Source organism: Hoplias malabaricus, chromosome 1 (genome assembly GCF_029633855.1).
Source record: "Hoplias malabaricus isolate fHopMal1 chromosome 1, fHopMal1.hap1, whole genome shotgun sequence".
Lineage (NCBI taxonomy): Eukaryota > Metazoa > Chordata > Actinopteri > Characiformes > Erythrinidae > Hoplias > Hoplias malabaricus.
In genome coordinates this window covers 14145831-14290009 of record NC_089800.1, presented here as the reverse complement: position 1 = coordinate 14290009, position 144179 = coordinate 14145831, and the positions used below count along the sequence as shown (strand labels likewise).

The 144179-nt window shown below is 42.1% G+C and overlaps 1 protein-coding gene across 1 annotated transcript; it reads right to left on the bottom strand.

The window, feature by feature from the left end:
* Positions 1 to 50224: 50224 nt before the first annotated feature.
* On the bottom strand, positions 50225 to 137074 carry hs6st1b (heparan sulfate 6-O-sulfotransferase 1b). Its single transcript, XM_066646834.1, has 2 exons — positions 136225 to 137074; positions 50225 to 54342 (listed from the first exon to the last, which is right to left on the bottom strand). The coding sequence occupies exons 1-2, from the start codon at positions 136722 to 136724 to the stop codon at positions 53640 to 53642; spliced, it is 1203 nt and encodes a 400-aa protein (XP_066502931.1). The 5' UTR covers positions 136725 to 137074; the 3' UTR covers positions 50225 to 53639.
* Positions 137075 to 144179: the final 7105 nt, after the last annotated feature.

Sequence of the window (144179 nt, the reverse complement as noted above, 5' to 3'; positions counted from 1 at the left end):
GTTAGTTCTGTAGAACTGGGTGTACAGTATCTGGAGGCTAAGTAAATGTGTTACTCAGAAGCAGTGTATACTCTGTATTCATTTGGAGCAGATGAGACTAAATAGAAGAACAGCAGTTATCCAACAAACCTTTTTGGTTTCTCCAGAGTGAAAGGTGGGGATGAAAATGAAATACGGGGTTTAACATCAGTGTCTGCTGCTGCTTCTAATGTGTAAACACAGGCAAAAAAAAATGAATAGTCTAAGCAGGCTGAGCCTCTTTCTTTATTCTGCAGGGTGTGGTGAGAGAGAGAGAGAGAGAGAGAGAGAGAGAGAGAGAGATAAAATGATATAGTGATAGTGATATAGAGACATAGTTGGTGAGTTAGAAAGAAAGGAGAAGAGTAATAGAGAGATTATGAGTGAGTGAGTGAGTGAAAGCATGAGCAAAAGAAAAATTGAGAGGCTGAGAGTGACAAAGAGAGAGTAAAAGGTTGAGAGAAAACATAGAGAGAGAAAATGAGAGTGAAAGAGAGACAAAGGAAATGAGAGACAGAAAGAGTGAGTGAGAGAAACAACAGGAGAGAAAATGAAAAAAAAAACAGAGGGAGCAAGTGACAGAGAGAGAGAGAGAGAGAGAGAGAGAGAGAGATTCTCTTTACAAAACAGACTGCCTCACACTTCAAAAATCCAACTCTGAGATTAATGCTTAACGATCACAAATGAAAATGTTCTGCTTCCAACATTTGCTTGAAAACACAATTTGTTTGTGAGTGAGCAGCTCATTCAGATAAAAAATAAAAAATACCCCTCTTCTCTGTATAAAATATCTCTGCTGATAAGACATTGTTATGCAGCGAAGCACTTGGGAGATGCCGGCAGCTCCACTATAATTAAGACTGAGCTGGGTTTTGTTAAGTTGCACTAAATGTGTGAGACAGGGCCTGGGATTTTTTGTAGTTATTTGTGAAAGACAGATTCATATGCAGCACATTTACAGTGGAAACTAATTAGTAGATATTTTACTGTCACTTAGCAAATTCCTATCCACTCGTGAGTTGCTGTAACCCACACAAACTCTCTGCTATTGTCACATCTTGACACTTTCTGGTTTGTTTTCCCCTTTCTATTGGGCTCTCTCTTTGTTGTTTTCCTATCCCTGCACATGGCTTTGTTTATGTTCATTCCTAGCTCCGCCTTCGTTCCGCCTCTTTGTCATTGTCTCTCGTTATCCGTGTCAGGTGTGTCTAGTTAGTTCATGTATTTAAGCCCTCTTCCCTCACTTCCTGGTATCGGTCATTTTGAGTTTGAGTTTGTTTGTTTCATTGTGAATTCTGTTGTTCTCTTGCTCGTTTTGTTTTCCTAAATGTTTTCGTAGTCTTCGTATTTATAATCTAGTTCGTTTGTTTCATTCCCCAGTCAAGTAAATGTTATCTTGTGTTTCTCGTCTAGTTCGTTTGTTTTGTTATTTCTTTATTAAAATTCCGTGTTGTAGCGAGTGTGTCCGCCTCCCTGAATCTACTCTTCACACCCCCTGACAGAATGACCGATCCAAAAATGGACACAGCTAGCACGGACTACCCGTTTAAGAGAGGAGTAATTCGCCGTACTCCGTTCCGCAACGATCCCGTGGAGGAGGTGTTAAGGGCGGCTTCGGAGTGGAGTCAACGGCTTCAGCGCATGTCCGGTGTGGTTCCTTTCCCCCGAACAGAGGAATCGATTCATGAATCGAGTGATTCCTCCAGCGGGAATCGACGGAGCCGGAGGAGAAAGCAGGCTAAAAACCCAGCTCCAGAGAATTACCCCCTCAGGTCCGGAGAGATTTTTGGGGGGGCGTTATGGACAAGGGCTGTTAGCCTCAGAGCACAGGACATGGGGAATGAGGCTAACAGAGGCGCATCTCCGGGGGAACTACGGTTAGAGAAGTCCCTCGAGAGTGCGCCCAAACCCGCTAAATCCACAACTCGTGCTCGCCGAGCAGCACGAGCACCTGCCTCGCTGGGCGTTTCAACTCCTGCTCCCGTAAAAGCGGCACCTCCGGCCGCACCTGGCTCCATGAGCGCGACGCCTCCGGCCGCGCCTGTCCCCCTGAGCGCAGCACCTCCGGCCGCGCCTGTCCCCCTGAGCGCGGTGCCTACGGCCGCGCCTGTCTCCATGGACGACGTCGCTGCAGGGCCTCCTGTTTCCATGGACGTCGTCGCTAGGCACCCAGTTCCCAAGCACCGCTCTGCGCTCACTCCTGACATCCAGGAGAAGCTTACAGGCCTCATGGCATGCCTGGAGCTCTCCTTGAAGGCGGCGCGCGCCTCTCCTGTCTTCATGAGAGCGACGCCCGCCTCTCATGTCTCCGTGGACGACGTCGCAGATTCCTCTGCCTCCGTGGACGTCGTCGCACGTTCTCCAGTCTCCGTGGACGACAGCGCAGATTCCTCTGCCTCCGTGGACGTCGTCGCACGTTCTCCAGACTCCGTGGACGACGGCGCAGACTCCTCTGCCTCCGTGGACGTCGTCGCACGTTCTCCAGTCTCCGTGGACGACGGCGCAGATTCTTCTGCCTCCGTGGACGTCGTCGCACATTCTCCAGTCTCCGTGGACGACGGCGCAGATTCTTCTGCCTCTGTGGACGTCGTCGCACGTTCTTCTGTTTCCATGGACGACGTCGCAGATTCCTCTGCCTCCGTGGACGTCGTCGCACGTTCTCCAGTCTCCGTGGACGACGTCGCAGATTCCTCTGCCTTCGTGGACGTCGTCGCACATCCTTCTCCCTCCGTGGATGACGTCGTCGCAGTTCCGTCTGCCTCCGTGGATGACGTCGTCGCAGTTCCGCCTGCCTCCGTGGATGACGTCGTCGCAGTTCCGCCTGCCTCCGTGGATGACATCGTCGCAGTTCCGTGATGTACTACGAGGCTGCCCTGTTTTTCAGTTAGAGCCTGTTTTATTTCCTGTGTTGTACCTGTGATGTGTTTAAATAAAGCTGACCAATCAAGATTCCAGAAAAGTTCCTTTTGTAGCACAACACAAAAGCTTATAGAGCAAGCAACACACTGACTATAGAAACATGGAGGTTAAAGAAAATATGATATTTCAAGTTATTTGACATGATATACACACAAAAACAGAGCCTCAAACTCCCCACTGACCTATGGAAATATATTCCAAACAGTTCCTTATGAGAGATTTTTGGGGGGGCGTTATGGACAAGGGCTGTTAGCCTCAGAGCACAGGACATGGGGAATGAGGCTAACAGAGGCGCATCTCCGGGGGAACTACGGTTAGAGAAGTCCCTCGAGAGTGCGCCCAAACCCGCTAAATCCACAACTCGTGCTCGCCGAGCAGCACGAGCACCTGCCTCGCTGGGCGTTTCAACTCCTGCTCCCGTAAAAGCGGCACCTCCGGCCGCACCTGGCTCCATGAGCGCGACGCCTCCGGCCGCGCCTGTCCCCCTGAGCGCAGCACCTCCGGCCGCGCCTGTCCCCCTGAGCGCGGTGCCTACGGCCGCGCCTGTCTCCATGGACGACGTCGCTGCAGGGCCTCCTGTTTCCATGGACGTCGTCGCTAGGCACCCAGTTCCCAAGCACCGCTCTGCGCTCACTCCTGACATCCAGGAGAAGCTTACAGGCCTCATGGCACGCCTGGAGCTCTCCTTGAAGGCGGCGCGCGCCTCTCCTGTCTTCATGAGAGCGACGCCCGCCTCTCATGTCTCCGTGGACGACGTCGCAGATTCCTCTGCCTCCGTGGACGTCGTCGCACGTTCTCCAGTCTCCGTGGACGACAGCGCAGATTCCTCTGCCTCCGTGGACGTCGTCGCACGTTCTCCAGACTCCGTGGACGACGGCGCAGACTCCTCTGCCTCCGTGGACGTCGTCGCACGTTCTCCAGTCTCCGTGGACGACGGCGCAGATTCTTCTGCCTCCGTGGACGTCGTCGCACATTCTCCAGTCTCCGTGGACGACGGCGCAGATTCTTCTGCCTCTGTGGACGTCGTCGCACGTTCTTCTGTTTCCATGGACGACGTCGCAGATTCCTCTGCCTCCGTGGACGTCGTCGCACGTTCTCCAGTCTCCGTGGACGACGTCGCAGATTCCTCTGCCTTCGTGGACGTCGTCGCACATCCTTCTCCCTCCGTGGATGACGTCGTCGCAGTTCCGTCTGCCTCCGTGGATGACGTCGTCGCAGTTCCGCCTGCCTCCGTGGATGACGTCGTCGCAGTTCCGCCTGCCTCCGTGGATGACGTCGTCGCAGTTCCGTGATGTACTACGAGGCTGCCCTGTTTTTCAGTTAGAGCCTGTTTTATTTCCTGTGTTGTACCTGTGATGTGTTTAAATAAAGCTGACCAATCAAGATTCCAGAAAAGTTCCTTTTGTAGCACAACACAAAAGCTTATAGAGCAAGCAACACACTGACTATAGAAACATGGAGGTTAAAGAAAATATGATATTTCAAGTTATTTGACATGATATACACACAAAAACAGAGCCTCAAACTCCCCACTGACCTATGGAAATATATTCCAAACAGTTCCTTATGCAGTGTTAGATCCTGAATGAGGTGCTGGAGCTCCCAATGTTGTTGTCTTTTCTGTAGAACATGGTTAATCCAGAGCAGCGTTTAGTTGCAGTACTTAAATGTAAAACTATAAATTCATAATTGCGGCTGCTACTGCTGCCTGAGGAATCCATTGCTTCTTCTTGTTCTTCTACTTCCAGCGTCTTCCTGTGAATTCACAGCTGTTGTGATGGTTTCGTTATATTAAAAGTTACATTTTTATAAATAAATAAACAAACACACTTGGTTTGAATAGGCCCTTAGTTGGGATTAGGTTTAGGGTAAGGTTAGGGTTCTAATTCGGTTTAAATTTAGGGTTAGGGTTAGAGTGATGATCACAGCTAGGGTTTGGGTTAATGGCAGGGTTAAGGCTGATATTTCATGATGGTTAGGCATCAGAAAATCGCATGAAGATCTAAAAAGCCTACATAAGCCTAAAAAGGCCAATGTAGTGTTAGGAGTCTTGCCCCAGTTCCGGGTCCTGAGATCCTGCCTGATCAGAGAGTCGAATGCATGGAGGACCCCAACCAAGAAGGAATGAATGCTATGGCTTGGGAGCAGAGAATCCCAGCTGAAGCTCAGCTCAGAGGGGAGAAACAGCTTCTGAAAATGAGTTATATGAAACTTGTTGTTAACTAACTGTAGAAGAACTGTACATTAATAAATGCAACTCTTTACATTTGCAGGCTTAGCTATTTCTTGAAAGCTCACTTTAATGAATGGAATGTTTTGATGTGACCTTCATTTCGTCAAGCTCTCTTTTCTAATCCAAACACTCAACAACCTTGTGTTTCAGAGCCATCTCACACTGCAGGATCACAGGAGTACAATTCATCTTCAAGGACACATAGGCTGGTCTTTCTCTTAGCCAGAAGGTTTTTTTTTTTTTTCATTATCGTGTTGCACGATGGTGTCACTGTGCTTACCTCCAGTGAGAACAAGCTCTGTACTACGTCTTTTTAACTAATTGTTGTTTCTCAAGCTTCTGGTGCAGTTCCGCAGTTAGTGAAGCATTCCCACACTTAAGGGCAAGGCCTTTTTGCACATTTCAGTTCTTTGTAATCCAGTGGGCTGGATCTACGGTACCTCTGTGACACACACTAATAGAAACTCCACAGTCACTCTTAAAAATAAACAATCCCAAACTGTTCTAAATTCAAAAGTTATGAATAAATGCTTTTCATACTTTCACATGTAGTTTACAGGAGAGCCCACTGAAAGTTTCTGTGGGTAACCAAAAGTGGTTCTTCCATGGCATTGCACAAAAGAACCCTCTTTGAGAATGACAACACGCAAGAAGAAATATATGATGAAATATATTGTAAGGACATTCTTTTATATGTATCAATCTAGGCCATCTATTAAATAGTAATAGGTTACTACATAGTTATTATATGGTAATATATGTACACATTCACTAACATGGAACTGTTGTGGCATAAATCTTCCCTTGGTGTAAACTGAAGACAGTCGGCATGAAATATTAATGTCTGACACACCCTTTGTCTTCTTCTATGTTGTTGCGATATGTATGTCATGGGGGGGGGGGGGCACTCATGCTGAATACATTTTAAATATAAATTAAGTGGAATCTGCTTCCAGAATCCTGTCTTATTAATAATTAATTAACCACCATTGAAGTGGGAGCTTATAATAATAAGACTGGAATATAAGAAACGTTGGTAGCGACCAGGGTTAATTAGCTTTTAGGGTTTTATGAAAACGGCATGGATTTATTACTTGCTTTTATGAACAATTCTTTGCCAAACTACATTCATCTGATATTCTATTAGTAAGGTTGAGTTGTTACAGAATAAAAAATGGCAGTACAAATTCAGAATACAAATCTGAAGCATCTGTATGCTTCAGTCCTTCTTGAACATCCTCCTTATTAAGGCTACAGGTTTCAGCTTGTTAGTCACATTTCATCCTGTTTTTCAGGAGCACTGTTGTGTCTAATCCACTCACGCTAACGTCAGTGTCACTGCAGCACTTAGAATTCATTCATTTGTTTGTTCATGTGTTGGTTTGTTCTTTATATATGGTCTTTAATTTGAATGTTTGTTGAAGTGTATTTCAACCTTTTGAAATACATCCAATCATACGTGCTGGTTCTGTAGGGGTCCAGACAATTGAAGGACCGAATGGAGGTGGGTTAACACAGTACTCAGAGCAACAGATGGACTAAAGTATGTAATTGTAGAACTATGAAGTGCTCCTGTATGGTCAGTGGAGCTGAGAAAATGGACAGTGAGATTAGAAACAAGGAGGAGGTTATAATATTATGATCTTATTGGAATATTGTTGTCTGAAGGCTAGTTTTCCTAGCATGAATAGTCCTTTGGGCCTGAGTACAAAGCCTATATTAAGTTCCAGATCTGCTACGAAATGTTTCAGTCAATAATAGCAGAAATAATATTATTTGTGAAAGGCCCACATGATTTAGGTTTTAACCTTTGATTCCACCGCCAGCTGGAATTTTCCCCTGAGCTGATAGTGACCGTGTGGCAACCTGCAACATCTTAATCCAATCAGCATGTCCTTTTGGATCAATACCTTCAGAGTAAATTCAATCCAAAGTGCTTATATATTAGCATTTAGCCATAGATCCTACTGTTAAGCGGTCTGTGCTGATGTGGTAGTGCATTCTGTGGAGGACAAGAATATGCAAACCCACTCAAAACGATTTTTTGGCAGTTCCTACCAAATCTCTCAGTTGGGCAATAGTTGTGATAACTGCATAAGTGACTTGTTCACTGGACCAATTAATAGCTAGTTATCTAGACAACTGGCACATTGCACTGTACAAATTAATTAGTAATTTAACTTGAGTGTCACCTAACGTTAAAGAGTTTTATTTCTGTGGTCACCTCATGTAGAAAAACAGGTAACTACTAGATTAATAAAGCTTTCTCTTTATCTACATACTGTGGAGAGCTTCATCCAGGAGTTCATTATAAAGGTCTTCTTTAATAAAGTTAATTTGCCTCTACAGCAAATCACACATAAATTGCCATTGAGCATTTTTTTTTTTTTAGATAGACCAGCTTTATCACTACTCATATAAAATTCTATACATTTTACAATCTTCTGCCTTTTGATATTTTATTTTGGGTGCAGGAGTTCTAGAATAAAGAGTAAAGTTTACAGAAGTCGTACTGACCAGATCATTACCTGCTCTCTCTACATGGCCCTGGCTGCTCCCGGTATCCATAGAGGGTTGTGCCCAAAATGAATCCGTGCCCAATTCACTACATACTTCACAACATAGTGAGCAATGTATGAAATAGAGTAGGGATTTGGAACATGCCTCTCCTTGTATATAACAAAAGTATGTTGGGGCTCTGCAGCTCGAAAAAAAGAGCCTTAACATGAGAGTTTAGGAGAGGAGTCTGTGGCAATTTTCCACTTTCTTGAAATTGCCCAAAAAATAGGCGGGACTGTACGGAACAACAGCATTTGCTTTCCTGAGGAGACATGTCTGTGGTTGTGGCATTCAGCCACTAGAATATAATTAAGATCAGATATTGATGTTCATAAAACCTCTCTGACTTACACACTCTAAAAAATTGTTTTTTTGAACAATGCCATAGAAGAACCACTTAGCTTCCATAAAGAACTGAGAGGTTAAGTTTCTTGAAACCTTTACAAAGTTCTTCACACTCACATATCTCTTCAACAAATGCGCTTCTTAGTGCAAACAAAAAAGGTCTTTCTATGGCATTGCTCAAAGAACATTTTGTAGCACCTTTATTTTTAACAGTATAGATGGCCTCTCTTTCCCTTAATATTAGCATAATGCTACTCAATGTATGCTTCTATAAGTTGAGAAGTCAAGTTTCTCCTGCAAGCGTGTTGATCTGTTGATCTGTTGTGCTACTAGGTGATCAAAAACACATTCTATAACATATCAAAAGTTTGGATACACCAGTATAAAGGCATCTTGATCCAAACTGGTGATGAAATACAGTCACTAATGTTATAGCCTGGCTCTATCTATCCAGATACCTCAAGGAGGTCCGAGTTGGATGCTATTTCAATGCGTGAAGATTTTATCCAGTACAGCCAAAACCCAAAAGTCGTATAAGACTGACTATTGTACTTGTAGAGTATGAATCCAACAAACATGATAATGAGTTCCCAGAAATGAACAAGCCTTCTCTGAATGCCTACTATACCCCAAGGCTTCCACACTGCTGTAGATACAGTTTTATTTTGAAAGAGAAAAAATAAAAGTATACGGTCAATTTTCCAGTAGAGTACACTTTAAAGTGCACTTAACAGAGCGACAATAGAAGTTGTGGCCCATGGCCAAGGTCTAAGCACTGTGAGTGTCACCACTATCTAACATTCCTGTCCCTCAGGGTGGACTATTACAGAGAGCCATTCTCACAACAAGTGGATGTCCTGCCTGTCAAACCGTACAGCAGGAGGAAAACTGGACGAGCCGCGGCGCTGGGGTCGGGGGGCCAGACGACGGAAAGCAGCAGAGAGGGGGATTAGTGCGAATCGTGCTGACAGCAGCGTTCATCGCTGCCACTCACTGAGCTCACTTTCTAATGGATTACGAGCAGAAATCAGGCCTCCTGGGACGACTGGACAATATGAAAGAGTGAGATGGACAACCAGAGAGGTGGAAAACAAAGAAGAGCTGGAGGATGAAAGTGAGAAAGGTAGAGATGACATGGAAGGCAAAGGATTTTTCAGCATTTTGGAGCCTTGGTAATTGAGGGAATGTTACTGAACGCAGCTGAAGTCACTATGGCGTTAAAAAACTTCCACGTTTTGGATATGGACCACCAATGTGTGGGCGGTATAAGGTCAAATTCATCTGTAGAGACTTTCTTGTCCAAGTCAAGGATTAAAGGGAACATCTTTATTGAGGGAATAGCAGTTCTCTCTGGTTTGTTTATGTTAAGAAGCTCTATGTCATTGAAGGTGGAACGGTATGTTTGAAGACAAAAAAAAGATGTTTGTAAGTGGCTGTAGTTTAACTTGTCTGTACGTATTAGTTCACTGTTTGAACTACCACAGAAACACCTTTATAACTTGAGGTTTTGTTTTTGTTTGTTTATTTTATAGCACTTTTTTGTTTGCTTTCATTGGTGCAGTTAGCCTTCTCCCAAATTTGGAGATATTTCACCTTAAATTTCCGAAACAGCAAACATAAGTCAACATTACCAACCTATGGAGCAGGAACAGAGCAATATCCTCATCTCAGTTTGTGCTTTTCAGTGTTTTGTGTGGAGTGGAGCATCTGTGTTCCCTAATCTAGCTGAATACACTCATTACTAAAAGGTGTCCACATCTTTTTGGACATGTAGTGTACATTCTGTAGGACACCGTGTTGTATGCTGTCTAGAAAGACAACAGCAAGTGAATCTGAGTGGTGTATAAAAAAACAAAAAACAAGCCCCAGGTTCTGTTCTCTGACATTGTGAGGTGAAAGGGTTCTTGCTGCCCAGCTGTGAAGTGTCACCACAATTAAGAAGGCCCTCTAGTAGAGGGGAACACAGTGGGTGGTGTAGACCACCACAGATAATCAGAGCTAAGGAATACACCAGGATTTTGTTGAGTGGGTTTGGTACACACAGGAATAATTAGTGCTTTATTAGAGAGCACAGTTCCTAAATCGTCTCATATGCTTTCTACTGACAGCACATCCACATCCCAACTGCTCCTAACCCTGGACTCCCCTGATCACTTCTACTATAAAGCCAGCCACTTCTTTTTAAACACAATGCAACTGGAAAGCTCAGCACGCTTGGAGGAGAATAATAATGGCTTAGGTCTGCAAAATGTAAAATACAATAGAAAATATTAAACACTCATCAAAAGCATCCAAGTGAAAAAGCTCATTCCACAATTGACCAATAACACTGTATTTGATGCTCTGAGCTCTTTTTGGAGTTTCTGAACATCACAGTTTGTGTTAATGAACCAACTCTTTGATGGTTCCAGTGCGGAACAATTATTATTATTATTTTTGTTGAATGTGCCGAATTATTCCAAATTGTATTAATGTATTGAAACCTTTCTGATTCCATGTTGTAGGAAGAGTGCTACCTGTTCCACCTGCTTGGTTTCAGGTCCCCACAAGTACTCCCTTGTTTAAGGGCAAGTACAAGGGAAAGGTTGGAGTTCCTGTCACCAGTGTTGTCTTTAGTTTCAGAGTTCCTCTGAGTCCAGGCCAGGGGGTTGCATCTGTGGTACCACCCACCCCCCGGGACAGAGTGTCTTTGGCTGAACCCAGCAAACAGGTGGAACTGGCAGTGAAAAACCTGGGGAGAAAAGTTCTCAAGGGTTACATTTTGTGGCATGTACAAGAGTAATACTAAGCAAGGCTTGCTCCTGTTAATCTGCGCACATTCACTCATTCATTTATTGTCCTCCCTGGCTAATGGTTTTGAGTGTTTGGCTCTGGAGCAATAGGAAACACGTGCCTCTTTTGCTTTCCTATGCAGCTCATTCAGGGCCACATCAGTGGGGTGTTCCTTTAGCTAAGGCTGCTGTGTTATGATTACTGAGACCACTTAAAAGTCTTGGCATCTCTCATTATCATAAAGGGACTGTAGAGTGCACAACTGGGGAGCTGAGCTTTGCCATGCTGAGCCATAACCCCGGTGATTGTCTAGCATTTTAACAGCATTCCGGCATTTATTTTTCTTAGTTATAAGAATCTATGTGTAAATTAGCTCCCTTGTGATTGGCTACTATGCACTGTAGTAATAATACCCTATTATCAATGTCTAGTTAAAATATGTATCTCCATTTTTGCCCATTTTTAGTTCTACATCATTTACTACTGCAGCAGCTGTCCTTGATGAAAAGACCAGAAGAAAAAAAAAACTTTAAAATGACAATTACTTGGAATAAAATTGTTTTTACATTGACTTCCACTGATAGATAAGAATTTTGTAAGGGACCGCTTGCGCCGTGGTCATCCCACCTCCAGAGGGAGACCACACTCCAGGCCACCTAATAATCAGCCCAAATGAGAACAGCTGGTGGTCACACTTTATAAGCCCTTCGTGCTGCTTTCTCAGTGTGGAGGCTTGAGATTCTGAACAAGACCATGCTGGTAATTTGGTATTTCTCTCCAAAAGGAGTCTTTTGATCTTCTTTTGTATTTTCAACCCTTGGAGTTAATTCAACTCACAAGCCCTATTCTTTCTATCCTCCAGGAGTCTGGAGAGCATTTTCCTTATGGGACTCTTAGTCTCGCAGATTTGCTTTCTCCTGTACTTTTACTAAAAAATAATAATAATAATAATAAAAATAAATAAAAAACCCATTGTTGGAGGTCTCTCTCTCAGCCTCTCCTGTTTTTTCCACCTTTACTGGGCTCTTCTTTCTTTATCCCTTCTGTTGTGACCTCAGCTGTAGGTCCCCGGTGGTGCAACAGGTTTGTCAGCTGCTTGTCACATAATTACTACTGTTTGTGGGTTATCAAATCCCACTCTAAGCCCTTTTTTCTGGTTTGAGTTTTTGTTCTTTCTTAATGTCTTTTCATCCTGTGTTTTCCTATTTTGTCAGTTTCTGTTTCCTTTAATTTAGTTCCAAGAATTTATCATTCTATTTTTTGGGAGTCTGTCTCTTCCCCTGGGATTAGAACTTTTACTGTCACATGCACCTCTATCTCCTGCATAGTACAGTGGTACTCACACTGCTCTCTCATCCAAAGATCCTTTGTTTGATTCCTACTGGCTGCAAAGCATTCATATCTGCACTTGAGTCTTTTTCTTGGTAAATTCTACCAGGACTGCTATCATAGAGTTTACTCTTTCTAGTTTCCCCTGTAGATAGCCTTCCAATTACAAATGTGTTTCTTTCTTTAGAGAGTGATATGTTGTCTGGACTTCCCTTAATGTTTTTCAGCGTCTCTTATAATTAGCCACATTAGCTATTGTATGGCACACAGAAGTCATCACATCCACTATCAAGCCTGGGCTAGAGCAGGGGGCTCTAGAATGAGATGAGATTTTACCTTTCAAACACTCAATAGACAAATATAATCCTGCAGTGGCCCTTAGCCATTCATTTTTCTCCCACTAAAAATAGTAGAGTGGTTACTGCCTTCATTTGGAAGAAATGTTCAGACTAGTTTTTGGAGTGGAAAATTATAAACCAGTCCTGTCAATCTAGTATTTGATTGGGTGCAATCGATAATGACTGACATGTACCCCGCCCACTGGTGTTCCAGCCTACAGCATATATAATTATGCACTCTGAATTCCAGAGCTAAGATGGTTCGTTTAAACAGTGTTTCCGCGAGGGATCCACAATGTTTTCTCAATGAAGATGTTAAAAACAAAGGCATTTACTTAACACTAAACATTTTTAGGAACATTCTGTTTGTTTTGTTTTTCTTTTATCTCCAGTATTTGAATTCAAATACAAGCTAGAAAGACTATTGACAGAAGGTATGCAGTGGGGGGTGGGGACTCAGGTTTAAAGGAGATGCACTGAAGGGGGTGCCTTTTCAAAAAGGTTGAAATCCCTTGGGCCAGAGATCTAAAAGCCCCCCCAGCTCTGGGAAGTGGAGAAGTGGTACTAGTCTGATAGCATCCAGATAACCTCTATCAGGCCTGCTGCTAGCTCTCCATTAGCTCCTGCTATAGTGCCATTTGCTTGAGTGAAACCCCACTGTTCCAGTAAGATGAGAACACACAGGAGAGCAGAGATAATCACCAAGACCTCCACTCCCAATCCATTCATCCATCTTCCCCCTGAACCTCTCCACCTCCACTTCTTAGCATCCTGCTGCTAAATGCTACCACATGAGTAATCCCTCCTTCAGGCGGTGATCCCTCTTCTGCTGCACCTGCAGGTGGAAGAGCTTACCACAGTGGTGAGGGCAGTTATTCTTGCCACGAAAGCCAAGGAACTTGACAGCATAAGTCAGATAAGAGAATTGGATCTGAGTAGGTGCCAAACCACCCCTCGTTTCTACCATGGAGTGCTCACGTGAGCCTGGATGTCAAGCGTGCCCCCTCACATAGAACTCTTCATACCAACAGTCTTTACTTTGAATACTTCACAAAGGACTGTATTTAATTAGTGGAGGAAAGCCCTTGGTTGAGCTTGTGCAAAGATTATTTACAATTGGTAATGACTTCTGATCTTCACACTTAAGCCATCCACCTGTGGTCTGAACCCGGAGGTCTGTTACGAGTGCCTTTGAGGATGAGCAGGTTTCAAGGTTTTCAAATTGTATTGCCTGAGTCTTCTTACAAAGGCAATGGAAGGGCCTTTGAATACAAATTTGCTCATCTTCATTTACACATTGGAAACTTTACTACTTTTTACTACTTATTGGAAAATTTACACATTGTTTATTTAACCTGAGATCCAGCCTGGTCTCAATGGAAATATGTACATATTTGACTAAAGTTTGTTCACCCTTCACAGATGTAGTTCACGAATGTAAAAACATGAATTTCAGACTTAACCTTCCTCAGTGTTAGATTTGTTACCATCCCTTATGTTAATGTGCCGGTTTTGACCCGTGTCTTAAATCAGCCATAAGATCCCCTAAAAACAATTTATTATCAACCAATTTGTTTCTTACCTCTTTTTGATCTTGTTAGACTTCTTTATCCATGAAAGGATTGGTTTTAATTTATCATTGTTGCAGACTGTAAACCGGAGATGTACACTCTACAAAACACAAACTCTAATGCCTGTCTTCCCTTGTTTTGTGAAAGAGGCCCCTAAGATAGAAGCCCCTGACTGAAGCTCAGGTGGTTGTAGGAGGAGCCAGCTGTAGGCTGTTGGTGTATAGTGTGTTTATGATTCCAGATTTGCCACTTGTTTTTGTTTTCTGATTTAAAATTATACCTGGGTCGAAATTGACCCTATCAACAGAAAAGCCATAATTTTAACAAGAGCTTTTTTTAATTTAGTAAAATATTTTTATTTGTTTTGTTTCAATAGAAGTTCCTGACAAAGTCAAAAAGTCTTGATGCAATAAACAAATTTATGGAGTACTTGTATACATTTAAAACCTAAAAACGGGTCAGTCATCACCCTAACACGAGAGGAAGTTTAAAACTAGCAAATTTGCAGTGTACTAATGAGCAATGAACCAGCTATGCACAGTAACTACCATCAACATAAATGTGTGTAAAGGCCCCAGACACTGGGCTGTGGACACTGGGCTTTTTTATTTAAAGTGATGGGACCAGAACAAATCACCCAACAACAATACCAGATCTCTTTCAGATACTGGGCCTTTATATTCAATCAAGAATAGGAAAGTGATCAGTTTCAGCGTTGCAAAGTTGTAAGCATCTCTCACAGAGAAGTTGTCAAATTATGACACAATCATTTGCACTTGTCTTACTGCAATGTCACAGATCTAAATCTTTGCTTGATGTTGAGGTTGTCTTCTTCTTGTTGATGAAACAAACCAGTGGAAAATGTTTGCATTTTCTGTTGAATCTTTTTACATAGGATGAAAATTTTAGCCAGCTCTAAGATTCAAATTTCTTTCTTTAATTATATTAAAATAATTAATTCATTTGATTTCAGTTGCTGTTTGAGTGCAATGTAATTCGTTTTTATTATATTAGCTTTAACCCATGGACTGCTCAGTTTTGTAATGTGTCATATATATAGGTAAGGAAGGTTAGCCTTTTTTTTAAAACTTCATGAAATGCAAAATTTGTGTACAGAAATTGCTATTTTATGACCTATATGTTTCCCTAAGCTCCGGTTTCCTCCCACAGTCCAAAAAAAACACACGTTGCAGGTGGATTGGCGACTCGAAAGTGTCCGTAGGTGTGAGTGTGTGAGTGAATGTGTGTGTGTCTGTGTTGCCCTGTGAAGGACTGGCGTCCCCTCCAGGGTGTATTCCCGCCTTGCGCCCAATGATTCCAGGTAGGCTCTGGACCCCCCGCGACCCTAAAAAAAAAATATTGGATAAGCGGTTACAGATAATGGATGGATGGATGGATGTTTCCCTAAAGAGGGTGTAGAGAGACATTTGTCATTTCAGCCCTTGCTTAGCTGCAGTGTGGAAATATCTCTTACTGATCATCTCACATTTTCAGAGAAGGAGAAGTACATTATTAAACTTTATGCCAAATCAGAGAAAGAATTTAAGGAGAAAGGGCCTTTTAAAATCTATTACACTTTCATAGCACAGGGATAGCAGGATCAGATTTTTTACCCTATAGATGGGGGGATGATAATAAAGTATATGTGGCTTGTCACTGTACTTACATGCTAAAACAGCATATGAGTGAAATAACAATAATACTCATGTATGATTTGTGCATAAATAACCCACACCAATATTGTCACTATAGCAAAGAAATGCATAATTTTCCATTAGAGCCAATGACAAAAATGCTAATAAGGCTAATAGATTATAATAATAATAGTTGTCTTTTCCTGCTCATTATGCAACGGTCTGAGCTTTTACTCCTCATATGCAAAGAGGTGGTGGGATTCTTTGCTTCTATGTCTGTCTTTCCCATCTGTCTACGTTAGTTCTGTGCTCTTACAACCAAAAAATCAGTCTCCAATAATGGGCCCACACCAAAAATTACTATGACTACAAACCATGGATTGGCAGAGTTTTTTTTTAATGGCTGCTGAACAGGAAAACTTAAAATTCAAAAGAGCAGCTCATTAATTCAAAGTACAAGAAATTGTAGTTTTGTTCTAAAATTTGTATTGTAATAATGTTGCCTGCAAACTTGCATTATAGAGAAACAAGATGACCTGAAACTTATAAGACCTGAAGCCTAAAAGACAATTTGTACAGTGATGTTTGTATAGCGTTCATGTGTATCATAAATTATTAAAATTATCATTTGTGATAAATATTTTTTTTTTTGCTAATTAACTAGATTAATCCCCATTGTTTTATTTGTTCATATTTTACCAAAGGCAAAAGAAGTAAATGAGTTATGGACATAATTGTGGACACAATGAGCTTCATCAGAATGCATTTATTACTGAAAGTACAGGTGCTGGTCATAAAATTAGAATATCATGAAAAAGTTGATTTATTTCTGTGTGGAGGTATTTCAGTGCAATGTCAAGTCATCAGTCTCCCCCATGATTGTGTAGCCTACAAAACTAGACTGAGAGACCATTTAAAGGCCTTTGCAGGTGTTTTGAGTTAATTAAGTGATTAGAGTGTGGCACCATGTGTCTTCAAAACCCAACCTTTTCACAATATTCTAATTTTCTGAGATACTGAATTTGAGGTTTTCATTAGTTATAAGTAGTTATTATCATAATCATCAAATTAATCAAATTAAAAGTGAATGAGTATAATATGCAAGTTTCACTTTTTTAATGGAATTACTGAAATAAATCTGCTTTTTCATGATATTCTAATTTTATGACCAGCACCTGTTTAGCAGAAACATATTAGTTCAGTTGCAACACAGCAGGGATTCCCTGGAAAAATGTGAAAGTACATACATATTGTTGCTACAATGGATGGTTCACAAGGACAAAAAGACAAATGTTATTTTAACAAGTGTTAAAATATTAGTGCTGTTAAAAAAACATTTAGTTAATCTATGCAAAATTCATTAATTAATTTTTTTTTTTTTAATATGAATAGTGAACAGAGCGATCACTGGTTTTGTGATTCTTGCTAGAAGTGAAGGAGAACTTTGGTCAGACCAGATAAAAAAGCGAGAGAATTTCAACACACTAGGTGCTCCTTTACTTCCTTTCGAAGAGAATGCCCTCACATGGTCTGCCTTGCTGTGAAGAAAGACAAACACATAATACATAATCTTTGACACATTCCGGCCACTAGTTGTCAGTACTGTGGCTAATACATAATGTGAATATTTATATTTATAAATATTTATATTTCTGATTTTGTTTTACATTTATTAATATTCAATTTAATTTCTACAAATATGACTGTTTTCATCAGAGTATACATGCAGATTATTATATGTAAAAGTGCTTTAATTAGTCTCATTAGCACTATTATTATATGGATTTATAATTCTACACACTGGTTTCTCATTGCACTCAGGTATCTTTACTTATAATACACTTGGTTTATTTGATGCAGTTTGACCTTGAACTTGTAAAAAGTTAAATGAACCTTTTATTAGTCAAATGTATCTGAGCTTACTCTATTCAGTCTCTGCAGAACTATATTCATCCAGGGACTGCCCACCTCAACGCAGTACTTGGTGTGATTCATCGTGAGTCTGAGAGGCAGAAAATGAAAAACATTAGACTTTTATTCAAATGTTTAATAATAATCCCTTTTGACCAAATTTGTAATGGGCTGGACCATGTAAGATCACCATCTTCAGACAAACACAGAGGACAGACTGAGTAAAACCAAGAAAAAATTAGATTCTTCAAAAAATGTTCAACTTACACGTAAGCCTCGTTACATCCTGGGCTGGGCTCGACGTACGCACAATGTAAAATTCTGCCAGGAACAGGACCAGGGCTGGTGGCTGGACAGCAAGTACTCAATTTGAGGTCAAGAGATTCTAATGCTAAAAATTAAAAGAAATGTAAAAAATGTTAGAAGCATGTTTTTAAAATCATAGGTGAAGATGATCCACCAATGCAAAATAAAGATATGGTCTTTGGCTTATTCAATTATTACAAAAGAAAACTACATTATTATACAATGACATCATCAGAAACAATTTGTCCCTAAAAGAGCTACTTTACAAGAGAAGGGAAAACAAACCACTAAACCCTAACCTTAACCCTAGTAAATGTCATACTTTAGATTCCCCCTACTGCTTGAAGTTTGCTGTGTCATTCTGTGTATTACGTCAACCATGTTCATTCTAGTAGTAATGAGTTTTTTGAACAAATACACAGCAAATTCACTAGTGTTAAATCAACACTTTTAGTTTTAAATTAACACTGAGAGTGTTGAAAAGTTTACATATTTACACTAATGGTGTTGACTGAACATTGGTGAATTTACACACATATATTTCCTGGCCATAATGTCAGAAAACCAAATATGACCATACATGACTTTAGAGAATTGTAAAAAACTGACTTACCTCCAACTGCATATACGGTGTTGTACAGAGCAAACACTGCAAAAAAAACAAGGCAGAGCTTTTTTCCAGAGACCAGGTTGCAATGCATTGTGGCTGATGAGGTCTGGAGGACTGAAAACTGCAGGAGAGTTTCTACTCTTCGTAGTTGCCTTTAAATTCTGTCAGGAATAGGGAACAGCCATGAAACATAATTATGCAATTGTCCAAAACTGCTGGATCCCTTTACCACTGACCTAATGTATTGCTTAATGTTGAGATTTTCCATTTCTCGCTATTCAGCAGTCTTGTTATTTATCTTTCTAAAGACAAAAACAAATTTCATACAAAAATATGGCTCAGATAAAATTAAATAGATTCTTTCTCTCAGCAATCTGAAAATTATATTTATTTTAAACATATATATATATATATATATATATATATATATATATATATATATATATATATATATATATATATATATATATATATATTATATTAGTTTTAATTCTGAAGTGTTCCGAAGCAGTTTCTGCTTGTGAAACCAGAAAAACATGAACTATTGTGTGGTCAGTTTTAACCCTAAACGTGCTAATGGTGCAATAGTTTTACTTCTTGTTTTTAAAACACCTTTCAAAACTGGAAGTTCTACATGAAACCAACCTAAGTTCTAATATTTTATAGGAAACAGCAATGCAGTAATACACTAAAGAAAGATGATAACTTTTGCCCATGCATTGAAGACAAACTATAATGAGGCCACTGTGAAATGCCAAAACCCTCTGTCTCTGATCTCAGCCAGAAACTGGAAAAACTATGTTTGAGAACTGTACCCGAGTTGGGCATATAGTTTAAACTTGGTCTAGGAAAACAGTTCAGTAGACATCTGCGTCACTAAACCATGGTTTTATTATGAATTTTTGGTTATGCCTTTTGGCTTGGCAAATGCCCCGTCTGTGTTCCAGGTCTTTGTTTGTCATAGTTTACATACACATCTCACATGGGTGAAAACATGTTATTAATTATTTGTGACTCTTAAAAATCTTCACAAAGCACTTTTCAAATCTTTTATTTATTTTAAAAAACACACACACAGAAACACACAAAATATCTAGAAGAATGCATACGTATTGGAAAGCTATTTCAGAACTACTCTAATGAATATAAAGATATGTATGTACGTGCTGGTTACTTGTTAAATATAGTTTAATTACTGAATACAAAGGTTGGTGAACAGAAAGATTCCATGTCGGCTTGAAGACACAGCACACTGCATGCACCTCTTCTTCCTGATGCTGTTTTTCTTGGATGTGCTTTAACAATTTATGCCTTTCTGTGAGAAAGAAACATTTCAAATTTTATTCAAATTAATGAGTACAATATGCCAAAGAGAATGTGTTAACATGTTTTTATTTGCAAAACATTTGGCAATTCATGTAGTACAGCACTAACAAAATAACATGTAATAAATTATAAGGCCTTCATGAAGTGTGATGCAGCCTTATAAACTGTGACCAACATCGTTTGTGTTTTTTTTTTTTAGTGTTCACTGATTTTTTTTGTATGTACTTGTACTTGGGATTTTTATTTTTCAGAAAAAGTTTTACAATTTTTAGACCTACTTATAATAATAGGGATTTACCTTAAACTTTAGTCATGTTTGTATTAGAACTCTATATAGATTGAGAGATAACTGACAATGACTCTGTTGTCATGTTGATTGTACCCGAGATAATCAGAAAAATCAGAACTCACCTTCTTCAGTTCTTCCAGAACGGAACGTATCCAAGGGCTATTCACATCAATGCAGTAGTAATGTATGCTTTTATTCTCGACGGTGAGCCTAAGAGAAAAATCATCATATTTATAAGTTTAAAAAAGACACTTCCATTTGACTTATCTCTGACTGAAGATTATCAAAATGATTATAATCTTCATCTTAAGAGCACACATTTGTTCATTTACAAAAAAGTCTGATGTTGCAAAACATGGTAAACTTACAAATAAGCCTCATGGCAGCGTCCCCTGGCCCGCAGATGTGAACAGTCTATAATTTCTCCTGAGGGTCGACGTGAGTTGGTACCTGAACAACATGTTGGTTCCTTGCTGTTTTTATGTATCACAGCTAAGAACAAAATAAATGATAAATGATAAAAGTGAAATTAAATATAAACCTTTTACCTGAAAAATGTTTAATTTTGGAGAATTTTTCTAAAATGATAATATATCATTAATTTTCAAAAATCTAAGTCATATCTTTTAAAAATAAATGTGTATAAACATTTTTTTAAGATTTTGTTTCAGATATGCTCAGGTTTCCACGTGAAGTCTACACATTTATCACTGAGAGCAATCTGCCATTTGAAATTAATCTAAAGTTCTCAGCATTTTCTGAGTTTAAAAATGTATATAAAAAAATTATATATCCCAAAAATTAACCCCCAAATATACCCCCACTAAAAACACGTATAGCATATTAAAAACACAAAATAGATATATTGTCAACCTGTCTTTAAATGTGCTACATTCTGGTGCCTCCAGTCCACTATAAAATCTACTCTGTTTAATATGAAACAGCCAATTCAGATAAGAAGCCTGCTATAGACTTGTCTAAACAAACTAGTTATTCTACCGTATGCAGACCTTTTCTTTCGCCTGCTGTCATCATTACAAGTGTGTTGTTGTTGTTTGGTTCTTAGCTGATGAGTAGGTTTCCTTTTTTTAATGCAGAAGAGCATCATTAAATCATTAAATTAAATTTGAAACATTTCTTGCTTGATTACTTTTCTTGTATTTTGCAGAACTCTTAAATGAAATCCATAAAGTCCACAGTAACACACTACCTTTCATTTTTTATTGCTAAAATATTAAGGCCCCTCACCTTTTTGTCCTTCTCCAGATACAGTGGTGGATAGAAAGGTCACTGTAAATAGGAGGCAGAGCATTTGTCCAGAATTCAAATTCAGATGCATTGTGGATGATGAGGTCTGAAAGACTGGAGTTATTATTTCTTTTAATACTGATCTCATTCAAACAATGGGCCTTTATATAATATCACGAAAAGGGAAGTGATACGTATCAGTGTAAAAAGTTTTAAGAATCCCTCACGGTGATGGGTTAGTTAAGACACAGTCTGGTGTGGTTGTTAGTCTGTGATATCTTGCTTAATAATGAGTTCTTCTATATTTGGTGATGCAACAAACCAATGGAAAAGTTTTGCATTCTTCGTGGGATGTTTATATAAGCAGTCTTAAAATTTGTACTATAAAATGAATAATAATAACTTACATTATTTACTCATGACAAATTCAGATCTCAGCATTGACTGCAAAGGCAAAAACATGCTGAATGCATATGGATTTTACTTGTCTTCTTAGCAGTCTGTTCTCAGATGTTGTGCTTTCTGTGTGTGGAAGAAAAGCTAATGAATTTATTACAGTAGGCATTGGTAATTCTAATGTTTTTTGTCAAAAGTGGACGAAAGTATTGAACCACAATAATAAATGTTCAAGTATCGAAAGCAACATTGTGTGTATATATATATATATATATATATATATATATATATATATATATATATACACATATATAAATAATACAGAGTAATAGAAAAATAATCATTTCATGGAAATATTACAAACTAGTAACTTGTTCAGCTCAATGAACCCATAACAAGGCCAGAAAGTGAGCTGTATACAGGCAGCCAGAATATGGCATGGTAGGCCTGTTTTGAAGAAGTATTTGAAGGATCTGAAGATGACCTTTTACCATCACTATCCTGTTTAGAGAAATTCAGCACAGATTTCTGGAGGATATACAAGACCATTTATAAATTTTAGCTTTTTGATTGTTTATGACAGCGGTTCTCAACCATTTTTAATATGGGGCCCCCTTTCTGGATAGTAACTGCCAAGCAAAAAAAAACCAAAACATCAGTATTTTCCATGAATCCATATTTTATATAAGTCTCATGAAATTTTTGGATTTTTGATTTTTTTGCGCTAGGCTCTTCTTCAACACTACTTTCAACTGATGGACTAGGCCCTTGTCTTACCAGAAACTTGTCCATTTTGTTGGATATCTCCACAAAAATTGCAGACTTGCCTTAAGTTATGGCCAAATAATTTAATGATCAATGGACATAAATGAAAAAGATAAAACAGAGATACAACCTCTAATGCTTTTCTGTTGAAAAGAAATCTTAAAATACACATTGTGAATATTCACCATCCCCTGCCTCCTGTCACAGTAACACTAAAGAAATATGTATTGTGTCTAATCCTCAGGCCTTGATTGTGCTCTTCTTTTTAATGATGTATTTCATTATTGTGCTTAAAGGCCAACACATTAGTTTGAATTTCATATATTTGATGTCACATTTAATAAAAAAAATGTTGTATGTATTTCATAAATATTCAATGCATTTGCATTTAAAAAATAACATTTTAAATCTTAAAAAATCTTTTTCCTTTATTTTTCCTATATTTTGGATTCCCAGGAAAACGTAAATGCTGAGTAATCCTAACAGTCACATAGCCCTCACCCAAAACATGAGAAAAAAATGTTGAGAGAAAAACAGAACATGAGCTGCATTAATATGTGGAAATAACTTGCAAATACCTTTGATGCAATTGCCTCATTGTGAATATTGATTTTGATCATTTGGACAGCACTGACATTTCCTTGAGTGCACTGAGTTTAGCCTAAAGTGCATACAATCTGGATTCTATATATATAAGTTTATATTTACTTTTTAATATTTGCCATTAATTTAAACATCATCCCAAATATTATGAATATGATGTGAATATCATGTAAACACATGAAATTCAGTTGTGATTTATCAAGCATTTTTTATGAAATGGTAAATAAGTTTAATCCACAAAGATTTTTTGGATCGATTGTGGCTTTCTTAGGGCTCATGTGTTCCCAAGTTATTGATTTCTGTGAATGGCTCAGACTTTTGATGACTGCTATTCTGTAGGAGGTTCTAAAATGCCCTGTTCTTAAACATAAAGAGCTGACAATAATGGCCTACTGACTTCAGTATCAGAACTTTCAGAGGTTTGCTTTAACAGGGGCCTCAAATATACATTACAGGTGTAAATCAGCAGAACATGCATTGTTTATAGTGTAAGTTGTACATACATACATACATACAAATGTAAACAGCATACTGAATGCTAGAAGAATGCACATATTCATTTTAATGCAATGCAATTAAATTGAGCTTTGCTAAGTATGCATAATGAATGTAAAGTAAATTACAACAGCATTACTATTATTTCAAAAATAAAAGATTGAGACATTGAAGAACTTTAGGAGTACAAAATAATATAAATATTCTGTCACTGGAAGAAGTTTAGATTAATTATTTAATAAAAAATATTAGAGAAAACATTAGTCAAAAAAATGAATGACTTTGCAGAGCTTTGGTAAAGACACATGAAGAAAGCAGTAACATAGTTGCAACACATCACACTGTATGCTTCTTTTCTTCATTTGGCTGTGGGATTACAAGTTCTGCCCTCCTGTGAGGAAGGAAGGCAATCATCAAGATCAGCATTATGAAATGTGTCACATAGGTTTCTCATCAAAGATTCGATCTGAAGTGAAATACCACCACATTACGTCAGAAGCAAATGTTTGTGAACTCCTGGTAATAAGACTTTACAGCAAATGCACTTTGATGCTGGTTTTGCACATATTTTATATTATGAATTAAAACTGGAGAGTTTGCTTTTAGAAAAAGATTTTGCATAATACACATTTCTATCTATACACCGTTATTGAAGTTATGTAATAACATAATTTGGGGAGTAGGACCACGCCCAAACTCTCAGCCCTATATATACCCCGCAAATTCACGTCATTTCCACGTCAGACAAACTCGCTTCATTTAGTTCAGGAGAAGGATCTCGACTCGACTGCTTCACTACGTCATCTCTCTCCGCGCTGGGTCATTCCTGCTGATCCCCATATTCGGAGCCATGATCGGCCATTGTCAAACCCACCGAGCCTGCTGTTTTAAAACGTGCTATGGGACTACCCGGCATCTGAATTACGTACGGCCGTTGTCGTGCCTGCAACCGCTTTGACTGTTCTATGCTCTGCAGTCTTTCCCCACTCCGGATCGTTGCTCTGCTCTCCTGCTTCTCCCCCCACTGCAACCTGCCTCCTGAGTGACCCCCCGCATTTGCCTCAGACACTGCCACATAGCTTTGAGCTTCCCCTTACCTTCATCTCTGGCTACGCTGCTACGGGACTGCCTCGTGTTTGGGAATGCGAATCTACCATCAGTATTGCTGCTGCTCCACAGTTACAAGCTCTACAGTGCCTTGAGACTCTGAAAGAATGGCATTCCCTTTGCTCATTCAGCTAAAGAAAGAAACCCGTCTGCCGGTGTCACAACCGCCTCTCTCCCCCAACTCAACGCCCCCTGCTGGAGCATTTTTTGTCTTCCTGTTACCCTTCCTGGTTGTGTCTAAGCTGGAAATATTAGCCTCAATGTCTTATAGTCTTTGCTGTCTCACAGGTCAGTGCCTTAGAGGACTGTTTTGATAATAATATAATTACCTGAACTGCATTGGATAATGGTTTGGAATCTGCAATATTCACACGCATCAGCAGGGCTCTAGTTCAACCTACACTGCTTGCCAAGATGGTCCTATTTGAAATGTTAGAAAAGAAAGCAAGCAACAGGTTTAAGCCTTCATTGTGAATCGGCTCCTCCTTCCCTCTGAATACTGCATTGATTGACAGCATTGCACCTATTTAGACACAGCCCTCCTTGCTCGTTTCGTTCTCTTTTATCCTCTCTACGCATCATCCCACCCCTCCCTTCATCATCCCACCTCTTCTCCCTCATGCCACGGACCTTTGTCCCAACCCCATAGCTTTGCGGCCGCACCGCCCACCTCCAACTTCACAGCTTGCACTTTCTCCTCAGAAAATGCTGTGGACACTCATCCCTATGCCTTCCTCTCACAGACAAACAGCGCCCTGTGTCCACTGTATGGCTTGCACTATCTCCTGCTGGATCTTACATTCTGCCTCTCTGCTTGTAGCTAAGCTTCTCCTAGTGACTGCACCTCACCCTGCCTCTTATGGCACTGTTCGCACTGATTCCTCCAGCAGTTGTGGGCTTTAAACCTGACCTCTCCTCTTCGCAAGCGTGCTGCTCTCTTCTCAGGCGTCACCTTGGACCAGCCCCTCTACCCAGCACTAAGGCACTTGACGCCACCTCAAATTCAATTCACCCTCTCACATGCACCCTTGTCGCTCTCGGTATCTAACTTTCCAGCTCATGCCACCAAGGACCTTCATCTTTCATCTCTCTGCTAGCAACTGCACCTCACCCTGCCTCCTATGGTACCGTTTGCATTGATTCCTCCAGGTGCTGTGGGCCTTCAACCTGTCCTCTTATCTTTACAACCATGATGCTCCTAGCCCGATAAGTTCCAGTTATGCTCTCTCCTCAGGTGTTACCTTGGACCACCACTCAGGCACTTGACGCCACCTCAAATTCAATTCACCTTCTTACATGCTGCCTCTTCTCTGGCACCTGTTTTTCATCACCATCTAGGCATTTTTGTTATCTTTGAGTCAACTTTCTACCTTTCCCCCTTGCTTGAGCTCCTCAGCACCTTTGGATTTTGTCTCTTTCAGAGATTTCTCCCACGTGACAAACTGCCCTCTCTCTATCTCACCATTCCTGTGGTGCTGACCCTTTTGGGCTTCTTATTTAGCCTCATCTGTCATCCCTCTAGATCACCCTTCTGTTCTCAATTCCCTCTATGCCATTGGAAAGGCACCACCAGGGCACACCTGCCAGCGAAGGACATCTCACTTTATTAATGCTGCCCCTCTGTAGTACTTGACTTCAAGGCTGTTACCAATCCTCTTTGCACCTATTTTTGCAAGCCTCAGACCTCTCACATTACCGAACCACCATCAATTACACTGGACTTAGCAACACTCTGTCCAAGGCATCCAGTCTGATGCACTATCATGCTGGCCCCAGATTAATGTCACTATTATTGTTACACTGTAGCTTAATGACATTTAGCTGGTAATACTTTAAAATTCTATTAGTAGTTGATCAATTTGATTTCTGCTGACGTTATGATCTTGGCCGTCTTAAGACCAACTCTGACTCTATCGCACTTCGCAATCATTACCCCTTTACCGCTGCGTCATTTGAATACTCAAATTACCAATCATGCTAGAATTTCTGTCATCATAATCAATAAAGGACATTCAGCTTACTCAACCTAATGCTGTTTCTCTACCGTCTCATGTGACACTCAGTCATGCACCAGTTAATTAAAAGTAGTTCATTCATAGACACTCTAACCCCTTTCATTTATCTACACACTATCTAGGACACCAATCAAACCATTGACCAGAGCACCTGAACCTGTCCATTCTGTAGCACTTAATGACCAGCATTCCTGTACGTGTTTGGGGGTCCTGCTTCATACGCATTCATAAGCCACCCTGAACTCCTCCCCAAATACTTCTGAGTTCACGTCCCCCTTTCAGCCTCTACGGGCGTGGTTAGTACTAGCAAATTGAAGTTATATGTACTTCAGTTGTTGTAATAACGTAATTTTGGGAGTAGGACCACTCCCAAACTCCTCATCTCAGCCCTATATATACCCCGCAAATTCACATCATTTCCACGTCAGACAAATTCGCTTCATTTAGTTCAGGAGATGAATCTCGATTCAACTGCTTCACTATGTTAGCTCGCTCCTCCGCGCTGGGTCATTCCTGCTGATCCCCATGTTCGGAGACGTGTTCGGCCATTATCAGACCCACTGAGCCTCCTGTTTTAAACTCATTCCCACTTCCACCCCGTCTCCACCCTTTAGTCATATTCATTTATCCAACGGGGGGGTCCGGCTTCATATGCATTCATAAGCCACCCTTTACTCCTCCCCATTGAATAAAATAAGACCATTGCATAAAAGATGCAAAGCATTTGTTTAGAGGTCAAATTGAGATGCATTGTGGTTGCTGATGGAGGACTGGGATTGCAGGAGAGGTGCTGTTCTTCAATGATATTTCACAACTCTTGGCTACAACCCTTTCTAACCACATATTTATATTTGATCAGGAATAAGGAAATAACAAGAATCTATAAAATATGCTGCACACACATCTTTCAGAGACATCTTGTAAACATCTTTATCGGTGGTCATAGATCATAATACTTGCTTAATCTTGCATACTACTATTTCTTGTAATTCTTTAAATTTTGGATATCATTGGGACTCTTTAACTGTGCAGTTAAACAGTAAACAGTAGAAACGCATGTAACAACCATGTAACTACAATGCATTTGCTTTTACAGTTTACAGAGTATTACACCGTGTGTAAATACACATCAACCGAGGTCATTTCTCTGGATAGAGGAATATTTAATGCCCACACGACTTCAGAAATGGAATATTTCATCCCTCTGGCACAAGATAAAACCTCACCACTAGAGCTGTAGGTAACACCACTTCATAATCAGTTTACATACTGCTAGCTCTTGACTTCTGGCACATTAGTTTAAATGATAAGTACAGATATGCTTATGTACACATATGTAAAGACATGTTATGACTCCTAGCTATTTTAGAATCACTGCAATCACATCAACTATCTGATATTTAGGTAACGTAGAGTACTAGAAATTCTCTAGTAAAGATAATGTAATTGATATTTTAGCTTTTTTTTACCACTCTATGGAGTTCCACTTGACTTGTAAATGTTTTCTTTAAAATTGTTAATAAAATTGTTATTTGACAAGGATCCTTTGTGGGAATCCTTCTCTTTTACCCAGCTTTGACTGATTCGGACTCTGCCAAAATGCTCAGGACTTACTGCTTTAAGTTTCTTAGTGATCCATTGACTTTTCACACTGAATGCTACTGTTCTTAAAAACAAAGAGCTGACAATAATGGCCTACTGATTTCAGTATCAGAACTTTCAGAGGTTTGCTTTATCAGGGGCCTCAAATATACATTACAGGTGTAAATCAGTGGAACATGCATTGTTTTATAGTGTTGTTAAGTTGTACATACATATTTGTGTATTTGTAACAATATAAATATTCTGTCACTTGAAGAAGTTTAGATTAATTCTTTAATAAAAATATTAGAGAAAAAATGAATGACTTTACAGAGCTTTGGTGAAGACCTATGAAGAAAGCAGTAACATAGTTGCAATACATCACACTGTATGCTTCTTTTCTTCATTTGGCTGTGGGATTACAAGTTCTGCCCTCCTGTGAGGAAGGAAGACAATCATCAAGATCAGCATTATGAAATGTGTCACATAGGTTTCTCATCAAAGATTCGATCTGAAGTGAAATACCACCACATTACGTCAGAAGCAAATGTTTGTGAACTCCTGGTAATAAGACTTTACAGCAAATGCACTTTGATGCTGGTTTTGCACACATTTTATATTGTGTATTAAAACTGGAGAGTTTGATTTTAGAAAAAGATTTTGCATAATACACATTTCTATCTATTCACCATTAATAACCTGTAAATATCTTAAAATATTGACTGAATCTGAATTTGCTTTTTACCTTCTTCAGAATGGACAGCATCCAGTCACTTTTCACATCAACGCAGTGTTTTGATCCATTCTTCAGAATGAGGCTGAGAGACAGTGAGAGAAAAAACATTATTTCTTCCTGATTGACATGATCATTTAATTAAACATTTAATGGGTCTTATTTCTATATCTTCTTATAATCAGAGAGAAAAAAGTCCTTTAAATCCCCCCACCCCCCACCCACAAAACTTACACATAAGCCTCAGCGCAGCCTCTCTTGGCTGGGACATATGTACATTTCATAATATCCCCTTTGATTGGACCAGGGACGACACCAGGACAGCATGTTGATACCTTTTTGTTTTTTACTAAGAAACAAGAATAGAAATCTGAGTAAAACAAATGTATACATTTCTAGACCAACAGAAACAGCCCAAAATGTCTTGGAATTTCATGAAACATTTTGATTATTTCCTTCCTGGAGATAAACGTTACGTGAGATTATATTTCAAGTAAAGTTTATAGGGAACTATGAATTTCTAAATTCTATGCATTTGCTACATTTAACAAACTGAAAATGAAATGAAATTAATTTAGAGAATTTAAGACACTTTCTATTGGATGTTTTACTTTTACAGCTTTTACATGTTATTTTTCCAAACTCTGTAAAAAATAATGAATACATAATAATATTAATACAAAATAAATATGATTTACATCATAAAAAATTATTAAATGTCAACAGTCTAATATTACACTATATATATATATATATATATATATATATATATATATATATATATATATATATATATATATATATACCAGACTTCACAGAATTAAATAAAGATTCCTCACCTTTACGAACTCCGTGCACAGCAGTTGACAGGATGACCATTGCATAAAAGAGGTAAAGCATTTGTTTAGAGGTCAAATTGAGATGCATTGTGGTTGCTGATGTCTGGACGACTGGGATTGCAGGAGAGGTGCTATTCTTCAATGATATTTCACAACTCCTGGCTACAACCCTTTATAACCACATATTTATATTTGATCAGAAATAAGGAAATGATAAGAATCTGTGAAATATGCTGCACACACATCTTGCAGGGACATCTTGTGAAGATGTTTATCAGTGGTCACAGATCTTAATTCTTGCTTAATATTGCATACTACTATTTCTTGTAATTCTTTAAGTCTCACAAATCATTGGGACTCTGTGCGGTTAAACAGTAAACAGTAGAAATGCATGTAACAACCACGTAACTACAATGCATTTGCTTTTACAGTTTACAGAGTATTAAACCTTGTGTAAATACACACCAACCAAGGTCATTTCTCTGGATAGAGGAATGTTTAATGCCCACACGACTTCAGAAATGAAATATTTCGCACAAGATAAAACCTCACCACTAGAGCTGTAGGTAACACCACTTCATAATCAGTTTACATACTGCTAGCTCTTGACTTTTGGCACATCGGTTTAAATGATAAGTACAGATATGCTTATGTACACATATGTAAAGACATGTTATGATTCCAAAAAAGTTGGGACACTAAACAAATTGTGAATAAAAACTGAATGCAATGATATGGAGATGGCAAATGTCAATATTTTATTCGTAATAGAACATAGATGACAGATCAAAAGTTTAATTTAAGTAAATGTAACATTTTAAAGGAAAAATATGTTGATTCAAAATTTCACAGTGTCAACAAATCCCAAAAAAGTTGGGACAAGTAGCAATAAGTGGCTGGAAAAATTAAATTGAGCATATAACGAACAGCTGGAAGACCAATTAACACTAATTAAGTCAATTGACAACATGATTGGGTATAAAAAGAGCTTCTCAGAGTGTCAGTGTCTCTCTAAAGCCAAGATGGTAAGAGGATCACCAATTCAACCATTGTTGTGCAGAAAGATAGTGCAGCGATACCAGAATGGTGTTACCCAGCGTAAAATAGCAAAGACTTTTAAGTGATCATCATCAACCGTGCATAACATCATCAAAAGATTCAGAGAATCTGGAACAATTGCTGTGCGTAAGGGTCAAGGCCGTAAAACTCTACTGGATGCTCGTGATCTTCGGGCCCTTAAACGTCACTGCACCTCAAACAGGAAAGTCACTGTCAAGGAAATAACAGAATGGGCTCAGGAATATTTCCAGAAAGCATTGTCAGTGAACACAATCCACCGTGCCATCTGCCATTGCCTGCTGAAACTCTACAGTGCAAAGAGGAAGCCATTTCTAAGCAAGCTCCACAAGCTCAGACGTTTGCACTGGGCCAGGGGTCTTTTAAAATGGAGTGTGGCAAAATGGAAGACTGTTCTGTGGTCAGATGAGTCACGATTTGAAGTTCTTTATGGAACATTGGGACGCCATGTCATCCGGACCAGAGAGGATAAGGATAACCCAAGTTGTTATCAACGCTCTGTTCAGAGGCCTGTATCACTGATGGTGTGGGGTTGCATGAGTGCTTGTGGCATGGGTAGTTTGCATGTCTGGAAAGGCACCATTAATGCAGAGAACTATGTTCAGGTTCTAGAACAACATATGCTCCCATCTAGACGTCATCTCTTTCAGGGAAGACCCTACATTTTTCAACAAGATAATGCCAGACCACATTCTGCAGAATCACAACATCATGGCTACGTAGGAGAAGGATCCGGGTACTGAAATGGCAGCCTGCAGTCCAGATCTTTCACCTATAGAGAACATTTGGTGCATCATAAAGAGGAAGGTGTGACAAAGAAGGCCCAAGACGATTGAACAGTTAGAGGCCTGTATTAGACATGAATGGGAGAGCATTCCTATTTCTAAACTTGAGAAACTGGTCTCCTCTGTCCCTAGGCGTCTGTTGAGTATTGTAAGAAGAAGGGGTGATGCCACACACACTGGTAAAAAAATGGCCTTGTCCCAACTTTTTTGGGATTTGTTGATGCCATGAAATTTTGAAACAACATATTTTTCCCTTAAAATGATACATTCTCTCAGTTTAAACTTTTGATCTGTGGTTTGTGTTCAATTCTGAATAAAATATTAGATGTTGGCACCTCCACATCATTACATTCAGTTTTTATTCACAATTTGTTTAGTGTCCCAACTTTTTGAATCCGGTTTGTACATTTACTGTGGGGAAAAACATATTTATCTTGGAAGTGTGTAGATATGAAAATTATTATAGTTTCAAAAGCCAGAAACTTTTATTATAGATTATATTTATCTTGTATTCCATTTTTGAAACCGTATGATGCGACATCTAAACTATGTACACCTTATCTCACTTTAGGTTTCACGTAAGTTTAACAGGGGTTTCACATAGGTTTAACAGGGGTGGAAATGGGCCAGAACGTGTCAGAGTAAAGCCCATAGTAAAAATCTAGAAGAGATGTGATTGTGACTCAGAAAATGTAATAAATCTATTTTCAGTGGGAAACCAAATACCTTCTCAGCTCCTCAGAGCATCCACCAGCCAAATCATCTCTGCTCTGTGTTAGTCCTGATCAATAAAACAGGGCAAAAGAACGCAAATAAAGTATGCAGAGCAACACATGAATGGAGAATAAATGTAGAAACAAGGAGGTGAGTAAAATTTTACACATAGAATGACACATTTCCAAATCTTTAATGTTCTCGGCTGAGTCAGATTTCACACAGTACAACACATATGTAATGATTTTTAGTTCAGTTCTTTAAAATCAAGAAGTGCTAGCCAGTTGTTTTGTTGTATTTATAAAGCTTTTTCTAATAAAAAAATAGAAAATATTTTTGAAAGTCAAAGATAAAGGAGTTTAGGATTCTAGAAACAGCTTCCTGGGAACATGGGACCTTAGTAATAATGGAACCCTGGGAACCTAGAACGATGTATTTTTCATTGTTGCAGACTGTAAATTGGAGATAATGTACACTCTACAAAACACAAACTCTAAACTGACTTGACCTTACATGTCTGGACATGTCTGTCTTTCCTTGTTTTGTGAGGGAGGCAAAGATAGAAGCCCCTAACTGAAGCTCAGGTGGTTGTAGGAAGAGCTGGCTGTAGGCTGTTGGCGTGTAGTGTGTTTATGATTCCAGATTTGGCTTTTTTTTTTCTGATTTAAAATTATACCTGGGTCGAAATTGACCCCAACAAGAGAAAAGTCATGATTTTAACAAGAAAATTTTATAATTTAGTAAAAAAAATATATATGTTATTTTTTTTAAATAAAAGTTCCTGACAAAGTCAAAAAGTCTTGATGCAATAAACAAATTTATGGAGTACTTGTATACATTTAAAACCTAAAAACATGTCGGTCAAGACCCTAACACAAGAGGAAGGTTAAACCTGCTAAGCTTAAACTCCAAAAAGGCCGAACCAGAAGGACATTCTCCTGTGTAACAGTTTGTTCTCTCACAACAGTTTGTGGTAGTCCTAGTCCTCTATAGGAGCCTGATACTGAATGTGGCTTGTTCCTGAGAGGGCTTCTCCAACTGCAAGTACTCATTCTTTAATTTGTTTGGCCACAGGGCTACATCGGTCTGAGACTCTCATGAAAGAAGTTTGTGTTAGTTCTATGCAGTGCCATACTGAGGGAGCATTCAGCAGCAGAGACTAGATCAATAGTTACACTGTTGTTGCATAGGTTGTTGAATGTTTAATTACGGTTACTAGAAACACTCTCACATTTACAGTGAGACCACAAGAATTATACTGACACCTAGTGGCCTGGATGTATACGAGTCTGCACTAAATATATTTTATAAAAGGCCAAACTCTTGTGGGGGATCCACGCTATGGGAAATGTACTCATTCAAGGACTAAAGAGTCATTTATCTCATCATCCCTCATCACTGGCACTTTAAACAAAATGGTATTCAATGTTAAATGTTATTAATTTCATGCACCAATTTCTAGTGGTAAAACAACTTGTTTCTCCTTTAATCGTCCTTCCTCGAAAACCCCAACTGCTACACTCTAGAGTGGTCTGCCAGTATTGACCGCTATCATTATACGGCCTCCATAAGACTGTCCTGTAGGGCTGTGGAAATAAGGGGTGACAGGGTGACCTTAATGGTGCCAGACTTGAAAAGGTCAGACGAAATGCCAGCTACATATCTCATTTACATACAGGAGGAGGATGGCCAGGCAACAAAATGATGTTAAACTGTGCTATTCAATTTGGTTCTATTCTATGAGAGATATTCTAGATTCGTACAGCACTTTTCACAATACTGTCCCCATAACACAGGTCCATGCCCATAAAGACTCTCATAATGGATGAGGACAAAAACATTGAGAGGATTTCTGAGTGTTCCCAATACAATTTAAGCCCTGATTCTTAGGATATGGGACAATTTTTGCCACCCCCTTTTCAAACCCACCCTTGGATATATAACACATGTGATTTGCACTGGGATATATACAGTCCATTATTCGGTCTGTCTACAAATGAGCAGCCTATGAATTATCCAGTCTGCGATTACACAATAGTCTACAACATACATATGTCATTTATCCAATCTAGATTTCATCCAAATAATGATTTCCCAAGTCCATTTTTGAAACAGTCTTTACCATACTTTACAATTTATTTCAAAGTTCAAGTCTGACCTAGTCTGTGTAGCTAAGTCTGTAACTTACCCTGTCTATATTTGCCCCATGCAGCCTTTGATTTACATACTCTATAGTTTAATCTGATATATCCAGTTTATTACGTTCCCAGTCTGTAATGTAACTGATAAATAAATACTATGGAAGCTTTACAGAATAAGGCAAAATTATCTATTATTTTAATAAGAATGATTGTAAAGAGACTTAATTTCAAGAAATTCCAGGCATTTTTATAGTTCCATTCTTTACAAAAAAATGGCAAGAACATCCACACAATATAAAAACAGAGATAAACGTTTGGTTCTGAACAGGGGTGAACTCAGCATGGTGAGTAAATGATGTGGGGTAAGGTAGTGTTTCTACTTTCTGGCTTCTGCTCATATCCTTGTAGAAGATAAACACTCCAGCTCCAAGTTCATTTGAACGATGTTGTGTTTAGACTGGAGCCTTCATAAAGTGTGTAAAAAGGTGCAGACAAAAACCTATTCAGCCTGATGTTGAAGGTCTGTAAGATCACATTACAGTGGAACGCCCAGGCTGAGAGGTTAATAAAGTCAGCGCCAGCCGTAAATCACTGGCACTTATACTTTTATTTGAAGAAGGAAATAAACAGAACTGGGGATCTCTCTCTCTCTCTCTCTCTCTCTCTCTCTCTCTTTCTCTCTTTCTCTTCTCCTTTACAGCATGACAATCAATTTAGAGTACAAGCCGCTGCAGGTTAAGTATCATAATGAGATGATGGGCAAGACGAAGTGAGTTCCATGCCTTAGTTCCAGTGAAATAGATCGCAGAGGACACAATGCATTCAAAGCTAAATAGAGTGGTGTTTGTCTTCACTACAGACTCCATATTGTGTGTGTGTGTGTGTGTGTATGTGTGTGTGTGTGTGTGAGTGAAAGAGAGAGAGAGAGAAATGGCCAGGTCAAAGAGGTGCAAGCTAGCAATAGATGGGAGAATCGCATTTTTCTCAGAGATGCAGCTTTACCCTTCAAATATTTACTCCACCATTTCAAATATATGGATGGGACTACAATGAAAGTTCAGAGATATTAAATTCATTTGTTTGATCTGTGGATGCGTTTTAATGGTGTTATCTAAATTAATATAATAATAATATATTAGTAACACATTTTATTAAGCATTAATAATACATTGACATGCTATATTATTCATTCAAAATGCTTTATTCCACAAAATTGTATGAATAAGCTATATTCATTATAAAGAATATGTACAGTTTAAGAATTTGATCATTGATGGTCATCTCAGCCTCTCGGGTAGAAGCTCATGTTCCAGTTAAAGTGGGGTTGTTGATGATGGTGCTGTGCTGAAGGTGTTGTTGTTGTTGCCCTAGAGCACCAAGAAAGGCCAAGATCCAATCCCTATTTTTCCATCACTATTCCACAGAAATAAAAGATGAAATGGTTTTATTTTTTAAAAAATAAAAACAGCAGAAATACAGTAATACGTAATACAGTGGTGACTATATTAACTGACTTGGATGTAGTTTAAGAGCCAACAAGTGTGACAAGCCTCATCATTTACCAAGACCACTATGACCATTTGACCTATATCTGACCCTCACTGACCCCCAGCCAACTTCAATGTGTTTTTATGGCACCATTTATCAGCAGACACATAATGAGACACATGAGGAAATAATGGGTAGTCAGTCATTACACACCGTAAAGGGCAAATGTGATGGATTTGGGTCTAATTGGGATCACACACACACACACACACACACACACACAAAATGGCACACACATGTTCAAGTTTATCATATCATTTATAGTAAAATATTCTGAAGCTCGTGGTATTGTCTTGTCCACAGTAAGAAAACCCGAATTTCAGGCTAATTAATATTCATATCCATGCAATTACACTTGGAAATTAGAAAGGTAGATTCGTTTAGCACAATCAGATCTAATTAGTGCAGTGTGATTAAATCCCAACACACCTCCCAGTTTGTTCAGCCACAATGGTGAGTGTGATTCTTTCTAATCAACTGTCTTTGAAAGGACAACGAGAATGGACAAGACAGATCGAGCAACGCAGGGAGGGTGGGGCGTGTAAACAAGGCCAATGGGACGTGAATGATTGGACTTTGTCAGCACCAATGAAGAGCAATTGTACGAATCATTCACAGCCCTTCAGTCCGGCTTAAGACGTCTCTGAGATAACTTGTGAAGGTCCATTGTGAAGACGCCAGTCAACTTTGAATCGTTGCATGTTGTCATCTGTCTGAAAAGAGCCACCCACGAATGGGGTTTGATAGAGAGGAAGGGAATGAGGGAGCGCAGACAATAACATCAGATCACACAAGAGTTCTGTGTGGAGCTTGTATTGTCCAGGTCCACCTTTAGGGTGTTAACATGAACAGTATGACACAGAGGAAAAAATATGAGGGGACAGGAAAAATGTAAACATATATATAGTTTGAATAAATAAAGGTGTTTGATGTGCTGGTGCTTCGGATGGTATTAGCGTTTTATATAATGATACTCTATATTTATTAAAAGGAGACAAGGCACTTCCATTTCACTTAGTTATGAAGTGGTCTTTATTCTACGTCTTGTTTTACTATGTTTTAAAGTTTGTCTGAAGGGAAAAGGATCTGCATTCTTTCGGAAGACATTCAGATTTTATTGAGTACATTACAAAGTTGTAAGGACAATTTTTGTAGAAGTAATATACAAATCACAGGAGAAGAGAATGTAATGTAGACATGTGGACTTTAACACCACTGTTGTACCTTTTTAAGTACATTTACAATGTTTATACCTTAAGTGAAAAGTAATATGCCTGTAAAGTACCCCTTTCTCTGGAAGTGTAAGATAAAGGATTAGTTAGTTGGGCTGAGGTGTAGGTTAAATACCGTAAATACCTTTATCAGCCAAAATACAAATGTTTACATTTTTTTGCTGTAAAAAATACACAATTTCACCATCAATTTCAGCCTGTGTGTGGAGTGCTGGAGTGTGGCGCCCAGATACCGCACATTTCTATGGTCCTTTTGGTAACATCTCCTTTCAAGGGCTGAATATAGGATGTGGTGTGGCTCTAAATATGGCTATTTCTCAGTCTCCATTCTCCCATTTGTCACACAATTTACATGTTAATTTTATGGCAAAATAATGTTTCTTTGTTATTTTTATGTAAATACTATGGTTTTCTTATGGTGTACATCTGTTTTTTAACAGAAAAGTACTGTAAACAAAACAGTTCATTCATTCATTATCTGTAACTGCTTATCCAGTGCAGTGTCACGGTGGGTCCAGAGCCTACCTGGAATCATTGGGCGCAGCCACCTACCAACGTGTGTTTTTGGACTGTGGGAGGAAAACGGAGCCCCCAGAGGAAACCCACGCAGACACAGAGAGAACACACCACACTCCTCACAGACAGTCACCCGGAGGAAACCCACGCAGACACAGGGAGAACACACCACACTCCTCACAGACAATCACCCAGAGGAAACCCACGCAGACACAGGGAGAACACACCACACTCCTCACAGACAGTCACCCGGAGGAAACCCACATAGACACAGAGAGAACACACCACACTCCTCACAGACAGTCACCCAGGTCCCTGGAGCTGTGTGACTGCTACACTACCTGCTGCACCGCCGTGCCGCCCTACAAAACAGTTCTTAAATGTAAAATTTATGTAAAAACCACACTTGCCAGTTTTTTACCGTAAATTCTACGGATTATTTTTTTACGGTGTATGATTATGGTTGGGCAAACGCTTAAAATACAGGCTCTGAGTAGCATCAAAATATTCAAGTGGAACGTACCTCCACTAATATTTGTATTACACTTTACACCAAAACAACGCCATAGTCTTAATCCTTGCAGCACAGTATCAGTAAGAACAGTAACTATCTACAATTACTAAATAGCATTAGAAGTATTTTCCACCTCTGCTTCCACTGAGTATGTGACCTTCTCTCAGTCCCCACACGTAATCTCTGTAATTCACAGACAAAACAAGCCTTCAGAAAGAAGAGGGAATTCATCTTCATTCTTCCTCCAGCTCTTCTCCCATTCAACGAGCGAGAGGACAGAAGTGTGCGGAGGAATTTATTCCAGGCTGAAGGCTATAATTTAGTGAACTGTGGCCTCTGTAAAATCAGGCAATCTTGGCATAAAAATGAAAACAATTGAAGAAGTCCTTGTTGATTAGTGCAGTCCCAGAAAATAATCATAATAATAAAAAAGCTTAACATTGAAAATACGAGCGATACTCTAACCTTTCAGGGACAGCAAAGAGGACGGTCGTGCTGTTCGTTTGGCAGCCAGAAGACATGGCATCTGCAGAGGTGTGGATTATTATCATAATGAGGTAACCTATGACATTAATGTGGAATTAGAGAATTAGTTTATTGAAAACGTACACTTCCATGTTACTTTTTCAACACTACAATTAATTCTGGAAAACACACACACACACACACAAAGACGTTTCCACGTACACACACACATACACACAAAACTCTATTGACATTGATTCAATTTAGCCACTTATGTGTATTAAACTAATGTGTTGAGCCGTAACTCACTTTGCTCGGCTCTAATACACAGATAAGCGTCTGGATCACGTTCTGTGTGCTGAAGAGCTCAGAGGAGTATGAACCCATCAGTGTGGAGCTTCATTTAGGCTGCACAAAACTAGGGAATTAATTGGTGGTGACAGGAAGCAGGCGTGATGTCCATTAGAGGCATTTTGTTTACTGTCCCACATCAGCAGTGAACCTAAACCCATCGGCTGATGGTGGCAAAGCAGAGAGATGTTCATAAATATACATATTCTTTGGGAAGAGGTTGGCTTACCTCTCATCAGCTCTCAAGTGGATTTAGAGAAATATGTGGTTCCACTACGCTGTACAACCCCAACCCCAACAGTGGACTCCACACAGACAGTGACCCGAGGTGAGGCTCAAACCTATAGGCCCCTGGGAGTTTATGGTGAATGTTATATACACTCTTAAACTAAAGGTGATACAAAGGGTATTATGAGTGACGCTATAGAAAAACACTTCTAATAAATCTAAAATGGGCAAAGAAACTTTATATCAAGTGAAGTCATGGATGTCATTTTTTTTACAGAAAAAAAAAGCCTGAAGTATTAATATGCTACATTCACAACAGCTAATATTATGAGATTGGAATTACATGTTATAAAAACCATTAAAATGATTCGTACAAATAATATGAAATGAAGGGCAATAATAAATGTTCTGTACCAGTTTGCTGCAAAGCCACAGTCAGCCATTTGTCTGTTTATATGGGATTATTTATTATTATTATTTTATTTTTTTGTTAATGGAGACAGTGAGCATTCATTCATTCATACATTCATACATTATCTGTAACCCTTATCCAGTTCAGGGTCGCAGTGGGTCCAGAGCCTACCTGGAATCATTGGGCGCAAGGCGGGAATACACCCTGGAGGGGGCGCCAGTCCTTCACAGGGCGACAGTGAGCATTTTCACATTATATTTCACTGTGCATTAGTTTAGAATTAGGGTTAGGCTCGTGAACATGGCTGTGAGGATTAGATGTGACATGAAAACATTAGTGAGGTCAGATACTGACACTGGAAGTTCAGTTCCACTTCCACTGGGGTCAGTATACACCAGACACCCTTTATTAATAAGTGAACACAGCTTTTATATGGTTTCCAAATAAATCTGTCAAGCAGCTGCACATGATCCTGAGCGCACCGTGCTCAGCGCCATACATTCGGCCAATGAGGTGTAAACAATACCTGCAACAGAACCAAGGCTGGGTGCCATCAGATCCTCACATGTTTAAAGATCTACTGTAAAGGCAGAGGATTAGATGCTAGAATTGCAGGAAATGGAAACAAAACCCCTATTCTTCACTTTGCGTTCAGGAAAAAAATGCTGGATGAGAAGATGTTTATGGACTTTGTGGCCAAGGAACAACAGAACAACAGCACTATCACACAGACGTACTGTTTTCAAGACAATAGACGTGACTATGATATGGATAAATCACTTGTTATTCGTCAATTGTTGTGTGTGTGTGTGTGTGTGTCTGTGTTGGGGCTTGGGTGGGGTGTTTAAAACCAGCCCTCACCCAAAACAACATGAATAAACATACACTTCTCTGAGGAAATGTGTGCTTCTGCTCAAAGTTCATGCCTTGAGATATGGGAGAGATCCCACAGAAACAAAGGACACGAATTTGATTACCTCGATAGCTGTATAGCATAGCTGATGAGTCTCTCCCTCTCTCTCTCTCTCTCTCTCTCTCTCTCTCTCTCTCTCTGGCTTTGTCTTGTAGGAACACAAAAGAAAATCCAACACCTGTTTAACAGAAGCGGAAGGGAGTAAATATGAAGAATGTTAAAGCAGTGTAACAGTGCCCTCTTGAGGACATTCACTGTTAGTGTCATTTTGTGGTACCCCTGTGACACGTGGAAACAAAAACCCTTTTAACAATGAATGACATTTCCTCTCACCAGAGGGTTCCCAGGTTCTGGACGTGTGGTAGCATGTGAACGTGCACACAGAGTCATTCAGAGTGGTTCCATGTCAAATGATTCATTGTAGAGAAATGACTCGGATTGGATTTCTTTAAAGTGCTGTTGATAGGAACCAGACATCATGTCCTTTATGTAGATATGTGCCCGGTACCCCATCACCATGCATGAACCTGTATGAAGGTTACACAGCTACAGGACCTCTGGGTCCAGGGATTAATCCTCTCCTCGTGTCACTGAGGAAAACTGCTGTGAGGATTTGGTGGCGTTCACGCATGAGAGTGTGCAATATAACCCAATATAATCTCAAGGCAGTAACACTGCAATGACATATCTTTCCATCTCCCTTCTCTGGAGGTCAGAGGTCAGAGGGTAGGACAGAGGCTGAGGTGAGTCTGTGAAACAGAAAAGCAGGTGCAATAAAATTCCATCGACAGTATGTAATTAACTAGTAATTACAATGTAACGACAGCTTTAATAACATGTTCTGTTCTGTGACTGTAAGCACCTCCATCAACTCCCTCTTCTCTGGCTTTACCCCCTTCTCCTTCTCTTTGGCCTCATCCATCACCACACCCTTCACCCTCCTCTGACTGTAGCTATAAAAGTGAGTGGGCTTAGTGTTTAAAATCCGCTGTGTCTGATCCGTTAAGAAATTGTAAAAACAGATCAGCTCTATGCGAACAGAATCAGCGCTGAATTATTAATGCTATACTGCCCTCTAGTGTTTGGTAAGCTGAAACAACACTCTTTGTATTTGCCCTGTAGTACCTGTAGGAGGCAGTAGGAGGAGCTAAATCCATAGCGTTCATCTAATGCAGCGATTCCCAAACATTTTCCCTGTTATTCCATTCTTAAAAACGATCGTTCCACAAAGGTTCTTTAGTAAAAAATATAGTTCTATATAGAACCCAGAACACGTGAAGAACACTCTGGAAGATTAAAGCGCTCTTTGCATCATAAAGAGGTTCTTCAGATTGATGGGGAATGTCTAAAGAACCTCTTCACTGTGGGAACGCTTTAATCAGGGTTCAGGGTTCAATATAAAACCATTTTCTTTGCTAATTATCTCTTGTAGAACCACCATTTTAAGTGCAATTTCCAAATATTCTGCGGCATTCAGTTGTGGACACACAGCTTGTAGTCTCTTTAATGGACGTTACCCAAACTGGTTCCATGTTGGTGGGAAAAAAAACGTACAAACATACAACGTTTCCCCATTTCAAACCCTGGAAACCAAGTAATGCTTTGAATGAAGCATGGTCTTCAGTGTGTGAACAGGTGCTGATGAAATCCTATCTCAACTAATGACTCTAGCAAAGAGCAGCGGACGAGTGTCTTCAGTCTACTCTCATTTTCAATGAGATTCAATTAAACTAATGACTGGAATCCAGCCCCAATCATAGAGGGCCACAAAGGGCTGGGGTCACCCTGGGTCAAACGGCTTGTGTTTCTGACAAAACTGGAAAACTGGAGACTGAAAAAAGTTAACCACTAAAGGCAATTGTGTATGCGCGTGTGTGTGTGTGTTTGTGTCAGTTACATCATTCCCTCTCATAATCTAAATGAATCTGCATGTGACGCCACTGGGCACCATGGGGAAAGATCAGATATATTTGTCTGGCGTAATGGACACAGTAAAACTGTGACCAGCTTAATACGGTCAGTGTAGGAGCTAAATTTAAACAGCAGCAGTATAGTGCACTCGCATACTAAATAGTGTGTAAAAATGACTACGCCACAAACATATATAGTATATATAGCTGTCCAATACATGTTTTATCTCCAAAAATAGTATCTTTACAGGACAAGGTAAAGGAAGTCAATAGTAAATTATTTTATTCCAAATCATTTTGGAGCATTTCTATTGGTCCATTCCTCATGATATTTGCACACAGTGTGAAGAAATGATGTAATAAACTAAACATCTGAAAAAAGTGGAGATACATGTTTTTATTGGACATATATTCATTCATTATCTGTAATCCTTATCCAGTTCAGGGTTGCGGTGGGTCCAGAGCCTAACTGGAATCATTGGGTGCAAGACGGAAATACACCCTGGAGGGGGCGCCAGTCCTTCACAGGGTAACACTCACACCTACCGACACTTTTGAGTCACCAATCCACCTACCAACGTGTGTTTTTGGGCTGTGGGAGGAAACCGGAGCACCCGGAGGAAACCCACACGGACACAGGGAGAACACACCAAACTCCTCACAGACAGTCACCCGGAGCGGGAATCAAACCCACAACCTCCAGGTCCCTTTAGCTGTGTGACTGCTGCACCACCGTGCCGCCCTACTATATATATATATATATTAGTGAAACAAAGATGATGATATTTAAAAAGCTATTTATATGAGCAGTAAGTGCTCATTTGTGCTCAAGTGTTATTTGCTAAAACATATTGTAAAGGTTCAGACAGGGGCCTGGTTGCCCACTAGGCCACTCCCAGACACCAGAGGGAGACATGGAGCCACCACAGCTTAATTAGGAGAAATTAGCAGCACCTGTTCCTCTCCTACTTAAGGAAAGCCATCACACACCTCAGTGCTCAGTCTTGGGTTTCTCTTTTTGAGAGTGCCACACAAGCCTAGCTGGTAATTTTGGTAAAGTCCCTAAGAGTGTTCTCCTGGGTCTGTCTCTTTTGAATACTCCAATTCCCTCTTATTCTTCTTGAGCTTTTGTTCATCTTTATCTCAAAATAAAAAGAAGTGTTCTTTTCTTAGGTCTCTAAATGTATAGTTTTTCTTCTTTCATTGTGTTTGACATCTTTGCTATTTGTTTATTTAGCTGTCTTTTCCCTCTCTAGTTTGGGAAGCCCCTTCTCATGTTTAGTTGGTGCAGTGGGATTACACTGGCTTTTAAACCAGGATTTCAGCAGTTCTAATCTCAGGCAGGGCTGTCTTCTCTTGGTCCTCACCAACACCTTGTTTGTACGTTTTGTTAATCTTTAGTTTTCTGTTTATTCTGCACTTGAGTCCATTAACAAACAACTCCATTGGTAGCTCACTCAGTTGACGTTCTTCTCTTACATAAAATGTTCCTGGTTCAAACCCACCCTTGTACAAGTCGCTACATCACACAAATAACAGCCAACATTAGAATAAAACCAAATAACCTTATTCCAGTGTGTGATATTGTGTGTGTGTGTGTTGGTTTAACATTCTCCAAATCCCGTGGCAATCGTATTATTTGAGGTTATCATCTAATACCTAGTTTTACCCGTTAATAAATAATGATTTAAAATAATGTGTGCTGTTGATTTAACAAATTTGTGCAATCAGGGAGAATCTGAACAAACATTGTTCTTCAAACTCTCTCTCACCTACTACTTTAGAGAACAAAATATATTTCTTAATTTTATTTATGACATTTTTGTATTAACTGTGATTATATATAAACTTTATACAAGCACCACGCTTACTGAGAAACCTTAAGAGGAGATTATATATATAATATATATATGCGTCTTAAGGATGCTTAAGGTGCTCCTGAGAAAATTTGATTTGATTGCATTCACCTATGAGATCATAACCTTCAGACTAATGATGCTGCATGACTATTTATTTCTTCAAAGACTTTACCTCCTCCTGAATGTGTAGGAAAGTGTTTCATGAACTACGTTCCATTGTAGTATTGAGTTACTCAGTACTTAAGTAGTTTGTGATTTGATTTGAGATTCTACCAACATCTTTTCCACTTCACAGGTGAGTACTTTCTGCTCATTTGTTGGGAAAAATCTCCCCTGTTGACTGTCCAAGTCCTGTGAGACTGTTTCCAGGCAGCTGCTGGCCTGCATCACCCAGGTTAAGGAGGATGCGAGGGGAGGGGGACTCAGTTCCACAGGCTCTGACTCTGGGGGCAGACAGATGGAGGACATGGAGGGAAAGCTCCATTTGGTTATCCAGAGATTTTCACTCCACACCTGTGGGTCTCGAGGTAAAAGCATTGACGAGGGTAAAACCCCTAAAGTCCCTATGACCTTATATTCAGGTCTCGGCACGTATGAGCTCATAAAGAGCTAGGTCCTTCTTGGAAGCCACTTGACTGTATGGTATTAAACATTTCAGATGTCTTCTGGATGCGTGTCATAACATTTCTGTAGTCAAAGTATGGCATGAATAGTATTTAAAAATGAATCTTAGATTTCTGCCAGTCATCATCAGTTCCACTGTGATATTTGCCTATGCCACACAATACCACCAACCCAGGAGAATGAAGGCACAGGAGAACTTACTTATTTTTCTGTTTCAGATTAGTTAAGGTGGAGCAGACTTGAGACTGCTAGCTCCATGAAAATAAACCCAGACCGAAAGTGCTTCAAAACTAAACAACTCGAGTAACAAATGAGTTTCTGCAGTAATTCAAACAGTGAATATAAACCTACACATTAAACTTCAGCCACTTACAATGAACGCCCCCCCCCCCCCCCCCCCCCCAAACATACCGTTCCATATTAAAAGACATGGATCTCCTGAACGTAAGTAAACCAGAGAATACTGTAGTTACCCAGAATTGTAGACGTGGCCTTTAAGACAAGTGATTGGGAAGTAAACGGTCTTGTGGCAAACCCTCATGCGGCAAACAGTCCTGAAATAAACACTCGAGGACGACAGTGTCAAGGTAAACAATCTTGAGGAAAGTGACCTCGACATAAACAGCCTTGAGGTAAACCACTTTGAGGTATGAAGTCTTGAGGCTAGTATTCATGAGGTAAACAGACTTGAGGTAAATAGTCTTGAGGCAAGTTATAGAGAAGTAAATTGCCTTGAAGTAAGCAACATTAAGGTAAACAATGATAAAGTGGTCTCAAAGTAAGCAGTCTTAAGTCCTGTGTTGAGGGTGACGAGGTACAAAGGAAAATGTTACATTAATGTGATTACTTTATTCCTGTAATGAAGTAATGTAGCAAATTACTGTGAAATATTTTGTAATCACATTAGTTACAAACTTAAAGACTTGCTTCTCATTTTGTCTATAAAATATAATACAGGGGGTCCTCGACTTACGACGTTGATCCGTTCCTACGTCGCGTCGTAAACCGATTTTCGGTGTAAGTCGAAACATACGTACAAACTGTACGTAAATAACATACTGTAAGCACTTATCCTATCCTAACACCTATCCTCCTTGGTCCCGAGCCACGTAACCGTGTATTCCTCCGCCACGCACAACAAACACGAAGTTCGCGTTACGACGTTTACGACACAAAACCACTTAAGTCAAAACAAGGCTTTATACAGTAAATAGAAGATGTGTCGTAACCACGAAACATCGTAACTCGGGACTGACGTAACCCGAGGACCTCCTGTATTAATAACATTAGCATTCCCCAAGTCGTTTTCATGACAGCTGACTGCACAGTTAGTATACAATGGCGAAGGAGGAGAGTGCTTGTTTCCGTGTGTGTGTAAAACCAAATTATTATTTTTTATTTTTTCCTGAGCATAGATTTAGCCAGGTCCATGTAAGATTTAAAACCATTTAAGTCTTTTTGGGCAATTTTATATTGCTCAAATACATACAGGCTTTTTTTTCCCCAGAGAAAACATTGAGTATAGTGAAAGCAGTTTTATACATGTTTAATGATGCTGTTACTGCTATGTTAAGTAAACCTAGGAAATATTGTCTATCATTTTTGTACTTTCCAGATTTGTTCATTAATTGTGTGTGTGTCTGTGTTGTATGGGTTTTAGAATGTAGTTAAAAGTAATGAGGTTTGAGATGACATTTTCCTGGGTGTTATGAGTAAAGTAGTGAGAAATTAGTAATGGATTACTGTTTGAGTAACTACCTGAACACTGCTTAAGTCTTGAGATAAACCATTGTGAGGAAAACGGTCCTGAGGTAATCTGTTTTTAAGGTAAACTGTCTTCTGATGGAAATGGTGATAGAAGAGCATCGTTATTACTGAATCACACTGAGGGTTCTTCTCATATCACACACCTGGGCGAAGAGTGTGGTGACGAGAACACACTCCACAGGAAACCATTTGTGCTTGCACAGGACAACATGCCACACACAACACACTCAGCAAGATAATTAACACCCAGGAGAGAACAACAATGGAAACAACATTTTAAGTGACATACACTCACTCAAATGGAATGGAGTCATACTGATAATTTATGAAAATAAATCTTTAGAACATAAACATATAGCAGCATCTAGACAACTACATCTATGGCAACTAAATCTCGCAGCATTCGTACAACTCCTAAACAACCTCCTAAATCTATATACAAATCTATAAAACCTACATATGTATTAAATCTATAGCAGCATCTATACATCCAATACCCAGTACCATTTTACCCAATAATGTCAGTATTTTCTCAGTTAAAATATCATAACCACTTTAATATCTTAATGTCATTTCAATGTACTATGACCCTTTAATTCATAACAAGGGGCAGCAGGTAGTGTCAGTCACAGCTCCAGGTGACTGTCTGTGAGGAGTTTGTGTCCCCCCCCCCTTTGTGTCCACAAGGGTTTCCTCCAGGTGCTAAGGTTTCCTACCACAGTCCATAAATACACGCTGGTAGGTGGATTGGCAACTCAAAAGTATGTGTGTGTGTGTGTGTTTGTGTTGCCCTGCTAAGGACTGGCACCCCCTCCAGGGTGTGTTCCCATTTTGCCCCCAGTGATTCTGGGTAGGCTTCGTACCCACCATGACCCTGAGCTGGCTAAGCGGTTACAGACAATGAATGAATTCATAACAAGCATAAAGCATTCTTTGTCCTATGCTGATATCTTGATGGTTAACTAGTTCATTTCCAGTTGCTCCATTTGTGAAGCAATTATATTCTAGCACCTGATACTATTGCATCATTGAAGGTGGAACTGAAAGGTTTGGGAGGAAAAAAAAAAGCTGAATTCAGCTTCAAATCAGAATGTTTCATAAACTTTTAAAGTCCCCATCACTTTTCTGATATCACTGCAGACTGACAGGTTTGTTCCATTCCTTACGCAAATGTAACCACTACACCTTATAACTCAGTTCCAAAGAGGAAGACGAAACCTGAAAACAAGGGGTAGGGGTAAAAATAAGAAATGATAGTGGGCCTAAATCTCCATCTATCCATTCAGGGTTGTGTTGGATTCTGGCACCAACCTAGAATCACTGGGCACAATCCGGGCAGGAACTTTGGCCAACTTTGAATGGCCAAACCTATTAATGTATTGTTGGAATGTGGGAGGAAACCCTTGCAGATACTGTAGGACAACGCTGAGGTTCAGTCACTCACTTGGTTAAACTGAGCAGGTACACTCTTAAAAACAGGGTTCTTCTGGGGGTTCTAGTAAAAGCAATGGGCCTAGATAGTGGAGTTCTGAATAGACTCATCTACTTGATGAGATGGTTCTTCAGATTGATGGAGATGTATCCCACCTTCCTGAAAAAGATTCAATGTCCAGTTTTGTACAGTAGAAGATCCCTTTTTGGAATACGCATTGGCAAATGATTCTATATATAAAAATCAATATTCTAAATTCACCCATTGCTTTATAAAAGGACCCTGGAAGAACCTACATTTTAGAGACTGTACTCTAGAGAGATGGAAAAGGAACCCAATTATCCCAACTGAGGTGTTGCCCTCAAGCATTTCCACCGTGCACACATTTTTAATATGACTGTGTGTGTGTGTGTGAACACTCGTGGCTGCAGGACAACTCACCAGAGCCTTTGCCATCTGTGAGTCTCCCTCTCGTTTCCATCCAGACGTCTGTAACCCAACACCTCTCCTGTGTTTCATCACCCTCCCCCTTTCACACACCCCTTTCTTTCCACCACAAGCAAAGCTTGGGGTGTGTCCCAATTCTCCCAAGCCTTTGCCACTTGGTAATGACTGAACACGTCTGAGTGGATGGAAGATAGTTGATGATGCAACACAGAAGTATAAATAAGGTAATTAATCTCAAAGCAGTAACCAGTGAAAACAAGGGGAGATGAATAATTAATTAATGTGTCAGGCTGCAGAAAGGTACAGCCAGAGTGACAGGGTGAGTGTGGGATGCCTTGTGATGGTACAGTAGACGAATGAAGGAGTACGTTTTCATCTTATTTGCTCCAACTGCTCCCCACTGATCTATTTTCCTATTTAAAAAGCAGTGCTGTATCACTTCACTAATCATTGAGTTAATACCACTCCACCCACACCGTTTTCTAAATGGAATATGAATGGATATATTTTTCAACAACAAACCATTTTAGTGCAGAGCTGTTATTTTTATGACCTACAAGGACATATTTTAAACAATATGAACGTCCAAATTCTATCTTAAGTTAGTTAAGTGATGACCAATCGATAACGTCACTGGACGTCCAAAACGCGTTTTATACAAGTAATTTATTTCCGGACCAATTAATAACGTCAATGAACGTCCAAAATACGTCTAATAGTCGTCTTTTCAATGTCTGTGTTTGGATTTCAACGTTGAATCAATGGCTAAATGTTTACTGGGATGAGTTTCAAACTTTGAAATTAATGGCAGGCAGCTCTGCAATTGCAGCTTGTCAAACATGCGTTGTCAAAGCAACAGTTCATCACATCTTGTTAGTAAGACGTATGTATTAGCCCACCAAACTCATACTATTAAGATTAGTGTATAGCATTAGCATGTCGTACACAACTGGGACGAAGCCATAGAATTAAAAGTCCCAGTGCTGTTTTACTCTATATCAGCACTCATGGAATGTCTGTTGCCAAATTATGAAATTACTTGGTTATAAGCAACCTGCTGTATAAATTATACATATGTGAAGTGCCCTATGAGTGGTCCTAGGGCAGGTAGGTGAGCCCGCTTCTCTAAGGGGATGCAACTGATGAATTCACCTGTCTCATGTTTGACACGTTTCCTGTATTTAAATAAAAAACAAAAAAAACTGTAATGAATCAGACTAATTTAATTGAAACAGTTTAATAATTTACGCGCAGTGAGCGTGATCAGACGCACAAGAAAGAATTATCCCCTATGACTGAACATCTGCAAAATATGAGTTTGATGTTCACTGAAGAGAAAACGGAAAGGAAAAACAAAGAGGATGATTAAAAACATCAAAGTGATTCTTAACACTGTTTTTCATCCTTCACAGACATCAAAAGCTTTGGGAAGAAGTGACTTGAGGCCGTTTCTTAAAAAAAAAAAGGAAATCTCTCTTTATTGGTAGCTTTAAGATCAAATTGGCATGAATAACAGAAATACTCATACGATACAACAATGTACAATAAGGATAGAAAACAAAGAAGGGACTCGAGTGTGTGTAAAATGCCTCAAATGCGTCAATGTTCATTCGTGCCAACACACAACTGTACATCCGTATACACACACACACGTATTATCTCAGGGTAAGTACGATTTCATTGCGGATTGATGGGGACAGATATGGAGAGCCACCTCACCATTCTGCTCCGGAGAAATTGCCTCTGTGAATTGCTGTAGCGTTATTGAGTTTGATTTTTGCGGCTGATGAAACAGAAGTCACACACGCTGGCGACAAAGCCGAAGACAAGTTGAATCATGTCCCGACACGTCCGGCACACTCTCAATTCACACGTCCTCCATCCACGCTCTCACAAACAAACAAAGTAATCAGCAAGCTTTGTTAAAAGTGACCCAGCCAGTGGGGGAGTGGGTGGGGTTATGGATTCACATATTTCCAGGAGGAAAACTGAGGATAAAGGAGATCAAGTTATCCTTGGTCTGATTTATTCTGCTGAGATTCAAGAATATATCACAACAGATGAGATTGAGAGGTCTTAGGCATGATGCCGTAGTTTTGGAGAAGAATATGAACCTCCTTGTGTTTAAAGGCAGCATATTATGAAGAAGGAAAAAAAAATGTTCAGTGCATATTCAGTCATTTGGGGATCTGGAGGCTACCAGCCCACACTCTGTGAAACAAAACATCCCGGTCTGGTTTTGTAGTCTGCCCAAGTCTGAACCCGGGATAAAAATGACTGTTCGGAACCGGGGTGTTTGAGGCACAGACCCCAGAATGGTGCTCATTTGTGGAAAATGGAGTAGACTATGTTTAAGAACCATCAGTTGATTATAATCTAAGTAGGAATTGCACAAATGTCCGTTTATCTTAACTGATGTGGGTTAGCGTAACACTGGGACATTCATTAAATCCATTGTCAAAGGTTGGTTTTAAATTTTCATCAGATTTTAATGTTTTCAGTGTCTGTGTTTTAAAGTGAATAACGTTCAGTGCCAGTTGAATTCCGACATTGATTTAGCATCTTCTTTATTCCATGAGAAGGTACAACGAATGTTTTGATCAAAGGTTATAATACATTTGTTTCAAAGAATGAAGAACAGAAATCTACTGCATTAAATCTACTTTTTTAAGGGGGTATTATTAGAATGTCTACCCTTCAAAATCACATGTGTGTTTTGAATCTGATCTGAGGGCTGTGCAGCAACCGAATGCTGATTGTTGGAGGACAAAACTCAGACACAAAGAACCAAATCAGAACAAAACCCAAATGTACATTTTCAGGACTGAAACGATGAAGTGTTACCTATACATTCTGGTTTGGACACTGCCCCTTAGTACACAGGGTTACATTAAGTGCAAGCAAGTTGGCAGATTCCTATATGAACGCCTGCGCACAACACCTGCACATATGCAGATGCAGAAGTATAATTCAGCCTGTAGGAAACTTTTCTTAATTCTAGACAAAGTTTCTCTTAAACACACACACACAGACACATCACAGAACCAGTGCACCTCGGCCTCAGTTACCTTGGTAATTGACTGAATATACACTGACATCAACTCAGGTTTCTGCGCAAATGATTCACATTGGTAAGAAACAGAAATATTTAAATGAATGCCTATGTAAATCTGGCTCTGAGAGAATGTCATGAGTGTACAATGCTGATTAGTCTTGACTTATTGAATTATTATTATTATTATTATTTCATCATTTTGATGCCGTTATTATTATTCTTAAAATCTGACAATTACAGCTGTAAGGATAATGCTTCTATGAGGAGGTGTGTCCAAAGTTCTGACTGGTGCAGTTTGCACATACAAACACAGGGACCCAGTCGCTCAGGGTGAAAACAATGCTTAAAAAACTAAACCAAATAATAAAAAAAATTAAATCTGCATCCCATTTGTCCAGGTACGCCATAGCTAAACTGACCATGACACTCGCATCCTTCCCTTCATCAACAGAGCATCTCTCTCTCTCTCCATGAATGTAAGGAAAACGTTGGACTCAATGGAGCCAAGCTGTTCCCGCACCCAGCACGCATAGTCGCAGAAACACAACAAAGATAAAACTGACACAGTCTCAGCTTTTCTATGTCAAAACATATTCATGAAACATATTCTGTCGGGGGTCTATTTGCAATTAGATGTGGAAAATTCCACTCAAACAAAGGGCAATTGAAGAACCATGAATCATGGGATATAAAAAGTTGACAATATCTCTGATATTTGTAGGACTTTCCTGAAACATTCACTGATCTTTCTCACACAAAACTTGGCTTTTCCATGATCTTAAGAATTTGTCCCTAATCTCTGCAAGGTGGCTTTGCCTTTACTTGCTTCTAAGAGTGAATTAAGGTGGGGCGGGGGGCTCAAGTATGGATTCGACTTTCAAGTCATAGAACGCATTCTCAGGCAAGTCCGGTGTCAACTTTGAAACAAGCTGGTACTCCTTGGGGAAAGAGAATAAGAGTCCAGAATGTCCCCTGTCTCTCTGTAATGTGAAGACAGGACTGTCTGCCTACTGCCTTTGTTTGAAGAAAAAAAATGACTTGCAAGTGTGCCCCATACATCCAGACTCCAACCTGACCATATCCTCTGGCAAGTCTCTTCCGCCTCAGAAACAAACTTGTATTCCTTCCTGGAAAAAAAAGAAAAGAAAACCTCCATATGGTGAGGTGACGGTGAAATGGCTTCCTCTACCGACTTTCTTTCTCTGTCCCCTTAAAAAGAAAAGAAAAAACCTTGCAAGTGTGCATCTTACAACCATAGTCTTCTCAAATTCTCCATTCAGGCGCAAGTTGATTTTCCATGGAGAAGGAGAGAATGAGAGTAATTACTTGCCCACAACCTCTTGGTGGGATGAATCTAAGATGGCCCCAGCCACCATCTTCTATTCTCTTTCTCTCTCCCTCTCTCAGAAGGACAGACTTGCAAGTGTGTACCCAACACGTCAAGTCTTGTCAAATGACAATAACCTCTTGCTGAAAAAAGATTCACGAGTGGGCACCCTATACTCGTAGTCTTCCCATTGACGACATTCCCTCGCAAGTCTGGTTCCAACTTCGGAATAAGCTGCTATTCCTTGTGGAAAGGGAGAGGGAGAATCCAGAACGATCCTATCTCTCTCTCTGTCTCTGTGTGAGCTAGCACTGCCCACCAGTATCCTCTGTCTTTCTGCCACTGCTTGTCTCTTTCTCTTGAAAGAGATCTCGACTGGGCTACCATCCACTAACGATCTGGTTCATGTAGTCCTCGGTGGGCAAACGGGCGGTCCCCTCACTCCCATCATCCCGGGACATCCCGTGTGAGGTGGCCCGTCCACGGAGCAGCAGCATCCTCTGTTCGCGCCGCTCCAGCATGTGCTTGTACATGTAGCGTTGCTGGAAGAGGTCCTTAGCGTAGTCGTAGAGGCGCATGTCCAGCTCGTTCAGCTCCTCAATTCGCCGAACAGTTTCCTCTTCCAGATCGACGCCAGCTGCCCGCGTGCTGTTGTACTGGACGAAGGGCCGGATGAAGCGCAGCCGGAAGGTGCGCTCAAACAAGTACTGCGTCTTGCGCTGGAACTCCGTCAGGCCGAAGAAGGCCATGTCACGCAGGTTCTTCTTGGCCGACTCCAGCAAGATCTGAGAGCGCTTCTTGTCAGGCAGCGTGGACATGTTGTAGCAGCCCACCAGGCTCAGGTCAGCCAGCATCCGCACCTGCCGGTTGTTGGCCAGGTTGTATGGGCATTCCATGAACTGCTGCAGAGTACAGCCTGACCAATCCGAGCCCTCGTAGCAGGACGGCAGCTCCTGAGGGGTCGGTGTGCGTCCGTCACACATGTGCAATGACGTCTTCCACGTAGCGCCCCTCTGCACATGGCGCCACTCGCTCAGGTACCGTGACACAGGGTCCCGCAGCAGGGTGATGTAATAGAACTTCCTGCAGGGAAAGACAGAAGAGAGAGGATGTAAACTTTCTGAGCAAAGAGTATCCGGAGGTAAAAAAAAAACTTAGTCAAATTCATGACACAGACAGTATTTCTAAATCAGGACTAACACCACCAGGCTTTAAAGAACAGGCTACACTCAGAAAGTCAAAGTAAGAGGGCAAATGCTGTAAAGCTAATCTTTACAAATCTAAACAGAACATGAGGGAGAAACCAGTAGGGAGTGAGGCTCCAGAAGTCTTACACTCTGGGCTCTAACTGCTCAGCAAAACACACCCTCTGGTCAAACACAATGGTGTCAAGTGTTCAATATCATCAGTGCTCTTCTCTACTTTGTCTCTCCCACACAATTCCCACACAAGTATTCCCAAAACTGTCAAACCATTGTGATGACCAGGATCGCAGAGTGCTTGCCCAGTTCACCGTCTCTGAAGAGTTTAGGGTGTTCTTTCCTTTTCTGTGTGGGTTTATTCTGGGTGCTCCGGGCTTCCTCCAATAATTCAAAAATATTTTCTGATAGTGTCTGCTGCAATAGACTGGCACCATGTTCCTGTCTAAACCCATCGTGACCAGATCAGGATAAAGCACTTACAGAACATGAATGCGTGTGTAAATCTCACGCCTTAGTTAGACACTTATTCAGTCATCATAATTTATTTAATATTACCTCTATTTAATATGATTCTTTTACAAATGACTCAGTGGATCATACTCTCAAATGAGAACACAGTTCCAGTCATTTCTTTAAAAAATAAATGATTCAATGAATCATAAAAAGTCATTAATTTTAAAATATTAAATTTCATTACATTTCCACTTGATTATGATTCTCATTCAATGAAAATAAAATGAGTAATTAGCCCACACTTCAGTGTGATTAAGATCCTAAATGATCCAAATCAGAAAGGGCTTTGTGCATTTTAAAACTTTGCAGTTCACTAAGACTGAGGTTGACTCTTTTCTCAGGTTCTCAAAACAATCCAATTACACTATAATTAAATACAATTTGAATTCTTAAAGAAAATGTGAATGCACTTTAACATTTCAAATAGAGGCAATTTGCCATGAAATCTTAATTTTACCATGAATGTGAAAATGATGTAGAAATTACAGTCAACAAGAGGGTTTTGGTTTGGAGAATCTCTTAATGCAACTGTTGAAAACAAACAAAACTACAAGCCTAGATTGTTTTTGTTTTTTCAGAGCTACATGTGAAAGCAGCCTGAGGACTGGCAGCTAAATTCCAAAAGGTCTCCACAACATGCTGAAAATCAGGTTTAATTAGAAAACACTTAACAGTCCATAAACAGATATAAACAATCACTAAATAATCTTTTGTTAAAAAGCCATTGAACACGGATTCCCAAAATAGATGGGACAAATAGTGGTCTACTGTGAGCCTATAAATCCCACCCCTGTCTGTAAGCCCAGCTCTCCAGCGAGCCCCTGACACCCCGCCAGCTTCATTCTCTCCGTCGCTGCTCCGGCCTCAGCCCACTTCACTCCCAGCCATCACCATCTTGAAACATCATCACAGGAGATGAAAAGGTGCCGGAACATTCCTGAGTGTGTGTGTAATCAGAGATACCTGTAGCGCCGAGAGGCTGCAGAGCGCTTTGACCTCGCTAACACACTCTCTCTCTCACTCTCTCTCTCTCATACTCACACACACACAAACACACACACAAACCAGGGGGGAAAAATTCCTGCCTTCAGGGTAGGGAATATTATTCTAAAACAAACAGGGACGCACAGACAGACATACCACGGCTATAAAATTAAACCCCTCCTCAAACACACACTGCATTAGCCATTAATGTGTTATGACTATGAAACTAATATGCAAATTGTGAAGTGTGGGCTCCCAAACAGACTGACAGAGGTCAAAAGGCTAAAGAGGCACTATTAAGGAAAGATGTATTTGAGAATTTGGTACAATAATCATGATTAACCCCTTAAACCCCAGACAAAGCCTGACCAAGAAAATAATTTTAAAAGACCATTCTTTCAGTTGCACTGATCATCATTTATTTAACCCTCTGGGGTCTTAATCAGTGCTTTTTTGTTGTATTAATATGGCATGGATATAAGGTTAATTTCCTAAATGTGTAGAGATCATGTGACTCACATCTAGATTTCTGAGCGGTTGAGATGCAAAAGATAAACGCCATCTGCTTCTGTGTGTAACTGACTAATGGACACTGAGGAAAACCATGTTAGAAACCCTTCATTCTTAATTCAGTCCACATCTCAGAAACATGTGACATGTACAAAGATGTACAGTGCTGCGGCAGTGGTTATGGAAATTATGGAAGAAGATAATGAAGCTTCAGGGCCGTGTGGTGGGAGGGAGAGGGGGGGTTCTTTAACAACAGAGGATTAATAAGCGCAATAAGACAATGTGTTGGATGCATTAATTGTATTCATATACACGTGGGTTTTTATTCATCTCTCAAAATAGTAGCCATTTGTGTGTGTGTGTGTGTGTGTGTGTGTGTGTGTGTTAAAACCTGAAAGAAAACCTAAAGCAGTGCTCAGACTGAATGAACTAAAAGGCACAGTTTACGCATCTCTCCCCAACACCATCAGAGCCATCCTTTTGTAAATGCAGCAGAAACACAGTACTGTCAATGCACTCTAATGCCGCATCAAACAACTGGTTGCTATGGGAGTTGCTATGGTGTGTGTGTGACGATATTTCCATTAAACTAAACAAACACGAGAAAATTAAACCAAAGTTTGTTTACACTGCAGTGAAAATGACTAAGAATCAGAAGGAATTCCACAGGAGGAAAATGATTCCCAGGTTAAAAACCCCAAACCAGAAGCACCGCTTCACGACTGAGGACATGACATGCATTGATATCGTATTGATATCACTGCTGTTACCTTGATGTTTGATACTGATTCCGATCTGTGATATTAATAACATAATTATAAAATATCATTTAGAGAACCAATGCCAAAGTCTAGATTTTGGAACAAGCCAGTTCATTGGCTCATGGGGATTAGGTTAGAAATGACTGAATTAAGCTGTGACCTGGGCCTTGAGAAAACACAACTGACCCCCGGCTCATAAGCTCTCAGACACTGTCCTGGCATTGGTTAAAACTCCTGCAGAGAGGACACCACGGCACATGTGCTGCCATTCAACAATCAACACCCACATGCTGAGCTGAGACGGAGAGCTAACCCCCCCCCCCCCCCCTCTCTCTCTCTCTCTCTCTCTCTCTCTCTCTCACACACACACACACAAGCACATGCCAGCAGTACTACCTTCCAAGAACACACTGCAATAATGAACCTCATGAAGTCCTCACGCAAAATTAGTATCCACTAATGCAAATAAATTAATTAATCAATTAATAAAATAAAAATAATAATGTGGTGGTACTTAATCATTATTCTGATCATGCGTAGGTAATAACATGAGAATATCATAGTAACAGATTTACTTTTCTTCATTCATAGTCTGTAACATTTCATTCTGCTCAGGGTCACAGTGGGTCCTGAGCCTATACAACCCCCAGTCAACAGAAACACCAGGAGGAAACCCCCAGGGACACAGGGAGAACACGGAAAACTCCTCACAGACAGTGACCCGAGGTGAGAACTGAAGTCAGGACCCCTGGAGCTGGGTGGCATTTATCCCTAAAGTGAAGATCCAAAATGGCTTCAGTCAAGGAATCCACTAAATAATGTCTGAATATTATTAAGAATTTAGACGTATGCTTACATTTAAATTGTTACCAAAAAAATTTTATAAATTAGGCACCCACTGTGAAACTTTGAAGAAAATATCCGGGAAAGCTAAGTTTTGATGTTATATGGTGGATCTGTATGACTTCCTCACTTTATCTGAAACTTCTTTAGCGTCCTAAATGATGAGAGATGCTTGTGTATTGATTGTCTACTAATGTAAAGCAAAATTATTCAATTAAGAACAAAAAATAACACACACACACACAGGCAAGTGGGCGCTTGAGCTAAACACAATTGAGCTGTGTTTTCAGGGTCCAGAATGTGTCCAAATATTGCCAATAGCCATAGCCAGTGCCGCTGTGGCCTGAGATACCAGGCAATGGACAATAACAATATCTCCCCCTGCTAACAGCAGCTGAATGCAATCCCACTTATTTCAGCATTAACAATGGCACTTGCAGTACTGGCCACATGGGGGCAGTATGGACATGCAAACTGCAGTGTGCTGGACAGAAGTGAACTTTGGTCAGTGGAACCCTCTGGTCATGAAATGAAGAAACAGAGGAGACGCGCTAAGTTTAACTTTACATATTAGTAGACGTGTTCACCTCTATCCGACGTCTTATATAATTTGAGAGAAACGAGAGGAGAGAGGGGTTCGGGGGGAAAAGCGACAGAAGCAGGAGACGGTGAGTAAGAGGTGGAGGAGGAGGATGAGGAGGAGGAAGAAGGAGAAGAAAGAGGAAGTGAGAGGATGTAGCACCCTAAATAGCAACTGTAGCACTGAGTGGAAGGGGAAAACGACAAGAAGTGGTCTTGTTTAGGAGATTCTGCTGATGCAACTGGCACAACAGGCACAACCTGCAGGAAACAGGATGTGATGCTAAGAATAACACTGCAATATCCCAGTCCTGTATTTATAAGCCTTTAAAAAGGCAGTATTAAGGTGTGACTATGCATTTATAACACTTCATAATGATGCCATGTAATAATAGAATATAATTATTTGGCTCTGTTTGTCCTACAATGATTTTATTAACATGTTATAATGTTAATGTTATTATAATATCGTATATTCCTCCCCCTGGTGCCCTGTACAGGTTATGTCCCTTTCTTGCTCCCAATGGATTCACTGAAACCCATAACAGGATGAAGGAGAAGATGAAGGAATGAATGGATGAATGAATGTGTATCTCCTATTGAAGCAGCTTCATGAATAAAAGATTCAAAGGAAGTGTCACCACCCAAAACCATGCCCCTGAAACATACCCAAGCAGTGAGAAAGTGACCATCGTGGTCTTGCACCTTCATATATTTCCAAATCTAATCCATTTCTGCTCCGCAGCTCCTTTTCCTTTAACGCTGCTCCCACTCTAAAACCCATCCAGCTCTTTATCAGCCTGAATCACCCTCTCCGTGCTCAGGGACACTGCCCCCGAGCCCATTATCATTAGCCAGCCTGAGCGGCGGCCATCAGAACTGAGCTGAGCTTGCTTTTTAATAACCCTGCTCCCCGTTTCCACGGCGATTAAACTCCAAGTCCATGCACACACCCCAGCAGATTAGAAGATCCTGCTCGACTCCAATAAGACGGTAATGGCCAGCCTGCCCACTCTCTAAAACGCCAGTCAATACTAATAACACCCGGCTATGGGCCTATTAAAAGGGACCGACCCAGAACGGAGACCTGAGGCATTCTGCAGAGCGGCAGACTCCAGACTCCAATAACACACAGATATGAGCTTAGTCAGGAGGTAAGAGCCAGAACAGGGATTTGTGTTCTATGTTCTGGGTAACAGGAGAGGGCCTAGGACAGGGACTTGAGGTACTCCACATAATTAGGGGGATGTAATCCACTTTTCATTGTCTTGACTCTAGACTAGGTTTAACTTGAACATTCTCTTGCTCTTTTGTCGTTAACTGATGTGTAGTATTAAAGGCAATTGTCATTTTATCCAAAAAAAAAATAACTAAATAAAGAAACTTAATTTTACCACACTGTATTCCGGGAAGAACCATTTGCTGCAAAAACATCTACATTGATTTTATTCTGTGTATAATTTCGTATCCAAAGGTATAGTGGTTTATTTAAAGTTAAATGTTATTTTGATGTTAGCATTTGTGAATATAACTTTTTTAATACATAAAAAACACTTTAAGACATATTTGTACATCTAATAATAAATGTCTACACTTTGTAAACAAATGTGGGCCTACAATGGAGACTTGAGGTTCTTCAAATAGTGGCAGCCTATAGAGGTAATCTAAAATAACACAGTTATGCTTTTAAAATCAGGGCTGGTCTTTGTTTTGATGGGCTTGATATGATCTTGCAACAAAAATATTCATATGGGGTTAGCTTGCTGAAGGGCTGTCACTGCATTGTGGCAAAATCTCCCACAAAAACAAGGGTTAGCCCTGTATCTAACCCACCCCAAAATATTTCAATAATTCTGTCTAAGGACAAGAAAACAGATGTGCTCACTTGTTTGTGTACAAAATATGGTAAGAGTTTTTTCCCAAGATTTACCAGCTGTTTTCCACTTGAACACAGTTGGTCTTGGCTGTCTCAGTAACACTTCATTATTGTGGCTTTCCACTATTGTGGGATTGTGGGAAAGGGCCGGGGAAATATTCTACAAAATGGGGGCACGGCAGAAAAAGTTTGGGAACCACTGGCTTACATTATACCCATTGACTGATGACAGTCTTGTCCATCATAAGATGTTGACAAGTCCTTGTCTCCGATACCTATTTGAGTTCTGCCTTAACAAGGTGTCCTCATAAGTCATTGCCAACCTACATTTGGCAAAATAAATTATCAAGTGGTCCCTGGACATTCTCAATATGTGAACTAGATTGGGCCTAGAACAGAGCCTTGAGGCACACCACAGGGCCTCAGATTGGAGACTTGGTTACTAGCTGTCCATAAGGTGCTGGAGGCCTGATATAATGCAAAGGAGCATCCAATCCGTTCTCATCTGAGACAATGTTTGTCCGATAAATCTAACAAGCATCGAACATGCATGAAAACCATTTTCCTCAAGGCGAAATGCAGCCGCATTATTCAGCCGAGGCGAGCTCTCGAGTGCGTTTGTGTGTGTGTGTGTGTGTGTGTGTGTGTGTCTGTCTGTCTGTATTGATTTTGTTCATAATCTGTGTGTGACTAAAGGTTATCCACACATGCAGTGTGCGAGAGGCTTAACCGGGTGGAAGACTAACAGTTGGAAATCGAGGAAATCTTCTAAATCCACCGCCTGATGTTTGTGACTTTCTCTCTCTTGGTGGTAAAAATCAATTCCAAAACATTTTGCACATAACGTGAAACCCTGATTTTTGGCATGCTGAGAAAAAAAAAGGCTGTAAACAGCAACAGCGTGAATCAAATTACTGTATTTCAGCATCACATTCTAAAATATGGCATTTCATTAATGCTCACCACTGGTTTATTTGGTACGACTGAGATTATTATTTTTCACACATTTAAAAGCCTTATTGAGATAGAATTAAGTATAAATGGGGTCCAGGGTTGGAACTCCTCTGGGGTTAATTCCAGTCCCTGCTTCCTGCAATAAGTTTAATGCAGGTGGATGAGTTTCATCAATGGGGAGATTACAATTCCAGTCTGGCTTAAGACGACAAAACTCCTCATCAATCCATGTGTCAGCATCCTGGCCCTTGAACCACAGCAAGACCCCACCTAAAGAAACCTTCCACAATAACTAAGAAATAATCAAACTGGAGTTCTACCATGAGATAGGACGGAGCCTATTATTTTTTTATTTTTTTCTGGGCCAGTGAATGAAGATCTCATGTCTCTTTGTATTCTAATGCTATTTCTCCTGAGGAAATTTAGAAGAATCCCATTAAATCTCCTTCAACTGTCTGCGTCTGGTCCAGCTTCAAGGGTTAATCCCAACACTCAATAACGCCACCTTCTGGAGCTGGAAGTGAATGAGGGGGAGGTATGCTGGCATTAGATGAAGTGACGGTTGGTGGGACGGTGGAACAGACAGTGTCTGAACTCCTGAGCGTATGGTTGAGGGGCTCGGGGATGGAGGTCACAGCGAAACATGTTATTCTCGGCGGGCGACCTGTCTCCAGGGTGACAGCCCGGAGACAAGCCGTCAGCAGCCGCAGTCAAAACACAGCGCCACATGCAAATCCAGCCGCAGCAAAAAATGATGCAAAAACAAAGGCCGATCGGAGACAGCTGACTGCTCGGGTTCTGACAAGTCACACATCCTGACAGCACCGACGTGCAACAGCTGTGGAGAAGGTGGGATTTCTTTCTAGCATGGACACACACAAACAGAAACACACACACACACGTAGAAAAAATACTGACGATTGGAGTGAGAATGGATACCAAGACAGAGAAGGACACACACACTGTAAACCCACAAACACAGATCATTCGTCTTCATTTGTTTGTTCATTTATGCATCCCAGTCCCGGTGCAGCCTCCCAGTGCTGTGTTGAAACTGGGGAAGTGGAGCATTGGTGCATTATTTATTATTCAGAAGAGAAAAAAAAAAACAGAAAGAGAGAGAGCTACCACAAAGCTCCCTCTACCTGCCTTTGCAAACAGCCTTTGAACTCCCTGTCACTGATTTATTGTATTTACTAATGCATGTGAATAAGCCTTGGTTTCTTTATATGAAGAAACTGAAGGCTTGGCGTGTACCAATTTTGTGGTAGTTTCAGGCAAAAATGGATGTGTCCTGTCTCAGAGTTATGAATAAAGCCGAAATGTACAGTCTAGGGGATGTGAATATAAAAAAACAAAACGTCCTACTCCTCAGGGATAGGCATTTAAAGGAGTGCCCATGAAAAGAATTCAATGGAGATACATAAAAATAAACTTAAATGTGCTTTTAGTGCCATTACACAGCAGAGCAGCAGTACAATTGTGCACACACACTGTAAATGTTAGAAACTAATCCCAGGACCTTCTGAAACAAGCTGTAAGTCTGTTTTTGAAGTCTTAAAACCACATGTTTTAAGACTTCCTTCCACAACAACAACAACAACACATGTGGTGATGAGATGAGCCTCAAAGAAAGCCTAGAAGAAGGCTCATCAACCCATGTGTGAGAAGAGTATGGCGTGATGCAGTCGCCATTGTTTCACAATCTGTATGTTTTTAGATGGAGTGAACTAATAATCCTGCGTAATGGCAGGAAAGACCTCTTTATACACCACTAGCTCTTCTTAATTGTCTTGAGTTTCTGCTCTGTAATCTGCATTAGATTAGAAACCAAGTCTATAGCCTGAAATCCTGTGGTGTGCCTCAAGGCTCTGTTTAAGTCCCACTCTAGTTCTTATAGTGCGAACATCCAGAACCAACCATGGTCATTTATTTTGTAAAATGTAGGTGGGCAAAGACTTTTTTTCTTCTTGGGGGGTAGTGGGTGAACAAATGGCACCTTTACATGTTCTACTTTACTGTGATAGTAGGTTATTCCCTTCATCTGTCTGTGGATTTAATATTGTGGCTGACAGGCTCTTATATATATATATATATATATATATATATATATATATATATATATATTGCTCTTCTTCAGAGATAGTTAAACATACATGCTTCCAAGAGGTCCAATAAATATGTAGAGGAACTAAAATAGCTTGTTCAACAGGAGAAGCAGCAGCAGCAATATTGAAAGTAGTTGGCAGAGAGCATGTGTTGTTACACGGGCAATGGAGCCCAAGCTGAGGGCACTGTGTTTACACACACACCCACACACCCAGTGTGTGATCAACCACCTCAGGATCAGGACAGCTAGATCAAAGTCCTTATAGGATAGTCTGTCCACTCAGTGGCCGGTTTGGCAATGCTCCCAGGCTGTTATTGCCACTCATCCAAGACCAGGCTCCCATCATTTTGAATGGAGAGTGACCTATAAATCTCAAACCACAAGCCACATTACCCTTTGAGAAACGACTGGTGGAATCTCAGAAAAAAATATCGAAGCATCTCTCAACAGTGACTTTTCCAACCTACAGCATTACCTTCACTGTAAACTGATGCCATGCTCCATGTTACAGGTTTTCCTAATCATTTTTCAACCCCTGAACTGTCGTCTCTAAGCCTAATTCCGTTCTTTGAGGGACAAAGTAGTGCTTGCGCCACCTCACTCCTAACCCTCCAGACCCCAAGAGACTCTAAAACTGAAGACAGCTTTGGTGCAGGAAATTTCAGCTTGGAAAAGGGCAACCTTGCCCTATTCTACTCTTCTATTCTATTCTATTCTATTCTATTGTAGACTATTCTTTCACAGCAAAAAAAAAAAAAAACCTTGATTCTTGATTAAAATCTCAATCAATGCCTTTAAATGAGGGCGTGCCTAGCAGCCTGTGGGACCTCGCCGGAGGTGGCATGTGATCAGGCTCAGGGTGACATCTCAAACTGATGCTCTACTTATTCAGCAAACCTGGGCCATGTCCCAACTCTCTGCGCATTGTTCAGCAGAGTACGAAACACTCCCTCGCTTAAGGGTAAGGCCAACCTGTTGCTCCTGGTTGGTCCTCTCTGGGCCCATCCCATCCAAAATGAGATTGCATTAACTTTAAACTGTGGGTATGGACAACATCCAGAAATGCTTTAAGCCATATCTGATATATTAGATGTTTGTGCTGTGGTTTGGAAAAAGCTTTCTAATACGGACCTAGCTGTTTCCTGCAGATGGGAAGCAGACACTGCTGAATGGCTCTCTTCTGGGGAGCGCTCACCTGAGTCTGCGTTAGTGCTGAAACTCATCTTGAGCACAGTAGCTTGCTGCACTGCTTCATGGTGACAGTGAGTCAAGGCTGGGTGAATACCAGCATTTTGCATAAACACTCACTTCAGTGAAAACACACACACAAAATAGAAAAATCAATTTCATAAGGTGGACTCCTGCTCACGGAAAAGCACCGTGACTCAGTTGGTATCCATGGCACAAGGGTTAGGCTTTGACCACCACCATCACCAATAACTAAACAAAGGTGGTGAGAGGGGGTGTATCACAATACTTTAAAATAAACAGTACAAGTGGAAGCAACTGGGAACTACAGCAACTCAGCCAGAGCAGGGTCAATGGATGCTACGTTGCATAGTGCAAAGAGGTTGTCAACCTTCTGCAGAGTTAATCACTACAGACTTCCAAACTTCACGAGGCCTTCAAATGATCCAAGCCGTGCATTCACCAAGTGCAATGCAAAGTGTCAGATTTATTGGTGTAAAGCACACTACCACTGGACTCACATGTCTCCACCTGGCAATCCGATGGAGTCTTGGTTGGCAGTTGTGAGGAGAACAGTACATGTCTGACTGCTTTGGTGGAGGGGGGGGGGGGGGTTATAATTTCATGCCTCCAACTTTGTGGGAACAGTTTCAACTGTTCCAACATGACTGTGCACCAGTGCACAAAGCAAGGACCTGATAGAACACTCTTGGGATGAATTAGAGCGGAGACTGCGAGCCAGGCCTCGTCCAACATCAGTGTCTGACCTCAGAAATGCTCTTTTGAAAGAATGGTCTAAATTCCCATAAACACACTCTTAAACCTCATGGAAAGCCTTCCCAGAAGAGTTGAAGCTGGTAGAGCTGCGAAGGGTGGATAGACGCATTAAAACCTATGAATTAACAATGGGATGTCACTCAAGTTTATGTGGGTGCAAAGGCAGCTAAGTGAATACTTTTGGCAATACAGTGTTTATATATAAGAGAGAGAGAGAGAGAGAGAGAGAGAGAATGAGAATGGTGGTGTTTTCCCTTTAATGAAAGTAAAAGTTAATGACACTGTGAGAAGCAGCCAAGTCATCTTGGCAGAGAGATGGAGGTGGGGGCAGAGGTAATTAACACTAATGACACAACACTGACCCCTCAGCTCTCTCTCTGCTGACCACATGCCTTTACACCACTAGCCAAGCAAAGCAAGGAGGAGAGAGTGAAGAGAGGACACGATAGGGCACAAGAGAAGAGAGAGAGAGAGAGAGAGAGAGAGAGAGAGAGAGAGAGAGAGTTTGAAATGAGTGGAGTCTCTTGCTGTAGGAAATTTGCAGCAGGCTGAAAGCAGGAATGATGCTTTCTCCAGTTCTGGCTTGGGCTGGTCCCAATAAATCACAGCCCCCTAAAAGTGCTCTCAGGATGAGGGCTTTCCAAGCCCCTCAGAAGCAGATGGTGCACACACAGCACAGGTGAAAGCTCAGAGCCACCCAAAGTGAGCAAAAGTGCACATCTCATTATCCCACAGATGCCCTCTGCCTCCCTCTTCTCTCTGTCCCCTCTCAGTACCCACTAAATATAGAGCCACACTGTAGCTACACTAATACCAGCTCAACTGCCACCACTGAAATATACACCCTAATTATGCCCTGAAAACAGTCATTGTACAAGCGCCATAGTCTTAGACAAAATCCATGAACCTGCTCTCAGTCAAGCCCCCCCCCCCCCCCCCCCCCCTACCAGCATGTATTCTTTAAGGCTACAAAGCAATAGACAGCAAGTCATTTCAAATGAGAGCTGGCAGTCTGTAGCTGTGATTTGATGTTTGACGACAGGCAGAAAGTGGGCAACAATTATTTTTTAAATTATTTTAAGCACATAATTTATGTAGGGCAGCACGGTGGCGCAGCAGGTAGTGTCGCAGTCACACAGCTCCAGGGGTCGGGTTTCCTCCGGGTGACTGTCTGTGAGGAGTTGGTGTGTTCTCCCTGTGTCCGTGTGGGTTTCCTCCGGGTGCTCCGGTTCCCTCCCACAGTTCAAAAACACATGTTGGTAGGTGGATTGGCGACTCAAAAGTGTCCGTAGGTGTGAATGTGTGTGTGTGTTTGTGTTGTCCTGTGAAGGACTAGCGCCCCCTCCAGGGTGTATTTCTGCCATGCGCCCAATGATTCCAGGTAGGCTCTGGACCCACCGCGACCCTGAACTGGATAAGAGTTACAGATAATGAATGAATGAATGAACATAATTTATGTGGTGACAAAATGAAATGTTTGGTGATGACAATTCCTTCGACCAATCAGAGACGTCCATCCATCCATTACGATTGGCCCACTGCATGCTGCATACTCTACACAACTGTTCGGCTCAACTCGCTTTTTGGGAACTGGTACCTGGTTGGTTTTCCACTACGACTGCTCCACCCCAAATGAAGCCAGTGACGTCGCATATCAGCACCTCTAACAGGAACCACCGGCTTTGTTAACTACAACAATGGCAGCAGTAATTGATGCCGTTTGCACAATGCTAATGGTGAAGGTATTTACTTTAAATGCTTGTAAGTTCTTAGCCTCGAAGTTCCAGTACCAAACCAAGCTTAATCTCGTCTGATTGATTACATTCAGAAGGAGTTTGCCTTTCATACAGAACATCCGTAAATTCCGAACGTAAACATCCACAGTCCATAAATTACTATATCATACGGCAACTTCGCCTGCACAGAGGCAAGAGGAGGTAGAGGTAAATAACCAAAACAGGATGCTCTGCTCTGCCTCGCCAGGCCCCTCATAAAAAACCCCACATCTTTAATCCGAGCAGGTGTTCTGCATCAGTGCTGGTGATAAATAATGGCGCGGGGCGATGGAAACTTCCGGATGGAGTTTGTCAGTTTTAGTGGTGGCAGGTGTGCCAGCGAGGGGGAAGGCTGCTAAGCTAAAAACACTGCTGGAATTCCGCACACTCCCTGGAGTTCTGGAAAGTGGTGACCCTGACTAATCACGGCAGGTTGGGGGGTATCACACAGCGCTGGCCTGTGGATTTACACACAAGCTTCCCACTGTGGGACCTTTCCTGCTGTGGGGAAGTAAGTGTCGGTAACAAGCTCACAATAGGACTCTTACCACGATTCAGAGCATAACAATATTGTAACTGGTTCACATTAACTACACTCAGGAAAGAACTGTTGTCTGGTGGTTGATCCATTCTTAATATCTATCAACTGAAAGGCCACACCCTGTCTGTGATTAAAAAATATCTCAAACATCACAGAGGTCAAAGTGCAAGAGTGTGTCTGGATGCAGGAGTTAAAGGTGTGGCTGGAGATCAGGATCCGGACATATAGCAGACATGTGACAATCCAGACAGACGGACAGATCGACTTCAATAAAGACGGCAGACGGACAGGGCCTGGTGAAAAAAAAAAAAAAAACTCAGATCCTGGTGGTTTCTTCATGCTTATTTATGAGTGAGTATTTCCAGGTGAGGAGGAGCCTGAAGAATCGCTCAGGCAGGAATAATAACGGCCTTCATAAATCCACAGGATAATAAGACCCTCTCCCTTGAGACGGGCACTGGAGACCCCCGACCCCTACAGATTTCTTCATCATGGACGAGCTGTGGGGGCGGAGGGAAGTGACAGCAGTGAGGCCTGATTGCTTTCACCTCTGGTGCCAGGAAAAAAAACCTGCACACTCTACAGTACATTGCCCTGGACAGTGTACACTACATAGCCAACACACACTCTGGATACCTGCTTATCTAACTTGTCCTTTTGATTTGGAAACATTCCTGTAAGGATTTGATGGATTGCAGAATCTGTTCCTGTCTCAGAGAGCAGGGACAGCGGGGTCAGATTATTTACCTGTAAACAGGAGAAAACGAATGAGACAAAAGGATAAACAGCTTGTGTCTGTGGTCTCAAACACATTAAAACAAAAGTGTGAGTGTGAGTGAAATAAGATGATTACAGAAGCTTGCATATGATCTGTGTATGAACAACGCACTCGGATATGATCAGAAAATCAGTGAAACGCATTGGAGCCTATTGTGCTGATAGTTTTCCATTAGATCATATAGTGAAAATGCTAATGTGGCTAACAGACTTTAACAGGTCTTTAAGTCCTCATTACGCAACACAGTGGGATCCTTCTCCATCCTCACAAAGAGGTGGTTGGTGTCTGTGCTTCTGAGCGCTGTGAGACTCTCTCCAGCGCAGGGAGGGGAGCTGTATACGAGATAAACTTATCCATGTTTCCCCATCTGTTTACATTCATTCTGTGCACTGAAACCAGACTGCTTTCCAAAATATGGGGCAGGTGACTGTCTGGTGTGTTCTCCCTGTGTGTGTGTGGGTTTCCTCCAGATGCTTTGGTTTCCTCCCACTTGTCAATACATTTAACCATTTAATGAATTAACTTCCAACAGAGTCTCTTTTTATACATTAATGATAATGTGCTGTACTTTAAAATAAAAAAAAAATCAATGCATTAATTAATTAATAAACAATAAAAAACTAATTCACAAGGGTTACTAGACACTCTTTACCATTTGATGGAAGGAGGTGGTAAATCCTAGCCTCGACTACATTCATCTGATTTGCCAAGGACCCACTTTCCATACCCAGATCCTAATCCTAGACATATATCAATATCCAGTGATGATTTTCCATTGGAAGTGAGTTTGAGGACAAGGCTATAGGCTTAATCCGTGTCTGAAAACATACTCCAATTCCTGGAAATGGAGCAATGCTTCTGTACTGAGAGTCGACCTCGTATCTGTAAGAGCACAAGGGCTCTGCAGTAAATGGGTCCTGCAACAGTAGCTGTGATAGTTTGATGGGATTAGAAGATCAGTTGTGCGTAACAACAAGGGCCCATCTGAGTGCCTGAGGGCTCCAGCTCCATCCTTTACGTCCCCTACTGCCCTTTCATCCACGTTCAACTGTATCTGAGCAGCATTAAGCGCGATTCTTACAGCCGTCCTCTTACAGAACACACCACAAAGTGAAAATCGAACACTGCAGGTTTAAAGCAGCACACTTTTTTGGCACCATCTCTTCGTCCAACTCGTGTTTAATCATTCAATCATGCTGTTACTCAAACACAGCTGAGGGACAGCAGCAGATCCTCGTTCCGGAAGAGGAACACAGGCTGCCTCTTTAGAATGAATGAGCTAACACTAGAGCTAACTGGTAGAATGCTGGAGTCTGAGGAGGACTCCTCTGTGAGATAATGTATGTAATGTAACGTTTCACAGTTTGTGTTCAGAGCCCAAACTTTAAGAGTGGGCAGCAAGGTGGGGCAACAGCTAGAGTCACTACCACAGTGTTCACTGTCTGTGAGACTGGGTCAACATGTGAAAGACTGGGAGTGAGTGAATGAGTGACTAAATGAGTATGTGAAGTTGCCCACAGGTGTGAGTGTTGGAGTGTCTGGATGAGTGTGACTAGATGAATGTGTGAATGTGTCCATAGGTGTGAGTGTTTGAGTGCCAGGATGAGTGTGTGAGTGACTTGATGAGTGAGTGAAAGTGTCCACAGCTGTGAGTGACTAGATGAGTGTGTGAAAGAATGTGAGTGACTGGATGAGTGTGTTAAAGAGTGTGAGTAGATGAGGGTATGAAAGTGTGCACAGGTCTGAGTGTGTGAGTGACAGGGTGAATGTGTGAGTGACTAGATGAGTGTATGAAAGTGTGCACAGGTCTGAGTGTGTGAGTGACAGGGTGAATGTGTGAGTGACAGGGTGAGTGTATAAAAGTGTCCACAGGTCTGAGTGTGTGAGTGACAGGGTGAATGTGTGAGTGACTTGATGAGTGTATGAAAGTGTCCACAGGTCTGAGTGTGTGAGTGACAGGGTGAATGTGTGAGTGACTTGATGAGTGTATGAAAGTGTCCACATGTCTGAGTGTGTGAGTGACTGGGTGCATGTGTGAGTGACTAGATGAGTGTATAAAAGTGTCCACATGTCTGAGTGTGTGAGTGACTGGGTGAATGTGTGAGTGACTAGATGAGTGTATAAAAGTGTCCACAGGTCTGAGTGTGTGAGTGACAGGGTGAATGTGTGAGTGACTAGATGAGTGTATAAAAGTGTCCACTTGTCTGAGTGTGTGAGTGACAGGGTGAATGTGTGAGTGACTAGATGAGTGTATAAAAGTGTCCACAGGTCTGAGTGTGTGAGTGACAGGGTGAATGTGTGTGTGACTTGATGAGTGTATGAAAGTGTGCACAGGTCTGAGTGTGTGAGTGACAGGGTGAGTGTGTGAGTGACTAGATGAGTGTATAAAAGTGTCCACAGGTGTGTGAGTGACAGGGTGAATGTGTGAGTGACTAGATGAGTGTATGAAAGTGTGTACAGGTCTGAGTGTGTGAGTGACAGGGTGAATGTGTGAGTGACTAGATGAATGTATATAAGTGTCCACAGGTCTGAGTGTGTGAGTGACTGGGTGAATGTGTGAGTGACTAGATGAGTGTATGAAAGTGTCCACAGGTCTGAGTGTGTGAGTGACAGGGTGAATGTGTGAGTGACTAGATGAGTGTATGAAAGTGTCCACAGGTCTGAGTGTGTGAGTGACAGGGTGAATGTGTGAGTGACTAGATGAGTGTATGAAAGTGTCCACAGGTCTGAGTGTGTGAGTGACTGGGTGAATGTGTGAGTGACTAGATGAGTGTATGAAAGTGTCCACAGGTCTGAGTGTGTGAGTGACTGGGTGAATGTGTGAGTGACTAGATGAGTGTATGAAAGTGTCCACAGGTCTGAGTGTGTGAGTGACAGGGTGAATGTGTGATTGTCTCTAATGTAATTCTGCTCTGTCCAGGGTGTGTTCCTTGCCTTGAACCCAGCGATTCCAGAAAGGCTCCAGACACTGACGAGGATGAAGCAGTTACATAAAATGAATGAATGAATGATTTTAAAGAGTGTGGAATAAATTGGAATTTTGTTTTTTATTAAACAACCTGAGCAATGTTCATAGCTCCATCGCCTCCAACTGAGAGAGCACCGTGAGTGTGCACCCCCCCACAGTGCACTATTTCACTCCCATCTCTCTCTGAACTCATCTTCCCCCTCAGCTTTGGCGTCTCGGCCTGCCTTCATCCTCCTGGCCGGCTAATGAGGTTGCCATAGCAACGTACCGACAGGTGTACTTCGCAGTCAACTGCGTCCAAACACCTCCTCTATCCCCCCATTCGTTTTCAGACCTAGTGAAGCGAAAAGCAGATGCAGCTCTCCCTCTGGCCTCCCCCTCTCTCTCTCTCTCTCTCTCTCTCACCTCCTCTCCCCCCTTTTCACTTCTTTCTCCATCTCCTCTCCCACTCCTCTGCCTTTCCACGCTGTTTGGAAGCGAGCCATGAACTTTTTTTTTTCCTTCTCCAGTCTCTTCAGGCTGGACCACAGCTTAACTTCTTGTCTTCTTCAGCCTAAACACTAGAGCGAGTGGGTGGGCTTCCCAGCAACAAAGGGATAGAAGGGAGCGAGAGAGAGAGAGAGAGAGAGACTCAAGAGAAAAGATGACCTCCCTATGCATGCTGTGATGTGTTTTGGGATGTGAGGGGCTTTTACGGTAAGACTGGGTGGGCTCTGACTTGAAGAATGAGCCCCACAGTAGAAGGCCAACTTCTAGAGGTACATTCACATAAAGGGGGTGTTCTAACACACACACACACATTCCTTTAAAGCCCCCTGCTCACCTCACAAGTCCAATTATCTCCTCTCTCTACCCACCACATACAGTTCTCAGCCTCTTTGATAACACACATACACACACACACATACACACACATTCTTGCTTTGCTCCCCGTGGTCATATCCTCTATGTAAGAAAGAAAACTGCTATAGTCCACCAACTAAAAATATTCAGCCCACAGCATCCCGTGTTCATAGATGGACAAGAGGATGGGCAGCACAGGGATTAAGATTTAAAAACTCCAGCAGCACTGCTGTGTCTGATCCACACTTACAGTCCATCTTTTGCTCTGTGCTGCATACTTTATTTACCACCTTTCGCCCTGTTCTGCAATAGTCAGGCCCCCCACAGAGCAGGTATGATGGTTCAGGTGGTGGATCATTGTCAGCGCTGCAGTGACACTGACATGGTGGTGATATCAGGGGATCAGACACAGCAGTGGTCCTAGAGTTTCAGCAATGTGTCCACTCACTGTCCACCCTGTTAGACACCTCTACAGTACTTTCGATTAATGTCATTTTTGCACTCTGTGATAAAATACATCCAGCGCTGTGATTGGAGAGGCTCAGACGAGGAGGTGGGGCAACTCTGAACTCTCTGCACTTGACGACAGAAGCCCAACAAAATCAGAATGGCTCGTTTTTTGTCTCGTATTTTCTGGCTAAGAGAGTGGTTTCGTTTCACAGTTTGTGGGTTTGTAGGAGCCTATGATCTCCAAATAGATTTGCTAATGCACTAAAAAAGTGATTATTTCATAACATATTCCCGTATTAAACATGGGCAACAATACAGCCGGCTTTTCTGGGGTGAATTTACCCTGATACATTTACCGTTGTACAAACACGAGCCTTCAATGCGTTTAAATCACCACTTTCAGGTCCATCAGGCATCCGTAAATATGGACTGGAGAATTGTTCAACTCCAATCGGCAATCTTGAAACATACACACACACACACACACTCAATTACACGCAGCTAGTGTTGGTGTTCCGCATGTGGCCTGTCACAACACTGCGGAGAAAGGTGAGAAAATCACTAATGGAGGCAGCCAGCTCGTGGCATGCAGCTATTCTGAGCTATTCTGCAATAATTCAATACCTGTCCACTCACTGACCACAGCCCCGGCTCCTTCCTGCTGTCCCACATAGCTCAGGGTGGGGCAGTGGCGGCCATTTACGAATTTTATAGACTGATAGCATTAGCACATGTAGCATTAGGAGTCTTGCCCAATGACTCTTATGGCAATTTTCCACTGCACGGTACATAGCCTACTCTACTCAACTGGGCTTTTATTTGCTTTTCCATTAAGATTCGCCCCAGATGGCTGGAACCAAGTACTGTCTAGTATCTGGATCACAGCGGGCTGAGAAGGGACTAAACCATGGTATGTAAACCTTGCAGAGTGTTTACTGGCCAGACAGAATCATCACAACAAAACATAGACATCCAGCACAAATTTACCATTGGTAACATTTGTCTTATTAAGGGCTTAATAATGTCTTGTCCTTTGCTCAATAATGCAGGAATTAGACATTTATAAATGATGTATTCACCATGCATTAAGCTTTATTACATGTGATCTTTATTAGTACTTAACCTATATGGTCTGTTAACTGGAAATCACTAATAGTGTCATTATTACTTTTAATAATGCACAGTAAGACCCTGTTTGGCAAAATATTTGAGGATGAATTATTACCAAAATGTACATGTTATTAGTGTGTAATTGGCAAGACTTTGATTCATGCAGGTTCTAGATAGAAGCAGGTTTATAGCTGTATGTGAGTTATTTTATTGATTTTTTAACATGCTACTTTTATTTTATGGAATACTGTAGTTTATAAATGACTTATTAATCATGTATAAATATGGAGGTCAGCATTTATATCCACTGTATCTCTTGGTAAACATGTAACTGGTGATTCAGAAAGTTGAGTGGATTCCCATCGATGTTGCCAGATATACGGCATTATAATGGCATTATAATCAGGTGTAAGCTTCTGTTCATGTGGCCCTTGTTTTCACCTCGTGGGTTGATGCCGGTGTACATGGTCAGAACAAACAAAAGAGTACAAACATTCAGATGCACACAAAAACTACAAGGTAAACAACCAGCAATTACAGCCAATGACTTAGAACCCTGAGCCCAGTGCACGAAGGAGCATCAGGGACAGAGAAAGAGACAGAAAGTGAGCGGGGGATGGACGGCTGTAATGAAAGGGAAGGCCTTGGAGAGAGGGTCAGGTAAGACAGGCTGGACCTTCACACCCCGGTGGCCTAATGAAAGCAGACAGACCACATAAACACTTCAAGGCCGGACTGTAGACGCTTGAGGCAGGCCTCCAACCACACCTCCACTGGTGCTCTGTCTCATTCTCTCCCTCTCTCTCACAAAAGAGAAGGAAATGCTATGGAAAAAAATGTAAAAAAAAAAAAAAAAAAAGCCCCAAATCAATGGCGTGTACAGAGAGCAGCTCCGGGATGTGAAGCCGAAACATGGCACGTTCTTGCTGAAGTGACCTTGAGTTGTTAATGAATGGTACTACAAAGAACTGCTTCTCTTAACCCACTCTTGTGTAGGGGGAGGGTCTTCGGGAAGATGGGACATAGCAGAAAGAAGAAGAAAAAAAAAACCTCAGTCAAGAATCCCCGCTGGCTCTCTCTCAGATCGTTATCAGCTAATCTGCAAATGAAGGCAATTTTTTAGCCTTCGGCGGACTCCCACAACGGAGCTGAACAAAGGCAGTTATGGTGCTGTGCTGAGGCCTTCCTAGCCAGGGCTGGCCTTCAGATCTCGCTGCTGTGGCCTGGAATACAGGGGTTCGGTATGCAGGTCGATACGGCTTGACCCTGTGGAGGGTGTAGTGGGTCTTTGTCATCCCTTTTACAACCCACAAGGGGCTGCTGTTCTTGCCATAGTTGGGGATAGTTCTCAGACCGCATCCGTTAATAATAATTTTAGGACTTCTTCCATTCACAGAGATTTTTATTTCTGTTACTGGTCCTGCTCTGGATGGGTCACACTGTTCTTTTTTGATCGAATATCATTAGATAAGTCTTAATGTTTTAATTGCTGTTTAATGAGTGAATTGAAACTCTTGGTTTCCCAAAGATATATATATATATATATATAAGTGAATGTATGTGAAAATCAAGTACAACAAAGATCACCTTGTGATTTAACCTAAAAAGCAAAACAACGCAGGCTGGAATTCACTCACTCGTCCACGTTTAGCAGTGTGAGGTTTCTCCAGCAGGGGGAGCTCCTCAACCACAACCCAGTAGGCTCTACAACCATGCCAACCCTGATCAGGATGAAGCGGTTATGAATGAATGGATAAATGGAATAGTTTGTAGGTAAGTTAAACAGTACTACTTGTGTTTGTGGGGGTCTGGCGGGAAAACCTTTATTTGTAATACATTGTTACATTGTATATATATATATATAATTCAGGTCCAGATCTTTCTATCTCTCTCATACCTCAACTCGACTCAAAATATAGAAGCCAGAAAATGCACAATTACCTCTGTAGCCCGCAGACTGTCAACAGCGTCTGCACATAAACACACTGCGCTTCAGAATGTAAACACGCTGGCAGAGTGTGAACATGTGCGCCAGATTAATTAGCACAAGCAGAGACAAAAGGTACACACACACACACACACACAGATTCTTACAGATACACTGACACATACACACACAAAAGTCATGCTTCCATGCCTCCCACACGTCTAAGCAGGGGGTATTAAGCTGGTTATTTCTTTGGCAGGAGAGATAAGCTAATCCTGAAAACATATTTACACTTGCGATAAGGTCAAAGTGAGTGGTCACTCAGGGCCAGGAAATGCAACTGTTTAAGTCAACTGTGTGTGTGTAATACAATTCACCAGCTCAGTACCAGTACCAGTCAAAAGTCTGGACACATCTCCTCATTAGTCTTTGGTGGAATATGGCTATTCACTGTATAGAACTGTGTACCAGCTCCTACCTCTGCACAACCCTAGCGATGGTCTCAAACTTGTTAAGAAGGAAGCAGTTCTACAAATGAACTCTTGACGAGGCCGCGGCTGTTCACTGAAAACCATTCCAGGTGATGACCTCATGAAGCTGACTGAGAGAACGCAGAGGGTGTGTAAAGCTGTCATCAAAGAAAAGGGGGTTACTTTGAAGAAACTAAAGAATAAAACATATTCTGGTTTATTTAACACTTTTGTGTTTACTACACAATTCCATATGTTCTTGTATAGTTTTAATGTCTTCCAGATTCATTTACAATGTAGAAAATAATAAAGAAACAAAGAAAAAACATTGATGGAGACGTCCAAATTTTGACTGGTCTTTGCACTACTGGAGTTTTTTATACAATCCGCAGATGTCTGGTCCTTATTAGCTCCACTGTAAACAATTCTGACCATTAAATAACACAGACAACTGAAAAACCAAGTTCTGAAATTAAACCCTTTAGTTCCCAAGCAAACTTTACCCTGAGAGAATGTATGGAAAAATCACAAATGGCCGTTCCTCAGCCAATAAGTCCATAGCAAGCATCTCAAAAGCGAGAAACAGAGTAAATGTTGAAAAAAAAAAAACTAATTTATAATTCTTTGAAAAAAATTCAGGCCCAGAAGACCCAGAGGGTCCCCCACTGATCATAACACATCTCCTCTTCTACTGAAGCACACAAATATGGCACTTGAGGAAAGGTTAAAACTCACACTCCGCACTTGTAGCAAGCCTCTTGTGAAAAACTGAAAGAATACTTGTTGTTTTGGAGCCTCCATTTTGTACTAAATCACAGCTAAATTTGAAACATAAATTACATTAAGATACTGAGTATATTAGTCATATGCTATTTTTTACACTCTTCTAAAGCAATATTTGTATATGAGTTATTGAAATTTGCGATACTATAAACTTATTGTTTCATAGTATTTTGTGTTACTGCTTTGTCTTAATTAGTGGCCTTTTATCCTGCCCGGTTTGTTTATTTATATCAGCGACTTTTATGTTACACTTTGAATTGTGACATCACAGGAGGTGGGCAAATGAGACTGTGCCATTACTGTAACAAGCCTTTATTAAACCTTTATTTAGCGGCTTTACCAGGACATGGACCTTAGTGTAACAGGGTTTGTATTCGGAGGAGAATGACCTCTGCTGGTGTGGAGGGGAACTGACATGACTACTAAAGTGGATGTTGCGTTCACTACCCGATTCGGACAGATCTTCACACATGCATACACTGCTGCTGTAGCCCACTGCGGTGGACGGACACTTGAATTAACCTTAAACAAACACAAACAGGCATTATCATTTCTCTCATGTGCAGTTTTTAACCAGTACTTGCGATATATTTTATGTACAACTAATGGTATCAGTGTAGGTTAAAAAAAATATATAAAAAAACAGTCGGTGTTGACTGAGGCTGAATAAATGAGCGTTTTTTCCTATTTATGCTGTATGAAAGAGAGTGCTGTTGAGCTCCTGTTCGCCAAAAAAGTCTGCTATCAGAGGATCTGTGTCAGCATTGGAATTCAAAAGCTCTTTCATTTAGAAAGCTCTCATGGTTACTACAGGCTGTGGCAGCGCGCCGTTCCTTTTTTCCACAATCACTGACAACTGACTTAAATGATGCGAGTTTGTTTGTGAAGATCAGAGTTGACCCTGTATTTTGATAAAGGTTATATGTGCATTATGGGTTACAGATCTACTGTGGAGGGGAGGGAGTCGGAGAAAAGAGAAACACGAGAAAAGAAGCAACCTAGAGAGAGAGAGACAGACTTCAGAGAAGAAAGTTATTCAAAACCACTGCAAAGGTTTTCTGATCTGTTACCGTTATGTTTTTGTAAGAAAATTAAATGTGAAAATGGGCTTCTAATCGGGAGGCTGCTGGATTCGATCCCCAGAGCTGAAGTGCCCTTGAGCTAGACACCTAAACCCCAACTGCTCCCTGGGTGCCATGGCTAGGGCTGCCCACCTCTCTGGGCATGTGTGCTCACTGCCCCCTAGTGTTCACTAGTGTCTATGTAAATGTGTGTTTCACTGCACGAATTGGTTTAAATGCAGAGAACAAAATCATCAGTGTGGAAGCACAGTGGCCAATAAAGTGACACTAATTCTTGTTTAAACTTTCCCTGCCTTTTGTCAAAAAAATAAATAAAATACATACAAAAAAATACTTGCATAAAATGCAAACAAAATGGCTGTTTCTATTTAAAATTGTGATAGAAGAAGAAAGGACTGTGTTTGATCTTTGCACAGTCCATATCAGACAGGAATGGAGTGATAAAGAAGATATAATTATATTATATTTGTAGCATTCCTTTTGTGTATTCATAACGCTTCAGAAAATAAACGTACTGTATATGTGGTTATATGGCATTCATGATATGATAATGCCTGTTATAAGCTTGTGCAATTGTGGTGTGTTGTTTTTATAAATTGTATTAAACAAGATACAAAATCTGAAGGACTGGTGCCACCTCCAGGATGTGTTCCTGCCTTGCACCCAGTGATTCCGGGTTGGCTCCAGACCGACTGTGACCCTGAATTGGAGAACTGGTTACAGACAATGAATTAATGAATGACAGATACAAAATCTGGCCTCATGTAATTGCATCATAATCACATTATAAGCATTATACCCAGTTTCTACACAGTTCTTCTGAACACATTACGATGTGCCTGATTTTAAGTCATGCACTCCAAGTGTCTTGCATGGAATTCTGCAGATTTATGCCAGCCATTATATATGCACAGCTTATGAACAGGCTACGTTCTATAAATCACTGTTAATATAGCACTCTTAGGAAGTGTTACCATTATTTTTATGCACTCTAACACTTCCTCACACACATTCCTCACACACAGCCACACACCACACACCAGCGTAAACGAGTGGGCAGCTCATGCTTCAGCAGCTTTCGTCGGCGTGCTGAGTGACCGTGACAGGCTGACGGCTGGCACTCAGCGGCTATTCCTCACCACAGAGTCACTGCTGAGTCGCCGTGGAGACGCCGGCCATGCCCAAGCTCAAGGAGGAATGTGTCTTGGAGCTGTTTTTATTCCTCACTGTGATTTATCTGAGTAAAAGGAGATGCAGAAACAGGGAGAGAGAGAGAGAGAGAGAGAGAGAGAGAGAGAGAGATTGAAAGCGACTGTGAGAGATGCTTGGCCCCATAGGAATGCTCTTCAGCGTAGAGTCTGGACACAGAGACGGACACTCTGACCTCAGACAGTGGGACACACATACACAGCTGCACTCAACAGCTGGCGGAAAAGTCAGGAAATGTCTTAATCAACATCTGCGGTGATAACACACCCCCAAAAGCTTTCGCCTCTGTCAAGGAGCCGAGATTTGGATGCTTCAGTTCTGTGTGGGTTGTGCAGGTACAAGTGGATCAGACACAGCAGTACTGCTGGAGTTCTTAAAGCAGCTGGCTGGAGAATAGTCCACCAACCAAAAGAATAAAAGACCAAGGACCAGGACCAACACAAACTGCGCAGCAACCAATGAGCTACGTTCTCTGATTTTACATCTACAAGGAGGACCAATGAGGTAGGTGTGTCTAACTGTCCAGGTGTGTCTGGACACAGTGTTCAAAGATTTCCAGCAGCACTGCTGTGTCTGATCCACTTTTACCAGAAAAATACACCACCCCCAACACGAGTGTCACTACAGCACTGAGAATAAACCACCACCCAAATCGTACCCCCTTGTTGGTCGTGTGGGGGTCCTGACCATTGAAGAACAGGATGAAATGGGGATAAGAAAGTAAGCAGAGAAACAGGTGAACTACAGTCTGTAACTGTAGAACTACAAAGTGCTCCTTTATGGTTTACACTTGGACTTTTTATGAGTTTTTTTTATATCTGCCGGCGCTTCTGGAAGTGTGCAACTCACTGTCATCTCTAAACACAAACATGGGTCTAGACAAAACCTCCTAATGGGTGCTATCACTTGAACCCGAGTCGGCGGCTGGAAATGGCCACTGACCCCAATAGGCGAGTCTCCCAGCGCCCAGACTTGAGTGAGCTTTTAAGATTAGCAAATTGTAGTTTTAGCAATTTAGCATTAGTGTAAATAGCAGACATCGAAATTCATGCTAAGTTAAGCCGTATCTACGCTTCGTCTCCCCACATTCACCCACCCCCACCTCCCGTCATACAGCCAGTGCCTGTGTTACTCCTCCAGCCAGTCGTCACGTCTTCAAGGTAGCGATATGTAACCAATTAAAACTTTTTTATTACCACTGTATTTCTTTTTTATTTTTAGTACTGCTACATGTATTTCTTTTACTAATTTGAGAGTGTTGTAAACATATATCAGTGCAAAAAGGGTGACTTTCGGGGTGGGGGCTGGAACGCATTATTTGCTTTTCCATTATTTTAAATGGGTAAAATTGACTCGAGAAACGAACTTTTCCACTTACGAACCGGGTCACGGAACGGATCAAGTTCGTAGGTAGAGGTTCCACTGTATATTGAAGTATTATGCGCACACAAGTTTATGTCTTTGAAATTCTAATTATCCTGTTTAAAATGATGCCCCTTCTTGAAAAACGTAGCGAGTCCAAAAAAATCTGAAGCCATTATTTTAAGACAAACTGTTAAATAAACAGACAAACTGACCATCTGAGGTATGGCATTGCAAAAATCAAGCGTGTTGTACTTTTGTCATGAATCGCTCTGTGTCTCATTGTTTACTTGTTTGTCATGTGCTTAGAAACACAAGGCTCTTTGTTTTGTTTTGTTCTAGTTCTCCTCCCTTGTCTCCTCCTTGGTTTGTAGCTCCGCCCTCTCACCAGTGTCTCTTGTGATTGTTGTTCCCAGGTGTTGTATTGCCCTCTGTGTTATAAGCCCTGTCTTTAGTCTCAGTGTTTGTTCACCATTTGCATTCCAAGTATCCCTCTGTGTCTTGGTATCGCTTTTCTTTGTGTCTCTGTCTATATCTCTTTTCTTTGTGTCTCTGTATCCCTGTTCCCAAGTATCTCTGCTTAAGTATCTTTTTGTTCAGGTCTCTGTTAAGTGTCTCAGTCTGGGATTTGGGTTTAGGTTTAGCCTTAGCTTTCTGTGATTAGTTTTCTGGGTCTTTCTGTGTAGGTCTGTTCAGGTCTATGTCTAGTGTTTTCTTTAGGTTTCTCTGTCTGTTGATTACTTGTTTATCGTTGTATTGTTCTTTGTTTGTTTTCTTTGTTTCTTTTTCATTGTGATAAAGTATCCTCCCTGCATTTCCGAGTGCATACTGTGAAATAGTTCTAAGAAGCTGGATGTTTGTGTCACATGATCATAAGCTTTATTTGCTTTTAGCTTCAGTATACAGTCTCTCAGTCTCTCACTTTATCATCCAGATCTAGTAAATGGATTAGTGGCTTTTCAGAATCATCCAAGTCTTATACAATTTTACAACTCAAACTAGATCCACACACTAGAATGAAAATGGCTGTGTTCAGAAAACAAAACAGTGTTTTACACAAAAGGCAACAACATCATGGAGATTACATTAAACATAAATTGGAATTTCAGCCTGTATTTTCTCAAGGGCAGAGAAAAAAAGAGGTCTGTTCCAGACGGAAATAAAATCACAGAGGAGTATGTGAAAAAGATGATGTTACTCCAGGACCCCATGGACATTTAATCCCATATGAATGAATCTATACTCTTACTAGAAACCCAGTGCATCCATTTTTGACCTATAGCTATTTCTATCTGATACTGCTTAGTTTGAGATGGGTTTAGCCATTGCTGGTCATTCAGACCTGCCCAGTGTTGATTGGTGGGTTATTAACAACTGAAGGACTGGCAAAATTATGTAAATTGTGTTATCTTTTATTGTTTACTCTGTGCACCTTTAGGAGATTCTTTATCACACTGCCCTGGTGCAAGCTGAGGAAGAGGCCACATATGCATGGTATATAGTGTACACATAATTAACAGACAATTACGGTAATAACTGCTAATCAAAACTGATGACTCTCCTAATGACAACTCCATAAAACCGTGCAAGCACTTTCAGCACATCACAACAAACTGTAAGACACACACACACACACGTGTGAAGGGTAATCGCTTTAATGTTGGCAATAAAAGGAGCGTCAGCATTCCGTCTCATCAGAGCCCTTTTAGAGCCGCCTCCAATTACAGCCATCTCCCAGACAGCCGCATGTCCGCACTATTACGGCTCGTCCGCTGTAAGTGATCAGGGTTTGATGGTGATTAATGCACTAAGTGCTGGTGAGCTGGAATGAGCTGTTATCTATTTATTTACTGCCAGCCGTCGCTGCCATGCCATCTGTCACCACGCACTCCCCCCACCCCCCCAATTCACTTTTCCCGATAAAGAAACTGTGAGCTGACGACGCTTCTGGAAAAGTACAGCTTTCTATCCATATGGTCTGTGTTATGAATCCAGTTTATACTCCTATCTTTGTGGGGTATTTCCACCAACGGCGATTGCTCTAAGACTGCAAGGGGAGCTCAGCTTCCCCTAAAATGTAAAAAATTAAGTGATCAAATATATATTGTGTGTACGTGTCATTGAATAAATATGCACGCGCTCAACTTTTGTTCAGAATCAGCTTCTTATCACTGGTACGCGGCTTTCCTCTCAATCATTCCCGCAGCTTCACAGTGCTTTAAACAGAGTGGACACTCCACAGAGTTCAATAGCGAAGCAGCGAAGTGAAGCGAAATGAGACGAGGGTAGAATTTACGTATAAATAAACTGACACATTTTATGATGTAGGCCGAAATTGAGCTTCCCCTCCTTGAAAGACCAGCATCCGCCACTGATTTCCACCGATTTGATCATGAATTATTTAATTTATTTATTTATATATTTATGATGCCAGGGTTTAAATTGTGGCATTGTTGGGAGGTCTTCTATATATTACCAAATATTGTATATATGCATTTATTTACATATACACTATACCCCATTGTGTTATCTTGGTAAAAAACAGCAGCACTTAAAGCAACTCTAAGTAGTATTTTGACTTTAAAATTACAGCTTTAAAATTATTATTATAATTTAATCTTCAGCACGGCAGTAACTGCAACTGTAGGGGGAGCCCTTGAGCAAAAATATAAAAACTTACCTGAGCTTCTTTACATCTCTGAAATCAGAAACTAGGTTACGGGTGTAGCCAAGGACTGTATTAGGGTAGCACAGTGTTCCTGACTGAGCTGGGAACTGAACCCCTAGTGGGAGGAGGCAAGCATGGTCCATTTTTATTTTCCTGGGTGGTCACAATCACAAGTCATAAATAACATACAGCCATGTTTAGTAACTGGTTAAGCACAGCGTGGACTTTGATGTCATCCCAGTTATGAGATTGGAGTAGCCCACTCTCCATCTCCGTCCAACCCACCCTCCCCTACCTCCAACTCGCCCTCTCCTTCACTCTCCCTCTCCGTGTGCTATGCTAATGGTGCTCATTTTTCAGCTTTACCTCCCTGTGAAGCTTTGACACAATTACCTTCTCCGGCTAATGTTTAATTCAGCACAGAGTGGGCGTGCGAGTGTTTGTGTGTGTGTGTACGAGAGAGAGAGTGCACTCATGTGACTAACTCTCAGTGTGTGTTCTTTGTTCCTTCTCCATTATATTCTGCTGTACGCAAACAGCCAAAAGTTTGGTCACATCTTAATGAATGAATGCTTTTTCTGTGCTGCAGGCATTTTGCTTCTGATGTTTACAACGTTAAAACATTTGTCCAAGTCTTAGATTATTGTCACGACAACCAAACAAACAATCGGCAAAATCAATTTCCAAAGATTCCAAAAATATATAAACTACTTTTTATAAGTTTTTAAAATATGTTCCCTACTTTTAATGGACATGAATATCGCACTTCAAATAGAATTCAAATCCAAAGAACGGCGGAGCATTTCTATTGGTCTAAAAATCCTGAACTAACTCTACCCCTAAGAGTCTCGTGCTTCTCCAGATCCAAAAAAACCTTCACAAATGACAGCTTCCCTGTAATGCCACAGCTCTAACTGGGTGGCCACTGGGTTTGAATGATGCAGAAATAAAATGAAGTTTACTAATTATCGCATAACATTAGTGTCGTTAATCCAAATAACGACATATCAGAGCATTACTCCTAGAAGAGCTGCAGCTGAACTTCTGGGACTACACGTGTACACAGGCCATCCCTCGAGATCTGGACAGTGTGGTAAACATCGTAGCAGAAACGAATGACCAGCAGGACTTCACAGACCTGGGATCATGTGAGCAGAGGTTTGTGGGAGAGTAAAGAAGACATAATGAGGCAATATGGGGAGCTATGAGGCTGGGGAGTTCCAGGGATTCTGCACTATAAGCCACTTTAACACAGAATAAACACGAATAGGGTCTGACTTTACACACACACTTGGCTGTAAGGGATAGATTGGCCATTATGTCACCTATATATATATATATATACATATATATATATATATATATATATATATATATATATATATATATATATACACACTCTCTCAATTATTTTCCCTCTGGTGTGTGTAGGAATCAGCTTCCTTGATGCGATACATGCGAGTGCTCATTTACTGAGCTACCTTTTGCAAATCGATTCAACAGCGAACCCCTAAAAGCTCCATTTGGCCTTTAACAACCCAATTATGTAGCGACTGTCTGCTCTTTGATTTATGAGCGAAGCAAACAGAACCTGTGCTTTGATTTACCAGAGGAACGCTGTAATCAGCCTGATGTGCAGCTATATAAAAAAAATGACCAGTTCTAGCTGCATTCATCTGGCTTAGGAAGAATAATTGACATTTTCATACCCTGCCCACCACAGTTTTCCCTGCAGCTGTTGCATGACTGGACAAGCCTCTTTGGATGGATAAGGTGACTTACCTTTCTGCTTTCCCCATATGTGATATTATCAGTTTACCCCCCCACACATGCGTCACTCAAGTGTCCACCCTGGGAATGCTACAGCCATTTGGAAGACCTGGAGAGTAGACTGATGCATTTGGAACTAGCAGGCCTTGCCCTTAAGCTAGGGGTTGCCTCGCACCGTGCCGAACCTGAACCTCTAATCTCTAGATGAGACCATTGGCATTGTGGACCATCACTGGCTCTATCAACTGAGCAAATTTGGTTCATGTAACACATCGGGTGAGTTTTAAACTCAGCAAGGCCATATTGTACCTCAAGTTAAGGACAAGGCGTCCTCCCTGTTCCTCAATGTTGGAGTCTGGGTTCCGCAAGGAGCAAGGCACCCTCTCTGTTCAGGCCAAGACAGCCCTGTCCCTTCTGGTTGGGATTTCCATCACCAAGGGAATCCCAGGTTTCAAGTTTTCTTGGTTTTAAGATTCAGGCTCTCTCTAGGTCCATGGGAGCTGGGTTTGCGGAAGCTAATGATGTGACAAGCTGCATGAGCCTGAGTACAAAGCCATCTGTTTTCTGGAGTGATGGAGCTCTGTGCAGGAAGTAGTCATCCAACATCAGCACATCACTTGATTCCTCAGGATGGAATGCTATCATATCTGCGCAGCAATGTTCCAGTATCTAGAGTAAAGCCTTCCCAGAAGGCCCAGGAGTCAAACAACCTACTGACATCCTTTATTTCAGAACAACTGTCAGGGAGGAGGTGTCCGCAATGCTGTGGACAAGTCAGAGTCTGTCTAAAAGCTCTAGGACGTACAGTACAGGTATAACTACTGTAACAGAGCTGAGACAGTGCGACGTTATTTATAAAGAAGTCTCCAGAGTTAAGAGTCAATACACTTCCTTTTCCGCCTGACAGTGAGCAGCAGGCCACGCCGTCTGACTTATCTTTATCCAGCACAATATCCCTAAATCAATGGCTTGTGATTTATTCATTTCCCTGTAGCTTTTCAGAATTGTGTTAAATCGATAGTGCGAGCAGATTTAAATGAGCAAACTGTGGAGGGAGTGTGTGCGTAACAGAGTATGTGTGTGCATGTGTGTGAAGTGCCTTGCCGATGCCAGCTCTCAGTCAGCCCCCTCCGCTGGGGGTTATCAGGAAGCCATTTGAGTGTTTACATTCAGTGAGCGCCGGCGTGGCTCCTTTAGCAGATAATTAGAGCTGACTAGCGAGGCATTACTCGAGGCTCAATCCTAAATCCACACTCCTGAAAAAAGCCCCATCTACAGACTTAATCAAGGCTTCTGAGGAGGGAAAGAGAGAAAGAGAGAGAGGGTAGTGACAGCGGGGGGAAAGTGACCAGCTTGTGAAGGACTCAATTGGGTGTGGTGTTACTGCTCTCTCAAGGATTCTCTACATAAGTGGGAAGGGTACGGTTTAGCACATTGCTTCTAAATAACCCTTTCTGATCAAAACCTTGGTTCTAACCAGTGAACCAGCCTGGCTTTGCTTGAGTTTTGGTGGGAACCAAGGCTGTGTGAAGGAGAAGAGGACAAGCCCTGCCTCCTTTGAACTGCTGCTATGCAACGACACCACAGTTCAACACGCTTGCAGGAGAGCACTAATCATCATTAATGGTACAATCACCTGGCTGAAGCTAGAACTGCACTGAGTGACCCATGTTTCATAAATGGACAGTATTTACAAACAACAATAACACCTCTAGGGTCAGGAGGAAAAGGTTAAAAGGGGTCATACCTAGCGCCAGTAAGACGGCTAACACTTCCAGGCTTTAAATTCCTCTGGCTGGAGCTGCCGTCTCAGCACAAGGGGATGTGAATCACACACAGGAGGCAGCCTTAAGTGTGTGTGTGTGTGTGTGTGTGTGTGTGTGTGTACAGAGAGAGCGAGATGGTATCCCTGTATAACAGCCAGAAGGCAGGGAGAAGAGGATGACAGCTGGGAATGGACGGAATGCACTAAGGCACAGAGAAGCTTCAGGGTGGGGCACGTGCCACACAATATACACCCTGCTTCCATCTCCCAATATACACACTCTAACAGCACACACCGGAGCCCAAACACAGCTCAGCTCCCATAATACTCTCTGACATAATGCTGCCTACTGCTGATGCTATATACTGGACTGCAGCAAGAGGCAAGGCAATACTTACTGCAAACAGAGCTCTACAAATATGGAATTGCCACTGGGGTGAGCCAGCATTTAAGTAAAATAAAATTAGTAAAATTAGTATTTATTTATTTTATTTATGTTAATATCCAAACATAAAAAAATCAAGTACCCAATTACTGCACTGCCCCATCTAAACAACCCAGTTAAGAACGGCCAGTTCCTTTAAATGAGAATGAGCCACAGCTCAGTTCACTGGCGAGAGCCCAGGAGTGAGGAGCGAGGAGTAGAAACTCGGTTATTTTCACTTTTCTATTCTTGTTTTCACCATATTTAATCAGTGCTTATTTCTCTGCAGTCGCTGTGTTTGTTTAGCTTGGTTTATCCTTGTCTCCGCACTCTCGCATAAACGCGTTTCCCGTGCTGTGATTGGCCAGACTCAGATGAGGAGGCAGGACAATCCTAAAATGTATGCACTCTATGTAAGAAGCAGCACCAAGTCAAAATGACTCGTTTTACCCCATGTTTACTGACAGATCACAGCAAACGGACTGAATCACAGTTTGTGGGTTGGTGGGCTCCAGATCCCCAAATGAATGTGCTAATGAACTGCATCAATAATTTTTAATAGTATGTCCCCTTATCCAAAGCATATTCAAAAATAATTCATGTGTATGAGCCACTGGGACTGTTATTTAACTTGAATCACAAAATGCAAAGGATCTATTCACATCACATTATTTATCGCATATTGTGCAGCACTCTCTTATACTGCACACAGTATGCCCACCACACACACACATACACACACACAGGTCGCCCTTTTGATGTGAAAGCTGCAGAGAGGAACATGTAAATAAGAGGCTGAAATTTTGCATCATGTCACTGAGAGAGTGCGAGAGTGTGCAAGAGAGGAACAGAGGAAGCGAGAAAGGCTGGGGGAGAGAAATATACTGACATTATACTTGTGAGCATCTCATCTCAGGGGTGTGTGTGTTTCTGTGTTGTAGTGTTCTTCAACAGCAGCAATTATAATTAAAATGCAAGAATACATGTGAAGGAGCGTACAGCAATTTCTCATAGAAATACATATAGCACACACACACTTTGAAAAAACAGAACACAGCAGTGTAATAAGGCAAATGCACATTCCAGTGTTAGGAGCCAATATTAAATTCAGCATGAAACAGAAAGAGGAATGCATTTAATTTCCTTAAAGTGACGTAACTCCGAGTGAATCCGGGCGATTGGGCAGGAAGTAATAGGAGCGGGACAAGATTGTATCTATCCAGATTTGACTGGATGATGAAAAGCTGGCATTTCAAGAGTTCAGTTCGTTTTTCTGTTCTGTTTTTTTTTCTTATCTAAAAACATTTGTTTAAATGAATCAGGAGTCTAATTCCACTGATTCTGTATCATCTCGCTCCATTTCAGGAAACTCTCTTATAACTTAGCCTTATAGCTTACAAAGCATTAGTTTAGACATAACATTTCCCTATTTTCTATCCAGATGAGTCTCCAGCTGTGTGCATTGAGGACTCCTGTATCTGTCAATTAAACTGTCCAGGTGATTCTTGATTCGGTCCGACTCTGCGAAATGGCACAAACATAAACTAGACTGTTATTGCTCCCTCTTTGAAATGTAAGACTCAGAGTCCCTGGGGCTTGTAACTGTGATATTTTAAGGAAATGGTGCATGATTATGTCCATGTGTTTCATTTTGTCATCTTCCGTAAGCGCTTCATCAACAGGGTCGCTATGGGTCTGGAGCCTATCTGCAACCCGAGGTCGCAAGGCATAACACACTTACACAATACCTCACACAGTCAGACCTATGGACAATGTCACAGAGACAATTCATCCACCAGTGGCTTTTAGGATTGTGGAAGGAATCCAGAGACCCTAGAGGAAACCCACACATGAAACCCACACAGGAAAAACACACATGAAGAACACACCAAGCTCCATACAGAGGGTGGCGAGAGGTGGGGACTGAACCCAGGACCCCAGGACTCCAGGGCTGCTGCCAATACATCCAGTGATACTGTGATGCCCCCAGCTTAATTTTAAATGTGTATACAGACTATGTTTAAATAACCCCATGTCCAAGTATCAGAAAAATAGAATGAGTGAACCTTTGCAACATCTGCTGTTAGAAAAGAAAATATCTGTGGAGAGGGAGGCTGCTGACATTTTTCCACAAGTAGGAGCGAAAAATAAAAACAACCTTCACACAAATGATATCATCAATGTAAGGGTCCCAAGTTTTAAAAAGAATATTTCTAGGACAATTTATGGAGTGCTCTGGAATTCCATTCAGTGCAAAAAAAAAAAAAAAAAAAACAGAGGTCAAATGACCGCTGTGGCTATCCTGGTTATAAGTCAACCAGACGCTGCGCTTCTACTGTTAACGCTCTCAAGGCTGCATGCCATCAAATCCTCACAGCAATATTCCAATATTTGGTGTAAGGCCTTCCCAATACCAGTAGAAGCTGTTAGTGCGGTGTGGTATTTCAGATGGTTAAGAATTGAACTGGACACACACTGGCTGTCCCAGACACTGATTAAGACGGGAAGAGGGAAACCTGATCCTGCATCACAACGTTTACTCAGAGACACTTGACATGGATGACCTCTGAGAGACACACACACACACACACACACACACATGCGATAGTCTTCTGTCTGGGAGGCAGACAGAGCCGTGTGCGAGCAGCTACATGTTGGAGGCACATGTCACTTCAAACATTTATGAAGGGCAGAAGCTCACATAGCGCTCTGTCAGATATTCAGACTGATGAGTGCTGCAGCGTGTCCTCTCACATACGGGTCAGAAAGTCAGACCGGGTTTAAATCAACCCCCTTCGGCCCACTTCAAAGCCAAAAACGAGGTGCTAGACTCTTTGGAGATGGAGATCTTGTGATCTGTGTTCATTTGGATCCAGTCGTAACTACTTCCAGGTGAATTTCCCTTATGTTAATTATTTTAAATATGGCAAGACTATGCCGTAAGGCCAAAAACAATCAAGTGCTGGGTTCAATCCTCACCTCTGGGTCACTGTCGGGGCAGTCTTGACCCACAAGGAGACAGCAAGTCTTATACCTTCAGTGCATTAATCTGGTGTGTCAGGATTCTGCCAGTTTGCATCCTGATTGGCTGTGTATATGTGTGACTATATGTATCATTTTGTACAGGCTCTGGTATTGGTCCGACTGCCTCCTTCTACATTCAAGCATTCATTGTGTGTAGCCACTTATTCAGTTCAGGGTCTTGGTGTGTCTGTTGCCTACATGAAACCACTGCACACTGTAGTAGGTGTTTCTTGGTCACGTTAAATGGCTAAAAGTACCTGACTCCCCATAAAGTGTCTGGCAATGCGAGGCTACTATCAGGGCCACTGCTGGGGTCACTGAGTTCTCCCTGTGTCCACACGGGTTTGCTCCGGAGGCCTCCAGCAGTCCGGAAACACCCGGTGGTAGGTGGACACCCACTGAGAACATGACCATCCATAATGCATAGTGTCAAACGTCCCTACGGGAATATGAGTGATATAGGGCTAAATGGAGGATAGAGATGACGTGATGTGTGTGTGTGTGTGTGTGTGTGTGTGTTAGAGGTGTTATATAACATGAATTGTCATTGGTATGTTATTAAAATAACAAAACTGACCACACAATGAGATTCTGTGCTTGACTCATCCTGTTATTTTCCCCACCTCTATTCAAACTCCCCCTACCACACACTGTTTGATTTATGCGCACTTGTGGTGGTGGTGCTGGTGGGGGTTCCTGTGTGTGACATGTAAGTTTAAGCTGATAGAGCTTTCTGCAGCCCCATAAACTCCCTGTTATTAGTTTTTGTATAGTAGCACTACCATGCTGCTTAATACAGTCACATTTATGTATAAATAGAGCAAAAGTATCTACAGAGCCAGCCATTCTGGAGGATCCAAACCAGCGTATGTTGTTGACAACACTCTCCGGTTATGAAGCCCCAATTCTCTCTAATTTCACTCTCAGGGTGAAAGAGCGCTGCATTTGCATTTCGTATAAAAGTTCTGCTGGTGGTGGGGTTGCTAGCCCTGCTAATGTTTACACGACTGAGTAGTTAACCCTCTCCCACTCTGCTACTTCTCTGCTCTGTAAAACTAACCATGTATGCTTTTAAAAGCTGGACGGGATTGATCACATTGGGTGTGGTGTATTTTCACACAATTATCACACGTCAAACCTGGCCATTAGATCAGTGTCAGGCGCCGCCAGTGTGCAGTAACATTTTATAAATGCATTTTAGTGAGTGCATGAGAGAGAGAGGGGAGCGGGGTGTGTTGGGTTCAGGGGGCGACTGCATTACTCTACACTAAGGTGTAAAGACAACTCTGTGTCAATCACCGTAACTGACCACGCTCTGTATCTCGCACCCGGGAGGAACTCCGTCAAACTTCAGCCATAGCAAAAGTCTGAAAATTCTTGTCAACCCGTGTCTGCTTGTAAACATGGCCTGGGACAGGTGTGTGTGTGTGTTTGTCTGAGAAGGTGTGAATTTGCCACTATCATGAATGTATGTATAACACACACACCTGGCAACCATTTGGGGGTCAGGGATATTCTCTGGGTTGCCAGTCTGATCATAAATCATTTAACACACACAAAAAACCCCTCAATTATAGTTATAAATAAATACAAGATAATGGTTTAGTGAATTTTTATTATTATTATCTACAATTTCTAACAAATTGCTCCCGACCAATCACATGCCAGCAAACTACCAGTGTGTGATGACTTCTCTTTCCAAACTGCTACTAATGCAAGTTCTTTACAGCTCAGCAAGCTTGGAGGAGAACACTACCTACACTATTTTGTAATGTTATGGGAGACCAAGCCCAAACTCTAATGGTGCTTTTCCACCGCATGGGTCCTGCTCTACACGACTCGATTCGACACGGCTCGGCTCGCTTAAAGCATGACGCTTTTCCACTGGCAGGGCTCCGCTGCACAATGGAGCCGGTGGCTTCTCAAACCCAGTCTCTAACGGGAATCGCTGAGTTGGAAAACCACAACAATAATGACAGTAAAGTTAGGTGCTTTTTACTCATTGTGTATTTCCATGCCCCAGTTCTCAGACCAGTTTTACTTGTTGCACGTTTGGCTCTCACTGGAAATTTTTAGTCAGCCATCGGCCCAAGGAGCATTTTTAACCTCTTCAATACACCTTGAGGTAAAGTTACAAGCTGCCGTTGTGAGTCCGATAAAAATAAATATGAAAGCTGTTGTAACTTAAGGGATTTTACAAGATGTGAGTTTTGCTGGATTTGAATGAACTCTGCATTTCATGGTGATAGACATGTCTCTGGCCAATCCGCGCTCTGCAGGGTTTACACGTCAACATTTACTACTCGGCACGGTTGGAACCCGAAGCGAACTGGGACTGAAAACGTACCCAGTTCCAGGGACCAAATTTGGCCAATGGAAAAACAAAACAGCCGTAATCGTGTAGGCTCCATGCAGTGGAAAAGCACCATAACAGACTCCCCAGGAGAAAGGTTAAAGGGAGCCTAAGCCACAGATGGTTTTCTCCTGATGAAAGGGCTCACACAACATCAGTCAACCACAAGCCCACTATCCTTTCTATGAAGATCACCCAAGCTGTGTGTGCAGATAAATACCAGTGTCAGCTCAATAAAGCACTTTTGACAAACAGGTGGAAGTGAAAGAACGGTGGTTACAGGAAAGTACTGGGAATGCATGTGAACTTTTACCATGTGTTCTGGTAAATGTCCAAACAAAAGTGAAAGATCAGGGGAATACACTGAGAATTCCATCCAACATTCCGGTTAAACTGGGTAATCAGGTCGCACCAGCAGCTGTTTGGACAGTCCCTGTGTCTGGGCCGTTCTGCAGTGGAAATCTGGTCATGAGACATTTTTCTTTTTTTAATATTTTCTTGTTGAGACTTTTATTCATAGGGGGAATATTCATGAAGAATTTGTGTCCACACCTTATACATTTTAATATTCCAACTGTGGTTCTTCTTCCATAAACGTCTGTGGCCCATGTCCCTGAAGGCTGGGTGTAGTGGGGATTGCTATGTATTATTTTGACCTCTCCTCAAGCTGTAGACGTGTACACTGATGGGTAAAAAGGCCTGAGCAGAGCTGAGGAGGCAGAGGGAGGAGAGTCATACAACCACAGGCTCATCTTAAGTCAGAGATTGGCTCTAAGCTCCAACTCCCAGGGCCAAAATGATAGCTTCTGGAGGGCCACGGACAGCGGTGGGGCTTTAGCGAGCTCCTTCCATTTGTTTTTTCAATTGCTTGGGCCACAACATCTTTTGAGTTTCATTATTTTCATTCTTCATCTACTTCCTGTTGTTTTTGAGATCCATTAGCCCTTCAAATGGCCAAAACCTGCCAAACATTCCATACATTTATCACACACACACATCTATAACTTAGTGGTAACCTTGCAATAACTGAGCAATAATAAGCTTTCAGAAGCAAGGAGCCTGAAATTTGAGGGGGTTGATCTGAAAAATAGCCTTGTGTGCCGTATTCTGAAGGAGCAGGAAATGTGAACTTGTGAAGGAATAGATTTTATGATGATTGGTAGACAGCATGATTAAGGCTTTCCTAAGAAAATAATAAAATGCTTTTTTCAAGAAATGGGTTTGAGAACATTCTCATGAAGTTCTTTGTTGCTCTGAACATCAGTCATAAGTTCTCGGAAAAGCTTGAGCGAATCAAGCCCTTGATTCTGCACAAGGAGTAAGTGAACATTAGCTAATGATCTGACGTATGATTTGTAAAGCAGTGCAGGAGACTATAAGACTGGAATGGTGAAAAACTAGCCAACTAAGCATGCTATGATATCCATATATTTGCTATTGGTGTGGTGCGTGCTAGGACATTGCAAAGAACAATGGTACATATCACGCAAACTTCATGCAGGGGGGCAGATCTGAGACTGGTCTTCTGACCACCATTAGCATGACCATACAGCACTTCTGGGCTGAACCCTGTAGTCTAATGGCTGGTCAATTACAGCTAAGTCCCTGTTCCTCTTGCCCTGGGACACCACCTGAGAATCCCAGCCACTAAAAAAGCCCTGCTTTATTGAGCTTCATTCCCTCTCCCATTCCCTTGGCTGCTCCATCTTTTTTCTCCACATCTCCACATGCTCTAACAGGACCCCATCGCCAATCCCTTTGCTCCTGTTAGCATAAGCAGAGCATAACCGGCTCACAATTGGATAAGGGCCAATAAAGCTTATTTTCAAGGTGGAATCTTCAAGGCGTACAAGAGTTAAAGGACTATCCAGAGCCACAACATAGCTTGCACTTACATTCTATGCAGAATTCCCCAACTCATTATTTCCGGGTCTGTATAAATGTACCGACAAAAGACGTATGTGGAAGTACAGCTCAGAACAAAACAAAAACTGACCTTGTCTTGTCTGGTCTTTAAGTTCTCAGAAGGTTCCTGATTACCATAAAGCTTCTACAAGAGTACAAATGGACTCCCAGCTCTGCTTGTAGAATCTCTAGACATTTCTTAACCTGATCCTGGAGTACCCTGGTCCTGTCTAATTTTGATGCGTCCTACACTAAAATATGTTGGGCAAGGGAAATCCAAGACTGAGAACCAATGGCGATTCTGCAAGTGGGACCAACTGGGATCCATACTGCCAGCTGCTGCCATGGAAGCAATGCACCTAATCAACTCTATTAAGTTGACGACTATATGGACGCTTTCTGCCTTTGAGTCGAATGGCAGGGTTTTAATAGCATTTCTTTTGACATGGCCCTGTTCGACGAAGAAATAAAACGCTTCCAGCAGAGAGTGAAACACACCAGACCCCACTTGATATCAGCTTAACAAGCTCTTTCACTAGAGCAGCACGACACGTTGCCATTTTTTTAAGTCTCCTCAAGCAGGAGTTCAGAGCCAAAGAGTAGCGCTACAAAAGTACCGTGAACTAAGCCTATTAACATGAGATTTTCCACTGCATTGTATGACACTTTTAAAGGAAGCATGATGTGAAGGTTGGAGTTTTTTCGGTGTATTTAAGAACACATGGGGCCTTGTCCTGTCAGCCTTCAAGCACTTTCCTCAGCAGTCTTGTCTTCTCAAAAATAAAGAAATAGATATATTTAATAACTAAAAAAAAAAGAAGACCACCATAGACTCTGCATGAAGCTGTGGTTGATTAGAGTGAAGGAGATGGGGAAAGTGCACGTAGCAGGAGTGAACTCCCCTGAGCCAGGCTGAACAAAACAATCAGTGCTACAGGATTTGAAAAAGACGTGGAACACATGGCACTATCTGCTTGTCATGTTGGCAAGCAAAGGAGCCATGTTAATGGCAAAGCCAAAAGAAAACACGAATGACTTCTGTGCAGGTGAGCAGCGGAGAACGGCAAAACTGAGACTGAACGAAGGTGGAAAAAACACTGGGATGGAAAGTGAAACGAGTTTCAGAAGGAGAAAAAGTGAGAGACAGAAAGAGCAAAGGAGAGCGAGAGAGATTGTGTCTACAAAGTCAGTGAAAGAAAATTAGCAGGCTGCTCTGTGCTAGGTCTCATCACTATTTCATTCTCAGAGGGATGAATATTTCATCCTTTCCAGAGGTGCTGCTCGCACGTGGCGGCCGCTCAAAGACCTCCCCAATTAGCCCACATCACGTCTCTGAGTCTGTGTGTGTTTGTGTGTGCGGAGGGGGTAACACTCCTGGCCTGAAAGAACCGGGTACAGCCCCATCCCGCTCACTTCTGCAAGTCCAGAATCAAGGGGACTGGCAGACCCTCTGATGAGGCGGCTTGTTAAAACCAGATGAATCCCTGCTATCCTTGCATCTGCACTTTGAGCTGCTCTCTCTCGAGGGCTAGTCATCCCTTCTCAGCTTCAAGGGACAGACTAAGGGGAAGGGAAAATGCTTCTTCAAGGAATCGTCTTTCAGTTATTATACGAGAGGCCAAGTCTCCCGTAACCCTGATGGATGAGAAACAATGGGAGGCACTTCCTTCTCTTTTAGTGCAAGTGTCCAGCTTGTCAGAAGAAGCCAAGTGTGTCCACAAAGACCCTTCTCCAAAGACTGGTGGGTTATAGCCACCCCATTCTCTTAATCACATCTTAGACACAGTATCAGTTCCAACACTTGAAGCAGCTGGTGAGCAAGTAGTGCGATGACATAGGACCCCACCACCCCACACCCACACACTCTTAGGTTGTAACCTCTGTTGTTGTTGCCAAGCTCTGCAACATCCCATCATTATTTCACTGGTCCACCGCATATTACAAATGTCTAAATCTTGGAATGCAGCAGGATATCCAGATGCAAGCTGAGACACTGCTGGGACCCTACAGAGGCAGCCTCCTGTGTTCAATAAAAGGGCATGAACTTTTACCATCTGCTCCAACTAGATCCCTTACTGACCTCCCAGAGTGCACAAACAGAAAGGTGATAAAAGTGCAACACTGCACAGCCACAGAAATCACCTGCGCTCTTTGAAGGACTCTGATTTTTCATAAAATAAGTCTAGGATAAACAAGAAAACATGCTCGGGCTTGAAAAGTCTGCGCTGTAATAATGTCTAAACTATTTTGGAAGTGGCATCTTGGCATGGAAATGGAAATTGACATTTCACCACTGTCTTAGAGATGCACCAATATGGAAATATCCGTCACTATCAATACCCAATACTTTCAGAATACGTACTAATCTTTTATACATGTACAGTTCATTTATTCGTTTTCTGTAAGCCATTCATGCTGATCGGGGTCACAGTGGGTCCAGGGGGGTGAGGGGGTGCAAGGCAGTAATATACCCTTGACTGGGTGTCGGTCACTCACTTTCACACATCTGATATCTGATACACCTACCACGTATGTTTTTGCACTGTGGGCAAAATGGAAGCCGACACAGGGGGAACACAAACACCTCACTGACAGTGACCCAAGGTTGGGACAGACCCCAACACACCACGACCCTGGAGCTGTGTGGCAGGAACACAACCTGTAGCGCTACTATGCCGCCCCTGATATACATATTATGACTTCATATCCCAGAGAAGTGCCACTTTAAAATAAGAAAAAAAAACTACAGATATTAAAGTTAAACTGTTTAAAAGCCTGTTTATTACATGGTTATCACTTAAACACTTTAAAAGTCATTAATAATCATTTGTAACACAGAGATAGGAAGCGTGACAACGACCTCTATTTGTGCCTAATACTGAAAGTGTCTGAGAACTTTTTGAAAAATTCAAGGGAATGAAGAAGCTCAGACCTGAGAATGTGAATTTAGTCAATTCTCATTATTAATGTATAAAAAGACACTCTGTTGGTGGTTAATTCATTAAATGGTTAAACTTATCAACCATCAAAGTTATTGTCGACTGATGGAGAAGACAAAGTAAGGTCAGTATTTGGCAAGATCTGAGGTTTAATGGTGCAGATGGATGTGGGTTCACTACTTGGTAAACAACAGGTCACTGTTGCCCGTTCTCTGTGTGTTATAATTGATTATTAATTCATTTTAATGTATTGACAACTTTTTATTAATTGATAATTAATAAATAGATTTTAAACCATTTATAAATCCTTGTCTTATTCTAAAGTGGTACCCCCAAAGATACTGGACACTATTCCAGACAACACAGTCCCACTGCTCCCCACCTAACGTTGGTGGTCTTCATACCCTCCCCCATGGCTTGGGGCTTGGAGATTTTCCTTTCATCCTTTCATTTAAACAAATATTTTCATTGGTGGGAATTTTGGACTGAATTTCAGCTGTTTACCTGTGTCCTAACACTGCTACTCTAAGGTATTGCCATACTCTGAACCTTCCGGTAGAATTCAGAGATCATTTTGTCCACTCAAGCTGAATGGCAAGGCCTTGTTAGGGGCCACTGTTTGTCCAGTCCTCCCCTCAGCCCTCTGCTGTGTTTGTCATCGTCTGTCCAATCCTCCGCATCAAAGCAGCCCTATAGTTCAACTCAGGTCTTGAAGGGAGGCACATGTGCAGACAGTAAATCAGATGAGGCCAGTGGGGCCCATATGCTCCCAAGGCTGGGCCACTCAGGCAGAAGGGACCGTAGGCTCCCGTGGGTCTGCTTCACAGCAGACTGCGATCAGACGTGTCACCTCTGCCAAGCTACAGCAACAGGGAAAGCCAATCTCTGCTAACAGCTACAGAAAGATGAGGGAAAGGGAGGGGGAAATTGAAAGAGAGAGATGTTTTCTTACCTTGGGTGGAGGCACAGAGAGGGCAACATAGAAGAGAAAGAAACAAAGGTGTGTGTTAGACTTTCAAAGCAAAAACACATTTATTCACAACAATACACTGTTTCATGTTATTAAAAAGTAATAATTTATAACAGTTACTGAAATGTATTAAAAGTCCTCTTGAACAGCGATACTCTAAATGTTGGAACATTTCTGTAAGCATTTGATTGCATTCAGCCTTCACGAGAACACTGTTGAAGGTCCTGATGTTGGATGACTAGTTCTAGATCACATACACCAATACATGTCATCCTAATGTTATTGAATGGAGCTCCACAGCCAACCCATGGCATTGCACATGGTGACCTTATAGCACCATGTGTGGCAACTTCAGAGCATCCCATTCTATGGAGACTTTGCAAGTAAACATGCAAAGTAAAATATCTATCAATAGGTCAGGGCACTGAACTATCTAAACTACATTCCCAAGTTGTGAGGCTTCTCAATAACTAGTATCAACTGTAACTTATTCTTATCATAAAAATGCATGACTGTGTCCAAATAAAAGCACACTGACTAGTACAAGTGTCTTCCACATTGTGCCATCCAGCTCCAAGTCTTAAGCCTTGAGCTTGAGGGAGTCATACATTTATAACGAAAATATTTGCACTCATAGCAAGGCCTCATGTCAACTTCCTGTCTCTTAGTTTAGGCATATTTGTATTCCCAAGTTTGTGATATCTGTACACGCAGTAAATACATGCACCCAGAGTGTTGGGTAGCCATCCCCAGTGCCAGGGAGCAGTTGGGGTAAGTTGCCTTGCACAAGGGTACCTCAGCCATGGACTGAGGGAGGAGGACAGCACTGTTCCTTTACTCCCTCACCCCCATTTTCTACCAGTCATGGGGGTCACTGGCAACTTTCCAGTCCCAAGCCTGCTTCCCTGATCATTAAGCCTTTGCTGCCCTTCTGCTCATACAACACCAAACTTCTGTGTCTCTGAAGGAGGCGACACCTGTAAACCCAAAGTGAAGCCAACCACCATCATTTTTTCCAAGCTGTTGCCAATGAAACATGTGTAGCAACACATGCCGGAGGAGAGCAGCTGAAGTTTGTCACATCTGCTGACAGACTCCCATGTTGGCAGTGATTGGGGAAGTGGAAGTGGGGAGCACCCCACCCACCTCAAGAGTGAAGCCAACTGTGCTCACTTAGCACTTCTGGCCTCAAATACCTTCCCCATCACAAGGGATCAAAACCGCCGAGTGCCTCAAAACAGGACCAACACCTGGGCCCTACGCCATTTCTTATTTTAACCCCTACTTCTCGTTTTCAAGTGTTGAAAGCCTTGAAACTGAGTTACTAGGTGTAGTAGTTAAAATCTTTTGCTATATAATGAGACAAGTATTGAGACACCCTACCCCAGGCTGATTGGATGGATAGGGTAAATGGGAGACAAAAAGTGTGATATGGAATTCACCCTTGGACTGCTGCACCCTCAGGAGACCCTGATTGGTTCTTTATACAGAAGGTTGGGACTCCCTCCTTACACAAATGCCTTGTTGAATGTTTCAAGCTTTCTAATTCATTTTTCAAACAGTGAACTGTATCCTCCGCCTTTACAAGGCCTCTGACCTAAGTTGATGTGGCTTGTTATTTACATTAGCATCATAATTCCTCGAAACACACAAAGAAACTTCGAAACATGTCTTGGCTGATAAGCTACACTTGGGGTGAGGTGAGGTCGGTGTTTATTTGAGTTTTCAAACTCCACTGTGTGGAAGCATGTATGAGTCAAACTAGCTATGTCTTGTTTTGTAATGCTACGTGAGGGAATAAGGAAGAGTATGACATTAAGGGCGAGGATGTGCCAGGGTGAGTTATGTATATCTGATGAAGCAGAGCTGTGATGTGTGCAGCAGATATTTCCCCTCTCCTGCTCCTGAGGGCTTCCATACAATATGCATGGCATTCTGTAAGACACACTAAACACCACTCTGTTCTCTTGTTCTATGTTCACACAGACACACACACACGTGCATATACACACTCACACACCCTCAACCTACTCTACACACAGAATTGGGACACTGCACAAATTACACAAAATAGAACATCTTGATTCAATCATTAAGGCATCAGGCCTGTCTAAGTGTCAGGACCAATCACGTCACAGCACATACTGGCTGCTGTGTTTAAATCCTGCTCATGCATCTTATAGGGGAAAAAAATCTAGTTTATAAATGTCCCCAGGCCTCAAATACAGTAAATCAGACAAGACATATCCGGCGTCCACAATTTGCTTCTTAATCGTGCACTGGAGCTAAGTGGCTAATGTATATGTGTATTTGAGTGTACGTTCATAAGGGTTGACCAACTGTGGCAAAAAGCCCAGTGTGTATGAAATTCTCATCAGAAGTTGTGGTCCAGAAGAAAACTGACAGATGTCAGGACAACCAGTGTTTTGTAGCTTATGAATGAAAATTGCTTTGCTTGGCTTCCAGGCAAGAATTGTTCCTAGAGGTCAACACAGGTCCTTCACAACCAATTTCTGAAGGAACACTCTGCAGGGAACTACATACAATGAACTGCACTGCATACAAGAGGCTGCAAGAGGTGCAAGAGTGGCTGAACATTGAGGTCTCCTGTATCCAGAACCATATCCGGTACATGTCAAATCTAATTGCAGCTGCTATACATTACATGCTATTAGGTATGTTTCAATCAGAGTTGACTAATTTTGTCCAGTATTGTACACATGCTAATATCGAACATTATAAACATAATTTACAAACTAATACTAAATATGCATTGGTACTAATCTGACGTTTCATTAAAAGTTCATTAAAAACTCGTTTAAAGGAGCAAGGGTTTTTTTTCACGTTTTCACACAGCAGCCTGGCTGGATCAGATGTTCTATACTAAATCCATTTTAATCATGGCGGCCCACGTGTGGAAGACCCACTCCATAGAGCACACACACGCTCTTTCAAAACCAAATTACTACAAATGTAATTCACTTTTCATCTCATGCTACACTGGGGATGAATGTGTAAAAATAATATATAATCACGTTCATAGGTTTTGGGTGCCACATTTCTGGTGGTAAATGTGACACATTGTTCCTTTAATTGACTGAGAAACTTAGTTATGAAAGGGGTCTGGTTTAGCCTTAGCTCTCAGAGGTGGATTGGTGGGGGGTTGCAAACCTTATGATTCATATATAGCAGTAGATAATGATATGAGAGGTAGAGCAATCACAGAGAGAGAGTCTAATAGAGGGGTAGGGGAGGAAATAATAACAGTTGATAAGGTCAAATAATACCTTTATCTCCACTGCAATCAGGTGGGAATTATGAGCAGGTGGCTTTTTCTATGTCTCTACTGTACCCTTTCCCTCTTTCTCGTTCTTCCTCCCACCCCCCTCAGCAGATTAGCTGTGTGAAGCTCATGCTAAGGGGATTCTGTGGAGGATAATCTGAACGACACAGTCAGTAACATAGGACCATGATCTCAGCTGGATTACACCATCATTCTCATCATTATCTTAGCATCATAATCACCATCATCATGATTCCAGTCATAATTCTGTGTCCATTTGGATTAATAGGAGGGATGTGCAGTATGAACAAAACATACCACATATGATAATTATGTTGGACATGGCATTGAAATTCCTCAAACTGCCTGCATGTGTTGTTGTAGTTCACCTACTTAGTCACCTGAGGTAGAGTGTCCCAAATCCCAACCAATGCACTAGTGAATTAGTTGAGGCGACCTCCAGGGGCCAAGCAAGCGAACCATAACTACAAAGACAGCCTCGCTGTCCCTGAATACCTCAGTCAATATCTTGAATTTCGCAGACGACACTACAGTCATTGGTCTCGTGCAGTACAGATGGACTCCATACGCAGTCACAGCAACCTTCAGCTGAACACCATGAAGGCATTGAAGATAATATTAGACTTCAGGAGAAGCTCCCCCACTCACCATCCTTCACAGAAGTGAGTCCTACAAGCTCTTGGGTACAGCAATCCCCAGGGACCTGAAGTGGGACAACAACATCAGCTCCATCATCAAGAGAGCCCAGCAGAGGATACAGTCCTTGTGTCAACTGAGGAAACTGAGGTACAGTCATCACAGGGTCAGTCAGCACTATGTCCATCACAGTGTGGGGCAGCTCAGCCACCAAGCTCGCAAGCTGCAGCGCATCATCAGATTGGCAGAAAGAACCATCTGTATTCAGCGGCCCACATGCTGGATCTGCATGCTTCCTGGTCCTGGAAGCATGCAGAGAAAATCTCCACTGATCCATGACACCCTGGGCACCACCTGTGCCGGCATCTTCCCTCAGGAGGCTGGTGCTTTAGTCAAATGAGGATCAGGATAACGAGGCTACAGAGAAGCCTCTTCTTGCATGGCCTCACACTGTGGGGGTGTGGTAGGAATGTGTACTGGGAAATTTGAGCTAACTAAACTTTTGATTCCATTATAATAGAAAATAGTAAAATCTCCTAGGGGACCTTTAAATACATAAATAAGATATATTTTTGACAATGAAATAACAAAATATCAACCCTACTTTTTACAAGAGATGCTGGAACATTTCTCTGAGGATTTGATGGCATTCAGTGCGGTCAGGTTCAAGTTCTGGATCATAATCTCTTTTCCAAGTCATCCCAGTGCTACAGGATTATGCCCCACCACTCCAGAATGCAATTCCACTGTCCTACAACTCAATGATGGGAGGTTATCCTTCATATCCCTTTGGCTGACACTTTGCATTGAGCCTGATCCATTATATGCCATGGTTTTCTGTGGAGATTATACCAGCCGTGTAGAGACAATTGAACATCTGTGTCTAGAGTGAATTGACTATATATATAACCCTTCAGACATGACTTAAGATTATATTTGGAACATATGGTGCAGCCTCTATTATTGTTAGTACTCTGGATTATTAGCAGCAAGATTTAGTTCTAATATATATTTATTTGTTTTCCAATAGACAATATACACACACACAAACACAGACAGACCTGAGTCATTCTGACCACCTGTTGGACGTTCTTCATCCTCTAGTGACTTCAGTGCTGCAGTTAAAGTCTTTTAACAGGTGGAGAACCAGTGGCATTCGCCACCATTCCTGGACCATATGGTCCCCTGTCAAGACCCCACCTTTTACACTCCCCCATTACGCCCCCCCACCACCACCGACTTCCAGCCAAGCGGCAGGATGAAGGATGGCCGGCCTCGTGAACCTTTCTGCGAGATTAAAAACTGAGTCCATGAAAGGGGGCACTAACCCAACAATGCCATTTACCAAAGCACAGACACAATCAATCAACCTAATGGTCTTTAAATGGCCGAGCTCATCTCGGAGTGCTGAAATAAATAAATAAAGGCGACAAAGTGCTGGAAGATGTATCCCACCCTGGTACTGCAACCAACAACACAGGAAGGGTTTTACAACTGTGGAAACATCAAAAACTAGAAGGACCCCCTGGTAACCCACTTCTTAACAAGATGAGACCATGGTTTGGGACTTTGACTGATGCATCACACAGGTTTAGGTCATCTTCCCTTGCCCTAATGGACCTTTCAGACATGCCCCTTCAGGAGGCTTCCTTACGCCCAGTCAAACAAGCATGCTGTCCATGTGGAAGGGTAATTGAATCCCCCTAACAGGGCCTGTCCATGACAAATTTATCTCCCTCCTGGGACAGTCTCCAAGCTTGACCTTTGACCTACTATCCTAATGTTGGTGGAGATGACCACTTAAACCCACATGCAGGAGCCTGCTGACACCCAGACCGGTGGTCAGGATATTTTGGGCAAACGTCTGTGGACAGAAGAGAGTTTGGGATCATAGGGTATTCTAAAAGGGATTTGCACTAGAACTTGAGTATTACCAATTGTTTGTGTAAGTAATTAATAGATTACTTGATTACAAGGTTTACTAATCAGTTCTACACTCACTGTCCATTCCTTCAACTCCTTTTACCATAGGTGCGATTTTCTGGACTGTATGATCATTCAGTGCTGCTGGTCATTTTCCAAATGTCCTGACTAATGAAGACCAGGGTGAAAGTTGGCCTGGGACAAGCTTAAACACAACTGGTTAACCTCTTATGACAGCACATTTGTGGACACTATACTTAAGGCTGGCCAGAGCATCCTTCTCTAATCCACCAACCCCAATGCCATAGAAACACACACGGCCACTCGCAGACAGTGGTCAGCCATAATTGCAGCCTCACTGATAGGTGCGGACGGCCAAACATATGATTACAAATCACAGCCATGAAAGGGAATCAAGGAACAGAGGGGAAACAAAAGAGCGGGGTGTTATTTTTAGCTTAGCTGACAGTAGAACCTGCCTCAGTAACGCAAATGCAAAAACGCAAACATCACGGATGCCCTGGGGCTGAATGGAGCAGGGGGGGCACCCATACACCCACTCCCATCATGCTGAAGCTGCATTACTGTACGCAAAACGCATGATTAGCTCGAAAACACTGTCCCACTTTGGTAACACCTTACTGTACACTCTCAGAAAGAAAAGGTACAGTAGAGGTACAATTATTTTCACTAAAGAGATACAAACACTGGTGTTAAAGTTTAGTTGTGTTCCCTAAAGGTATTATATATTGATGTTTCATTATAAAATTGTGTAAAATAAAATAACATAACATAAGTCCAGGAGATTTTAAAATCTACCATTATAATACAATAAGGTGCAATCCTTGAGGGTACAACCACAGAGACAGCAAAACGTACCCCGTTCTTGGGGTAGGCTTATGTAATTTGTCACAACAGTCCTATGTAGGTGTTATGTAGCCTCATAAATGACCATTTCGACTTGGCTCCAAGCCTGAACTGCCCACCAACTGTAGTGGTCTCACTCATAGACCACATGACGGCAAATTGATTTCTATTGACGGCTTGCCATTTGAAGACCCTGGGGTGCTTGGGATTGACGGCAACGAGATGAGATCCTCTTTGTGTTTTAACCTGTGCTGAAAATAAGCCAGCACTAGGTTGATGTGCCAGCCATTAACAATCGATACACCATCCTCTACGGACCAGGGCAGCAAGACTAGCGCATTAGCATTAGCTCCCAGAGCACATTAGCATGTGAATGGTGAGGGGAAGAGTTGTGAGCTCTGGGGGCAGTCCATTCACAATTCAGCTGTGCACAACAGTCAGAGGAAAGAGTAAAGAGTAGAGAGCCCTCGGTCACCTCAAGTGCAGGAGTACTCCCAGTGTCAGCCCAAAGAAAAGGCAAAAGCATCCAGGCAGACACGAGGACGGCATGTCAACAAAAGGGACAAATCACAATCTGAGTTCAGTGTTCCAATCCCAGGAGACGTCTGCTTTGTATCCACAAGTTTTCATTGGGGGAAAAGCTCACATTATAGAGTAATCAAGTCTCAAATCTCAATTAGTTTCGAGCTGTGTGCTCTGACTTATTTCATTGCCTGATAGACCCCTCTTAACCTAGGAACCACCCTTTTTGTGTGGGTGTACTCTGTGGGCAGAGTAAGAGAACTGGCAGCTGTGAGAGGGAAACTCAGAGTGTATGATGTGGGTGTGATCAACAACAGCTAAAAAACCTAAAGCACTAGCTTGTGTGAAAACTGTGCCTCTGATTATTTATTTTTATATATATATATATATATCAAATATATATATATTATATATATATATCAGAGAGTAATTAGTATCGCACAAGCCTAGTCGTGTCCGAAAATATAAACATTGAGGAAATGATTTTATACACAGGGTTGTTGGTCAACAGATTGATATACAGTGCACTGTGTAGATTAAATGGAGGAGCTAAAGCACCCACCTCACCTAGCCTCACTGTAAGCCTCAGTGTAGGAGTAAGACAAGTATCAGACGGTTCACTGGCTCAGACTTAATTCATTATTATTTGTATTATTATTGATATAAAGGATTTTGTTTCAAAATCTGTTTATTACTATCTACTTTTTTCTATGTGCAGTGTCCTTAGGTGCATAGGTGCTTGAAATAAAATGTATTATTGTTTATATAATTAATCTATGCACTACTATCCGTTAATGCCACCAGGGTTCAGTGCCCTGCCCGGGTTATCACAACACGCTACACAAATAAAAGTCCTTCAGCGAGGCCAGTGCCTATATATCTGTATTAAAATTGGAAATTGCTCTGGAAAATATGATCTGGACAATGCTGTAAGTGGAAGTGAAAACCAAAAGTGGAAAACCAAAGCAATCTCAATCACAACATTGGTCAGAAAAAATTCAAACTGTTGACCACAAACTGACTCCAGAACCAGAGTCTTGACCAGAATCAGGTGAGAGTCCCATGTGCTTTTCATTTCCAAAAGGAAGTTCCAGCGAGGGCTGTTAACAGTGTGGATGCTTGGCCTCTGTAACTCCTATTACCACAGAAGGCCTTAAGAAGAATCCTGACTGAGCCCTTTCAAAACAGCCTGGACTGGCTTTAATGTCCACTAAATATGACGCCGGACTCCTACACCGCACGCTGATTTCTCTCAGCAGAGGCTCGTTTTTACAAGCTCTGGGGTTTTAATGGAAGCGAGGGGCTGGGAGGTAGAAGCTCTCGGCCCTTTCTTCCAAGCTTCTGGAGCTTTCCATTAGCCACCCGCCACAGCAAGGTTAAAGCCATCATTCAAAGGCCAGCAGGGGTACGCTAACCCCAGTAAACGATGATGAGGAGCAGCTGCCTGCTTTAGGATTAAGAGAAGTACACGCGCACACGCACACACACACACCCACACAACAGATATAGCAAAAACATACATACAGCACTGTGTAAAAGCCAGAGGTCATTATGTATTTAAGTTCATTAAGTTCCAGTCAAAACAACCACTGAATTATTCATTTTCCTTTGCATATCATATAGACCAACCAGCCAAAACATTAAAACAACCTCACTGTTTCTATACACAATGTCCATGTTATCAGCTCCACTGACCGAAGAACAGGGTGCAAAGAGGGCTAATAAAGTATGCAGAGCAACATATGTCTTTTACACACACACACACACACACACACAAACATAGAGATCAGCCAAAACATTATGGCCACAGTGTTTCTACACTACTGAATTAGGAGTGGGACAGTCACAGTAGTGCTGCTGGAGTTTTAAACCCTTCAGAATGGACAGTGAGTTGACACCATTCAAAACACTTCAACAGCACTGCTGTGCCTGATCCACTAGTATCAGTGCAACACACACTAACACACCACCACTAACAGACCTGCTCTGTGGTGGCCGTAACCATTGATGGACATGGGTGAAAGGAGGTAAACTAGGTATGCAGAGCAACAAATAGAATCTCTGACTGTAGGGAGCTGCAAGAATAGACAGTGATTGTTGAAACAAGGCGGTGGTCATAATGTTATGGCTGATCTGTTTATACGAACACATACAGAGAGCGAAAGATTAGCTCAAGATGTGGATTCAGGCTCCAACATGTAATTTGCACCTTTTAACAGCAGGACCATCTGCGCAGTAACACTCTGACACGTTAGGTGATTACTGCCGCTATAAATCATTGATGGCTTCCGCTCACTCACCAACATCCATACACTCTCAGCTGAGGCGCCAGCGCAACCCACCCCCACACAAAAGTGTAAGTTCCCAACTGTTCCACAAAGAAGGGTGTGTCAAAGTGTGATCTGAGGTGGTCATTGCCCACACAGCGGAACCATTTGCCCGAAAATAACCACTGTAGCTATTCTCTGAGTGTCCATCAAGCATGGGCTCATGTCCTTTTCCCACCCCCCCTCCCTCCCTTCTTCCCCTTATTTCTTTCACCTTTGTGTTATTTATTATTTCATAGTTTTTTGTTTGTTTGTTTATTTACTGTTGATACTATCAGTTTGTTTTGAAGCAGACTTTAAGAAGGGCCAGTGAGTGCATGGTGGCGCTGAGAGGTGTGACTAGACTTCAGCTCACTGAGCTGGACTGAACCATTTCACGTGTGCTGTAGGGACTTCACGTCATGAGAAAACACACACCCCGTTTCCATAAAAGTTAGATTGCTTTGCAAAATATAAATAAAAACAAAATGGGATCATGTGCCTTCATTAAACTTAAAATAGTACAAGGCAATGTTTTAAATGTTGAAACTGAGCAAGTTCATTGTGCTTTAAAAAATATTTGCCATTTTTAATTGGATACCAACAACTCTTTCCAAAAAAAAAAGGTTGAGACGGGCATGTTTACCACTGTGTTGCATCACCTCTTCTTTTAACAAACACTGTAAATGTTTGGAAGCTGAGTCACTGTAGTTTTGAAAGCGAACTGTTTTCCAGTTCTTGCTTGTTATAGGAGTTCAGCTGCTCAACTGCTCAGGGTCTCAATTACAGTGATTCCCATTTGATAATTCACCAATAAATGATTTATATAATTTTTTGTCTGGACTTATTTAGGACCTGGACTCTTTCACTAAGGAGCCGTGCAGAATGTGGACTGGCCCATTCTTACCAAAATAAGAAAGCCATTCCTAGAAAAACGACATCTGGTAGCAGCATGTTTGACCAAAACCTGTTTATATCATTCTGCATTAACAGTGCTTTCACAAATGTCACACACTCAATATGCACTAATGCAAACCCATACCATGACATATTTGTTGGACAGTTCTCCACTTAAGGAAATGCCTTAGTCCATCTTAAATGAGTGCATCCTACCTTTTTTACAAATGTTACTAGGAATATATTTTTAAAAAACAACACAATTTCCAGGTTTCAACATTTAAAATATAGTCTTAGTTTTGAACTGGGGAAAAATAAACTGAAAAAGCGAGAGTGTCCAATTCTTTTTTTTTTTTTTTTTTTTTAATGAACCCCCATAAAATAAATGGACATTAAATATTTGCACCCCTCCCTTCGCAAAATTAATCTGCATCCTTGTTTCCATCCAATGTTTAGGAAAAGTAACATTTTTGTTAATGCCCACCCAGTAATGGCATGCTAGTAGTGGTCTGAGACAGCACTGTGCAAAGAAAATTTGAAACCAAAAGGAAGAACAGCTGCAAGGACCACCTCTGTGTCCTGTACAGCCAAAACACCCTATGCCTACACACTGACTAAAAACCATGTCTGTGCAAACTCTCCAGCATGGGACATTTCTGCCACTTTCCCGCAGCCTTTTGTTGAGCGAGCTACACTGAATAATAGGATTCTGTGGCCCATTCACATTCAGCGCCCGACAGCCTGGCATCAATCAGAAATCACACGCTGCTCCAACACGACACTCAATTATAGAGTTATGCTTCACAACCTGCCACGAGAGCATGTAAATTCTATTTGTGTTCCGACAGATTGGGCAATCGCAGCTGACACCAGCAAACTAGAGAGAGAGAGAGAGAGAGAGAGAGAGAGAGTCGCAGAATGTTAAGGACCTGGACCGAAAATTATATCAGGTGAACTACAAACAAGGCATACTTTAAATTTAGCACAGGCCTATATGCTATTTTATTTAGGTCATATCACTTCTGTTAGAAGGGGAAAAAGCTCTGATTTACTATAAAACAAACCAAGAAGCTAAAACTGGAGCTAAGAGTAGAGCTTAATCTAGAAGTAACTCAAAAACTCAAACTGGAGCTAAGAGTAGAGCTAACTCTAGAACTAATACTGGAGCTAACACTTGAGCTAGCACTGGAGCTAACACTTGAGCTAGCACTGGAGCAAAGAGTAGCTAACACTAGAGCTAAGAACAGAGCTACACTAGATGTAATGCTACAGCTAACACTGGAATTAACTCTAGAGCTAGCACTAGAATTAAGACTGGAGCTAATACTGGAGCTAACAGTGGAGCAGAGAGTAAAGCTAACACTGGAATAGGTACAACACTAGCTAAAGGAGACTCATCCTCGGCCAACATGCATTTCATTGTGTCTGGAACCTGCTAACATCAACCAGAACATTTAGCGCACAGTCAAATCACACTGTGATTTCAACAGTCCAAAACTAACAACTCAAACAATTACCTGACCACATCCACGCACCAGGAATCAATAGCTTGGATAACTGATTTCATTTAGGCTGAGGGTAACACTGAGTAAATCTGATACCTGTCTGAATCTGAACAGTGGTTTGAAGCAGAGAGAAAGAATGATGGAAAGGAAAACAGGAGCAGAGAGTTGAAGGGAAAGAAGAGGAAAGGTAAGGCATTATCTGATGTTTCTCAGAGATGACCTTTGATTAAGTTTGAATTGGAGGGAATTGCTGGCTACTGTAGTCGCTTCCAGTCAAACAACCTTCTACAGCTGCATGATCTTTGAGCTGCCTGGTCATTGAAGATCATGCTGAAAGCTCAGGAGTTTGGATGTGGATGGATGTATGTATGTGTATGTGTGTGTGTGTGTGTGTGTGTGTGTGAGAGAGAATATGATTGCATTTCAGCTCCAGAGCAAACACTCAGGCCCACACCAGAAAGATGAAACTTGGCTGTTATTTAATCTCTGGGATGATCTGAACACCTGATAGCCACAGTAGACCAGGCCAGCTGGAAAAATCATCCTCAGCACTTTGTATTAACCCTTTAATGCTTACAGTTCTTGTCACCCCTTTGCTATACATTACAATTACAATGAGAGTGTTACGTATATTGTTTTGTTATGCCAAATATTTTATATCAAATTAACATGCGTCTTGTTTCAGTCAAAATCAATTCCAGCCGTTGTCAGCCTGTATTCACTAATCAAATGACATTGTCCAAATTTCACATGGATCGTAACATGAGAATGCACACAAAGTGAACACCATCCAATTTGCACAAAAAATGTGTTTATACATCATCTATGCAAGTACTGGCTGTAATACCTGCTGACTCTTGATATATTAGTAGCACTCTTGTGTGTACTCGCCGGCGTGGGCTGCTGAAGATGCCAAAAATATTGCTTTAAAAGCTCTGTTTTAATACTTAATTTAAATTATTTACACAATACTTTTACATTTCCAATTAAATTTTAGCAAATTATAGTTTTCCTGTTTGTTTGTTTCTGCTGTTGTTTTAATAATACGCATAATCAATATGTAATCGATAGGCCCATACATGACTGCTTTTATGTCAGTTCCCCCATGATGCTAACGGAGCCCTTGCAAGGAAGAACCACAGTTTAGCCATTTTAAGTGAAACGGCGTTCTTGCTACTTTTGGCACATTTATAACATTAGCAAAATACCACCTAATGAACAAAAAATTTAGTGACGGCTTTATTTTAAAGTAAAAGTCATCAAACAATGTCATTTCTAACTTAAGAGGTTTTTAAGAAATCCACATATTATATAGGTCTTTGTTGCAAGGTCTCCATTTGCAAAGTATAATCTTTCATTACTTGTTAGCAACATTAGCCTTGCGGCAGAAAACTTCACACAGCAGCCATGTCACAGGTGATGGACTACACTTCCAGAGCGGGGAATTGAAAATGTTATTTTTGACTGAGCCGTTGTGTTGAAGACCAAGAAAAGGAGGAGTAAATATATCACCCTGCCTCTCAAGCACCTGCACGAATGGTTTTCCTCCTGCTATCCGCACCCTGATGGAACCTCAGCCTGATAAATAAATCATTCAAAGAAAAACATGCCCCCAAACCACTCCTTCCGCTGGCTGGTAATTAGAAAGGCAGAGCGGATCGGGGGGCACCGGGCGGGGTTTTCTTCTTTGAGACATATTTCACACTCTTAAACCCCCCCGGCGCTCCATTTAGCTTCCTGTCAGCCTATAGTGTACGCACATTCCGAGTGGGACAAACCAAGCCAGGGGGTGGTAGGGGGAGGTCTTTTCCTGGAGCCCCACACCTCACAGTGAACTTCACATGCACCCGGCTTCACCAACCTGTGAGTAAACATATCATAATACAATACGCCTCAATACAACACACCACACCCTTCTACTGTCCTTCTGTAAACAGCGTCGGAACACTCGGGTAGCTCTGCCTCAAAAGACCATCGTGTTGACACAGACAGAGAAATGGAAAGGAAAGAAAGAGAGGCAGAGAACTGGTTGTCATTTCACAGGTACGGTATGTGAAACATCATAGATACACAGTTCCACAATAGAACTCCTAATGACCATTAAAAACAAGCATTAAAAGCACTTAAGGCTTTCATCTGAGAGAGAAGTCAACAAGTGTCTTTCACCATACTTTCACTCTGAGACGAAACCTCAACACCCAAACAAGAAAACAACCTCCACAGGACCACCACAGAGCAAGATTTGGGTGTTGGATCATTTTCAGCGCTGCAATGACACTGAAGGGTTGCGGTGTGCTGGTGTGTGCTGCATTGGGACGAGTGGATCAGACACAGTGGTGCTGCTGGAGTTTTTAAACCCTGTGTCCACACCTACCTTGTTGGTCCACCTTGCAGATGTAAAGTCAGAGAAAAGCTCATCTGTTGCTGCACAGTTTGTGTTGGTCGTCCTCGAGTCCTTCATCAGTGGACACACGCTGTTGGCTAGATATTTTTGATTGGTGCACCATTCTCCGTCCAGCAGTAATAGTAATTATAATAATAATAATAATAATAATAATACACCTTATTTATAACACACTTTACATTTGAACAAATCTCAGAGTGCTACAAAGCAGTGACCATGAGGAGTTTAAAAACTCAAACAGCACTGCTGTGTCTGATCCACTAACACACCACTGTTATTACAGCGCTGAGAATATACAGATTCACCAGCCAAATCATACCAATTCTGTGGTGATCATGTGGGGGTCCTATTTTTAATTTCTCTTCGATGTATATCCTTTAACTTAAAAGACTGTCCAGGCCTTTACAGCACATCTAAAAGTACAAATCCCAAAGCCTGAATACGTATTTACCGCAGACGACATCAGAAAATTTGGGCACTGTGGAGGGCAGAAATGTGGTGCGGGGGTGGAATAATGTCCCGCGCTCTTCTGCTCCCCCCCTGCTTTATTGAGGTGCTGCTTCATTTGCTTGCATCTGCTGCCGTCTGCAAACGGCATGGAGAAATTAATTAATAAATCAATGGGAAAGCTCGGGCCCGGGCCCCATCACTATGAAGGGGACCAAATACATCCCTTGGCATGCACAGCGACCGTCTGGCATTTGCATTTCCCACAATTCAATTATCACGCTTGTCGCCTGGCTGGCACGGTTCACAGGAACCTCCTCCCCTTCCCTCTCCCCTGAAAACCACCCCCCTCATTCCTTAAAACCACCCCCACCTTGACTGTGACTCAGGCCTGTGGAGCTCTAGGAGAATTCCACTGCAGTCGAGAGCTGATACACACAACCACCTTCACTTCAGCTTCACTTACCGCTAGCTAAATCAACAAGGGCTGGACAATAAGGCCCAGAACCACAAACCACTGTAATCTGAAGCTGTGTTCCAAAAGGCTCCCTACTCAATATTCCATACATTACTCACTATACAGTGCACAATTATAGGGAACGGAAGTCAGGAGTCAAACAAAACAGTGTATTATGAGGATATCCACTAGGGTACAGCAGATTTAAACTACTTACTGCATTTTGTTAGTTACTGTTCTCCTCCAAGTGTATTGAGCTTATGTCATTAACATAAGCCTTGTAGCTAAGTGCAAAACGTATGATAGCGATCATATGATGGATTACAGGTGTGGAACTGAAAAGGTTTTTTTATTTGACAGAGCCACGGGGTTGAAAGTTGACAAATGGAATACTATAAATAATAATGTAGAAATGACTGTTCAAAATAAAAGTCCTATGTTTATATATGTATTTTTCATTTATTGTTGTCTCAGCCATTCAAGGCCAAGAGGCAGTGCTCACTCTAGCTCCTCTTTCTCCAGTGTGATTGTAGTCAAGTTTATATTAGTTATAGTGATAACATTAGTCTTCTCCTCCGAGCGTGTTGAGTTGTGCAAATATAAAGCTTAGTTTTATGCCTGGAAAGCATTTGAGGCCAAATGCTTTTACACATTAATGTGTGTGCACTGTTTTATGTTTGCACTAGCTTTGCACTAGTTGCACTTTAATGTTGTGTATTGGTTTATGTAGCACCTTGGTCCTGGAGGAACGCTAATTTGTTTCACTGTGTACTGTAAACACTGTATACTGCTGAATTGACAATAAACTTCTTGAACATCAGGATCTTTCCATTTCTAGGGGTTGAGTGCCCTGGTTGTTGAGGGAAGAGAAATCACTGTGCCTTCACTCCATCTGCTCACAAGTTTTACTGCTGTTCCAGAGAATCAAACCAGCAAACTTACAGTCCCAAGTCAGCTCCTCTAACCTTTAGGCCATATCCATCCGCACGGTACAAGATTCTGAACATTATTTATAGTAGAAACATTCTGATTGCAGTATATATCTTTAGTGTTGGATCGCTCAGGCCTAGTCTCTACTATGATGTGTTCAGTGGTCTCAGAACATCTGCACTAATGTGGTTCTAAACCTGTAGGCCAATTCCTGGTAACACACCAAGAGCACCATTTGGAATGAAAACATTTCCACACTAAAGTAAACAGTGTACACTTCATCCACTGCTCCAGGGTCTCTGCAAGTAAACTCAGAGACAGGACTAACCTCCAGCCTTGGCCGCAGCACCATTACAGCTGATCATAATTGGACTCTTAATATGACAACGCTAAACCTGGACTACATTCTCCTTCATCATTCCTGTTCCACACATGCACAAAACCTTTTTTTTCCTCTCCTCCCAGCAGCAGCTCTGCCTTGTCCAAAAAAAAAAGGCAGCAGTTTATGGAGGTCCCGGCTCTTGGGGAGAGCAGCTGTTTTGGAAGTCCCCCAAAACAGAAGCTGAGTTTCCACTTTTGATACATGCTGGGGTCTGAGGAGAGCTCATAAAAGAGAAAGGGAAAGAGAGAGATAGAGCGAAAGATGGGGAAATAAGGAGAGACGGGGCGATAATGGGAAGTGAGGGAGAATGGTTGAGATGAAGAGAGACAGACAGATGTATGAGAAAAGTTACACAAAAAAAACAGCTCGTATTTCACTTTGCTACATTTGCGACAGTTAGAGAGAGAGAGAGATCCTTAAATTTAGAAGAAACCGAACGTGTGTGTGTGAGAGAGAGATTTTGTGTACAGTTCAGCTGTAAGCACATCTGGTTTTCAATCCTTCTCGAATCCTATGATGTCATGGAAGCGGTATGTAAGTCCCACAGGAGACGTCTGTGTTATGTCACCATATGACCTGCTTTTACCGTTGCTCTCCTGTGTTTTTTCTCACTCGTGGTATAGATGGCCTCATTAAAGTTAAACATCGAGCTAATCTCTTCAGTGGCCGAGTGCACCATATGGTATACTGTGAAAAAAAGGAAAAAAAATAATCATTAAGAAAAGCACTAAATCAAATCACAGCACTGGAGACCACTGGCTGTCTGCCATCATTTGCTGTTCAAAGTTATTTAAATCAAAATGGCTGAATAATGCAATGTGTATCTTTTTTTTCGTTCCAGACTGGAGCCAACAAGCTGAGGCAATACCTCGCCATGGTTCCTGACTGACAGGCACTTGTTTGTACACAATGTACTGCAACACACCAAAACGTGTTTTCTGAAGAATGAATATATATATATATATATATATATATATATATATATATATATATATATATATATATATATATATATATATATATGTCTGTGTGTGTGTGTGTGTACATATATACAGAAGAGAATATATATATATATATATATATATATAGTGTTTTCCCACAGCTACATACTGCCTGAGGAAAATTCTAAGCATTTTTAGCATTTTCTACCATTATTTATATAAATAATAAGTACAAAACATATACTATACAGCAACCTGAATACCCCCCACGGACACAGGGAGAACACACCAAATCCCACACAGCAACCCGAGGTGGGAATCCAACCCAGAATCCTGGAGCTGGTAGCAACACTCTAACTGTGTTTCTACTGAACTTCTATTTACTTATAAATGTCTGCAGACAGAATGTGTGTGTGTATTGCCCTGTGAAGGACTGGCGCCCCCTCCAGGGTGTATTCCCGCCTTGCGCTCAATGATTCCAGATATGCTCTTGAATGAATGAATGTATGCAGGGCGGCACAGTGGCGCAGCAGGTAGTGTCGCAGTCACAAGGGCCTGGAGGTTGTGGGTTCGATTCCAGCTCCGGGCGACTGTCTGTGAGGAGTTGGTGTGTTCTCCCTGTGTCTGCATGGGTTTCCTCTGGGTGCTGCGGTTTCCTCCCACAGTCCAAAAACACACGTTGGTAGGTGGATTGGCAACTCAAAGGTGTCCGTAGGTGTGAGTGAATGTGTGTGTGTGTGTGTCTGTGTTGCCCTGTGAAGGACTGGCGCCACCTCCAGGGTGTATTCCCGCCTTGCGCCCAATGATTCCAGGTAGGCTCTGGACCCACCGCGACTCTGAACTGGATAAGGGATTACAGATAATGAATGTATGCAGACATTCACTACCATCTTGCAAGTTGTTAACTGTGAAAATTATTTCACTGGCCAGGTCCAACAACTAACTACTTCTCCCTCCACCACACTGTGGCACCACTGTGGTACACACCAGCATGTGACTCTGCAGTAATCAAAACAGTTATTAAAAACACCCGACAATGTATAAATAAAAAAATATATATATATATTTTTTATGTAAACATTGTCAGGTGTTTTTAATTCCATGAGGGACTAAATACAAATGTATTCTGTCCTGTTGTTTCACAACCACCAAGCGTCACGTTCGTTTGCTCTTGTCTGAAACAGTTAAGAATTCTGTGACCTTTTGGTTTGGTTGGTTTTCCCACAGGGAAAGACCCTTTAGGAAAAGTTCTTTCCTGAGGTGGGAGCAAGAAAATCCTGTGTTCTGGGTGAGCACATGTTTCGGTTCTATTGCTCCGATTAGCGGAAAAACTTTAACCAATTCTCTGTTTACCTGCCCTGCTGTGTCCAATACGCCAAGCACCCTGGCTACTGGAGCCATTTGGCACCGACCTGTTGCTTGCGGTTTGGATATTTTTATTTATTTATTTATTTTTTCACACCTGCCCAAACAAGCTGTGTTCTAGAATAAACACCAACACTGGTGCGGACTGCCATGCTGAGTGATGGGGATATGGACAGTGATCGATCGTACCTATACAGAGAGAGTGAGACACAGACTACTAGAGCATCACTGGGGATCAAACTTGAACCAAGAGTAATGGTTAATGTTTATTGCATCATTCATAAATAAAGCCTTTTAAACCTTGTACTATTATCACTTTCTAAACAACAGACACAAGGTATAGAACGGCAGTACGCCAAATGATGGCATTCAGTGAACAGGTAGGTCTGGATTCTTTCCTACACTCTTCCCCAATGCACATTCACATTGGCAACTGTCACGTTTTTGTGCTCTTGTCTGTCTAACACAGAAAGACTTGCTACATCTGAAGCCTACGACAAAGGAAACATGACTCACATGGGCGATCTTGTGTATGATTAAAAACAGAGGCAGATTTGATGGATAGCTCATTTATAGACGCAGATAAAGTAAAGGCTAGGTGAGAAATAAGATTTTCTGCTGACACTCCCATAGGGAGGGTGAGAGAGACAGAGAGCTACTGAAGACACACCCCCACTGAGCTGATCAGGCCTGTGCCGCAGTACTGTTCTGGAGCAGGTCTTTGTGTTCTCTGATGAAGGGAGCGTGTAAACCATCCCTACCTCACCCACACTTACCTCAGACAGGAGTTCACTGGAAGTCTCCTCACTTCATCATCTGGGCTAGCATTCTTCATCATCCTGTTTTACATTTTCTATGTGCCTTGTCTTCCTTGCTGTCTTTCTCTGTTTTATCCATTATTTTTGCCACTTTCCTTGTCTTTCTTTCAATACTAAGTATATATATATATATATCTCACAACACTCAGAAACACAGAAGCCCACTGTCTCTTTGCGCCATGGGGGTAAAGGACTCACGATGTAAGGGTTGTTATCTTTTGTTAGCCATATTAGCATTTTCAGTGTAAGACATGCTTTACACTCCAATGCGTTTCTTAGCTTTTGTGACAAAATCTACATGAGTTATTCATACACAGATCATTTTCTCCCCTTGTTTACAGAGTAAATCATCCAATCCCACTGTCCTGTGACAGCCTGCCTGAGTTATTTCTCTGATTTGGCCTAAAGTTTAACAAAGACGCTCTTGTATTAAAGTGTGAATGGGCAATGAGAGCTATTTTCGAGGCCAACTCCCAAATGTCCCTCTACACCCTCCTAAATCAATTTTATGTGCTATTAGGATCATGCTGCCCTGTCAAATTATTTATTTATTTATTTATTTATTTATTTAAATCTGTGGTGTGCACTATGTAGGGAGTATTATGCTATTCCGGATGCAGTCTGATGAACAGAGATTTGGAGATTTATTTACAGTCATGTTGGGGATAAATGGGTTAGGAATCCATACACACATTTCTTTAATTATAATGAGTCTAAATTAGGACTACATTTGTGAACAGAAACTATAAAAGCAATAACAATATAACAGCTACTTTTAACCGTGATGTCAGCTACAACAGATGAATATTTGACTTTCTTTACTTTTCCGCGTGGTCTTCCATATTATTGTCCCTTTCATTTCTTTGTTTATTCATTTCTTAATTCCTGCTTTCTCTCCAAGCACAAGGCTATGGAAACACTTAACCTTCAAAGATCACGTACGTCTTGAGTTTCCCCACTGAAATGTCAGTGACTTTAATAAAAAGCAAGAAAACCCTCTTTGACACTGCACTAGATCAACCTGACCCAGTTTGTTGGCACAGAACAAAGACAGCAACTCAACTTGTAAACTTGAGAGCACAGGCCCCTGTGTCCAAGGATTCTTCTTCAAATACTTGCCAATTCTACAGCCTCCTTGTGTTTTAGAGACTTGGGGATAGATCTGAGATATCAAGACGGGTGGAAGAAGTCATCTGAGGACTTGTTATATGGAAAGATCAAGATAAATTCATGCTGGTATGAATAACAAAATGTGTAGGCAGTTCATGCAGGGAGATCAGGCTTGGAGGTGCTTTGGCAAGCTTGATGGAAGATGTCTGGCCTTCCTGGCTGAGGTGAAGAAATCTCAAAATCCATCTTCGTAGGACTGAATCCAACCCTGCCCTGGCATAGCCCAGTCCCAAAAAATGCTGGCATAACCCTTAAGACACTTCTTGTTAAATACCCAGCATGAACAAGCCCATCCCACATCCCCCCGCACACACAGCTAGAGGCATGCATCTCCTCTTCAGTTTAGCTCCAAAGATCTCAAGGCTGCAGCCAAGTCTCATCATAACATTAATAAACCCGCACTCGCTGGAGTGTAACCTAGCCTCTGGCAAACTCAACATATGTAGTTCCCCTTTGTGTACAGCAGCAACAGCAGAAGCAGCAGAGGCGATATAAATAGTGCCATAAATGGATAATAATATCTCCAGCGGAATGTACATCAATCTCCCAGTCTCTGTCTCCTCCCACTCGTGTCCTCTGTCCCCCCCTCTGGAGGGACGGAGACCTCTGCAATGCTCCGTGCCTGTCAAAATCTCTGTCCTTCAAATCCACTTGCACATTCCCAGGAGGTTTCTTTACCTCCATCCAGGTTTGCTCATCTTGTGCCAGCCTTCTTGTGTTTACATGACTTGTCGTGAGAAGGAATGTGAGGTCAAATCTCCCTTAAATCATCACAGCTGAAGACATCATCAAAGTAAACGGCAACAGTCTCAACAAATTCAGGCAGCTCCGACTCACACCTGCTAAAGTCATCTGCTCAGCAGGCAAGTCAAAGCAGAACTACCAACTGGACCATGTCACTGGTGGACATGAACTCCATAAGCCCATCACTACTGAGCTGTATTGATCACCATATTGAACGGGTAAACTGGCAAAGGCGCAGTGTTGGAGTACGATCTAGATCTTGGGGAAGGTATCTGTTTCAAATGTGATCAAGTCGTACCTTTTAAGAATTTCAATGCAATAAATAAATAAACAAATAAATCATGAAGGATGCTGAAAGTAAGATGAACCCAAAAACACCTTTCCCATAGCCGTCATCTCCATAGAAGAACTAAAACTAATAGTACTCCTTTCCTTTGTTTCCTCATTATCTTACTGCAAAGCTGCCATCCACACCAAAATGTACAACTGTTCCCAACCAAATAGCAATGAATGTTTTGCCAAAATGTGGCACATCTGCAGTTTTCTTATGACCCACATTTGGCCTTGAATGGCAGTGTTGACTCAGGGTGAGTCTGGATGCCTCAACTTAGCCACAGGCCCACCTTGTCCACCATTTGGTCCACATCTAGGCCACACAACACATACCAGTGCCGTAACTGAGGCAAACTATGAGCTATGTTTTCTATGTAATTAGCAAACATCGTCATCCTGAGTCATTCAGTACGATGAAATGTGTTTGTGAACAGTATTCAAGAAGCAAATCCAGTCTTCCTGACTATCAGAAGTTTGTATTAACAACATCTGCTATCAACAAAATGAACTTTGACAAAAACAGAGTATTAAGCAGCGGCCTCACTAGACAATGTCAGTTTGCATCACTCTGTGGGGCCAGAGTGTTGCTGCCCAGATAACAGACATCTTGGGGCCTAATCTGTGTCACTTTTGGCACTTGCAGCTCATTTACGGCACTGGCAAGTATTGTGTGGGCCGGATATGTGCCAAAATGTCATGTGCCAGACTTCACTTGGGTTATGGCACTTGTTGGATGGGCCAGACACAGATCTGTTCCACTACACACCTGACATCTGGCCCATATAAGGTGGACCTGTGACTGAATTGAAGCAGCCAGACTCACCCTGAATCAGCATCAGTATTCAAGGCCATAAGAGGACTTCAGATGTTACATATTTAGGTCAAAAGCTCTATTCGGATGGGATTCATTTTACCTCTGTATGTACTGTAATAATTGAAAGAATAGTCATTTGTCCAGTATGGAAGCACCTGTTTAAGCAAAGTCTCCTGAGACTTTAAACTACCATAAAACAAACAGTAAAAAAAATACCTCAAAGCTAATATTAACCCCGTCTGAATTGACATGTAGGGAATATTCTGTCATATTCCCGGGGTAAAAGAGATTTTTGCGTGTTTTCTCAAGAAAGCAAGAATGCAACTAAGCTCAGCTGCTGAATGATGCACCATGATCAAATCCACAAAACAACCTAAAACATCACTCAGTGGAGAGAAACCTCTGGTAGGTTGATGGATTGATTTGGTGGAAGGGCTGTTCTCAGAAAAGTTGTATTGTATGATCGACTGTGTAACGGCAGTGTGTGAATTGAATATCCCCTCCCAACTGTTGTTTTGACCAAGATTTCTTATCCAGTGCGAATCTACTGATGTCCTGTTGTAAAATGGCATTACCCAGGCTCACCACGTAAAATAATCTTGTCTGAATAGGCCTAAAGACTCATTGCCATAGGCCTGTTCTATAACTTCTTGCATCATAGGTTGGCTGGTTTCAGACCTGAAAGAATGACCTCAATTCTGCTTTACCTTAAGATTATGGAGATCAAGGCTATTCAACAGGTGACTGGTCCCCTTTAAGGCATCAGACATGAATGGAACCAGGGGAAACTAACTAGCACTGAGCAGTGAGCAGAGACCAATCCGTTTCTATATTATAGTGGGCTGTCATTGTTGCATGACTCCTGCTGCAGCTGCTGCTCTTGGCTAAATGGCAAGTACATGCACTCTTAGTCAGCTGAAAGGACACTGTGTACGTGGTTGATCCAGGACATTAGCAGGGGTGCTGGAGAGACTACTGTGCTAGCTTGATGCTAAGCATCCAGTAGAGACAATGAAAGGCTAGCCTAGCCCGGCTTAGGACAAGTGAGCTTACAAGGTGTGTATAGATGGAGAGTGACCTTGCAACCTGACACACTCCACTCAGCCACCACTAACACTTTTACAACCCTATGGCTGCTTGCTCACTGTAGCCACTCTCTCTGTGCCCTGCTTCAGGTCTGTTCTGCTGCAGTGGCAATTCATCACCACAGACACCACAGTTTCACTTGCCTCCTGTTTTGCCTCAAAGACACCAGGACTGAACCTTTTCAGCCATGTGGAATTCAAAGATAGTTCGCTATACTGTCACATTTTTAAATTCCAAATTCCTGAAATCAAGGACATTAAAATGTGATGTGTGCTGTTTTCCTAAAGTCACAGTCCCTTCTTCTATTCTGGAAAGGCTTTAGGCTATATTTTGGAACATTTCCGAGGATTTCGTGGCTGAAATTGTCTCTCTTGTGCCTTCAAAATGAAACAGACTCTGCCTGACCTGCTGCTTTTCCACTACATGGTCCCTAATCCACTCAGCCTGACCCTACTCAGGTCTTTTGCTTGTTGATTAGATTAATCTGATTTCCTGTGTTGTCCCTGGTCCGTGTGGGTTTCCTCCGGGTGCTCCAGTTTCCTCCCATGGTCAAAAACACGTTGGTAGGTGAACTGGGGACTCAAATGTATCCCTAGGTGTGAGTGTGTGTGTTGCCTGGCGAAGGACTGGTGCCCCCTCCATGGTGTGTTCCTGACATGCGCCCAGTGACTCCCGATAGTCTCTGGACCCAGCGTGACCCTGAATTGGACAAGTGGCTACAGACGGTAAATGAATGAATTATTTTAGAAACAGCATCATCACAACTGTGTTCTGTGCTGAAGAGCTCATGTTTGAATTAAATGCTCTCCAGGTGGAGTCTTGGTTGCAGTTCACCACTTCAGTCACTGATAGTTGCCTTGACAAACGCACAAGTGTTTTGGTCAAATTGACTAGGGCACGGGCAGCACGGTGGCGCGGCAGGTAGTGTCGCCGTCACACAGCTCCAGGGACCTGGGGTTGTGGGATCAAGTCCTGTGAGGAGTTTGGTGAGTTCTCTCCATATCCACGTGGGTTTCTTCCCATGGTCCAAAAAACACACATTGGTAGGTGGATTGGCGACTCAAAAGTGTCCGTAGGTGTGAGTGTGTGAGTGAATGTGTGAGTGTGTGTCGCCCTGTGAAGGACTGGTGCCCCCTTCCTGCCTTACGCCCAGTGATTCCAGGTAGGCTCTGGACCCAGCGTAACCATGAACTGGATAAGCAGTTACAGACAATGTATGAATGACTAGGGCCCCTTTAATGCATACATTTACTTGTATAAACATGTTCTTTTCTTAAGTGAGAGAGTAAGATGGAGTCTCCAGATTCTCTGCATTTCTGTCAGATCCACTGTTAAAACCACAAACGGCAAAAAAAAAAAAAAAAAAAAAAAACAGCAGCAAGACCCACAGGTGTTTGAAGCAACTACACTTTGTTTTAGACACAGTCCAGAGCCTTTTGTCGTGTTCTCGGCAAACTGTTACCTGTTCATATTTCTTTCCACTCACATTTTAATTAGAGACCAGGCGCTGTTGTCCCTGTGCTAATTTGTGCTTATATTGTGCTGCCTGCTCCCTTTCCCAGAGTGAGTGAGCCTGCCATTTCCTTCCAACAGAGTGGGGGGGTGACAGATTGCCTGAGATCATCATGATAGGCTCCTAATCTATTATTAGTCTGCTTCCTTGAGATGGGCATGGTTTATTTTCTCTTATAATAAAAGGGGGAAAAGTGTGAGACAAAAGCCAGATGGCAGTCTTTTCATTGTTTTATTTATTTATTTTTTAATTGCCCCCCCCCCCCCCCCTCTCTCTCTCTCTCACTCTCTCTCTCTCTCTCACACACTAATTAATTCATATTCTGTAACTGCTTTATCTTCATCACAGTCCAGGTGCATCCACAGCCTCCCCACAATCATTGGGTGCAAGGCAGGAACACACCTTGGAGAGGGCACCAGTCCATCACAGGGCACCTCTCTCTCTCACACACATACACAGTGTTACACAGCCATTCCAGATAAATGTGTTGTTAGCGTGTGGGAGGAAACCAGAGCTCCTGGAGGATACCCATGCAGGCACAAGGAGAACACACCAAACTCCTGCCACACTCAAAATCACTTGTATTTCTATGAAGATCTCAGGGGCTGGGGACACACATCCATGTACCTAAGTCAGTACTATACATTTTAAGAAAATAAACATGTTTCTGTGGCCGCTTCCAAAACCCTCTGTTCCCACAGACAAAGTCAAGACCTCACGAAGTGGACAGACATCATTCATTGCTAACAACAGCTGGTGACTTCCAGCAACAGGAAGCAGTATAAATGTTGCTGATGCAGAAAGGGCCGAGTCGATGAACGGCGCTATATAAGTGAGAAAAGCTTAAGTTTATGCAAATTAGGAGTCAAAGGATGTGGTAATTATCAGTAGAAATCTAGTTGGTTGGAACATGCTCTGTCTCCACGGTTTCACCACTGAACTGAACACTGAACTGAAAGGATAGCACCCAGAAGATCAGCTCGAGATCAGAAATGCTCACAAGCATCGAGCGACTTGGGCTCTTGGGTGATGAGAGGTGAAAAGTCAGTGCCGGAGAGAACACAGGGTTAGAAGGTTGTGCAGCCCTCTATTATCATAGGCCAAGGGTCTGCCAGGACGTGTCACATTGGAGATGACATTACTAAGAAAAAGAAATAGACAAAAAAAGAAGAATGTTTGCACTGCAGCAGTAGAAACTGAGACAAACTGAATTGAAAGAAAATTACAGAATGGGCTCGTTTCTAGTTCCAGAATTATATATTGTTTTATAAAAATATATAACTGCAGCGTGATCTCCCTTTTCTCGTCAATTTTTATATATTTATTTATTTTATTATTCCTTCTGATGACGCTTTCCCAGGTGAAGTCCAGAGCACGTTAAAACCAAGTACATGGTTCAGTCGCTCTTTCAGTTTTAGTATTATTTTGCTGCTGTGAATCTTTTCTGGGAGTATTAAAACTCATGCTCAGAGGCTAAATACGGTGCTCAGCAGTGCCCAAACCCCTGTTTTATCCAACGCAAGGTGATATCTGTCTTTTACAACACATTGATTTGCATCCGGACAGGATTAAAATTATCAGACATCGCTGAGTTCAGAGAAAAACAGCAGGTAGTTCAGCCTGTTATTTTCTCTGGGGACGGAAGGGAAAAACACAGACATGCTCGCTTCAGACAGAAATAAAGCTACACCGTTAAAGTGAGTATCACTCCGGGACCCCATGGAAATTTAATCCTGTCCAGATAGGGCTTAAGAATTCAGTTTCAGGTCTCAAAAGTATAAAAACAGAAAGTGAAATAAACAGAAAAACAGATAAGAACTGTATAAAAGCTGAAACTAATTCAAAAATAGAGTAACCTTAGCTCTGTGCTTCTCTGGTTTTCCTACAAAGACACGACATGTGCTAAAACGGTCTAAAAACAGAAACACACACACACACATCTTGAGTGGTTAATCCCCAGCTGTCCTTCAAATTCACACATGCAGCCAGTGGGCTCTAATCAAAGCCTGTCTTCTGCTTAAGCAGCCATCACTCTGTAATTTGTCCTCGCCAGGAATCAATTCCGGAGTGATCTCTGGACAGCCCCTGTCTCGTGTCCAGCAGGAGAGTGGAGAGGATGGGGCCAAGTGTCACATCAACACAGGCAGCTGCAAAATACCCACCACAGCCCTTGGTTATTATTATTATTATTATTATTGGTGGGTAGACCCACCAAACTCACAGATAAAGAAGATCGAACCCAGGACCCCAACCTATAGCACCACTATGTCGCCCTGGTGTATAAACAAACACTGATACCGTGAGTCAACACAGATCTATCCGCATACACACACTGAGATTATACCTTTTCAAACGTACTTATGAGCCAGCAAGGCCACTCAACTCCAATACGTGTTTAAAGGGGGATTACGTGAGCGAATAAGAATGCTCCCTGATGAAAGCCTGTAATTTGTATAAGACTGGATTGTGTCTATATGCTACGCCTCACTGCCGTTAGTCTGCTCGCTGGCTCATGAAATAACTTTGTTTATATTAGCCACTGATTAGTCCATCACAAAAGCTTGTAAACACTCATCATAACACAGAAAAACATCTATTCACAGGGGAAAGAGTGTGGACGGACGCCAGTCCAGCTTTTCTCGCTTTCTACAGGAGCCTGTTAGCTGAGTACTTCCATCTACTTTAACATCAACGCTGAGTGCTTCTGCCCAGTCCTGTCTCCTGCTACTTCAGCACTCTGTGCTTGGCAAGTAATGCAATCACCAAGCAGAGGAGATGGCCACAGCACTGAGAAACTGACCCCTCCACTAGCCGCTGCAGCCGCTGTGCTAATCCAAGCTCCACTGTGCCACTGGCTGTGGCTCATGTTGCGAAACACTGATGCCATCCCCATTATTCCCTGCTTTGTATGGTTTCATAAATCACCAAGACTACGCAGTATATGGCCATAGCTCTTGAAGTAGCGAGGATGTCTGTACAAATGGCACTGGAACATTGCCCTAAATGTTTACCTGCATTCAAGAGCTGCGGGAAATAAGGTCTAGCTGCGTCAAGGGGTTACAGCGTTCTAGACAACGCACAGCACTAGTGTATGTCCAGAACCTAAAAGGACACCACATCATATGACATCATCAGTTAATATGTATATTATTAATGCAAATTATGCTAAATATACACCAGGCCCTGATATTTTAAACACAGCGGGTCATTTTTCTTCATCAGATGCTAGAATAATCCCGCACCCTCACATTTTGGCTGGAGAGCGAGCTGAGGCCATCCTCCCTGGGGCTGTCTCTCTCCCCTCTGCTGTGTATGAGTACAGTACAGTGCTGGGGCCCTGAGCTAAAGGGATTTGCATAAACTCTATAGTCTCCTTTGGTGTCGGCAGGCTTTAATTCCCACTGATCTGATTGGATTAGCACAAAGGCTGTCCCCTGCTTACAGACATTTTAGAGCAGAGGGGCATCTGTGTTACACACATGTACACACACACACACACACACACACACAGTCACTCAGAAGGGGACTCAAACCCACAACCCAGGTCCCTGGAGCTGTGTGACATCGACACTGCTTGTTGCACCACCGTGTTGCGCTTGTGTGTGTGTGTGTGTGTGTGTGTGTATAGAGAGAGCTAGAGACACACACACTGCAGACCTTCTGCACCGTGATGAATTACTGACCCCAATCCAACAGGGTCAACAACCCAAATCTGTCAGGACTCCTGTTCACATGGTTGGTACGAGTCCCATCTTTTCAATAACTACATTATATTTCAGAAAAGTAGAAAATTGATGTAGAAATAAAAGTGCCACATTCGTACTTTTACAGATGGATTCTTTTTAGGAAACAAATGTGGTTTGTCTTTGCTCCAAAATGAGGAAGGACCACGCCCACCAATGACTTTGTCAGGTAAGGGGGGGTCCGGCTTCACTCTTCACTAGCAGAAGCCGCCTAGAACTCCAGCCCAAGTTCTTCTGAGCTCCCTTTCCTTGCCCTGCTTACATCAGGCACAGTCCTCACTTCGCAAACCTTTATTTTTAAGTGTGCTATCGGAGGTCACAGGTTGGTAAAAGTGGGCTGCTTCAATAATTCTCCGTTTCACAAATTAGGCCACGCTCAGCACTTCTCTCCTTCTAAATGAGTTCTTTCTAGGACATGGGAACCGTGTGCTCGCAGTGAGGCACTTGCAGAGTTCCAGTTCATGCTCTGCAGCCAGACAGGGTCAGCAAGAGCACAGGGAAAAGTCCCCCAATTATCGTCAAACTGTAACCAAGGAGACTACACTGAAATAAGTTCAGTTCACACCTAACTCTCCAAAATCGAAATCAATCAAACTATTAAAGATTTGCTCCTAAACACTATCAAAGCTATGATTTTTCTTTTTCTACCAGGTCCTCGCCTGCTGTGTCCACAGCTACAGATTGTAGAGTACAGAGCCTCTGCCGTTTCAAGACACTGGGTGACACAGTTTGTCACAATTATTAAATTAAACTGATAACCGCTTTACTGTGATAAATAATAATAATGATAATTATTCATCCATTGTCTTATTTCATTAGCTTTATATTAGCTGTACTATGCACCACAAATTCTGAGCCTGTACTGGCCATATAACCTGTTACAGCAGACATATAATAAGTTCTAGCTCTGTTCAGCTCGAGGACCCAGGAGTGAGGAGTGAGGAACAAAATCTCTGGATGGATTTTAGCCATTTTCACTCAGTTCTCTTTCACTCTGTTCTCATTTTTTCACATTTAATCAGTACTCATTTCTCAGTACCAGTGGATTTGTGAACCCCCCACCCATTATATGTCTCTTTAAGGCTGTAATATCTGCTAAGAAGTTCCTAGCTGACAACAGTTATATATCAAGCTCAAGTAAACAAACATTACTAAATACTGTCCTCTATAATGATGTTGATACTCATGACAGACTTCTGCTCACAATTATAGAAGGTGTACAAATAAATGTAACAAAATAAAACAAATAAAGTGTGTGTGTGTGTGTGTGTGTGTGTGTGTGTGTGTGATGTGAATTTGTAAATAAAATTTAAAACGTCTTCTGCTCTTAAGAAACAAAAAAATTAATTAAAAAACGATAAAGGAGCAGCAGAAAGACTGAATTTTGAAGTACGTTTTACAACAATGATTTAAATCTTATTTGTAAATCTGTGTTTGCCTTTAATTCAAGCATGAAAACCCACCCAGTTCACATTCAAATGGAAATAATTGCTCCGCCTCAATAACAGCAATCAGGCAATTAGTTAATAATTGTGCTGACCTCATTAAAGTTCTTATGGCTGAATGCTATCAAATCCTCACAGACAATGTTCAAATAAACTGTTCTAAATCCTTCCCAGAAGTGTATTTTACTGCAAGGGGGTGCGGGTGACAACCTTCCAATGTATGCCTTTCACTTCAGAGGAAATGTGGGTGGTCATTGTGAAGTGTTCAGATTTCAAAATGTAGTCCTAAAAGAACGGCAGGTAACAGAAGTGTGAAGCGTAAGGCTGAGGTGATGGTCCCGTAAAAAAGGCACTGTGCCACTGGGATAAAACAGAATGTGAGAAAAACTGTTCAAATTCACAGTGAGGGAAAGAAAGAAAGTAAAGGGGAAGGAAAAGCCAAAGAGAACTTGCTCCTCGTTTGTCTCTGTGGACAGGCAGTTAAGGGCTTAGTGTGTTCTGAGCCCACGTGGGTTAGCCCTGTCCTTAGGCCCTGCACTAAATCACATCCTAGAGCTCAGGCGCCGCTATTATTACCACCAGGACGCACCTTTCTCCACAACTACACCAGCATGCCAAAGAGGATTCACCCATTGAGAAGCTATTAATAACCCCATGATCCCAGCTCTCTTCTGACCCCCTTTCGCCATCCGCCGTCAAGCCGGCAATACTCCTAACTGTTTTAATACACAAAGCACTGCATTTCCCACTTCCGTGCCCACTGAAGGTGATCTTCCCTGCAGCCAGTGTTCATGCATCGGTGTCAGTCATCTCTGTGGTACAGGCCTTTCCGATACCGATAGCACTGACAAAATGTGCCTTCTTAAGAAATAAGATCTTACACTGTAAATCATTAACGAACAGAGTGGATCAGACACAGCAGGGCTGCTCGAGTTTTTAAACACTGCCTGTTGACTGTCCCCTCTATTACACACTTCTCCCTTGTTGTCTTTTATCCCTTCATCAGTGGACAATGGACACTGTTGACTGGATATTTTTGGTTGGCACTGTCAGTACAGTGACATTGACAAATTATACCTGATCTGTGGTGGTCCTCCGCGGTTCCATCCTCCGAGGATGAAGTGGTGGTAACAAAGCATTCAGAGCAACACATGGACAACAGTCAATTATGGAACTACAAAGTGCCTCTGTATGGTCAGTGGAGCTGATAGAACAGAGAGTGAGTGTAGAAACAAGGAGGTCATTGTGATACTTTGGCTGACCGGTGTTTACAGTGATGGGATACTGAAATGGGAAGTTACATGTTGTCAGGGGATTAACTCCAAGTTTACTTAACTAAATCAACTTGAATTGCCCTGGATAGGGTTGGAACTGGGTTAAAATCACCAATCTTAATCCAATTAGCATCTAATTCCATTGTCTTGACAGGCCATCCTCCGAAAGTGAAGTATGATTAACATTAAGCTGATCAATACACATTCATTTCCCAATTCGGTTGACTTCCAGTAATTGCTAATCTGACCCAAACTCTAAGGTATCGATTCCTTTCTTTGTCAACCAGGCCTTAAATAGACATACTATCCAAGAACGGTTGCCTGAAGAGGTTCAGGGCCAAATTTAGCTCAAACGCCCCACTGTCTATATCAGTGCCACTACTGTGTCCAGCCCAGATCTGTGACAACCAACTGTGTCTCTTTGGCCTGCCCTCACAGTCGGGCAGTTCAGGAATGAGAGACGTGTGGGAAAAGCCTCGCTGCATTCTAATCAGCCCAAACAAATGCAGGGCCATAAAGGCAGGCGAGAAGGAACCTGAAGAATAATGTTATTTGTTGTGGAATTGTTTCGTCCAGCAGCTGTCTAGCACACACTTGCTTCATGCAGTCTGCAGCTAGGGGCTTCAGACAGATGGGTGTTGGAGAGGTCAAGGCGGTGCAATAAAAGCTTAAGTGAGAATGAGCTGCTCACCCAATAAAAGCAGCGTGCGCTTTCAGAGACGTAAGTTTCGTGTTTCAAACCATGTCATATGCTGAGATGGCTGGAAAGCATTTAGAACCTAACTGGGAGCTCAATTTTTTAAATAAACTAATGGCTGGTCTCTGACTTTTGGACGGAAAGTCCTCTAATAAAAGAACTAACAGCTAGTAGCTATTTAAGAATTGTGTGTTCCTTGTGCTTGACTTATCATGCCCACATACTTTTCTAGGAGGTGCATTATCCACCATGTTCTTTGTCATTAATTGGTTTAGGCTTTGGCCTTATCACCAGACAAAAGATACCCCATCCAATCCCTGGTGATACATTGTCTATTCAAGGCTGGAAAAAGTAATGGCGCTTTTCCATTACATGGTACCTACTTGACTATGCTTGGCACTATTTAAATTAATTCATTCATTCATTGTCTGAAACCGCTTATCCAATTCAGGGTTGCTGTGGGGCCGAAGCCTACCCGGAATCACTGGGCGCAAGGCAGGAACACACCCTGGAGGGGGCACCAGTCCTTCACAGGGAGACACACACTCACACCTATGGACACTTTTTTTGAGTCGCCAATGGACTGTGGGAGGAAACCAGAGCACCTGGAGGAAACCCACGCGGACACTGGGAGAACACAACAACTCCTCACAGAGAGTCACCCGGAGCAGGACTCGAACCCACAATCTCCAGGTCCCTGGAGCGGTGTGACTGCGACACTACCTGCTGCACCTCTGTGCTGCCCTGGCACTAATTTATTTATTTATTTATTTGCTTTTCTATTAGCCAAATTTGATACCTGAAACTGGATATGTTTTTGTATATGTTCACTCTTGGTTCCAAGCAATAAGAGACTAAACCATGACCTGTAAAACACGCAGAACACTGATTGGCCAGAGAGACTTCTGAAACAATCCTTGGTGGCCGACGTATTATCCAATTAGATATGGTCGGTGCTACAAAAAATGAAAATATATACTGCTACCGATTTGTCGAAACTCGTGAGCAGCTAATCTGTGTTAAGTTCCAAAGAACAAAAAAAACAATATGTAAATACACAAACAGTAAATAAAGCTTAACCTTACCACGCAGTTAATGTGGTTTCCATAGCCTGGAGTTCCCATTGGAGGAGGTGTTTTGCAATGTCAACAGCTCAATTTTTGGTGGACCCCTTCCTCCCATCATTACATGGCATGATGTGACATACCTTTGCAGTCCAGTGACACGGCCTTAGCAGCAATGCGAAAAGCAGTGACTGACTTGCTATCACCCTCCCAGGTGTTGGTGTTGGGTGAAAATTCACAGGTGTATAAACAGTTGTAGAGCATTGAGGTCACATGAAAACGATGGACAAACCCGAATCGAGTAAATGCAAAGGTTTATTGAAATACCCTGAATGAGTGCCGATATGGTGAAAAAACGCCCACAGCTACTCAACCCCATATTTCAGATGTCATTACTACAACTACCATCTGTCTGCTGCCACGTCAATCCATCCCAGTCTTCACTGAAGGAGGCTAGGACGCTAACCAACTGATACTTTCTTCAAGAGCTACTGTTGTTCTATATCTGGTTGAGCTACACTGTGAATAAAAAGAACCCAGCATTTATATGTGGGGTGAATGTGCGAGTGTGTGCGAGGGTTAGGGTATCAGAGATTACCCCAGGGACATGCAGATAATCGAGTCTTTACTGCGGACTTTATGATGATCATAATGAGTTACTGCAGCTACCATAAAACCCATTAAAGGGCAGGAGATTAATCCAGTTCTTACTCGAAATTACACAGCAGTTCTGGAAGACCGTCAATAACCCGGCCAGGACACTGCACTTTTAATCAAACTGCTTGCACTTACAAATTGCGATCCTCTGCAGCAAGTTCTGAACTAGGTCCAGATGAAAATTGACTTCATATTAAAAAGGTGGGCAATAGTACAGCACTACAATATTTTAAGGTAAGACATAGATGTCAATTGCCAACTTGGGAATGGAAATCAGTTAGTGACCATCACTAATTATCTGGGTCCATCCTTCCATAGTAAAGAGTGTGAAACCTGTCAATATGTAACACAAATTATGAACATGCAACATCTTGAAAAGTAATGGTTGACCACCAAATAATAAAAAAAATATATTGAATTTGAAAATATGAATTACACCCCTGTGGCATAACAGGCCTCGTTTCCAGCTCTCTGTATCTGGTCACTTTATGATGTACAGTACTTTTTCAGTGTTCAAGAAAGCACATGATCATATAAGCTTATGCAAGCCACAGTGAAAACAATAATGTTGTCACACTGCCCACCCCTAATTCATCTTACAATATCATCCCTCAGAGTCTTAGTGACTCCAGGTTTCTAGCTGGAACATGCAATAATGAATCATTAGTAGCTTCAGAACATGATCTAACAGTTCCATGAGTGGGCAGGCATAAGTTGCGTAGTGCGCACCCGTAGGCTGAGCTTTCCTTGTTGATGTGCAGTTGTTGCGGGGAGCCTGAGCTCATGATGTACGCTGGCAATAACTGCAGGCTCTTCTGGCAGAGCAGCCCAGATTAGGTCCATGCTTCAAGACCTAATTGATGTGCTCAGCCGACAGTGTAAGGCATTAGGCCACTTGAGCTGGTTTTTATACCCCCTCCCCAACCCAGCCCCAATTGAACATAACCATCCATGAAATGCCCAATTTCCATCAGCCAAGCCCTGCAGCCGACCGGCCCTGAAAGTCTGCCCATTCTATTCAGGCCTAAATGGCACCTTCCCGAAGTTCTTTTTTCACCCCTGTTCCCTCTGCCACGGAGCTCACAGTAGGGGGTGGGGGGATATGACACAGCGTTCATCAGAAATGTTGGAAAAGCTACATTCCAGCAGAGGAATACGGTAAAAGGGAAAGGTAAAACCCTGGATGTGTTCCTGCATGCTTCATTTCCTATGAGCCATCACTAAAGCTCTCTGAGACAAGTCACAGTGCACGTCACACACATGAACAGTGTGCTATGAACACTTAAGGAATGATGAAATATTTGTCTCCACTGACACACACCACAGGTTCATTGAGTTCTCAAAAAATTAACTGCAATTAAAAAGGAACCACATAATTCAACCATGGAGATGTAAACTAATTCAAAATGCTTTGACAATATATCTTTTCACCATTCCAGAGGAACCTCCCATATCAGAACGGACCGCAGCAGACATAACAGGAGCGAGGCGACTCAAGAGTTTCATCTCTGTAAACGCAAACCCACAGAAAACTTTTACATAAACTGCCTGATAACAGTAATAAAATGAGAAGTACATTCAAGGCAATGTAAGACAAAACAAACCCCAACAGATGCTAATATCCTTAAGTCATTTTCAATAGTAAAAACATCGGTCTGGTGGTTATTTTGGATTTAAGATCAAATCAGCTATATGTTTGTAATATTAGCCCTGAGAAATAGCTAGAAATTTTGAAAAAAAAAATCTAATTAATTTGTCATACTGAAGCAGAAAAAATGTAAAATGTAAACAATCTAAAGTGGACTGCTAAGAAAAACATATTATAAAAACAAAAATAAAGTGGAAACCTATTATAGTTTGAGCAGAAGTTACATCCCAAATATTGCTGGGTTTTATTTATTTATTTATTAAGTTAAATTCATCTTCAGGGTGTTACCGTGGAGCTAAAGCCTAAGAAAACGTCTAGCGTACATTTTGTGATTGTATCGTGTATAGGGCACATTTTAAAGTGAAGAGCTCCTCAGAACTGGCTGGAATAGCTAACAACAGGCGCTGGAAGCTAACCAGCAGGCAGCACGCTTGCCGTAATGCTAATTGTTAGGGTAAATCATTTGCGTATTAATAGTCAACAGCATTAACATTTGTGACTAATGGTTTTGATTTCCAAGACTGTAAGAAAGACTCAGACGTCGTTGGTGTGTCATATATCAGGGAAAAAGCCTCCGTAACAGTCAGTTTCGGTGTTTAAAACCCGAGCTGTGTTGCTCTCTACTAGTGAAAGTGGCTAAGCCTTCCCGAGAAAGTGTTGACAGCGCGGACTTCCCCCTTTCACTTCGAAGAACACGGCAAAGAGCAGACATTGTGAAAATAAAACAGCTGACATCTCAAAATATGTCACTACGGGAAGTCGTTTCAAAACGCCAGGTTGTAGTATTGCTGATTAAGTATGGCTCGTTTCCCGAGCCAGTTAGCAGGGGACTTTTGATAGCGTCGTTGAGACTCGTTGGAGGTGTTTCTGTGTGTTTGCATATGAAACAACGCCTCGACGCACCAAAACAAAGTTGTTATTATGTAGCTACCTATTCAGTGCGAACATACGTCTGCTTTTCTTCACAGTGTCGCACAATGAAGTCTAGTCAGTTGTCGTTGTACTGGGAGCTGAAGCATAAACGGAAACGTTTCCTCAAAATAATAGACATTCCTTTTGTTTTCAAATCAGAATTTAAACTCGGTTCATCTGTGCCTCTTTATACGGATTTAATGGTAATTTGGCCTCAGAGTGTTGTTTTTCTTTCAATCCTTTTAGAAACCAAACAAAAATCAGTCATCTGTAAACACTGACTATTTACACTGCTATGGACTCAAATTCAGGAAACAATTAACTCAGTGTTGGGTAAAATTGTTCAAACACCCAAAATCAAGAGAAGACTTAATGTGTTTTGTGTATTTTCTCAGCAGGACAGCGGAATATCTGTGCCTTCTTCAACTTAACAAACAAAAAGCGAAGGCGCGGTACTCGTTTGTTGTTGAAGAGTAATTACGATAGTCGCCTACCGACGTCTTTCAAACGTTACCACCACTGTGAAATTGACTATCGGCTGTGCTTTGTACTATTTCGTTTCACACAGCACACTTAACGACTTTGTTTCGTCACAGTCGAACAATTCCCTTTCAACGAGAGGAAACGGGACGCAAAGAACAGACACCATTCATCACTGAAGTTCCTCCAGATGTGCTACAATAGCTGTTTCACTATTTACAGTCCTGTTTGAAAGCCGCCTAAAGAAGGCGCAGAACCGGGAGCCTACCTCAGTTTCTTGCTCTTACTCTCCTTCTTGTTGAGCACTCCCGGTACGCAGTTGGTGAGCTCGGTCCAGTCCGCGTGCAGCCCGCAGCTCCAGCCCGTGGAGAAGCGCGAGAAGAGCCACGTCTCTTTGCGGTTCGGCCGGTAGCAAGTGCACTTCTTCTGCCCCGGGCGGCAGTCACAGGGCACCTCGAGCCGCACGTTCTGCACCAGGTGGCGGCCGAACGTGGTGCCCCCGGTCTTCTGGATGTGGAGAAAGACGATCACGTCCTCGCCCTTGATCTCGAAGTCCACGGAGCGCTGCAGGTCCCTGACGGGGAAGTAGTACTTCTTCACATAGTGCGGGTCCGGGGTGGGGAACATGGTCATGTCCTCCTCCTCTCCCGCGTAGCCGTGCGGCGAGCCGAAGCCGATCGCGCCGGGCGCCGCGTACTGGTATACGATCAGCATGAAGAACACGGAGCCCGCTACGATCAGCACGAATTTGCTGGCCCGCTCAGCCATGGTCGCCTCCCGCCGCCGCGGTCACGCTCTACCATCGCTCACACATCGGGATCCACACGGAGCGAGCGAGGGGGCTACTACTTTCGCCTCCATAAAGAGAAAGAGAGAGAGAGAGAGAGAGAGACTGCCCGGGCTCAGGGACCCAAACTCTCAGCGCGTGGACCCATTCTCCCTCCTCCTCCTCCAAAATGTTCCAAAAATGACTGGAAATCCACTCCGCACTGTCCAGCGTCCACTCCTCGCTCCCTCGCGCCTTCTCAAGTCTGGACGACTCGTCCGAAGCGCCGCACAACACACACAAACACACTGGCTGCTGTGGAAAAGCGATCAACACACACACACACACCCAAACACACTCAAAGAGCTCCACACGAGCGAGTGAAAAGGGAAATAGGAGCCGAGCGCTTTAATGCTTTGTTGGTGGTCGGCGCCCACAGCATTTTTTTTTGGAAAGGGGGGTGGTGCTGGGGGTATAGAACAAAGCAGTATGTTTTGCATTATGTTTTATTCACATATCAGTGGCCTTCACGACGGGGATTTGTTGCTGTATGGATTCAGACAGTGAGCATATATCAGTCCACTGGCATAAAAAAGCTGGCACACCACTGACTATAGACCACTGCTGGTCCACCATCAGACCACTCAGATCACTGTCCTGTACAGGATAGAACTCATTATTAATCTCCTCAAACAGATTTTACATTCACAGAGACTTTTATTCTGGAAAACACACTAATACCAATATTACCAACAACTCTGAGAGACAATAATAATGAGTATAAACCTGATATAAAACGATGATGATAACAATGTTGACACTGTACTGGATTCAAATTAATTTCTAATCTTATTTACAAAGAATAACAAAAGAATTTAATAAAGGAAAACAATGTAGATTGGACTGTGAATGGAAAAGTGCTCAAATGTGCTGTTTAATCAGCAGTGGTCCGCCCAGAAAACGCTGTGTAAAACACTAGTGGACCTCCAACTTTGCCCTCAGTGGTTCAGCAGTGGCCCGCCGTCTCCTTGCTCTCAGGGGAATGTAATTCAGATACAGCTGAAAACATCCAAAATTGAAACAAAACACAGAAACCGATGACTTTAGTCATAAATCATTTGGAGCTGATACAGAGCCTTGTGTAAGGGTCACATTTTGAGCATCTGTTTATAGCCCACATCCAGTCATTGATTAAACCCATACATTCTCACACCTGTTCATTCAGTTTACACAGTAAAACACCTAATGCCTTACAACTGGCTTAGCTCCAGAGAGGGTACACCTTCTCTTTCATTCAGCGCACAGTTTCCAATAAATCCATGCCTCTATCTGTACCCAGCCCTCCACCACAAGCCTGCGACCTGAAAGCCCCACCTCACAAGTTGACGAGTCTGTGTGGTGTTATTTAAATCCTAGAAGATTCATATTATATACGGAATGAGCAGACAACACTGCGTTTCCACTACATTTCCACTCTATAGTTACAGCCAGGTACAGAGCTGTGTTGATTTTAAGTAAACGGCTAAACTTAAGTTATTCTGCTACAGTCTGTATCATTCATTCATTCATTCATTATCTGTAAGCGCTTATCCAATTCAGGGTCGCGGTGGGTCCAGAGCCTACCTGGAATCATTGGGCGTAAGGAGGGAATACATCCTGGAGGGGGCGCCAGTCCTTCACAGGGCAACACACACACACACATTCACTCACACACACGGACACTTTTGAGTTGCCAATCCACCTACCAACGTGTGTTTTTGGACTGTGGAAGGAAACCGGAGCACCCAGAGGATACCCACGCAGACACGGGGAGAACACACCAACTGCTCACAGACAGTCACCCGGAGCGGGAATCGAACCCACAACCTCCAGGTCCCTGGAGCTGTGTGACTGCGACACTACCTGCTGCACCACCGTGCTGCATCAGTCTGTATCACTGAACATTAAAAAAAAAAGCTTAATTAAAGCCCATTGTGTGGTGAAATGTCTTGTGAAAAGCAGTAACAACAAACCAGTGATGTCCAATTATAAAAATGTTATACGTGTTTAGTTTTCGACGTCGTTTGAACACAGCAGACGTAGGAAAGAGCCTGTAGGAAAAGAGCCATGACCAAGACGGCTGCACAAAACAACCTTCCAGAGCCAAGCTGCAGATCCTGGAGTTATTCCACAAAGCGGTATTTCTCATGTAATTAACATAAGGCCAAAGTCGATGACTCTCCAATATAAAAGCCCCTGTGTATTTCTGCATTAGTTAAGTTTGGGCATTAGCTGTGTGGCCAAAGTGAGAACTCCTGGTGTATTCTACCATATCATGGGCTGTGTGAGTAAAGGGACCTGAAAACTGAAATGCCTGGACTTTATTCTACTTTATACCACTGTTGTACGTTGAAAGGTGCATTTACACTCTGGACGTACAGTCATTAGGGAGAACAGACTGTAGACTTTTAAATTGTAAACAGACATGGGTTCATACTCATCATGGGCCACATGGAAAGGAAGCGCAGTGGACTGAGAACCATAAAATCAAACAAATCGTAAACTGGAAGAAAAGCAGGTAGTGAGGTGTAGCTTGTAATACTCCAAACTCCTGATAGGGGGCCCCACCCCCCATAGACACAGTACAGCAGGGATGTTGTTGGGGGGGTGTTCATATGAAACAGTGACAGTGTACACTTTTATAGATCAGCTTTCTCTTTCAAATCCCTCACACAATATATTTCTGAGGGAACAGATGAATTGGAACAGGGTCCTGGAAGAAGAATAGTATTTTTTACTGAAGTTAAAGAGGAAGTTGCTAGTCCAAGTTGTCTCCAAGGATTCACCCATTCACCACTAATATAGGACCCTCTCATGGCCGAATGCCATCAAATCCTCACAGAAAGGTTCCAGCATCTAATAGGAAACCTTGCAAGTGTCCAGTGTGTGAGTAGCCTGTTATTATTTAAGGCTCTGTGGCCTAAAGGCCCGTAAGTGCAGAAGACACATCTCCTAGTACGTGTTTACACTCCACAGTGACGAGTAACTGAACATTGATAGGATCCGATAAAGACTGACCGAACTGATTGATGGAGTAGTCCTGCCCACCTCTAACACACAGTTTGCCTGCACCGACAATAAAGACAGTTCCGCCATGGCACTGCTATTCATCAGGGCTGATAATAGTGCATTTAGTGCACACACACATTGAGAGTGAGCTCCACGGTGTCGTAGACGACAAATCAAAGTGGGCAGAGCATTTCCATATTTGAGCATTTATGCGAGTTGAGAGATGTGCTGCAGGGCGGAGGGTTACGGTGTGTTTCGAGGAGAGGAATAATCACTGTGTTGAGCTAAAAGGGGTCGAGGGCAATCCTCCCACTGCTGGTGTACACACACGCGCACACATATACCACACACACAGATATGGTTTGAACATGAATAAGTGCCCACAACAGCACTCCTATGATGGGAAACTTCAAAGGCAAAGCACATTTTAATGTAACAGCTTTCAGTCACACTCGCTGAGCTCTGACAAAACTGTACGCATCTCTATCACAGCGCTGCGTGTCGACAGCCTTCCAGTAACATGCTGCAGCTCACGCTGGGTCTGGCTGCATGCGCAAGAAATGACAGTGTTTACACATGAAGGAGTACAGCATTATGTTTCAAAGCACGTCTGTCTGACACATCTGTTGCCCAGAGTAAGAATGGGTAGGAACCAAGTGTTACTGAGGCACTGAATAGCACCCCCTTGTGGAGCAGCGCCAAGTTGTGAGTGAGTGAGTGAGTGAGTGAGTGAGTGAGTGAGTTACAAACCAATTCCATGTGGCTGACATCAAAAAATGTGTCTGTGGGGAGTTCATTCATTCATCATCTTCTGTAAGTACATCCTTACAGATAGGTTCACACAGTCACTCTCTCTCTTACACACACACACGTGTGGACAGTTTCACACACTCACCCAGTCACTCTCACACACACACACACACCTGTGTACAGTTTCACACACTCACCCAGTCACTCACACACACACACACACACACACACACACACACCTGTGGACAGTTACCACACTCATCCAGTCACTCACTCACACACACACACACAAACACACTCCTGTGGACAGTTTCACACACCCACCCAGTCTCTCACACAAACACACATGTGTGGAGAGTGTCACACACTCACCCAGTCACTCACACGCGCACACACACACACACACACACACACACACACACCTGTGGTCAGTTTCACACACCCACCCAGTCACTCACACAAACACACACGTGTGGAGATTGTCACCCAGTCACTCACACACACACACACACACACACACACACACACACACACCTGTGGACAGTTTCACACACCCACCCAGTCACTCACACAAACACACACGTGTGGAGATTGTCACCCAGTCACTCACACACACACACACACACACACACACACACACCTGTGGACAGTTACCACACTCATCCAGTCACTCACTCAGACACACACACACACTCCTGTGGACAGTTTCACACACTCACCCAGTCTCTCTCACACACACACACACACATACTCCTGTGAACAGTTTCACACACTTACCCAGTCACACACACACACACACACACCTGTGGACAGTTTCACACACTCACCCAGTCACTCACACACACACACACCTGTGGACAGTTACCACACTCATCCAGTCACTCACTCACTCACACACACACAAACACACACTCCTGTGGACAGTTTCACACACCCACCCAGTCACTCACACAAACACATGTGTGTGGAGAGTGTCACACACTCACCCAGTCACTCACACACACACACACACACACACACACACACACCTGTGGACAGTTTCACACACTCATCCAGTCACTCACACACTCACACCTGTGGACAGTTTCACACACTCACCCAGTCACTCACACACACACACACACACACACACACACACACACCTGTGGACAGTTACCACACTCATCCAGTCACTCACTCACACACACACACACAAACACACTCCTGTGGACAGTTTCACACACCCACCCAGTCTCTCACACAAACACACATGTGTGGAGAGTGTCACACACTCACCCAGTCACTCACACGCGCACACACACACACACACACACACACACACACACACCTGTGGTCAGTTTCACACACCCACCCAGTCACTCACACAAACACACACGTGTGGAGATTGTCACCCAGTCACTCACACACACACACACACACACACACACACACCTGTGGACAGTTTCACACACCCACCCAGTCACTCACACAAACACACACGTGTGGAGATTGTCACCCAGTCACTCACACACACACACACACACACACACACACACCTGTGGACAGTTACCACACTCATCCAGTCACTCACTCAGACACACACACACACTCCTGTGGACAGTTTCACACACTCACCCAGTCTCTCTCACACACACACACACACATACTCCTGTGAACAGTTTCACACACTTACCCAGTCACACACACACACACACACACCTGTGGACAGTTTCACACACTCACCCAGTCACTCACACACACACACACCTGTGGACAGTTACCACACTCATCCAGTCACTCACTCACTCACACACACACAAACACACACTCCTGTGGACAGTTTCACACACCCACCCAGTCACTCACACAAACACACATGTGTGGAGAGTGTCACACACTCACCCAGTCACTCACTCACACACACACACACACACACACACACCTGTGGACAGTTTCACACACTCATCCAGTCACTCACACACTCACACCTGTGGACAGTTTCCACACTCATCCAGTCACTCACTCACACACACACACACTCCTGTGGACAGTTTCACACACCCACCCAGTCACTCACACAAACACACACGTGTGGAGAGTGTCAAACACTCACCCAGTCACTCACACACACACACACACACCTGTGGACAGTTTCAGCCATTCACCCAGTCACACACACACACACACACACACACACACACACACACACACACACAAGTAAAATAGAGGCAGAGTTGGCTGTGGAAGCTTTATTTAAATACAGGAGCTAAAGATGAAGTGTATGAGATGTATATGAGCAGCTCAACCAAGACAAGACAGTGTTGTGTATTATCCAGTTGTCTATAATAACAACAATAAAACAAGAAGAGTTTAGAATAATGAAGTGAGGCTCATTTCCTCTATCATAATAATAATAATAATAAAAAATATCGACTGCGCAGACTGTACTCTTTCTTTAATCTCTGTGAGGAAATAACTGTTAATTGAACCTCCATGGCTTAAGCGTAGCCCCAGCATCTCCAATATCCTCAAATCATCTGGGTGTCCACAGAGTGAAAATTGCATTTCCCTAAGTTTCCTTTTTAATACTTTATCTTCAAAGTGTGTCTGCGCGGCCTCTTTTGAAGGTCATGGCGTTGCAATAGTCCTCGTTTCAGAGCGTTCTGAGCTCAGAGCTGTGGGCACTCGCGCGCTCCTGTGTTACAAACCCGGGAGCTTGGCCTTAATTAAATACGTTTTTGAAAAAAAAAGGGTGGCGATACGCTGGAAAATCGACTAACGGCGGCAACAAAGAGGCGACCAAAGCGACATGCAAAGAGACCAAGCAGCAAAAGCTTTCCTTCTTTTCATATTCATGTGAATACTGCACATCAATTGAAGGAAATGCCAATTAATAGCTTGGTCAGTCAGTATTATGGGCTACTCCCAGGAGGAACAGGTAGGTGTATAGCATGGGTTCAAAGGACCTGTGGTTAATGAAGGACACCGGATGCAGATCACATGAAAATCTGGCCTTGGTTAGCACATAGCGAGAGCCCCATACTGACATTAACCTCAGTTATTTGCCTTTAGGGCTCAGGAGCGGTGAAGCGTGGAGGCAGCTCTACTTCCCATAAAGTGCAAGGACACCCCCCACACCCCCATCCAGTTTAATTGCTTTTAATTAGTCCCCTTGTTGACCGCAAGGCTCAGAGCTTGACCCCTCTCGGGATAACTGCCGTTAAGAGCCAGCACAAACATTGAATATGATAAATCAGCACTGGAAGGAAGCATGAAGTAACATGGACGCAGAGCTGGACCACTCTGTACACTACATTGCGTAGGGGCTGGCAAAATAATAAAGAATCCCCCCCCTCCCCCCATCTCCCCTTGTGTCAAGTTAGTGAACACATACGGGTAGTTTTATACTGTCTAGTATATTCCACCTTAACAAGTGAAGTAGTTACTTTCAAAAGCTAGTTTGAGTTCTTTGGAATTACAGTTCTACCTTAAACAATGTAGCAGTTACAGGTGGTTGCAGGAAATTGCTGCACCATTTAATGTGGAATAGAAGAAATTCTACAGCTTGTAGCGTTGCGTCACTTTCTTCAGCTGTTTGATTTTTCTGTTCCACCCTAAAAGAACACTACATCATTTTTTACCCTAAAAACTGCATATTCAAAAGCACTGTGATGCTTCAC

Bases quoted from the DNA above. Each gene is read 5' to 3' on its own strand.
- hs6st1b (XM_066646834.1), bottom strand. From the start codon at position 136,724: ATGGCTGAGCGGGCCAGCAAATTCGTGCTGATCGTAGCGGGCTCCGTG. The intron at 54,343-136,224 runs GTAGGCTCCCGG...CTTTCCCTGCAG, and splicing joins AGTAAGAGCAAGAAACTGAG to GAAGTTCTATTACATCACCC.